The following is a 144,179-nucleotide window of genomic DNA, read 5'->3' as shown; positions in this document are numbered from 1 at the left end:
ATCGAAAATTACGAATTTGTTTAAAAAAAATTATTTAAACAATTTTTGACCATTAGTAACGTCTGGCAACATGCGGATATGTTTCAAGAGTCATTTTTTTAGTAAGATTATGAAAAAAAATCGAATGAGAATCATGTTCCTAGCGAGAGCAAATATACTGGACTGGACTAATACTTCGTACATCCAGTTCAATACCTGCACAAGTGTAAATTATAACATTTTTGAGTAGAAGGAAATAAAACAATGGTGCTGTTTAATTAGTTTCATAATTAATTAGCTTGAAGAGGTATCTCTTTAAAATTTTGATAGAGTATACTTACATGTTGCTGATACATAAACATACATAGAAGAATTACAGACTTTGAGACTAATATTAGAATTTTGTTAGATATGGCGTTATTGCACTGAAATTTTAATACTTTAAGGAGCCACATCTGCGCCATATTTGCCATATCTGCAAAATATGGTATATTTTAAAACTTAATCACTTGTGGCTGTATTTCGTTTCGAAGTTAAACATGTTGGCACTGAAATACCGCCATAAAATCAAAAATTTGCAGTTACGACGGTATTGAACTGGATGTACGACTTATACATATTATAAAACATACCTACAATATAATATATAAACAAATATAATAACATAATATATAGTATTTAAAATATAATCATTACAGATTTCTCCATTATTATAAGTTTATTTTTTTGAATTTTCCAAAAATTTTGGTTTATAGTTTATAACGTATAATAAATTCTAACCCTTAAATATAACCTAAGTACAAATTCTTTCGGAAAAGACTGACACGGATGACTAAAATGTAGTCTTTTAATTAATTCAAGAAATGTGCTATAAATGTTATTTTTTGTGGATAATTATTCAAAATTATCTTAAAATATCTTTTCAGTGTTACAAATGAGCTCAACAAAGTTATCGTTTGGCATTTGCAATTGTCCAAATAAGGTATCTTCATTTTCATTATTATATAAATTAAAAATAAATCAACGAAATTATACCCATGCCTATGATTGCAATTCTTATACCCGTTGTCGTTACTCGCCTGAACGAACGCCAAAGCCGTCTTTTCCGCTGGAAGGCGGGGCATAAACGCTGCGCGACGAAATCGACGATAACCGTTCCCGCCAAGACAGTTGGGGAGCTGTATAAGCTGTGTCAATATGTTACAACTAAATTTGTAAATCCTTACGTAATTGGAAAAAGGCAGAAATGCCTGAAAGAGGTCTAACAATTACAAGATGTATTATTTTCCTAATAAAAAACCTACTTTTCGTTTTTTAATAGTATCTCGCTTCTTTGTTAGAGATGGACCCAACAAACCCTATATGACTATGCTCGACAGGGAACAACTATCCAAATATATAAAATTATATAGAGTGTTCCATTTCAAATAACAAACTTAATATTAGCGGCTATTTTGTTTGGATTTTTGGTTTTCNAAATATAATAACATAATATATAGTATTTAAAATATAATCATTACAGATTTCTCCATTATTATAAGTTTATTTTTTTGAATTTTCCAAAAATTTTGGTTTATAGTTTATAACGTATAATAAATTCTAACCCTTAAATATAACCTAAGTACAAATTCTTTCGGAAAAGACTGACACGGATGACTAAAATGTAGTCTTTTAATTAATTCAAGAAATGTGCTATAAATGTTATTTTTTGTGGATAATTATTCAAAATTATCTTAAAATATCTTTTCAGTGTTACAAATGAGCTCAACAAAGTTATCGTTTGGCATTTGCAATTGTCCAAATAAGGTATCTTCATTTTCATTATTATATAAATTAAAAATAAATCAACGGAATTATACCCACGAAATCGACGCTAACCGTTCCCGCCAAGACAGTTGGGGAGCTGTATAAGCTGTGTGAAATTGTTACAACTAAATTTGTAAATCCTTACGTAATTGGAAAAAGGCAGAAATGCCTAAAAGAGGTCTAACAATTACAAGATGTATTATTCTCTTAATAAAAAACCTACTTTTCATTTTTTAATAGCATCTCGCTAATTGTTAGAGATGGGCCCAACAAACCCTATATGACTATGCTCGACGGGGAACACCTATCCAAATATATAAAATTATATAGAGTGTTCCATTTCAAATAACAAACTTAATGTTAGCGGCTATTTTGTTTGGATTTTTGGTTTTCTACTATCATGTTCGAAAACTTCATAAAAAATCGTGAAAGTATCTTTTATATTTCACATTTTTCACTCTAAAAGCAAAAAAGTAAATAGGGTGGTTAAAATATACTGAATCACCCTGTGGATCGTCAAATTCCACCATTTTCACTTATTCCAACTTTTATCAAACACAATTTTCAAGTTTTCGTTTTTTATAGGTCTCTATTTATTAAACACAACTGGTGTATTTCTGCAGACTGAAAACAATGCGCGGTCGGATATTCGCGTCTTACGACTTCTTTTCTTTTAAATACACATATGTTGTGGTAAAACGATATACTAGTACTTTGATTATCTTTTTTTATATTTTCAGCAATGCGGTACAGTACAGCTGTTTGCAAACTACGACAAATCCATAGGAAACTACCTGGTAGACGCGGATGACAATGTGATCTTGGATACCTACACGCAAATATCGTCGTTGCCTCTCGGATATAACCATCCCACTTTACTAAAAGTATTTAATGATGAACACAATCTAGTAAGTTACTAATGGTTGAAAAATATGGACGATGTTATAACTATTCAGTACATATTCATTGTAGAAATCTTTGATCAATAGACCTGCGTTAGGAGTGTTTCCTGCGACCGACTGGCCTAAAAAGCTGGAGAACATCTTAAAACAGGTAAAGTATTTCAATATTACTTTATTTAAATCATTGAAAGGTAATATAAATGTTATACAAAAGGCAGGTTTTTATAACATGTATATTTTCCGTAAATATATTTATGAATATTTGTATGTATATTTATTTTTCATAATGATATAAAAATCTGTTATTGTATACAGGGTGGTCGCGATGTAATGGGCCAAAATTCATGACTAGATTCCTGACCTGAAAATATTGCGATTTAGACAAACTCACCTTAATCCAAAAGTTGATACTTACAGAGATACAGGGTGTTTAATGCAAAATATTATTTTAGTTTTTTCTTATTTATTTCATAATAAATGCTCATATCGAGATGAAATTTTGGTGTTAGGGGTTTTCTGGGGCGAGAGATTGAAATATATCCATGGTTTGCTTGTAGCTCATAGAGAGCGCCACCTGCGCTAGGTCGAATGCGTTGAAAACGACAGAACTTTTTTATCTTTCAAAAATCTAATTCTCAGGTAGCAAATTCTGATTTTACAACTTCTTTTACACAAAAAAGCTATACTTTTTGATAGTCGCTATCTGGCACCGTTCTCGTAAAATTTGCCATTGAAAATTCCAATGTATTTGCATTCAATTACAAATCGGCAAAAATTTTCAAGTAGGCTTATGTTAAAATCCAATTTTGACATTTTCCACTTATCTTAGTGCTGTCAGTAATATTACAGTATTATTCGTGCCTTATTAAAAGTATTCTTTACTTTATGATCTAAATCGTAGTGCGAGATAACATGCCACGCCATAATTTATTTTCAAATGGAGAAATGCGCGATATGGTTTGCGTTTATGCGCAATCAGATTATGTTGGACGTCGAGCGCTTCGTCGGTATTCAGAGTTGTATCCGAATAGAAGGCAACCAAATCGGAAACTATTTCAAGAACTTTTTAATAGACTTGGAGAAACTGGTAGTTTTCGTCCTAAAAGAGACAACGCAGGGCGTACTGTTACAGTTCACCAAGAAGAAGAAATTTTAGTAAGAGTGGCAGGAAATCCAGAAGTTAGCAGCAGGCAGGTAGCTAGAGAAACCGGTGTTAGTAAAACAACAGTTCTCAAAATCTTTCACAAGGAAAATTTATATCCCTACCATTTTACACCCGTGCAAAATCTTTTAGCAGCAGACTTACCAGCTAGATTACNATGTATGTATGTATGTATGTATGTATGTATGTATGTATGTATGTATGTATGTATGTATGTATGTATGTATGTATGTATGTATGTATGTATGTATGTATGTATGTATGTATGTATGTATGTATGTATGTATGTATGTATGTATGTATGTATGTATGTATGTATGTATGTATGTATGTATGTATGTATGTATGTATGTATGTATGTATGTATGTATGTATGTATGTATGTATGTATGTATGTATGTATGTATGTATGTATGTATGTATGTATGTATGTATGTATGTATGTATGTATGTATGTATGTATGTATGTATGTATGTATGTATGTATGTATGTATGTATGTATGTATGTATGTATGTATGTATGTATGTATGTATGTATGTATGTATGTATGTATGTATGTATGTATGTATGTATGTATGTATGTATGTATGTATGTATGTATGTATGTATGTATGTATGTATGTATGTATGTATGTATGTATGTATGTATGTATGTATGTATGTATGTATGTATGTATGTATGTATGTATGTATGTATGTATGTATGTATGTATGTATGTATGTATGTATGTATGTATGTATGTATGTATGTATGTATGTATGTATGTATGTATGTATGTATGTATGTATGTATGTATGTATGTATGTATGTATGTATGTATGTATGTATGTATGTATGTATGTATGTATGTATGTATGTATGTATGTATGTATGTATGTATGTATGTATGTATGTATGTATGTATGTATGTATGTATGTATGTATGTATGTATGTATGTATGTATGTATGTATGTATGTATGTATGTATGTATGTATGTATGTATGTATGTATGTATGTATGTATGTATGTATGTATGTATGTATGTATGTATGTATGTATGTATGTATGTATGTATGTATGTATGTATGTATGTATGTATGTATGTATGTATGTATGTATGTATGTATGTATGTATGTATGTATGTATGTATGTATGTATGTATGTATGTATGTATGTATGTATGTATGTATGTATGTATGTATGTATGTATGTATGTATGTATGTATGTATGTATGTATGTATGTATGTATGTATGTATGTATGTATGTATGTATGTATGTATGTATGTATGTATGTATGTATGTATGTATGTATGTATGTATGTATGTATGTATGTATGTATGTATGTATGTATGTATGTATGTATGTATGTATGTATGTATGTATGTATGTATGTATGTATGTATGTATGTATGTATGTATGTATGTATGTATGTATGTATGTATGTATGTATGTATGTATGTATGTATGTATGTATGTATGTATGTATGTATGTATGTATGTATGTATGTATGTATGTATGTATGTATGTATGTATGTATGTATGTATGTATGTATGTATGTATGTATGTATGTATGTATGTATGTATGTATGTATGTATGTATGTATGTATGTATGTATGTATGTATGTATGTATGTATGTATGTATGTATGTATGTATGTATGTATGTATGTATGTATGTATGTATGTATGTATGTATGTATGTATGTATGTATGTATGTATGTATGTATGTATGTATGTATGTATGTATGTATGTATGTATGTATGTATGTATGTATGTATGTATGTATGTATGTATGTATGTATGTATGTATGTATGTATGTATGTATGTATGTATGTATGTATGTATGTATGTATGTATGTATGTATGTATGTATGTATGTATGTATGTATGTATGTATGTATGTATGTATGTATGTATGTATGTATGTATGTATGTATGTATGTATGTATGTATGTATGTATGTATGTATGTATGTATGTATGTATGTATGTATGTATGTATGTATGTATGTATGTATGTATGTATGTATGTATGTATGTATGTATGTATGTATGTATGTATGTATGTATGTATGTATGTATGTATGTATGTATGTATGTATGTATGTATGTATGTATGTATGTATGTATGTATGTATGTATGTATGTATGTATGTATGTATGTATGTATGTATGTATGTATGTATGTATGTATGTATGTATGTATGTATGTATGTATGTATGTATGTATGTATGTATGTATGTATGTATGTATGTATGTATGTATGTATGTATGTATGTATGTATGTATGTATGTATGTATGTATGTATGTATGTATGTATGTATGTATGTATGTATGTATGTATGTATGTATGTATGTATGTATGTATGTATGTATGTATGTATGTATGTATGTATGTATGTATGTATGTATGTATGTATGTATGTATGTATGTATGTATGTATGTATGTATGTATGTATGTATGTATGTATGTATGTATGTATGTATGTATGTATGTATGTATGTATGTATGTATGTATGTATGTATGTATGTATGTATGTATGTATGTATGTATGTATGTATGTATGTATGTATGTATGTATGTATGTATGTATGTATGTATGTATGTATGTATGTATGTATGTATGTATGTATGTATGTATGTATGTATGTATGTATGTATGTATGTATGTATGTATGTATGTATGTATGTATGTATGTATGTATGTATGTATGTATGTATGTATGTATGTATGTATGTATGTATGTATGTATGTATGTATGTATGTATGTATGTATGTATGTATGTATGTATGTATGTATGTATGTATGTATGTATGTATGTATGTATGTATGTATGTATGTATGTATGTATGTATGTATGTATGTATGTATGTATGTATGTATGTATGTATGTATGTATGTATGTATGTATGTATGTATGTATGTATGTATGTATGTATGTATGTATGTATGTATGTATGTATGTATGTATGTATGTATGTATGTATGTATGTATGTATGTATGTATGTATGTATGTATATATGTCGGAGGGTGGTGGAATTGTTTTTCCACCGCGGCACTTAGGCCTTATTATGCCCCTTGTACACCCTCCTTCATTACTCGAGTACTTTTCTTCAAACCATCCTATTTACTACACGGGTGGCTTGGAGGCAAAGTCTCGTACAGTTTATGTATAATAGCATGGTCTTGAGTTGCAGAGATTTTCTTTGCTCTGTTCTCAATACATTTATCGGGGACATAATGCGGCAAATGTTGGGCGACCCAAGTCTCTGGTAGGCTGCCACAGCCACGTCCCCGAGCCTGCCTTAGGTCATCCATCCAAATTCCAGCCTGCGTCCGTGATGCTTGATTCGGCAGATCGAAATCCGCCGGCCAAGACACCCGGCTAGGCGGTCCCCATGAAAACAACTAAAAATGCAAACAAATTTGTCAACCATTAAAAAAAATGTTTTTTAACAGCTAACATCTATTTTTCAATAGTGTTTATCAATTTGTGCGTTAAGTAACTCATACTAAACGAACATATTAAACCACTAGTACATTACAATATTAAAAACAAACAAAAAATTATGATTCATCATGTCACCCCTGCACCATCTCTATCGAATTTGCTCTACAATGTTATTGAGACAATTTTTTCCTAAAATTGTTGTAAATATGATGTGTTCTTAATCTCTTTTTTGTTTGGAAAATTATTTTCTGTAAATTTTCATGTCTAAAATAGATTTCTACGTATAAGGAACATTTGAAACAATTATTCTAGACTATCTCAATTAACATCTGATATATGTTTCTTACTAAACTTTGGATATAAGAAGGTACATGGCTTTTTTTAAAATTTTTCTCGTTATGCGGAAATCGCTTGCTATAGGGACAAATCGAATTCCGACCTTCTTAAATTCATTTGATTTCACGAGTTCATGTCAATTTAATAAGTGCATGTTAATTTAAAACGAAAATCCACGTATAAAAGAATATATGTTCAATTGTTCAATATATGTTTACATAGGTTTCTCCAGGTCTACCCCATATCACGACAATGATGTGTGGATCTTGCTCAAACGAGAATGCATATAAGAACGTATTTATTTCATACCGCAGAAGTATTAGAGGCGAAAATGTGGACTTCACAGATCTTGAAAAGGAGTCATGTATAATAAACCAACCTCCAGGAAGCCCAAAACTTTCCATATTATCATTCCACGGTGCCTTCCATGGCAGAACTTTTGGAGCTTTATCTACTACCCACTCAAAAGTAAGTAAAATTTCTCAATATTCTTGACATCTGAGGAATCCTGTATGTCTTGAAAGATAGTACAGGCTCCTGACCAGATGATTACCAGAAATTTTCATAAAATCTTGTAAACAAATTTCACGTCTACTCTTTTTAATAGAGATATTTTAGTCCATGTATCTGAAAAGAAACTAGCATCACCCCAATTCATAAATATAGAAGTAAAAGTAATACATAAGAAATTATTGTCCAGTTTAATTGCTCTCGATACCAAGTGAATTGTTGGAAGCGATGATAACTAATGAATTCTTTTTTAACTTGATAATCATAATAGAAGAAGAGCATGGGTTTTTCCAATATAGTGCAACCAATTTCGTGCCATATGTTCAGTTTATATCGGAAACTACGGTTAAAAGATATGAATTTTCAAAAACTTTTTTTCCAGCCTATACACAAACTTGATTTTCCCGCCTTCGACTGGCCCACTGCTCACTTCCCTCGTTACAAGTACCCCCTGGAAGAGAACACCAGGGAGAATCAGCAAGAAGACAAAAAGTGCCTGGCTGAAGTTGAAGACCTCATAGAAAAATACGAAAAAAAGGACAACCCAGTGGCGGGAGTAATAATTGAACCGATCCAGTCCGAAGGAGGGGACAACGAGGCGTCACCAGAATTTTTCCAGCAACTGCAGAAGATTTGCAAAAAGAATTGTGCGGCTCTTATACTCGACGAAGTTCAAACGGGTGGCGGACCGACTGGAAGGTTTTGGTGTCATGAATATTTTAATTTGGAGTGTCCTCCGGATGTTGTAACATTCAGTAAGAAGATGCAAATGGGCGGTTACTTCCACACAGCAGAAATGACGTAAGTGAATCGAATCCATTTTTTTGTAAGGTACCTGTACCAAATAAGGCCATATTCCTAATAAAGCCATAGCTCTATAGTCTATTTTTAAACTAAAAAGAGTGAATGCCAAAGACAAATTTACACTGCAAAAGTTACTAAAAACTACCCCAGATAGCATCAGACTATCAAGTATATACTTACTGCAAGTGTTTAACCTCATTTTGAGTACAATAAGCTTTCATTACTTTTAAATGGGGTTATTAAGTACTTATTCAAAATAATGTGCAATGAATAAATATCTAATTCTAGGTTTATTTAACTTTTATATATATTTTTTTAAAATAGGAGGTACTTCCTACATAACATTGAAAAACTGAATATGAATGAAATAATATACTACGAACCAAACATATATAAATGATTCCAGTTTTCACTTTTTAAAAACAATTTTATTGATTCACATTTTTACATCTTGCATTGGAGTAATTATATAATGGTGTTTTTGTTACTTTGAATTGTTGCATTTCTATCTTTCTAATTTTCTGAATTATTCGACGAGTCAGTATCCATATCGCTCTCGCTATTATTAATTGATATAATTAAAGGTTCAATGAGATCGTCCATAATTCCGTCAAGTGTTCCCATTTTTTCTTCCTCCTTAATCACATGTTCTACACATTTTTTCCAGTTCATATTTGTAACATTATTAAGAGCCTCTATTAGTAGTTCCCTTACGTCCTTCAATTTATATGTTTTATTTTTGCTTGCCACTTCATTCTTCACCTGTGCCCAAATCAATTCTATAGGGTTTAATTCACAATGATATGGCGGTAATCGTAACACAACTTTATTTTCTTTTTTTGCCATTTCGTCAGTTATATACAAATTATATTTATCTTTATTTTGGCGAATTAAATATAATAATTGCGATCTCACCATACCTTCTTCAAATTCGATATTTTTTTATTGCAGCCATGCCTTCATATCAATTTTTCTTGTTGATGTTGTCGGAATAGCTTCTACTTTTCGACTATGGTATGATGCATTGTCCATTACAATAACAGAATTATCTGGTATTTTTTTCAAAAATTCAGAAAACCACTTTTCAAATACATTTGCATTCATTTCCTCGTGATAATCCCCACTCTTTTTGCCTTCGAAAACCAATAACGAGTCTTCAACGAATCCTTCCTCTGAGCCAGCGTGTAAGATAATAAGACGCTTTCCTTTACCGGACGGATTTTTTAATCCCGTAGACAGCCCTTCATTGAACGCCTCACGTTTGCTTTTAATATTAGTATCAACCCATACCCTTTCTTTTGTATGACCTTCATTTAACCATGTTTCATCTAAATAATAAATAGGTCTACCTTCAGATCTAAACTTTTTAATTGATATCAAGTAGTCAAGTCTCCATCTCACTATATCATCACGTTCTATCAACACACTTTTACGACTTCGTTTTAAGTATCTGCAAAAAAAATAAAATGTTTTTATTGCAATTATACTTGCTCCGAGATATGTCTTCAACCTTACTTGAAATTAATTTGTTTCATAAATTTGTATAATGATGAACGGGACATCTGTGGCAAATCCTGACGACTTTTTATTTCGGTTAATATTTTGTCCAAAGTGGGGATCTCATTTTTAAAGAAAAAGCTGTGTACTATACGCCTTATGGAATTCTTCATTGCTTCATCCAAACATGTAACAATCCCAGGTCTTCCACCACAGTGTTTGGAAGTAGACACCCTTCCAGTAGATTTATACTGTTTTATGGCTCGATATACTGTTGATTTTGCAACACCTAAAAAAGTATAATGTGTAATATAGTTCAACAGAATAATGTTAACATAAATTTACCTAATGTCATCGCTATTTTGGATACAAGTTGGACAGTTTTAAGAGTAGGTTCATCATCTAGGCTTTTCTTGTACAAATTCAATATTGCTTGCTTTTCTGCCAGAGACAAATGCCCCAAACTGAGTTGTTTTCGTTTCCTTGGGGGCGACGGCGATGTAATTCCCGCGCCTGCCTTACTCGTGGTCGGCACAGCATCATCCATATCCAATGGAAAATTGGAAAAACCGGATGATAAACAATATAATAAGTTGTTTAGTTCTAATAAGAACTGATTTATACGTAACTGGGATAATAAATAGAAAGAAAAGCAGGTAAAAACATAATGACAACGAACTGATGATAACTAAAAGGCAAAATGACAACAAATGTCAAAATGTAGAATTTATTAGCAGTGTAAAGTGGGCTCGAAATTAACCAATAAGAAACCAACATTTTGGCGCGTAATATTCAAAACGCTCTTCTTAGTTTAAAAATTGAGTATACCAATTTAAAACTAAACTCCTATATTTCGTTGACTTTATTTATTCCAGCGAGGTAAAGAATTCCATGCAGTTCATGCATTCCATCTAAAAAACAAATGAATTACAGTGTATGTCAACCCATTTTTGGTATTTGCACCAATCACGGCATCAACCGAATCGACATTAGACATCTTAAATTAATTCAAAACAATATAAAACCATAACAAAGTTAAATCAGGAATGACACCCACAAAATGAAACCACTACCACCCCTAATGGCATGTAGCATCGGCTTTCAGATTATCAGTAACTATGGTGATGTTTTTCGATACCTTTTAACTCACGATTTCATCGGGCAAATATTATAGCAATTGCAAATAATAACATAACGTCGCCTTGTCACTGTTGCTTAAGTATTAGGTACTTTACAAAACGTTTTCATTTTTCTCCTAACTACTGCACCATATTTAGTGATAATTCTTATGGTCACGCGTTTGTTAGCAATCCCCTAATCGTTCTGAACTGTTTACTATAAGTTTCTCCATATGGGTTGGTAATTATGCTTAAAGTTTTGGCCTCGCTCTGATTTGTTCAGCCTAACAACATTGCATACACCCTCGATATGGCACTGGTTTGGTAGAAAGGCTTTCAACTGAGAAATGTAAAAGTAAAAGGGTACCATACATATAATGCAACTATATGATAACAGTCAGAATTCGATCAACAAATTCAGAATATTTGGGTTTTTTTGGACCTGCTATTCAGAACCTTCAGTATGTCCCTGGAACTTATTTCTATCTAGATGACTTCAAAGTATCAAAGGGAACGAATACGCTTGAAATCTGATCGTGTACAGTGCACATACTGGCCTGACTTCTGCTCTGGTTATGAACTGCAAGATACAAGAGTAGACGTTCGATCCCGCTTCTTGGTCGCTCCGCGGATTGTTGAAGATTACTCTTTGGTATAAATTCGGACATCTGACTTCGCCGGCTTTGGGCGATTTATGTCAGTTGACTTGCTTTATTGTGGAATCTAACAGTTATTTTAGATTTACGTATGGCAACTCAGTTTGCTGCTCCGTGGACAGTATTTGCTATTAAATTCGAAACGTGAGTAATAATTTTGATTTGAAACAGGTGAAAATTTTGATTTCCGCTCAACGTTTTTTCACAGGGATGGTCGGGTAGATGTCCTCGAGCCTCGGCAACTATTTTTGGTTGTCTTTTACGCTCGTTGAGGTTTTGTAAACGGCTACAATAAATATAAAAAGTAACAGAAATCTTTGAAGGTTTGGTTTAACGAAGTTGTAGATGGAATTCTAAATAATTATTTTTAAGAAAAAAAGTACACTGTCTAAGAAATGTAGTACCTGTTTCTGGTTATTATTGTACTCTGATTGCGGAACCTTCGACAACCAAGGCTAACCTTATTTCTGTTATTTTTAAAAATGTATTCGTGGTATAACAATATTAAACTATGTTTACATATTCTTTTGGTTTATGTGTGTTTAAAATTCGTCTATTTCCTCGCGGAGTAATCTGTATGTAATCTTTGCTTAATAGGTATGACCACAAGAGGTGTAGTAGACTGCATAAAGAAAAAGAAAATCAGTGTGAAAATTAAGTATGCCCATTGATTTCATATCTATTTGTAACTTTTTTTAAATATTGTCTTGGAGTTTGCAGTCATAAAATTAAACTTAAAACAGAAAAACTGTGGCTCTATTTGAGCCACGGGCTTCTAATAAAATCAATTTTCAACATATTTTCTTTTTAAAACCTATTAAATTTTTCATTTTTGTTAACTTAATTGATTCAGGCACTTTATTTTTATCACCTTTTCTTATTAAATAATATTTGTAGTATTTTAATTAAAACAAAACAGCATAGAATTTTATTGTTTTTCGCTAATGTTATTGTATACAATATTTAACAAGAAATAATTTGACAGGTTTATCCATAAATGTATTCTAGTAAAAGCAACAAGCATTAAATTTAAAATCAAATCAAAATCAAAATTTTGTCCAATTACTTAAACCTTGCATAATAAATATTTTTTCACCGAAAAATTGCGTTTTCAGACCCAAACTACCCTACAGGATATTCAATACTTGGATGGGCGATCCGGGAAAGCTGATTCTCTTGGAGAACATCATTGAAATAATAAAGAGTCAGGATTTACTAAGCCAAGTTCAAAAGTCCGGAGAAAGGTTGAAATGCGGTCTCCATGACCTTGAATGTGAATTTTCGGACCTTATAAATTCAGTAAGAGGTCGCGGTACGTTTCTAGCAGCTACTGCTACATCGGCCAAATTGAGAGACGATATTTTAAAAAGACTGAAACAAAAAGGTAAGCATTCGAACTAAACATTGTAACAATATATTTTTGACATCATATACTCGTATGCCACCGTCACTTGTCCATGCTTAAGAAACTTATTAAGCGAATATTATTAATATTAAAAAAGTTGCGGATATAAAAAAATAATATCTTAAAAAGAATAAAAGCAAGTTTTTTAGTAGCATTAAGCAAGCATTAAAAATTATTTATAATAATTTTCGGAAAGAGAAAGTTAATTTAATATAGGATATGGTATCAGTTTAACCGGTGTAAGTCAGTAATTTGCAAAAAGAAAAAACTTAATATACCTATTAAAGATTTTTATAATAAAAATCTGATTTAACTAAAAAAGGAAATTTATGATGAAGGTTAGGTGCTAAACCTCCCGATTTAAGTGCAAAACTCCCTCATTTTTACAGAACACCTTACGCAGAACACTCCAAAACTCCCGTCTTTTATTTTTTTTTCTTAACCTACATCAAAAATTCGTGTAGTACGTAATTTAGTCCTTATTTACCTTAGCATTCTGATGTGTGTGACAAAACTAATACCTACTGATTTGCAGCTTTCATCCTACAAAAAACATATCTTGAAATTTCCTTTCAATGTTTTGTAACCTGAGGGGTTATTTCTTTTCTTAGGGGTTATGACCAGTATCATAACGAGTCTGGATTTCACAAGAGTTTACTATTTAATTCTCGAAAGGGAGTTATAATTATCATTATACTTTAATTAATACGTGGGAACTTAGAAATGTTGTATGTTCAGAGAATGAATTTCAGGCACTTACCCTCTATCGCTTACGTGGAATGTAATCCAGTGGCTGCCTATACAAGGTGACACTGAAGTTGAGAGGAGCAAAAGGAAACACCAAAACTTCCAGGAAGGGTTTTAATAACAATAAACAAAACAAGCAAACAAAATAACGACACAACGGCTCGAACAACATTATTAATTAATTTATTGACACGCGACAGCGTACCGAGATTCAGGGGCTGCGCGCTTCGTACAAAATTTGGAAAAAACCTTATAACCTTAATTAATTAGCCCGAGACTCAAACTAAGTCGACTGCTCAATGTGGAACATAAGGAAGAACTGCCTTTTCGAGATCTTTCCTGAATTCGACACCTCGCTTCGACACGCCCATTTCTTGGGTCCAGGGGTTTCTGTTCTTATCTTATTGGCGGAAACCCTGAATGTCGGGACGCTTTGGCATAACTATGCCATGTTAATAATTACCTAATTGACTGGATTTACATTTATATACATGATTCTGTGACTAGGCTTACAAACAACCCTATACCTTTCTCTTGTGACTCCACATAGCAACACGGGACGGATTAGCCATCTCATTTAATATATTAATTATTAATAGCTTGGAAAATCCGTCTAAAAACCAGCTGTTTTACTTTCTTTTCCTCACAACATTCTAACAACTTATTCTTGGAATTCCTGCGTTCTTTGGAATGCATTTCGCGCTTTATTACAAATATGGGTTTCTTTGTTCTGGCCCAAACTACGCTGGCGCCTCCCGGACGCAACAGATGACTGTCACATGGCCCCGACTCTAAGTGAACTTGTTCAAAGAAATATTGCCAAATTTCTCCGAAGGACGACGCCATACCTACTTGAGGGCCATTAACTTTCCGATAATTTGTGTTGACTGAAATATTTTACTTTTTGGCCCATCCGTTCCTAGAACTAACAAATAAATTACTACGCGTTCCGGCTTTTGTTACAGTTTCTAGAAATACTAACAACATTCGATTTTTTTTTACATTGACACCCTGTAGATAAAAAAAGGGCAACCATGTTTGGCTTTATATCCTTATTTTGACCTCAGGAATATCCCTTTAAGTTGTTTTATATTCTCATTGAAACACTCTGTATAATCATTTTGTTATGTTACTACTTAATTATTTTTAGGTGTTCAAACTGGAGCTTGCGGCACAGCAGCCTTCCGCCTGAGACCAGCATTAGTGTTTCAAGAACATCATGCCGATATATTTTTGGATAAATTTAGGCAAGTCCTTCAGGAAATAAAATAAAATCGATATCAGTCTTCCATTGTGTCAAAGAGAAAATAAAGTCTTGGTTTTATATCAACCTTTCCGTCAAATTCCATTTTTTAATTTAGATATGCAGTGGTTGGTTTTAATGGACAGAAATTTGTGTAGAGATGACATGATTTTCAGACTTTTTAAATTTGCATTCAGTATACAAGCGAAAGGGTTATTTATACCTATTTCAAGGACAGCTTTCATAGAACAAAATAAACCGAAAATTTATTCATTTATTTAAAATACATATCCAATAGGCAATACCCAATAACAGGACATGTTAAGTCCTGTTAATAAAATATTAAAATATACGCAATTAAAAAAAGATAAAAGAAAGGAATTAAATATGAAAAAGAGAAAAAATACAAACTTATAAATAACACAAATACAAAGACAAAAAGTTATATAAAACGATATATAATAAGTAGGTATATCATTACCCGAACAACAAAAAATGTCGGTATCTCACAACTTGGAAATAATCGGATACAACGCTGATGTTACAAGAATGTTACTGTGTGCTGTGGGAAGACAACTAAAAATGTTATTGCTTCTAAAAGTCATCAGGCATCATTAGGCTTAGTGCGGCGCGGAGTTTAACAGGACCGTAGTCAGATTACGAATGAAAATATTAATATTTTTTCGGAAAATATGTCACAACATATTACCAAAGACAAGGCTAAGTAGAGGAGAAAATACCTATATAAATTTAAATGACATCACTTACCCTATAAAACTTAGTGTTGTGACAAGGATTCCGTGGGATATTGGAAGGAGTTAAAACACATTACTACGTGCTTTTCAAAGTTTTCTTCAGTGAAACGGCGACTTTTATAACTTAATGTTAACTTGTGTGGGGAAAATGACCGTTCAACGTCTACTGTTGACAACAAACAGTATGAGAGATTGTTGAGGCATGAACTATATATTAATATATTTGCTGGTAACTCCTGATATGTACCAAATAAAACTTTACATATGTTTTCCAATGGTGTATACTGATTATTTTTCCAACACTTTGCATTTTTTCTTTTATCGTACTACTGGGCGTATATTATTGGCATCGTATATATTTTTTTGTACATCATCCATTATATCAAATTGTTCATTTATGGATAGTCCATGTAATTCCAATTTACGGAATTAATAAACTTGGGGTTCTCTAGTTTGTTTAATGGAATATTTCTTGAAAGAAAGGCGTTCATAAATTCATAGAAAAATACAGTCTTTTTCTATTTTCTATTTATTCCTGAACCATTATAAAAAAATAGAAAAGGGGCATTGAAAGACTCGAAATATTTTAAATATATTTTTATTATTTTAAACAAATACAATAATAAATATCAATTTCCAATTACACTAATATACGTCACTTCAAGAATTATCAACAAAATAACCTCCTTATTACCAATATCATTACCAATACTCTCTATTTAAAAATAAAAACATTTTTTGTTTAAAAAGTATGAATGGAAAGCTTATCATGCACTAAGCATTTTATTGATGTTTTCGATTTTAATATATCATTATGTTAATTACAATAGAATCTATTATCTATTGGCAGTTCTTGTGACCTTATGTTATTGTATTATAAATGCTAAATATTTAAATAATCTCGTGGTGATAATTTCAGTATTATTATTCGTTGATTTGATTAAAGCTCCTACATATTAGATCCTAATTAACAATTTCTTTTTCTAACTGAGGTATTTTATCACGTATTATTTTGTTATACTACAAATGGTCAATATAAAAAGTATGTTACGTCTTTACAGATAGATTCTATAGTGAAATAAAATTTTATCTAACGTTTGTTTCATCTTTCGTATATGTTTTATTTAACTAGATAAATATTAATTTTACGTATTAGTTGTTTGCTTTATTTTTTAATAAGTAGTGGAGAGATTATATTCTTTAGATTTAATTAGTACCTATGTACTACGTTAAGATTAAAATTAATGTTAATACTTGTGCGTTGTATTCGATAATTAGAAATTTGAATGAATATAAATTATCTGTTGCTATAAAATAAGAGAAACGTGTTTGTACAAAAAAAATTTAAAACGAAAATCCAAATAAATCTCCAATTTTATATATTTACATAAAAATTTATTTTGCTTTCTACTATAGTAGAATACTCACATATATGTGAGTATTTTCCAAACAATTCATTTCTTTTTTGTAATATTATTCACTTCACGTTAAAATTCATTGTGCAAATAATTTAAAGAAATATTTCCTAATTTGTATACACTTTTTGTTGTATACTACGTATAAATAGCAAGTTAGTGTAACTATGACTTTTACCTTCAAAAATAAGTGAAAGATCATACTTTTTATTCATTTTTATTATCTAGAAGTTTACAATATGATCATTAGTCAACAGGAGCGTATACAAAGGGGATACTTCTCCCACTAAATTTTTCCCTACAAAGTAAATAGTCCACAGTACAGGCCCCCCTGGAAAGTTGATTACCACATACTTTATAACTCCTGAGGAGCTTCCTTTTGACGAGTCTACCACATTTTTCCTCTGCGACCTTTCTCGATTCCTCCGCTTTTCCACTCGGAAAAGTCCAAAAACATGGCAATTTTCCAGGGTCTTGAAAAGTCAAGACCACATCTTTTATTTTTAGCTTAAGTAACTGGAAATTTTGTTGCAAATGCCGATTTAAATTTGTCCGACAGAAATTCTTCCGACATTGACGTGTCTACCGGTCGAAACATGCCAAAATAACAGGGTATTGAAAATCAATTACCACATAGGTAATTTTTAGTAAAATTAATTGTAAATAATTAATTCAGTCAAAAAGTATTGTTGTCCGACAAATTTCATACCGCGTTTTTTCAGTCCGACAGCTGGAAATCGGAATTTTCACGGGGTATGAAAAATCGATTATCACATATCTAATTTTCATTTTTTCCATTTTTAAATTTACTGTACAAAATAGTGATATAAGTGTGCGACGATTTAATGTCCGCAAATTATTAAAAAATCAATAAATCAATAATCGTGATGAAATTTAATTTTTTCACTCCAAAAATGTCATATTTATAAATGGTTATTAGTTATTATGTAAATTATTATTTGTTTCAAATAAATAATTATAATATTGCTTATTTTATGCTTAAAAATTAAAAAGTTATAAACAAAGTTATTTTTGAGGCGATTAATACTATCTTAGTGCATAATGCATTATTTCTAAATAAATTAATATTATACTTGATATAAAAATCCTTTTTTCTCTTTCAAGTTTTCATTCGCGTTTGTTATTTTTCTTTACAAAAATTATCCTATTTTTCTAAAAGAAAATCCCAAAACTTTTGTGCATAATTTTTTTACACCATGCATACTTTTTTGAAATCGTTTAATTCTTTTCTCGGTATTTATTTGGCTAAATTGAGCATATAGAGATTTACAATTATTACAAGAATAAAACGAAAAATATATGCAGGGTGTTTCAGAAAGACCTCCCGTAAATAAAGGGGGTGATAGTACGACAAAAAATGAGAATTTTTTGTCTTATGAACTATATGTCTATCTCCTCTTGTTTTCGAGATACAGAGAGACAAAATAAAACTTTTTAAATAACATTTTTATGAAAATTTCCAAACGCTGCGAAATATTTTTATGAAATTTGGTAGTCCGGGGGTTTTAAGGGTACCAAATACGTTAGTCTAATTATTTTTTGTATATTTCATAGAGGGCGCTAGTTATGCTACATTCTTATTACATTTTAAGTTCTATTTTTTTAGGTTAGGTTTTTTACCATTCGGGCTCCAATTTCTATTGTAAAATTTTATTTTCTAAAAATAATGTACTCTTGTTAGAACTTCCTAATGTGGACGATTTTCGAGAAAAAAGGCTTTTAATTAAACTTTTACAATATTACACTATAAAATAAGTGACTTTTTTCAAAGTAAGCTTGAGGAGATAGACATATAGTTCATATGACAAAAAATTCTTATTTTTTGTCGTCCTCACCCCCTGTATTTACGGGAGGTCTTTCTGAAACGCCCTGTATTGTATATTTATATGGAATTTTGCTTAATACATGAAAACACCTTATTAGAAATTATAAATACATGTGCACATTTTTTACGATTTTTTTTCATCATTTTTTGTCGAACTGACGATTTGCGGATTTGCAGTTACTTAAGTCAAAAATAAAAGATGTGGTCTTGACTTTTCAAGACCCCGGGAAATTGCCATGTTTTTGGACTTTTCCGAGTGGAAAAACGGAGGAATCGAGAAAAACGCAGAGGAAAAATGTGGTAGACTCATCAAAAGGATGCGCCTCAGCAGTTATAAAGTATGTGGTAATCAACTTTGCAGGGGACTAAAAATTTAATGTATCTATTTAATTTTACTTAAAAACTAATATTTCAATTCGCCAAATAAGGCACTTTCACTTTCTGAGTTGTATAATATACGCCACTGCTAATCGTTACTTATAATAAAAGACATAAAAGTGATATGATTTCTTTGGCGTGATTTTGATAGGCAAAAATATCATGGGCCACATCCATATTTTTCGTATTTAAGTATTAAATGATTGTACTTAATTATAACCAAGATATTTTATTAAGAATGGGACACACCTTAATCAAGTGTTGCTCTTGCTCAATCTACATAGCGTCAAAGTTTAAAGAAAAAAGAATTGTCAATATTTTTTAGTTTGTATGTTCAGCAAAGGTTCTCAGGCTTTCTTGTCAATTGTCAATTGTCCAAGAGACATATCGCTCTCTTCGTCAGAAGAATCTGTTAAGGTTAAAGTATGTGATAGCTACTCGGCACAACTTTGTTTTAGAAAACCTGGTTGGACAGTTCAAAAATAATTTTTCCCTATTAACTTCTGCCAGAAGTTTAATCAAATTTAACTTTTCAGATTCTATTGGTCTGTCTCGTTTCAATATGTTTGCGTTTTTGTTCATTCAAATATCAAAATTAGACTGTTACATGTCAAATTATTGTCACAATATGCAATAAAGTACAAAATACAAACAATGCTGATTAGAGAATAGTGTTTGATTGTTCTGTAAAACAGAAGATTACTAAATTAACAGTACCTACTATATTTATTATTTGTGGTCATAGAGAGATAGTTTTTGTATTACTTTTCTGCTTGAGCACTGCTGGGGAAAAGTCGGCCACAGATTAAAAATTACAGAAAAAAAATTTAGCTACTTTAACCTTAATGTCATTGTACCACAATCGATTGTTCTCATTTTGAATCCAAATTGCAATTTCACATATATCATTTTATGCTAACTGTTCAGAATTATTACATATATTGACAGATGCGAAAAAGTACACACCACAATGAAATATAAAAAGTTTTAACAATATTTAGGTGTCTTTCTTTCAATCATATTAGATATCAACATTATATTTTGCAGGTACATCCTATAAAAATAAGACTTTGCACCTTATATTTTTCCTTATCGCCAATCTTGAAATACGAGTATAAGGATTTTTGGAAGTTTAGCGATTGCGATACTTTATCAATTTAGATACCTACTTCAGTAGATACAGTAAATGTGCTCTAAACTTTGTTATCCTTCATACATATCTATATTACACAAAAAATAATGAAAATTTACTTAATTCTAAATGAAATGGTAGGTAGTTCACGTTAAAAGAAAACTTTCGAGATAAAAATGATTTCCATTTTTTCTAATTGATCCTTTTAACCTTTAGAACAATTTAATTTAATTTTTAATTCTAATGCTTAACACATTTATATATTTTTATTTTATATTGTATATTAAATATAGGTACACAAGAAAAAGTTTGTGATCGAGCAAAATGTCATTAGCAATACTAAATGAAATAGAAAATAAATTAATTTAAAAAATACGTATTTCTAAAACTGTGGGGTTTTCACTATTTTTCTACAAAGTATCTATGGGAAACAAACTTTAAATCTTATTTATGCCTTTACTAAGATTGTAACTGACGCATTTGTCAATGGAACCAAAATAAATATTATTTTTTAAATTATCATATTAAATTCATATCTATTGAAATTTTCAGCTTGATTAGTGCAATGATTTTGGAAATTTTGACAGAATTAGAAATTTTTTAAGCTTTGATGAGCTGTATCCCATTTTGAATTAAACACCCTGTGTACATTCTTGTACGTAAAAGAAAAAAATAATCATGTATAAATAGAAAATACTTTAAACAAAAAAAAAAATAATTTTAAAAAAGTAGTTACAATTGGAGCCAATATGGGGTCCGTAAAATCCTAAATCCAACAGTCATTATTATTTTTATAGACCGAGTTCAGTGAATGGTTGGATCGGTCTTGCGGCGAGCAAAATTTTTATGCTCAACCCAAACAGTTGACTGGGAATATTAGGCAAGTTTTAAAATGTGTATTGTGATATTGTTTGTAGTTATTTATTTGCGAAAATTTTTGTTACTGCGTCGATTTAATTAAGTACCATAACTGAGCAAGTAAACAACTATTATCTTACTTTAAAGGTATTGAATTAATTAAGGTACTTTCCGTTGTTTGCGTGGGTGATAGATAGATTTTCTTGTTCTACCATTGTCTTATTAAAAGTGCGATTTCTTTGCGAAAACAGTTTATTGTCAATTCTGAGAATTCTGAGAATTTTGTCAATTCTGAGAATCAAAGCATAAAGTAATAGAAACGCAGCGACGTAGCAATAACTTATAATATTGATAAAGAAGAAATAACAAAAAAAGGCGTAAAAAACAGAACTGTTACGATTTGGAAACAACAAGAATGGAGTAAATGCTTAAATTGATGAGCGGAAACACAACACGGATTTTTAAAAGCAATTCATAGAATTACTTGACTTGAGAAGTCTTTCCAAGCTAATCCGACCATTCGCTGAACACAGTTACCTCATAACAACAAAATTTAATATACCTATACTCTGCGGTCAAAATTATAGAGAGTGACTCATCGCTAGCTTTTGGACTAGTAAGGGGGATGAAGCGTGCCGGGAACGAAAATCCATTGGCGTGTCTGCGTAAAAGGCAACAAGATATAGAAAATATTGAAAAAAGATAATAAAACATAACATCTAATATTTTCTACGGTTTGCTATAATCGGCATTTTGATCCATTTTAATTATTACAGCATTTTAAAACGTCCCAGTTGTGTTTTTTTAATTTATAAATTTATTATAGCCATGGAATTAGACCCCTTCGTCTACGCTTATACTATGACGTTTCTCAGGACTGGTAAATCAAGTCCGTTTACACCTACTAAAAAAGCATTTCCCTATTCCCTACCAAGTGCAAAAGACAGAGATAGAAAATAGATCAACGTTCAGTGTAACTCAGTCTATAGACGATTATAGATTCTATGGATGTGCGTAGCGAGCGGCACAAAGATAAATAATATTGAACCGTATACAAATCATTTTATATTTTATACGCATTATGGTAATAGTGTTTTTATATTATGTCTGAATCACTCTCTATAATTTCGACCGCGGAGTATAGATACGCTTTTTTCATTGGTAAATTTCAACAGTAATACCAATAGCATAAACATAAAACCTTCTCACCTTCACTTAAATTTTTCGTGATATTCGCCATCGGGTAACTGTATGATGTGTGACAATAAACAAAAAATTTATGTACATTTTAATACGTGCCAACCACATGCTAGTATAAAATAATTCGCCTGTTTGCTCTCGCGACTCCCTGTCTAAAAATAATTCTATCTTGTCTTGGTCTGGAAGTAAGGCAGCAACACCTGTTCCAAGGAAAAACCATCTCGACCATCTCTCAAACAACCCTCAGGTGATTTAGTAATGTAAATTTAAGACCTCAAAGGTCGTGCTATCTAAGTCGGACTCGAAATCGGATCCGTCGTTGTTTTCGAATTTTTTCCTACTTATGGACGGCAGGTACATGTAGGGTTTGTGCTATTCTTCTGTTAGAACCCACAGCATGAGGGATGCGTCGGTTCCACCCACGGTGACGACGTTTCGGTCGTTGAAGAGGAACCTAGAGCAAGCCACGGTTCCGCTGTAGACCTTCTCCTCGTTGTACTCTGCCTTGGGACTTAGACAGGGGTACCTGTATGTCATAATAAAAATATATTTTCTGAAAACAAACTCCAGAAAGTAGCATAGGTTCTAAAATCACTGAAATATGTGAAGATATTTTCCGTAGATTGATGAAACATGGTCTAAAGGAATAAATAAAAATGAACTGGTATACCGGGTGGTTTTTTATGGTGTATGGGTAAAACATACAGAATGAGTTATATCTTAATTACCTACGACATCTGTTCAGAAAATAACCGAACTTTTTAATTAATGGAGATATTTAGTGATATGCGGTTGGCAGCTTTTCGTTATGCATAACCTCCTCTGTTACCAAATGTTTTTGAATTGTTGATATCTTATTTAGATTCCGTGATATTGTTATTTGAGTGCAATGTGTTCAAGTATCAGTGAGAATTTTTGAAATGTGCCATTTTCTAGAACAACGATGCAACGTAAACGTTTGTGTGAAACTAGGGAAAACTTTTAGAGAAACGTTTTAACATTTGAAACAAGCTTACGGAGATAATACTCTAGGGCGTCCGCAATGTTACGAATGGTTTTCACAATTGAAAAGTGGTCGTCAGTGAATTGAAGATGATCCTCGACCAGGAAGGCCTTCGGCTTCAACTGATGACACCCACGTTCAGAAAGTCGAAGGTCTGGTGCGTGCAAATCGCCGATTAACTATCAGAGAATTTGCAAAAGAGGCTAGCATCTCAATTGGATCATCCCATGAAATTTTGACTGAAATATTGAACATGCATCGAGTGGCAGCAAAGTGTGTCCTCATTTCATGTCCGATCAACAGAAGCAAAATTGTATGGACGTTTGTTGGCCACTCCTTGAACAATCCAATGATGATGATACATACATTCATTCAAAGGATAAGTTTGATAATAAGATGATAAGTTTATTCTTATCTGTAAACATTTTAATAAATATTTTTTTCTGAAAATATCAAAGGCTTTACTCGAGTGGTAACAAGGAAAGTGTATAAATTATATCTGTTATATAAAAAAGTAACCACATCCAAAAAATTGTATACTTCGGAATTAATGCCATCTTTAAATACATTTTTGACTAGGGCGATTGGACTATTTGGGTTCAGCGGGTCAAAGTATTATACAGAATACACCAGTTTGGTCTACGACCCAGCCAACTTTTTTTATGGCGTTATTTTGGAATCGGCTATAATCCTTTAAAATTCCACTATCGAAAACATGCTGTATTGTTATATATGCAAAATTATAACGTGTAAAGTACAATCCACGTTTTTTTAATTAAAGGTTTAAAAAAATTCTAATTATGTCTTAGAAATCACACTATTTCTACATATTTTAAACTAAAAATCTCTAAAAAAAAATTTCCGAAACGTAAATGTCTAGATTTTCCTAGAATTTAATAATGGGCTTGAATGGTTATTACCCTAGTTCCTTAAAATACAACAAATAAGAATTTTTCAGTAGACAAGAATAAATTAGCGTTACAGTTATAAATGCACTTGAGATTTGTATTGCTTTTAATGCATCTAGGAAAAATACTAAATGCGTATTGTGCTACTACATGGAAAAATGCCAGTGAAAATTGAAAAGTTACTCTTTATTTACTTTAGGAATCTATAAAACCTGTAAACACGCTTGATTTAATGTTTTCGCATTCTTCTTACCTGAACAATCTGATATACCCGTCGGTATCACCGGAAACTAATAGATCGTGAGCCGCTGACCTGCTTGCTGTGCTTATTACTGACGTCATCGGATAGAATCGGTTGTTCCACATGCCTGAAAAATTATTTCGGCAGGTCTCAATACAGTTTCGAATTGAGTAGATAATATAAATTATTTGGATTAGTTCATTTTATAGAATCACTTGCAAATATTGAATTCATATAATCTACCAGTTTCGACAATTTTTTGATAATAATTATTTGAAAAATACACCTACCTGCCACCATAAAACCAACAGTAGAATTGTGTGTGTACCACTTCACGTCTTTCATCGCAATGGGGCTCTTTTCCGGCGACAGAGATTTCACATCCCCTAAAATTGGAAATTCGTACAATTGAAAAATATAACATGAAAAAAAAATATTCTTACAAAATGCGAGGTCATATTCGGCAGTGACTGTTTGGAGGAAGTTGCTGTCAGAACTCCAATCCATCTGCATAAGCGGTTGGGACCCTCTGATTTTGTTCGACTTCTTGTATGAGAAACCATCTCGACTTACCCTGAAGAGGTATATGCTCCCGTTTTGGGATGCGATTGCTATCAACTCGCCAGCTATAAAAAAGCCAATTTGAAGATGATTCGCGAAAATCGACATGTTTGCCCGTCAGTTGTTAGACACACACCTTAGTTTTAGAAAAACTCGGAACAATTTTTCCCAATGAGTAAAACTATCGAGAATGTGTGTTTAAGCAACAAACGTTTACTTTAATTTCAAAAGCTAAAATAAAGTGTAAACGTTTTACTTGAAAAATGCTATCTTCTAAATGACAGCGGCAATTTTGAACAAAATGCATATGCTTCCGTGATTAATTTCTTGTTTAATTTGACAACAAAAACTATACATTAATAGAAAAAATAGCATTTCCAATTTGAGACGAAATGTTTTCTTTCGTTTCTGAACTTGTCCTACTTGAAGCTAATACGACTTGAGTTTCGAACATTTACCATCCTCATTACTAAAAAGTGTACATTACTCAAAATTGACGCAAGTAATTTTGTAGAAAACACAAATTTTTAATAAAAAATTGTAAATTTTTTATTGATTCATAAAGTATACAATATAGGGTTATGTATGAAATCACATATCGGGTAAACAGCCATAAATGCGGCTGAATTTTGTTGATACAGCGCTTCCTGTTTCAAGACGTGGGTGTCGTGGACTTATTAGCCTAAACCTTAGATTTCAAAAAACCCCAAAGAAAAAAGTCCAAAGGCGTTAAATCGCATGATCTGGTCGGCCAATTCAGATCAGCAAAACGGGAAATTACACGACCAGGAAATGGCTCATGCAGTAACTAAATTGTTTCTCGAGCTATATGATATGTGTCACCGTCTTGTTGTAACCACATGTCATCTACGTCCATATCTTGCAATGTAATGTTACCATAGCGAGCACCATTAACTGTTATTGCCTGACCAACCGCATTTTCGAATAAGAATGGTCCGATGATGCATCCAGACCAAAATTCGCACCAAACAGTCACACGTTGACACGCATTTGTTTCTCAACTATCACTCGTAGATTTTCTGAACCCCAAATGCGACGATTTTGTCGGTTAACGAAATCATCAAGATGAAAATGAACCTCATAATTGATGATTTTGTTCAAAAAATCTGTATCCACTTGTTCCATGATCCATTCAACGAACTCTCATCGCTCTGCACGGTCAGTAGACTTCAATTCTTCAGTCAATTGAACTTAGTAAATCTTTCACGAGAATACGCTGTAGAGAGCTTCTTGAAATGTCCAATTTTTGACCACGGTACCGAATAGATGTTTTCGGACTTTCTGAAACACTTTCACGAACTGATGTTTTGTTTTGAACGACTTGCTGAAGGACGGCCAGAGTATTTAAGATCACTAATTGATCCAGTCTCCCTGATTTTTTCAATTAATCTCTCCACTATTAATGAAGTTAAATCACTATTCCGGCCATATTTTGTACGAAATTTGCGAACTGTAGCCGCCAAACCTTCATTATTTAAATATTTCTCAACAATGAAGAACGCGTTGTTTATTCGTGCAACAAATGATGCGAAATTCAAAACTTGTGTAAATTTTGAGACACCTGATAACAAACTATTTGCTAATTAGCAACTTCGATGAACATTTTACGGGTATCTGTATGTTATAGCGTTTTAGAAAAATAAATTATTATTTACTTACATGGATTAAATGAAACACAGTTAAGGGGCGACCCGCACACCCTTATCGTGTTAACAACAACTCCAGTCTCAGAATTCATTATTATCAAATGGCCCTCGGTACTACCCACAGCTAAAGCCACTCCAAAAGGATGAAAACTCAAGGCTATGCACTCAAATGAAACCTACAAATATAAATTACAACTTTTGATGAATATATCGAACTTCTGTAGCTAAATTAATTGAATTTTGGGTCGAATAGACTTAATTTCAGTTCTACCTGAGTCACCCAGATCAACTTGTTCTTCCTCCACAAAGCTATATTTTTATCGTGACCAGCAGTTGCAAAAACTTCGTCGTCCGGATGGACGGCTAGACCCCAAAGTTGCCTGCCATGACCAAAAACAACCTGAAATAAATTTTGGTATCATACGATCTCCATAAATGTTTGTTCTAGCGAAACATATATCGTGGTGTATAACTCAGACATTGCACATGCTGCTAAATTTCAGTTGAAGATGGTTTTGTGACTTTAAAAAATGAAGGGGCGGTGATGAACACATATTTGTTTTGCTTTTGTTGGACGATATGGATGTACATATTTTTTATTGATGTATTTCTATACATTAAAATGAAACAGTGTAAATATTAGTACACAACACAAAATAAGATGTAAAAATAAATTTGAAATGTAAGTGCGACATTTTACATCTGAATAAAATTAGTATCTGGAACTGACACTCAGGAGTATAGTTAAATGTTATATTAAAAAATAAATTAAAAATGACATAGGTGAATAAACGTTGTATATTTCATTTGACGAGTGAGTGTAATTTCTGGGCTCTGAAAATTCCAGGATAATGAATTTAATACAAAATTGATTACACAGGTCGACAAGATTTTAAACCTACAAAACGAATATACTTCCCCAATGGATTTTGGTGCGCTGAACTCGAATCTAAGGCCCAAATTTCTCAGTTAGCTCTGGTTTTAGAGATATCCTGACATAAAAGGGCCTAAATAGCGATTTTTTTTTATATGCTTGAGGTTGAGGTTACATGCAAAGGTAATTTTTTTGCTGAAATCATTAATGGAGTCTTGAAGTACTATAATTACTCTTTAAAACGCACTTGGATTTATCCCGATATCATTTTTCATCCTTTGAGAAATCGCAAGTGGAAATTTAGTAGTTTGACTCGATTTTTAGAGTTTATGGGTTTGGAGTTTATAGGTTAAGGGTGTATGGGCTTATAGGTTTATGGGCTTAGTTTCTTGGCTTAACGTTTATGAGTTCGGGATATAGTGAGAGCCTCTTTTGCGTGTAAATATATTTTCAGATTGATAAAATACGTAAAATATCGGCCATATATCAAATTTTTAGACACTTTTTTAAGTTTATTGCAAAATTTGACGTGATAGAGTATTTTGGAGTCTAGATTCACGATCAGCGGCCCCAAAAACATGTCAGATCCCTACTTAGGTTTGTGGAGCTGTGTTGTCAGTGTGTATATTCAAAAAGTCAAACTAGGTACCTACTAAATTTCAACATGCGATTTCTCAAAGGCGAAAAATGATATCCGGATAAATCCAAGTGTGTTTTAAAGAGCAAGTATAGTACTTTAAGACTCCATTAATGGTTTTAGAAAAAAAATACTTATCCATGTAACATAATCTCAAATATGTCAAAAAATCGCGACTTTGTCACTTTTAGGTTAGGATATCTCGAAAACCAGAGCTAATTGAGAAATTTGGATCCGAACTCAGCCCACAAAAATGAGGTGGGCCAAATTTTTTCGGCCTGTCTTATTTTAATCCTGAACAAGTATTACTCCTTTTTAATAACTTTTCGGCAAAATACTTATTGCACTCATGAGTATTAATAAATAAAAACTGCTTTGAATATTACTTTAGTGTAATGTTAAACGTTTAATAGCTTGGTTTGCAAGTTTAAGTGGCTGTTGTCAATGGTTGAACAATTTCAAAGTGGTTACCACGTCGTCGATTTCTTAACGTTTCGAGAGACACATCGCCCTCTTCTTTATAAGAAAATCTAAAACTAGTGATCAAATCCATTAGCCAATATTTACATATCCTGATAAAATCTTCAGAAAATCTTGCAGAATTAAAGACCTAGTGATGAAAACAAAACACCATGTCAGTAACAATGAAGATGTTATCGAGGAAAATCAATTAGATCCAGGCGACACCCTATTGAGTTTTTGAGCCAATTAAAGACTGTTGGAAGAAATTCATCGAAGACTCATTGTAGAATTTAATGGACTTGGTAGACGTATGCATCAGATGGACTTTTTCTATCTACATGGAATTTCTCGAAGAAAAGGCTCTGCAATTAGTCACCTTTAAATCTCTCGTCACCATTCAGCTGAGAAATAAAATATCAACATATTAATGCACAGCACGGACAATATTCGAGCCAGAAAACTTGAATGAGGAACTACATCATCTACGATCAGCTTTCAAAGGAAACTAACAAAAATACTGAATAAGTCAACAAGATGTCTAAGACGAAAGAAATTAATAATCATCTGGTAACAGGCAATGAACACAACGAATGTAAATACTGGTCAAATTTAACTTCCAGTACCATACTTTCTACAGAAGAAGAGAGCGATTTAGTCATAAAAGTCCAGAGTTTAAACCGACGACATGTTGTGGCAATCAGGCTTGAAATTAACGGTCCATTCTCGTTGTATAATATAGCAAAAGTCTTTTTTGACAAAGACTCAAAGTATAAAATAAAATCGATATTGGATTGTGATTTTAAATGTGTTTTTTTTCTTATAGTTTCGCCTTCTCTAATTTGAATATGTATTTTAAATTTATAATGACATTGGATGACAAACAACTATAAATAGTATCATAAACTGTTAAATGTGAATGAAGTGGTGCATGTATCTATTTCAAAACAAAGCAACAACATGGATTAAGGAGCCAGAGTGAATAGTCGTTATCCTTAAACAATGATGGTGATACAATCTCATTTGGTAGTTTGAGAGAGAAAAGATTTGTTCTAAAATGCATGCTAATTACATATTCACTCTGTTTATTTTCGCCTCCTTCGAAATTATAACGCAACACTGAACAACAAATTTCACCTTCCTTGGGTAACTATTTTGCTTAGGCAAATCTCAGTATTTTCTCATTTATATGAGCAACAAGTAACCCATCAGAAACTTCTGCTTCAAGTACAAATGCTTGTTCAAAACGTTTCATCTGTGCATACAAAATGCTAGTAAACAAGCTTATCAACAGAATTTTGCAATACAAATATAATAAGTAATGTAATATGTAATAAAAGAGAGATAGATATTCTTAATTTGTTAAAATAAGTAATAAGCAATTTGTTCTATATTTATTAATAATGAAAATTTAATAAGATTTACTAAGATCAATATTTATTTCTCAAGGTATTTGACATTGATAGCTGAAATAATGATTTAACTAATAAAATGTAAAAATTCTCTGGATTGGTGTACAAATATACCTATCAACCATTAACGAAAGTTACGACAGGTAGTATTTCTAAAAAATAACAGATATTTTTCACTTTTCCTTTAAATCAGGTAAGTTTCAATTTTTTTGTTTAATTACAGTAAGCTTTTCACATGACTGAATCCACTGAAAATAATTTTAAATTTGTTCGTTCCACAAAATAGATGCTTATAAAAGAATTTAAAAAACATGGCTTTAAATACCATATTATCAAAAGTACAAAAATCTCATAAATGTAGTATTATTAATTCGAGCTACACCAAAAGAAAAACATTCCATAGAAATATATTTTTTTGAATTCCAAATAAAAAAATGTTATTAGAAAATTTAAATTTTGTAATTAATTTTTATTCAAACGCCAATTCCATTATGCTGTACTTGTTTATTAAGAAGATGTAAATAATGTGTTTATTCTGTGGAAATGGTGCCACAACTTTCTGAACGGATTTGTTTAATCAAAATAAAAAAAATAAGAGCTTAATTTATACTTAAAAAATTTTCTAAATGATCTACGATCCCACAAAGATTCGGTATAAAACTTTTTTGGCACGTGGAACCTCTCAGACTACTTCTAACTCCAATGCTATTGTTTTTGTTCGCAGATGTACGATAAAGTCTATCGATTTCTTGGTGGACCCGTGCGATTCGTGAAATAAAGAATCGATTCGTCAAAAAAATCGATTCGTATCGATTAATCGAATTATATAATTTTATTTTAATCGAATCGAATCGTTCCAATCGATTAATCCTGTGCAATAAATCGATATATCGATTGGAATTGATTTGTATTTTTGAATGGATCCATGGAAAAAATCAAATCGAAATATCGAATAGCTGATCAATTCGAATAGAACTAAATTGAATCGGAATATCTAATTCTCGAGTGATATTATTTACTTGAATCGACAGTTAGGTATGGAAAAAATTGTATATTGATTCGAATCGATTTGTATTTTTGAATCGAATTAAATGGAAGGGATTGAAAAAATATTTAAGGTGGCCATATCCCTGGCCGAGAAATAGTCAAATTTCTGGCGTTTTTAGGTTCTGAAATCTTGAAAAATAAAACGTGTAGAACAAAGGTAAGCACAAAAGTAAATTCCTTGATGTTCTGTTTATTCATTGCTAGGTACTATTTAAATTTACTTAAATAAAATAATAACTTAAAAAAAGGGTTTGTAAAACATGCGTTTGCTGTTGTCCTAACCCCACATTTTAAGAATTGTTTTCACACACTTATAAATAAAAGTAAACAATTTTATATGTAGGACTTAGCAAGTATATGTTATAAGAATATGTTATAAGAATATATATGTGGAGTTATATATAAAAAAGTTGGTATTTTCGTAAACTTCACTACCTAAAACCTTGATGGTTTGATCGTTTTTTGCACATGTTTATTCGTTTTAAGGCGGAAATACACATACCAGTAAAATAGGTAAGTAACTTGCATGCTAAGAAATAGCATATGCCGGCGGATGGCACACTGCTGATACATTTGCAAGTAAAATGGAATGCCTCGTTAGTATTATGGCTTATTGGCATATCAGTAGGTAGCAAGTAGACACGTTCCGACATGCCACTTGAACTCCCCCGAAACCCCCCGCCTCACATTGCATGCCAAAAAATCAAATGATGTGCAATTTACTTGCGCGCCTTCTACAGGCATGCCTTTTAATAGATACACATACCAGGAGCTATCTCCTGCAAGCTACTTGCATGCTATTGTGCAAGCAAGAGGCATGTGTATTTCCGCCTTTTCTGCGGCATCTTTGAAAATACACATATGTCATGACATAACATTTCAGTTATATGATAAGCTTCAAATTATTCAGTTATTAAATTACTTAAATTATTTGTCTTTGTGGAAAACACTATTTCAAGAATATGGCGCCCTTAATTGTAACAAAACAATAAAACATCAATGGGTTTGTTACCAAACATACAGGCAAATAAATAGATAACTCAGGTATTTGTTAGATAGTGGTATTACTAGCAATTGGAAACAACATTTAAATTAATATATTTCGTACTGAATGGTCTGAATAGGGTTCCTATAGTCCTACAGTCCCAAAGTGATGATTTCAATGAATGAAAAATATATCGCCTAAATTTTTTCTTGGGTTTCTCTTTATCTTCTAATAATGTTGTTTTTGTTTAATTCCTTTATTTTTAATTAAAAATTGTTAATTTTGTTTCACTGTTTAGTAAATGTTTATTTATTTTTGACAGTTATATACATAGGGAATAAATTAAATGAGTTGGATAAAAATTTGTTTGTAATCATTGCTGTGTATGATACCTAGTACACTCCCAAATATACGAGATACTTTGCCTAAATTCGTAACACAGTCAATGCAGGTAGGTCTAGGTAGTAGGCCGCTGTGTGAGAAACCTTATCGTGTGTCTTGACTTCAAGATTCAAGACACTTGAGTAAAGACACGATACAGTGTCTCACTCCCTTTAATATACTTAGATATCAGCCTGTAATAACGTAAATAAAAAATCGAATAATTTTAAGCTACACATAAATGTTCAGACTCCAATTCAATTTTTCGATAAATGAATTCTAATAGATATAACGATTTTCACCTACTACAGATTTTATTCGACATTTCGATTCGATTCGACAACTTGATTCGATGCAATATCTCGATCCGATTCGATATTTCGATTCGATATTCCGTTTCGATTTTTTCTGCGAGTCGATGAATCGAATAAGAAATAAACTCGATTCAAATCGATATATCGATTTTTATGCTCAGTTCTTGGGTAATTGATAAAAACTATGTTTAACGTTCAATCTTTGAAATGTTGCTATGACAGCCTGTAGAAATGTGTTTATTTAAGTAATAGCATTGTAAAATTAACAGATGTTAACTACTGATGTTGGATAGAATTTGAAACTATTTAAATTTTAAATATAATTCACTTCTTTACCAATTCATGGAGGCAAATAATAATTCTAGTTAATTTTGCTGTTGCACTGTTAACAGAAGATTCTTTAGGGTTTATATCATGCTTGACAGAATAGCAGCGGGATCCAGAGCCAACACACTGAGCTGTGATGCTAACCTGTCTGAAATTCGGTTGTGCGTTACTTTTCGTACGAGATACGAATTTGCTATTTTCCCTCTCCAACCCACCTCTTAAAACCTCTTGAAACGTGTGCGTCTCGGTCGTCTGTTAAATAAAAAACGTTTGGTACGCTGTCTACGTTGTCGCAATACTAACCTGGTTGAACCTCCTTTGCAGGGAACCCTCCAAGATGTTGTTTTTCGTGGTACCTACGTAGATGTTTCCATCGTTCCTCCCGGGTCGTTGAGGATATATCGACCTGACACCCCCGAAAACTTCTGGAAGCTGAAATTTGACAACATACCATGTACATATGTATAAAAGATATTTAAAAAATGTGTAAAATATTAAAAGCAAAGTGTACTCCAAAAAGCAAGAAAGAAAGTTCATACGAAAACAAACATTTGAATATGGCGATTATAAATGAGGAAATTCAGGCGCGGAAATTCAATTCCTGAAAAAGCAGGATAAATTAAGAAAGGCATTCTTATCGTTTTTCTCTATTATTATCGTATTCGAACAAAATGCAAAATATGATTTTAAATCCTTTTTGACGGTGTAGACATGAAAACAAAAAATTTGTTGACAAAATCACAGAATTTTACTAATAGTAGGGGAGCCCAAGAGGGGATTTTGGAAGTTACTCAAGCGCAGCAGATTAACATATGGGTCAGATTAAGATATGATGGGTTAATTACATGCTGAAAAGTGTGCATTTCAATAATCTGATGATTTGAGCGTGACGTAAGGCAGTCCGAAGGTCACAAAGTTGTAAAAAAAAAACGTCACCACGACATTCTCAAGCGCGGTCGATTTTTTTTTATTTTGAAGGAAATAATTCAAGGATAACGGGAAAAATATATTCTGCCGATTTCCACAAGCCGAAGTAACAAAAATCGTTAATAAAGTTTACCGCGTGCAGCTGCAGGGAAATACATGTTGTTTTGAAACTCCGTCAGGAAACTCCGGGAGGTGATTCTATGGATTAAAATAATAGCAGTATGTAATGAAAATTTTTTTCGAATTGTCAATTATTTGCAAGTTACAGCTTGAAGTTCATTTTTTTTAATTTTTTTATATAAATGACTTATTTAATTCGGAGAAAAGTTTCATTATGCGCCGCTAGAGGGCAATTTACCTAGAACTCAAAATTTGTTTGGTTCTTAACTTTTTTCTCTTGCTAGACATCACAGAAATTTAAACTTTATTGAAAAGAGAAACAATATCAGAAAAAAATATGTACTCTTTGTTCAAGCCGATAAATGTAACCGTTTACCAGGAAATCGCTAATGTGTTATTAAACATCAAACTTCTGATCATTCTTTCTGTAATTATGTACAGGGCGTCCCGAAATTAATGCAACAGAACTTGGTCATAGATTCTTAAGACAAATTTAGGGGACCCGTATTTTTTATTTTTGCTAATAAAATGATAAAAAACTAAATATATCGTTTTTTAATAAATTCTGTATAGGATTTATATGTTGTTTAACTTATGTGTTATGACTGCAGAAATGGTTGTACCTTTTTTTTTTAATAATAATAACTGTTTTATAGTTCAAATCTAAACTGAAAATTGACATACCACATTTGTACGAATGTATAACAGTGGTCAAATATCTATCTATCTATCTATCTATCTATCTATCTATCTATCTATCTATCTATCTATCTATCTATCTATCTATCTATCTATCTATCTATCTATCTATCTATCTATCTATCTATCTATCTATCTATCTATCTATCTATCTATCTATTAACCTCGGCCATATTTTTTTTATTTTTTATTTAGATTACCGAAAGTATACCGGGTGTTTCATGAAGTTCTCCCGACACTAATAGAGGATGTTCCATGGGTTATTTCTAGGAAAAAAGTTCATATAAACATGTGTCCGATTTGCTTTATTTATTGAGCTACACGAATTTGAAAATAAAATAATGGGAATTAATTTTTATTTTTAGAACATCGGTAATAGTGATACATACATTCTTAATTTAAAAGGTTTTCGAAAATTCCACCTCCTACTTCAATACATCTGACAGCACGCCTGTGAATTGCTCTCGTTGCATTTCTAATATTCGCGTGCTTTTCTTTTATTTGCGTTGCAGCATTAACAATTCTTTGGATTAGAGCTTCGCGTGTTTCCACTTTCTCTTGATATACCAAATCCTTCATCCAACCCCACATGTTGTAATCTAACGGATTGAGGTCTGGAGACCTAGCTGGCCAAATGTGTGGCCCACCTCGACCGATCCAGCGACCAGGGTAATGCTCATTTAGGTGAGCAGTGACAATTCGGGGAATATGAGGTGGAGCTCCGTTATGTTGCAAGTACATTCTTAATCGTCTTGCCAGAGGTACATCTTCAAGCAATCGCGGGAGTTCTTCCTCTAAAAATTGTAGATACTTTGGTCCATTAAGACGACCTTCAATAATAAATGGCCCTATAAGTTGATCGTATAACATTCCACACCACACATTAACGCTAAATCTACGTTGAAAATTACTTTCTACAGTGGCATGAGGGTTGACGTCCGACCATTGATGCATGTTATGGGTGTTGTTGATACCGTCTCTGGTAAATTGTGACTCATCCGTAAATAAGATGTAGCGATAGAAATTCCTATTATTAAATAGGATCCTAAATCCTAAATTATTATTCAACCACTCACAAAATTCTACCCGCCTAGGGAAATCTTCTGGCTCCAGATGTTGAACACGCTGTAGATGGTATGGATACAACAGATTCCTGTTTAATGTTCTTCACACCCTGGTATTGGGAATCACTAAAGGCGAAGATATCCGTCGTGTACTAACACCGGGATTACGCTCGGCCATATCAAGGAGATTCTCTTCTTCTACAACACTCTGCTGACTTACCCGTTCGTAGTGAATGCGAACACTTGGAAGTGAACCAGTTTCTCTGAGTGCATGAAAAGTTGTGGTTTTCGGGGATGGAATGCGACGATTTGGGAAACGCCGTTGATATTCCAGTGAAGCTAGAGTAGCATTTCCATCGCAATTACCCAAAACAAACACCATATCGGTATACTCAGCAGTCGTAAACTTAAAAGGCATTGTTCGCGAATTTGCAAAATTGAATCTTCACACTAAACTGCAAGTTTGTCAAAACTGACAGTAACCTAGATAACATTTTACCTTGCAAATGTCGTCAGAGCACACTTGACCAATGCGTAGCGCACCGAGACGTAACGCAACAAATTAACAAATTTGATTATTACTTTTTACATTTAAATTTCAAATTCATGTAGCTCACAAAGTAAAACAAATCGGACACATGTTTATATAAACTTTTTTTCTAGAAATAACCCAAGGAACATCCTCTATTAGTGCCGGGAGAACTTCATGAAACACCCGGTATATGATGTGTTTATGTGTATTATAATTAAAAGAAATAGATTTATGTGTACAGAAAATAAAATAAAAAACTTTTTTACAAATTTCAACAAAATTTGTTATTTGTTTTTATTTGCATGTTATTTGTGCTTTTTATTTGTCACGTTCAGTGATTTAAAAAAAAATAATGAAAAAAAAAATATTTTTTTCAAACCGTCAGATTAAGAAAACCCCCCAAATAATCGTCAGATTATGGATCAGCACGACCAGGGCATCAAGCTGAACCATCTATATGAAAATCTGATGAGCTCGAGTATTTCAAAAAGCCGATTTTTTTTGGATTTTCAAAAAACTGCCACGAGTTTGCGTCACATCCGAATCGTCAGTCTTTTGAATGGAGAATGACGCGCTAGAGTAAATTTTTTTTCCCCATTTTTAACCTTTCCGTACGGCCGCCCCCACCATCCAAATCGGCAGATTAGCATATCTCCATCATCGGAGACACGTAGAGCATATACACTATCAATATCTGACGTGCCCGAGTATTTCCATGTGACTGTTTTTTTTTTAATTTTTTGAAAGCCTGTAGACGTTTCCCCCACCGGTGACAGGGTATACATCATATAACCTTTTTTCTTTCTACCATCTAATCTTCAAAATCCAATAGGTCCCCACGGCGCTCGAGTAAATCCCTTTTTAGCATCATGGGCTTCCCTACTATAAGATATGCTGTTTATGTTTCTGATATATTTTTCGATCAAATTTTATTTTAGCATTAATTGCATTAATTTAGCTTGTTGTAAAGCTATTTAATAACTCTCCAAAAAAAAACCTGGGTATGGCTGTGAACCAGACTAGTACTTTGATCCGTTGAGTACTAATCTAAAGTCAGTATTCCCAGAACAGTTTTGGCCCTAATACTAAAACACTTCTGTAGAAATTGGTTTTTGAGATTTCAAACTGACTTGTCGATGATTGAAAATTCATGATATCATTGCACTAGAACCCCATAACCCCATAGATTTATAACCCCGTGACCCCATGACCCCATAAAAACCCTAACCCTATAACACCGTAACTCTATAAACCGGGTTGTGCGAGAGTGTAGATTTATGAATCTCTCTAGGAACACATGGATTATATACATCAGAGGTCCAAACTACATAACTGTGGGTTGGTAGGCTTCCCTAACCCCATAATTCTGTAACCCCAAAACCCGGGCTGTGCGAAGATGTTCAACAATAAAGCGCTGTGGGAATCTCATATATCAGATGTGGAAACTACATGATTGTGAATTGGCAAGCTTCCAAAACCCTATAACCCCATAACCCTGGGGTGTGCGGGAATGTATAACCTTGAAATTGTGATCATTTGAGTTTGTAGTCCTATTGTAACTACTTAATCCTTAACTCCTGTGACCCATTATCTGGGGCATACAAATTTGTATTACAAAATCACCCAGGGTTTTTTTCTTTTTATCTATATATACTAAAAACACGTAATAGTACTTCGATGACTGTGAAATCAGTGATCGTGAATTTTTATTATCAAAATCGTTCAAATAACAAATTACGAGTTACAGGGTTGCAGGTTTACGGGGTTATGGGGTTAAAAAGTAATGGAGTTATGGTAATCCAGTAAAGATGTCATTTTATAAACAAAAAATTCCAAACAGGATGATTTTTTCAGGGTTGCTTGGGGACTGTCTCCTGAGTATCCACCAACCAAAAAATCACACTTGAACTCCTGGTACGAATTGCGCTATGGAGGTGGTTTGCTAAACATTTTTTTAGAGCAGAATGACTTTAATAACAGTTGTAAAACATGCCCGATTTTTTCACATAATGCACAGTAACTCGTTAAGTATTAGACATACAAAAATTTTATATGGAAAAGTTGTTCAGAATTTGATTCTCTACAACTTTTATTAAGGTCATTTTGCTCTAAAAATTTTTTTAGGAAATCACCCCTATAGTGCAATTCGTACCAGGAGTTCGAGTGTGATCGAGTTGGATACCCAGGAGGCAGTCTCTAAGCAACCCTGAAAAAATCATCCTGCTTGGAATTTTTTCTTGCGGCCCCTAAAGCCGAGCACAACTTTATTGGATTATGGTGAGACCATGAGTTTGATTGTTTTTCCAATCACTGACTACTCAAGTCGATTTGAAACCTTGAAAAACGCTTTCAAAAGGACTTTCTTATTGCTAAAGTCTAAGCATGAACTGATCTGGGAAATCTAACTTTAGATTCGGTTTCATCGGGTCAATACTGGTTTGATCCAGGGCCTAGCAATTTTTTTTTGTGGCGCTGTGTAATACATAAATAATTCCGTTGTATACCAATGCACAAATGGCAGATTCTGAATTTTATGTATGGAAGACCTAGATCCTTCTGTATACTTGAGATAGAAGAGCAAGTTTTGGAAAAAGTGCTATAAGGCGGATTGTGGCTCATGTAGTTTTTAGTCACCACTTTGTTTGGAAAACCCCACATCCAATGTGTACAAAAAGACAATCCACCAGACTGTGATGCCAGATTAACATTTTGTAGATGGATTTTGAAAGAACATGTTACAATCCTAATTTAGAAGCATTAATCCTTTTCAAAAATGAGGCAGCATTTGAGAGGGACGGAATTTTCGATTTTCGCAACAAAAGTTGTCAGACTAATATATCTTTTTATAAATAAAAGTTTAATGTATGTAGAACCTGTTGAGAACTTACACAAATTAATTTCTACAACAGAAGGTTGCTACGCAGTTAGAGATTAAAAGGGGATATTTGAGGGAGCATGTAACTCATTTTTAAGAAAATGCCTGCATTGACATGATTGTCAAAAGTTTGAACGCTTTCTTTAATACTGTATTTATTAATGAAATAAAAAATGTAAAGCTCTCAGTTTCATTTACTACCTACTTCTTTTTTATTTCTAACACCCTGTATGAAACTAATTACGAACCTCATCCCAAATCAATCAGCAATTTATGCTGTTATAGGCATACTATTAAGAAGGGTATAAAAACAATATTTTGCAGTTTTTTTTGAATTGGTATATTTATCGATAAGAGATGAGATATATGTAATTTGTTCTACTCTTTCAGAACATGCTACTACCTTTACGAAAATTTTAGTGTTGTTAAAGGAAAGATGTTAAAGGAAAGATGAAGATGCCTCCGAATCTCCGCTACTGAATTATTTAATTTGAAAGGAAAATGAAACATTTAATATGGCGCACAGTTTTAACAGGAATATTAATATACCAATAATTACCGAGGTAGATTTTCTCAACGCCCTTAAAAAACTTAAAAATAAAATGACATCTGGTACAGATTTTATACCTAGCTTTGTTGTGAAGGACTGTGGGCAGGTCTTAGTAGTTCCTTTGCTATTTATATTCAATCTCTCTTTATCTACAGCAACATATCCAGATGTATGGAAAGTAGCGCGCATATGTCCGGTATTAAAAAAAAGGTGATCCATCTATAATATCTAATTATAGGCCTGTTTCAATTTTATGTAATTTTTCAAAACTATTTGAAATAATACTATATGAACATATTTACGCTAATACCAAAGATATTTTCTCCCAGAGTCAACATGGATTTGTAAATAAACGTTCTTGTGTGTCAAACTTGGCATGCATTTCTCAATACATATGTGAGAATATTGATCACCAAGGGCAAATTGATGTGTTATATATGGATTTTAGCAAAGCATTTGACCAGGTTGATCACTACGTGTTACTAGCTAAACTTGATAGTATTGGGTTATCAAATATTTTTGTTAATTTTATTAAATCGTACCTAACAGAGAGACAACAGTTTGTTAAGTGTGAGGGTTTCACTTCGTCAAAATTTAAAGTTACTTCTGGCGTTCCACAAGGTTCGAATTTAGGGCCCTTACTGTTTCTCTTGTTTGTTAATGATTTACCGAATAGTATATCTTGTAATAATCTTCTTTTTGCAGATGATTTAAAGATTTTTACAAGTATTGAGAATGAGGAAAATTGTACAAGCCAACTTAATTGGCAAATGGTGTAATTCAAATCGTTTAATGTTAAATATAAACAAATGTTATGTAGTATCATTTTTCAGGAAAAAACAAATTTATAATTATGATTATACACTTAATGATATTACAATCTCAAGAAGTGATTGCGTAAAAGATTTAGGCATCTTCTTTGACTCTAATCTTACCTTTGTTACTCAGGTTAATCATTTAGTTAGTAATGCCAATAGGACTTTAGGTTTTATATTAAGGAACTGCAAAGATTTTAGAAATATTAGCACCTTAAAAATTTTGTATTATACCTTGGTTAGGAGTAAACTTGAGTATGGATCAATTATTTGGTTCCCAATTTATCAGTGTCACATTGATAGTATAGAATCTGTTCAGAGGCGGTTTTTAAAATACATTTCTTTTAAGGAAGATGGCATCTATCCCGCCAGGGGTATTGATAATCAAATATTATTGGACAGATTTGATACTATTTCTCTTGATCGGCGACGGATATGGTCAATTATATCATTTTTGTATAATTTAATCCATAATAACGTAAATTGTAGTAGTCTCCTTAGTAAGATACAATTTTTAGTTCCGCGTACTGGTTCAAGATATAACCAAACTTTTTACTGTGATAGGCCTAGAACTAATATTTTACTTAAAGCACCTATTTATAATGCATGTTATCATTTTAATAAAATCTGTAATTACTGTGATATTAATTTTTCATCACTAAATACAATAAAACACGTTGTTTACAACAACGAGCAATTCTAGATATACCTAGTTAGTCAAATTTATTTATTTATTTTTTTCAACTTTTCTCTTATACAGAATAGATTTTGTCAAAATAAACTTAGTGGTTTTGTTATGATTATAAGTGTAACTGTTCTCTATTATTATTTTTCATTTGCTATGTATTTCCTGTAATTGGGTTTACCTGTTGGAAATAAATGNATTATTATTATTATTATTATTAATAATAATAATCGTAGTTTCAAAATAAATTTAATTATAACGAACATTAAAACTAAAAAAAAAATTGTCTAGATATAACAACTAGGTAAGGGATACAAGATTAAATAATTTAACATCCTTCATGAATAACGAATTATTATAAAATTGTTTATTTTGTGCAAGAAAAGAAGGAAACAGGAAACATTTTTAAAGAATATTTGCCCTTACCTTGGTATCTGTGATTTTCTTGTAGTTCTGCAACGAATCCCAGGCAGCTATCCTCCTGTCTTTCTCTCCACCAGACAGGAGTGTTCCTTCCGACAGCATAATCAAAGAACTCACTCCCTTATTATGAGCTTCGTACTCCATTCTGACGAAGTAAGCACCATCGGCGTCGACGCTGTATATCGTTATGAAACCGTCGCTGTCTGCTGTTATGACGTCACCGTCTTGTTCGAACTGTAGCGAGGTTATTAAGGTCCTTGAGGGCTACAAGAAAAAATTATTATATATATGTAATTAGTAATTATTTAATCATTTTAACTAATTTCATTAATTTTGATTGTCATTTAAATGACCGCTAAATAACTACAGCAAATTTGAAAAAAATATATGTTTTTATATGACTAAAAATAGTTCCAATAATTTCTGCTCACCAATTTTTGCAAACGATGTGTGATATTGCCTCAATGTGATATTGCTAATAAGGCTTTGTTAGTGAAAAAAAATCTTCCTAAATCTAAATTGAGATGGTGACAGTATAGATTTAGATTCCAGTCATTATAGATTGGTAGCCAAAATGTAAAAATAGTTCTTGCAGAAGCTAGTAATAATATTTTTTTAAGAAAATATTTTTTAAATTTAAACGGAGAATAAAAGCACAGCAGCAAGAATGTTAAACCAAATTACAAATATTACGTTTTACATTTTCTATTTTGTTAATAAAATCAAATGCGTCTAATAGAGCATGTAAAAACAGCAACATTATTGTTTAAATCTTACTGGTTTAATAATGTCTGTTCTCTCGAAAAATCCGTCCTTTCTCCTGTTCCAGAAGGTCAGGTGACCCTTTCCGTGGGTTATCATCAGGTTATCGTCTAAAGGATGGAAAACTGCCCCCGTTAACTCCTCTTGTAAAGTCTGAAAAATGGGACCTAAATATTAAGAAAATATCCAGACGCATGCAATTTTTTCATAAACGTAAGCCAGACGTTGTTTTCTTTGCAAAATCGTTAAAGTTGACACGTAATCGGCGAGTTTACTACAAATTTAATTCGGGACTGTCACGACATTATTTATTTTTCTTTTTAAAAATGTGTCGCTGCAATGTTGTTCAATATATTTTTAAAAACGGTCCGAGTGACTGTTTTTAAAAATAAAATCATTTTCTACATATCGTTAACCAAAAAACATCAGGATTATAAACAAGAAATAAGTTAATGGCATCATTTAGAATATATCTAATATTCTATTCTATTCCCATGATTTTATTACTGAAAATTAGTTTCTAATTATATCGAGGCTTAATTAATTACATTCAATAAAATGTGTATTAAACTTAAATTTAAAAATTTTCTAGAAAATGGCGGATTCGCCAGTGACAATGTTAATTCTAATACAAAACCATCAAATTATCAAATTAATGTTACGTTTTTTTAATAAATGATGACATTTATACAATCGATATGGTAAAAAAAAATTGTAAAATACTTATAGTTTCCGAGAAAAAAAATTATTGAAGTTGTATTTTCAACCATTACATAGCTGGACAACTGTAGTCTCTAAAATTATTTGCAATACGCGTGAGAGCCATGTGGACTCAGCGACTCGGAATACTGAAATCCGATTTTACAATTTATAGTGTTTACAATAATTTTTTAGTAGTTAGTGTCAAAAATGGCTTGCAGGTATAGCAACTCAGAGTTGATGGATATCGTTTTAATTTATGTTGAAGCAAGACAACATTTGTGTTAGTTCGTAGAAACTGAGTAAGACGGACCCAAATGTGTTTACACGTGAGTGGATAAAATTTTGAACAATTGCTGTTGCAGCATCGGGTATATCAAATGATTTTATTATTTAAAAACACAAATTAATTTTATTAATTAATAATAACAACAACGGCAAAAGCAGTTGAATTAGCTAGTATAAAATAGGTGCTATAAAATTCTATTTACAGATTTCTTTCCTCGAGAAATTTTTTCAAGTTTTTGTCTTTTTTTATCACATTTTGCCGCCATGCCGGTCGCATTGTGCGAGTTAAGATTTTACAGTGGACCAGTTTCCAGTGCCATGCAAAGTGTATTTTTAAATGATTTTCGAACTGTCCTTTTTAATTTTTTGTTTACAAAATTGTATTTGTAAGAGTCACCTGTACATCCATTTTTTGGATAAGTTCTGAATCATCCTGTATAATTATACAGCATTTACAAAATATAATTTTATAGCTGTCAATTTAAAATATCTTAAAGATTTATAGCACCATTTCTTACGTGTCTGCGAGACACATTATTTGAAAATTTGCCTTCAGATACCTTAGTTTATGCAAGACAGAGCACCTCTACGTATTAGCCGAGAAGTTTGAATGCCACTTATCCACGCCAATATACTTCTTTCAGTAAGGATGGGTATAGGTATGTTCTACCCTATGTTCTTTGACCAGAAATCCAAAATAATCCTTAAATTGCCAAGAGACTACCCAGAAACTTAAAAGACAGTCAAAACCCTGCTTTCACCTTAGAAAAGAGTCGACGCATATTTTGGGGACATCATAAATATATTAATTATTATAAAACCCATTCAACGCTTGTGACTCCTCAGTGCAAATATACCAGAAAACCACCCTTAAAACTTAAAATTAAGCTAGTCTTCAGCCAACTAGTAGAAAATATTAATATAATAATTTACAAAAAGTTATTTAAATAAACAAAAAAGAATTTAAGTGTAATAAGAGTTTATAATTAAATAATCTAAAATCAAACACAAATCATAAAGACAAAGTCATACCTTTCCACTTACCAGTGAAAAAACAGAAGCACATAGTACGGTACCCAAGAGATAGGAGTGTCACAACCTTTTAAGGAGAATTTGTTTACAAAAATAATTCCGGGCACGGTGCTCACGGCATCTACAACATTATCAACTTATAGGACCAAAGGTGTCTCTTGTAGTCCCAGTCACCAAATGTCGAGTTTCGAAACTACGGCATCGCACGACGACCACAATCATGAGGAGACGACATAAGGGACCCAGCCTGATAGAGAATGCTGCTCTTTTGAAACTCCTCTTCCCGACTCCTTACCTCTATCTGTAAGCATTCTTACTTTGCCAAAATCTCACTCATCTATGTGCTGCTAAGACTTTCCATGACACTAGGTCCTCTCCATTTTTCACTGGTTTGTCCTGCCAGGAATCCAGTCTCGCCACATACTGCTAGGTTTTTCCGTGGCACTAGGTCCTCTCCGCCTGCCATTGGCTTCTGCCAGGAACTCCGTCCGTGTCAACGATAAGTTTACTTTTTTCAATAAAAGTTTACTTTACCTACTGTTGTTAGTAAGTATTTGGTGGTAAGTGAATATTATTTGTGTAATAACACCTGATTCGTGACCTTCCCATCGGGCATTGCCAAGAATAAGTGAGCCTATTTTGGTCGTTGTTTTAGATATTTTTTTATAAAATTCCAAATAACATAGGCCCACAAATAAAAATAGAAAAGTCCTTTGTTTTTGTCCATATAACTCTATCACGTCTAGATCAAGGTCAAATGAAGGTCAAACACGTTAACTTGAATGATAAAAATTGTTTGACACCGGAAGAGTACAAAATTTTATATCGGAAAACGCTTCGACCTATTGGTCGAACCTACCTCTGAAGGTCATCTAAAGGTCAAATCCTTTTGATTTCTCGGCTGATAGCTAGAAATGGGTCTCGGACCAGCTGAAGTTTATACTCTTAAGGTCACTGATCACAATTGCGGTGTCCATATGACCCCATCACGTCTAGATCAAGGTTAAATGAAGATCAAATACATTACTGTAGAAAATTTCAACAGTTGAATGTAATTTCGTAAAGTGATAGGCTCATGGTTTAAAATTTAAAGTCGGTTGAATGTAAATAGGTACTCAAGCTTGAAATTGAACACTCAACTGATTTCTCATTTTGGACTACGAACCTATTATTTCACGAAATCACACTCAACTGTGTGAAGTGAAGTTAAGTACGTATTTTTCCGTGAGAGAGAGACTAATTCCCCTGAACTTTCATAGAGATAATATATACGATATTTCGCTTCTTAGCTGATATATCAACCGAGTGATCAAAAGCAGGGATGGGCGGGTAGACAGTGTCGACGTAGACAATGCAATTGTCTACGCGTAGACAATGATCTAGATGAAGACTTAATTTGGAAGAGTCGACAATGTAGACAATGTCGACAATGTCAACAATAAAGAAACTCTCAAAACTAGAAAAAGGTGTGGTAGGTATGTACCTCAAAAAAAGAATTTCGTAAGGCTGTAACTCGTGATTCTTGCAAAAAAAGAAAAATTGAAAATTTGGAATTTGGAAAAGTACCTACCTCTCACAACCATCTACAAAAAAAAATGTATGAACCGAGTACAAAAGATCAAACAATATCTGCCGAGAATTCACGAGAAAAAAAAAGTGTGTCTCGCTTGATGCTCCTCGATAGTTTTAGGTCAGGTCAGATTGACCAACATTTTTTTTTCTATAAAATCTCTAAATAAAGATATGTCGCATATATCCTTTAATGAAAATTTTATCATATTTAAAGTCAGCAACAATTTGGAATATCTGATTAAGTTTTAAGAACACTTTGTGTAGATACTTTAGTTTAGTTAGAACACGTTAATTTTATTTTTTCTAAAGATGTTAAAGTTACAGAAATTAATAGAAAAAATGTTTATTAATTATTTCTACTAATTTATAATATACGTACCTTTTCAAAATAATTTTTGTTTCAATCCTAGATCATATTATGTAAATATATAAGATCTAAGATTTTAATACAGATCATATAGAGCTGAGCTTTTCAATAAACGATAAATGGTAACATATTTATGTAAATATTTGCACAGGCACAAGATAATGTTTTTTATTGCATTTTCTCAAACTAAATATTATGTGTATTTATTGGTATATGTACATCTATATATATATGAGTATTATATATATTCCCTAGTTTTCGCTTAATTAGGTCACGAATGGAGACTAAAATTTTAAAATTAAATAAACTGTTTTTTACTGACTGTCTTAATTTATATATTTATATAATTGTTTTTATAATAATTTTTGTTTTAAAAAATATAAAAAAATATATATTAAGTATACAAAAATGAAAGTTTTCACTTTCTTAATCTTAACCGACCAAAATTATAATTTGCTTTACGTCCGCTCATTTTATGTTTATGTAAAAACAGCCAAACAGAAAAAGTTGAGTGATGAATTGAGTACAGCATAAAATAGATCATACGTAAATGTAACGCAAATATAATATAGGTTAGATTAAACTGAAATTAGAGCGCAAACTCCGCTTTGTCTACATAGTCTACATAGTCTACGTTGTTTACATAGTCTACGCGAAGTCTACACGTAGACGTCGACAATTAAAGTCGACGCGTAAACGCCCATCCCTGATCAAAAGAAAGGTTTGACCTCTAGATGACCTGCAAATGACCTTCAGTTAGACCGACAGGTCAAAGTGTATTCGGGCGTAAAATTATCCGCTCTTTCAGAATCCGTGGTCAAAAAAATTGTCATTCGAATTAACTAGAATCTAGATGTCGTGGGGTCATATGGACACCGGAATCGTGATCAGCAACCCCAAAACCATGATGGTCACCTAGTCTGGGAAAAAGGACTTTTCGATTTCTGTTTGTGGGCCTATTTAATTAACTGTGTCGTTTCCTTGATTTATTTTTGTAAACGTTCGTGATATATGCGTTTTAGTGTCGGGAATAGTTACTATTATAAATGTAGTTCGGTGTTACTTACTATTATTGAACCCCGAACCTTTCTCCACAAAGTACACCTGGACAATTCCGAAGCGATTGTACTGGCTCGGCATCTGAGAATCGCACAAGGAAAACGTCTCAGGATAGTTTTCTGGTGTTTTTGCAGTTGCCAAGGATGACAAGAATTTATTGAGTCTTTTGATAGTCAAACTGTGCATAAGTTCCATTAATATGATGTGTCTACTCGTTTTCAGGCTATGCCCAAGAAAAAATCTACTAATTGCAGAATTTAGACCGCTCTCTAGGTTTCAGGGTAATTTTTTACACTTCCCAGGGCAGATTAGGTTTTCTGTGTCAAAATTCGGAAGAAGGTATGTATATCATCCATGGAACAAAAATGAATGACTCTGTATAATAGTTAATTGAATTGCTAAATTTCCATAATGACAGCTCTAACCGATACCTACTAATCTTCATCCGTTTTAAAAGATGTTAATACGTTATTTATGTAGATATTGCTATATTTTCATTAAAATAATTTCTGCTAATTGACACCGACATCGACAACGCAACGCTAAGAGGGGAGGTCAAGGTGAGAATTTCATTTCGGTGGTGGTGAACGTCTCGGTGAGGTCGTTATATGCAAAACTTATCACGAAAACGGTGTTTATGCAGATGGCTTATGAATGAATTATTTAAAATATGACGTTTCTTATGGAAAGAGGGAGTAATGTGTTATATACAGTCGTGTAAGACACGCCTGGAAGTCGTTATTGGATAAAAAGTTTTCTATTGAGATTTGGTGTAGGTATAACTTATTTTTTTCTAATGTATGTCTATGTTTACAGGTTAGAATAATTTTTCCGCAATTTTGTTTTAGTTTGTATCAAAATGTGTAAAAGGGTACTTGAAGAACGCTTGCGAAATAATGGTTATTATGAAGAATTTGTTTTTAATTGTCTTTTTGCATCAAAATATACAGGGCGTTTCTAAATAATCTAAAATATTTAAGGTGACCATATCCCTGGTTGAGAAATAATCAAATTTCTGGCGTTTTTAGTGTTTTTAGGTACTGAAATCTTGAAAAGTAAAACGTGTAGAACAAAAGTAAACACAAAAATAAAATCCTTGATGTTCTGTTTATTCATTGTTACTATTTAAATTTACACAAATAAAATAATAACTTTAAAAAACCGTTTGTAAAACATGCGTTTGCTATTATCCTAATCCCATATTTTAAGAATTATTTTCACGTACTTACAAATAAAAGTAAACAATTTTATATGTAGGACTAAGCAAGTAAATGTTATAAGAATATTTACATGTGGAATTATACAGGGTGTCCCGAAATGCATGCAACAAAATTTGATCATGGATTTTTAAGACAAATTTGGGGGACCCGTATTTTTTATTTTTACCAAGTGGCCCAGTTGACAAAAAGAAAAAATACGGGTCCCCTAAATTTGTCTTAAGAATCTATGACCAAATTTTGTTGCATGAATTTCGGGACACCCTGTATATAAAAAAGTTATTATTTTCCTAGATTTCAGTACCTAAAACCTTGATGGTTTTATCGTTTTTTGCACCTGTTTATTCGTTTTACTGCGGCGTCTTTGAAAATACTCAGGTGGCATGGCATAACATTCCTATTATTTGATAAGCTTTAGATTATTCAGTTATTAAATGTTTGAAATATTTGTCTTTGGGGAAAACACTATTTAAAGAATGCGGTGCCCTTAAGGTGATTCCTTTAGTCATTTCAGCAGTCAAATCATTATTCTAAGGAAAAAAATTAGTATAAATACAGATCGTGAAATGCTTCGTTTTCGAGATAAACTAAATCAATTTTTGCCCAAGTTTTAGCCAAGTTTCATCAATCTGCGTTAAATATCTTAATAAATATCTTAAGGTGACATTTTTTATGTATTTCGAAAATGAAGAGTTTTCTATGTTTAAATATGTTTTTTTTTCTCTCAAAACAAGATCATTTTATATAAACACAAGTTCTAAAATGTTTAATCTTTTTACTAAAGAGTGCTGCAAATTTGAAAATTTATGTATCTCGAAAATGAAGCGTTCTTTGCTTAAATGTTTTTTTTTTCTTAAAACAATGTCTCTTTATATGAACACACTTTCTAAAATATTTATTCTCTTGGCTAAAGAGTGATGCAAATTTGAAAATTTTTAATTATTCAGTCAAATATCCAATTAGAGACATGTTTTTATCACGTCTTCAATGGCAATCCTTTGGGCAGTGATATCTATATTATTTTGGAAAAAAATATGCAGGCAATTGGTTTTCCAATTTTATACGTAGATGTTTTTTCTAATCTCCAATTAATGCTGAACAAAAAATGTTTGCAAGTATTTTTTCACTTAAGGCATAATCTAAGAAAAAGACGTTGTTTTATTAATAATGGCATATGGAAATTTTTGAAGAGTTACGAAGCCTTCAAAAAAATCCGTCCCATTTTTATTACACTCTGCAGAGTGCACAGAATTAATTTGTTGCTATATCGATATAGATATCAATAGATATAGCCATATTTAATTGTATATTACAGCTACGCATGGGGTACATGTTTCCTTTGTCTTATATTTAATTATTTCGGCTGTTTATTTATGTATTATGAGGTAAATTGGGTCAAGAATACTCATTGTCAACACATAATTCTTAGAAATACAAGTATTTGGCGCCAATAATTTCAAGTAGCCGAAAATTGGTAGGAAGACAGGTATTATATTTCAGTTTAATCAATATTGAAACCTAAACGTCATGGTTATTCACATAAAAAACAGCAGATCTCCTTTTTTCTAATCTAGTATACTCACAGCGACTTTTCCTAATAAATGTCCCCACTGCCATTGCCACACAGACAATATACTTTCTCTACCAGCATCAACAGCCAATACATAGCTGCCACCATTCTAGAAAAAATATTTATTAGTTAAACATGAGTAAATAGTTGAATATGTGGTAAGTGCATAACATAACACTGTTTTCATGAATGCTAATTTTGCCTTTTAGAGTCGGATACAAAATTCAGGTTGTTCATATGCTCAGCAACCAAATTTATTTGGTTTATTTATTTTTGGGACAGTGTCTCCATAACATTGTTAACACTCATTCACATAACATTATGTTTTTTTTACCTTTATATTTAGGAAAAATGGTAAAGACCAAAGTTTCAGAAATTTTATTTCAGAAATATATACAGTACGTTCATGATGAAAGGAACAAATTAATTTAAAATTCAGGTAATTATTTTGTGGAAAAATGCTCGAACACGTCTATTAGTATTTTTAGTTACAGATTTTTTGACATAAGAAAATTGTATACAGGGTGTCTCAAGAAGAACATATGCAGTCATCATTGATTTTTTTAATGAAACATCCTGTGTATTATGCCATTTTTTAATTGTACGGTAAATTCTGAACACTTTTTGTATAACATACCATATCATTAAAATCAGCGGTTCTCGCATAGACCTAGTAAACTATATAAGATCTATGAGTTTTCGTAATAATGACGTTTGAAAATTGATATTTTGAAAGTATATGAAGGTCAAATTATATTAGTTTATCTTTTCACAAGAAAACACAGTGGAGTTATTATAAAACACCCTTTACAGTATAGTATTTTTGTCTAAAAAATATTTAAAATTTAATAGCGGAAAAGTATGCACTGGTTCCATGGCAACCTTGACTTTATCCATTGTGGTGGGTCAGTAAATAACTAAAATATTATGCAAACTGTTGAAGCATGTATGAACCATGAATATATCACTGTAATCAGAAAAAGGAGAGGATTCCAAAAAACGACAAATATACAGGGTATTCCATTAAAAAAAACAAAAGGTTGATTTATATTCGTATCTTCGAAACATTAATTGGGTTTATATTATATTATATTATTACATATTTCTTTGAAAAAGCAAGGCAATTTCCTGAAAGAGAGACAAAAAGCAGATAGTGAATACTCTGTAGATAGTAAATCTTAAGTTGACAAGAAATTAGATAAAGTGATAAAAATAAGATAATAATTTAAACTCTTCATAAATTTAAAACATTTTGCAATGTATGATTGTATGAAAAACAAATTCGCAAAAACCCAATACAAATTTTATTATTGAAAAAAGAACATAATTTGTTGAAATAAACAGCAGGTTAGCAGTAGGTAGTTAAATAAAAACTGTAATTCGTTTTTTTTTAATAAATCAACCTATTTTTTTTACTATGACCTATATAATAAGCCCCCGAGTTAGATAACTTTATATTTTATTCCAAATAGACTTGGAAACATAATGAATTTTTTTCTTACCAGATTTGAAAAAGCGACAGCTGCTACTCCTACTTCAAATTCACCCATGCCAAAAACGTATAAAGTTTGTAAGGTCTCCGTACTCCAAATCCTGATATGAGCCTGTGTTTTCCTATTCCTACCAGCTCGTTGCCCCGAAGCAACCATTTCCCGCGAAGGATGTAAATCCATACTGTCAAAAGAAGAAACAGTCAATAACTGTCTAACATACAGGAAGTCCCTAAAGACAGTGGTCATACAGCGACTATAGATTCTTTAGGTTAAATAACAAGTGCTTTTCAGGAAAGCAATGAAATTTCCAAATTGATCAATACAACAATTGGTCAATTTTCTTTCAAATTGGTAGATTTCGAGTAAAAAAAAGAAAAAAATAGGAACTATGTTGTAGGAACATTACTTTTGGCATCCTCCCAACTTTTCTTTTTAAATAAACAAAAAAGTTCATACACATTAGTTAATTCTTTTTTTTTGAGCAAATAAAATATTCTATTTTTATTCGAAATCTAGCGATTTTAATATAAACTGATGAAGAGCAATATTCGTGTGGAATCGACATGTAATTTTCCTTAAAAGATAGGAGAACATATTTTCACATCCATACGTCACTGCAGCAATGATTGAAGACGATTTTTATTGTTTCCCGCAGGTACCAATTTTGAATCAGATATAATGTTGGTTCTCAAAAATTAATTAAGAACTGTTTCAAAAGAAAAATTTTAACAATTTAACCAACTTTTAACTCTTAAATTAAGCATTTTTAGATTGAAATAAGTTTACTAAAATTCATTTGTTTTTAACTGAGAAATAGTGGTTACTGTATGATAACTGTTTCCTGGGACATTCCAGAAAACACTTGTCAAAAGAAAATTTTATTTTGTTAAAATTTTTTTTCTTATAATGTCAAATCCCGTACCCAGAAGTAAACATGGAACTTTCTGTGTCTAATAATTTATTTTAAATATTGTCGTCGCTTAAATGAGTTTATTGATGATTATTTAACCACATTTTTTAAGAAAAATTAAATATCCGAATAACTGAAAATGCATTAAACGTGATGCAAAGTTCTTTTAATGTCAACATGTTATTTCAAAATCCAAATCAATGGACATACAAATTAAATTATAAAAAATAACTGTTTTTAAGTTTCGATATTAACATTGCTCTTAAGTGAGGAAGCAAAGGCTTATTTTTATTCGTTAAAATGTACATACAGTAACAAACAATAAATAAGCAGTGATGAAAAATATTAAATATGCTTTATGTTACCTATTTCTTTTTTATATCGTCTGACTTATGTCTTTGTTAATAAAAAATCGAAATAAAGTGGGTTTTGGAATAAAATGTTGAAATTAGATAAACTGTGCATTAAGTTTAATGAAATTTTAACAACTGTTTCTAGTTTTCTGTAAAAATGTTATATTCAAATTAAATAATTTTATAGAGTCTAGTCTGCATCCAGATAGAATGTGTCGGTTAAATTAAAATATATAAAAATTGTCCTACAAGACTGGAAATTGGTAGAACTTCGATCAGCCATTTATTCTTATTTTATCGATTTTTAAATACATGTTGATTGGTTCTTACCACTGGATGTCTTCGGTATGTCCGGTATAATGCCTCTGAGTCTCTTCATCTCTATCATACATTACAGCGACAGCTGCTACAAAATAAAGTAATTCACCAGTGGGCAGTACCCACAAGTTTCTCCTAGAATCTGTACCTCGATAGCCGTACCTATGATTTTGGTTTAGGAAAATCACAAAAAAAAACATAACAACAGCTAGTGCGTGAAATTGTCATCGGTGATTAGACTCTATCTAGCTATCGAAGTATCCCGAATTATTTATATTTATACATCTATTTATTGCTTCCTTCTTCTGCTGGCTTTTGTATCTAGTGCGCGAACATGCCATCAATTTGAAGTAATTTTGTTTTTAAGTAGGTAGTTTACTATTTTTAATAGTTCCAAGACTTATACAGAAATATAACTGCACATAAATATAGAAAGCAAAAGCAATTTCTTTAAAATTATTATAGTAAGAAATTTTATAAAAGTTACATTTTTTGTTAATCTTTAACAGCAAATAGAAAATAGTCTGTATAGTTTAGTTTGGGTACGTTTCCATAAATTGGCGCACTTACATATCTACATATATCAGAAAATTCTATAATTTAATTACTAGCTGAAATTTGCTCACACATCATAACAAAATGAAATAAAACATCCATATTGCAAAATTGTAACCCTAGAACAAATTGATACAGCCAAAAAATTACTCGTTAGTAAAGTAAAGCAAAGTAGAAAAGTTTTCTGAAAAGTAGAGATTAGCGAAACAGCTTTGCACAAAAAAAGTAAAATTATTACATTACCTCCAATTTCTGGAAACGTAACATACACACTTACCCCTTTACACCAGGAAAATTAGCGAAAATAAAAGAGAAACTCGAAAATAGTCCTATCCGCTAGATTATTGTAAAATTGTCTAAAGGAACATAATACAAGACATCTCTCGTCTCGTGAGTCAAAAACTTTTATTAGCTAACTTTTCTATTTAAACAAATAAGTGAGGAAAACAGTTTTTTCACTTTGCAGGGAAAACCATCAATTTTAGCGAAAAGTGACTCTCAGACAGCTTATAGGGAGTAAAATTATCTACAAAATGAGACTTGTTAAATTAAAATCGGTTAATAAACAAAAAAGTTATTGCAAAAAAACAAGAAAAGTGCCCATTTTTTAATTTGTTTATAACTATCGCATTTATTGTTAAAATTTTATAAAACCTATGACAAGTTGAGGGTTTTGTCATACTTTAAAAGTGTGCCAAAAGTGGGCGCTGTAGGTGCAATAGTTTTCGCACAATTCTATTTGTTTATAACGGAGGCTCCAAAAGTTATGAACTTTAAGCCTCTGTACAGGCGTTAATTTTCAACCAAACATGATTCTGAAAGCGTCATTGTAATCTTAAAGACGCAATTAAGCGACCTATTAAAAAATATCACCGTTTTTTTGACATTAACATTCTCAAATTGTGCATTAAAAAACCGTGCGTTTTTCGCTTATAAACAATTTGAATAACATTGTTGCTATTTATGCTATCTCACCGAAAATAGGTGCAATGGATAGCTGGAAAAAAAATACAGTTTTAAAATAAAAAAAGTGCCCTCTACGACCAACAGGAGCCAAGATAAGAATCTTTTTTTAAAAAATCGTAGCGCAATTGTTTATAAATATTAAGACTTGAATTTTTCGCAAAATAAAGTTTACGACGTAAACTACGATTTCCCGTGAATTGCATTGAAAAATGTGGAAAATTAACGACTCACGAGCCCTTTAAAGAGAAGGTACTCGCTAAGTAAACTGTCCGGCGGCCGGCGGCGTGGTGGTGGGGGAAGTGCGCGCTGTAAATTTTGCAATATCTCGGCTTCTATTCATCGTAGAAACTTTTTTTTTTTTTAAACTGGGGTAGCTCGACGAAAAAATAACAATGGGCATATTTACGAATTCGTAGAATAGCCCTGAACCCCAGAAAAAATGCATCTTTTATAATTAATTTTTTTTAATTTACAAAAATGTCACAAAAATTATTGTTAAACGAAATATTAATTAAAATTTCAATTTCGGAATTATTTTACTATTATTAAATAAATAAATGAAGCTATCGTTCATTTAAAAAGTTATTTCTTTTACATATTAAGGCAAAGTAAACTTGTTTTTTCAATATTTTGTTAGCTATTTAATTACGATTTAAATGTAAAATTAAAGTAAAAATTCATAAATTATTTTCAAATTATTATTTCTCATAAAAATAGAAAAAATTTTAAATTTTAAATTGTATTATATTGCATTATTTATATCTATTATTGAAAATGGTTGTGATTAATATTTTTTGAATTAATTTTGATTATGTTTATAAAATTAGTAATAAATATAATAAAAAAACTTTATATATTAAAATTTCAGGAAGTTAAAATTGTAATTTTATCGACCGCGTTATTTTTAATATTTTTTAATTTTGAGAATTTTGCAATAAATTCAAATGCTTTTTATTCTTTTTTAAATCTTTTAACAATAAATAATAATTTGAAAATAATTTGTGAATTTTTACTTTAATTTTACATTTAAATCGTAATTAAATAGCTAACAAAATATTGAAAAAACAAGTTTACTTTGCCTTAATATGTAAAAAAAATAACTTTTTAAATGAACGATAGCTTCATTTATTTATTTAATAATAGTAAAATAATTCCGAAATTGAAATTTTAATTAATATTTCGTTTAACAATAATTTTTGTGACATTTTTGTAAATTAAAAAAAATTAAGTATAAAAGATGCATTTTTTCTGGGGTTCAGGGCTATTCTACGAATTCGTAAATATGCCCATTGTTATTTTTTCGTCGAGCTACCCGTTAAAAAAATAAATTTCTACGATGAATAGAAGCAGAGATGTTGTAAAATTTCAATTTGAACTTTGGAATTAACTTTTCTCGCGCGCGCGACCGCTTGGACGAGCTTCCCCCACCACCACGCCGCCGGCCGCCGGACAGTTTACTTAGCGAGTACCTTCTCTTTAAAGGGCTCGTGAGTCGTTAATTTTCCACATTTTTCAATGCAATTCACGGGAAATCGTAGTTTACGTCGTAAACTTTATTTTGCGAAAAATTCAAGTCTTAATATTTATAAACAATTGCGCTACGATTTTTTTAAAAAAAAATCTTATCTTGGCTCCTGTTGGTCGTAGAGGGTACTTTTTTTATTTTAAAACTGTATTTTTTTGCCAGCTATCCATTGCATCTATTTTCGGTGAGATAGCATAAATAGCAACAATGTTATTCAAATTGTTTATAAGCGAAAAACGCACGGTTTTTTAATGCACAATTTGAGAATGTTAATGTCAAAAAAACGGTGATATTTTTTAATAGGTCGCTTAATTGCGTCTTTAAGATTACAATGACGCTTTCAGAATCATGTTTGATTGAAAATTAACGTCTGTACAGAGGCTTAAAGTTCATAACTTTTGGAGCCTCCGCTATAAACAAATAGAATTGTGCGAAAACTATTGCACCTACAGCGCCCACTTTTGGCACACTTTTAAAGTATGACAAAACCCTCAACTTGTCATAGGTTTTATAAAATTTTAACAATAAATGCGATAGTTATAAACAAATGAAAAAATGGGCACTTTTCTTGTTTTTTTGCAATAACTTTTTTGTTTATTAACCGATTTTAATTTAACCAGTCTCATTTTGTAGATAATTTTACTCCCTATAAGCTGTCTGCGAGTTACTTTTCGCTAAAATTGATGGTTTTCCCTGCAAAGTGAAAAAACTGTTTTCCTCACTTATTTGTTTAAATAGAAAAGTTAGCTAATAAAAGTTTTTGACTCGCGAGACGAGAGATGTCTTGTATTATGTTCCTTTAGACAATTTTACAATAATCTAGCGGATAGGACTTTTTTCGAGTAAAAATTTAATTTGCTTGGTCTACTTATGCAGAGTCAGAGATTTTGAATTACACTGGTGTTTATTAAATCGCAAAAAGGAACACTTTATTTTTATTATGATAAGTTGTTTTGCTTTTATAAAGTGTTTGAGTAAATTACTGGAAAGCTATTTCGTGTAAAAAATATTTTCACTTCTTAAATCAGTATAAGCTCTCTAGACTGCATAATATTGCCACTACGGACTCTACTTTCCTATTTTAGGCATAAAATGAAATATTTTACTCACGACAGCTTGACCAAATCCATCTTGTCCGAGAATTTCACATGCGTAGTGGCAACGTTACCAGACAAGCATCGGAGATCATTCTCTGTCTGAACTTCGAAAAGTGAATATCGATACAGTCTGAGGAAAAGTTGTTTGAATCTTGAAATTCATTTCACTTGTGTACAGTAGTGAAATCGTACACAATATAATTAAATAATATTACAGAAGATGTACAAATGGCTATGTATTAATTTCTTCAGAAGAAGTACAAGAAATTATTGAAAAAGCAACTAGCGTTAGTGTGAAAACAATGATTAAGAATAAATGGAAAATATTTCAAATGATGTGGACGTTTAAAATTGGTATGTTAAAAAAAATAGCACCTAGACGTAACCACAAAAAGTTTCGTGAAAAAGGCGGCAGGGAAAGTTTGCGTAATCTATTTCACACCACAGGATTCCAGTGGCGCAAAACAAAGACCAATCAGCGACAATTAAAGGAACGTCATGATATCTAAGACTTTAAGTCAAATTTTTTAAGGTGTACATTTATTCTTCGCACACCCAAAAGTTTGTGTTACTACCTAGTCTTTTCTTCTGGAACGTGCAGTTTTTTTAAGATTCTCTCTATAATAATATCTCTCTAATCTCTCTCCTCATTCTAATTACGAGAATTAGCCCAGAAGTCGGAGACTTGTGCAGAAGAGGAGGCGGCATATTATTATTAAGCAGGCCGCATTTGCGCCCAGGAACGACTTATGTTGGTAGGCCCTAACCACCATTCAGTGCAGGAATGAGGAAAACCTCATTAATTAGGGGGGTGGTCAAATGCCAACCGGTGTCAATCTCTCACATTGACCCAAGCCAACATTCTTCCACCCTACAGGGCATGCCAATCCTCCGTACAAGTATAGCTGATCTACTGTCTGCTGGCCGCGGGATTCGAAATCCGGGCAGATAGCACACATCGATTGAAGTACTGACGCCTTAAACCGTGCGGCTATCGACCGATAAATTTTCTGTTTTTATTTTTTTTTGTATGAATTTATTTGTTTAAATATCCGTCATAGTTTTGCGTCTAGAGGCCTCAATTTAAATTTCGGTAGTAAAAAATTTTATAGTATTTAATATTATAATTAGTATTTTATAGAACAGGAGTGTCAACATACGAACTTTAGTAGTTTTAAAAGTAAAAATAAATTAATAATACTGTTTCCTTAATAAATATTTTTTATACGACTGCCTTGCAAAAGGGGGTTTTGCGCACGGAAAACACGCTCTGAAAACGGCATTTTGCACACGCCGTGTGCTAAACACGGTTGTCATCTTTGCACACGCGTCTCCAGATTGTGATTTTTGTTTGACGTTGTCACCCAAATTATGCAATGTTTCAAGTTGGCTGAGTTTCATAGCAACCGTCACGGCTCCTTTATTTTGTTGATTAGATACTTCAAAAATTGTTGAATTCCCGAAGTTTGGGTGTGAAAATGTGTGATTCTGAAGAGATTTTACAGAAAGCAAGCGAAATATGTTCGGAACTGCTGCCCACAAAATCCAGAAGCAGGTATGAAGCTGAGTTAAGCCGATTTATGGACTGGCGACTAGCCAAAAATGTCCAAACTTTCTCAGAAAACGCAGTAATGGTGTATTTTGAAGAACTATCTAAGAAATATAAATCTTCGACGTTGTGGACGATTTTTTCGATGCTCAAGTCAACGTTAAGTGCCAATCACAACATAGATCTTGGAAGCTATAAAAAGTTGCAAGCGCTAATCAAACGAAAATCCGAAAACTACGTCCCAAAGAAGTCCCAAATCCTCACAGAAGATGATTTTTGCCGGTTTTTGACGAAAGCATCAGACGACAAATATTTACTTATCAAGGCGGTGGTGGCAGTTGGACTATCTGGGGCATGTCGAAGGGAGGAATTATGTTATCTCAAAATAGAAGACACCAAAGATTTCGGCAGTGCTATGCTGATTAAACTGAAGAATACAAAAACAAAGGTACCAAGGTGTTTTACAATTACAGGAAACCTTTACACTATCTTAAAAAAGTACTGTGCTCTTCGTCCTCCTAATCTGAAGACAGGCAGGTTTTTTTTAAACTATCAAAACGGAAAATGTTCAAGCCAAAACGTTGGCATCAACAAAATTGGAAACATGGCTAGGGAAATCGCCAAGTTTTTGATGCTAGAGAATCCAGAAAGTTACACGGGACATTGTTTTCGGCGTTCATCGGCCACAATTTTAGTCAATTCTGGCTCAAATCTGCTTGCCCTCAAACGCCATGGTGGGTGGAAATCCAGTACAGTTGGCGAATGCTACGTTGATGACTATTTGAGAAATAAAATGGAAGTTTCGAAAAAGATGGTCTTCAGTGTCTTCTGCTGCCACAGAATCAAAACAACGATCGTCTACTGGAATACAACAAGAAAACAACGACCGCACGCTGAAAAACTGCACTAAAAACACGACACCAAAAATATTCTCTATTACCGAAAACAAGGTGCACAATAATACTGCTTTTCCCAGCGTAACCTTGAAGGAATGTTCAAATGTTACCATAAATATTAAATATTAGTTTCTTTTGTTAATGCGTTAGTAATTTTCTTAATAAATACGAGTTAAATTAAAAATTGTACTTATTTAATTTATTTTATTAATGCGTTGGCAATTTTAGTAATAAAAACGATTTAAATTAAAATTTGATTTTTGTGGTCTCTGTTTGCAGTCGTATAAAAAGTATCGTAAAAAACTCGTTTGAAAACCTCTTTGCACACTCGCTCGACTTGTGGACCTCGCCTTCGGCTCGGTCCACCAATATGTCTCGCTCGTGTGCAAAGAGTCGTTTTCAAACCTTGTTGTTTAATACTATTATGCAATTCGTATGTAACTATTTTTTTTAACCCATGAGACAAAATCCCACTAGTGAAGAAGAATAACTAAACATTTCTTGGTAAGATAATAAGTATCATGTAAAAATAGCATCATTAATAACTACTACCTGTTCAATTACTTTGAATAAAAACTTTTGTCTAGCTTTTTGTATGACACAATTTGACACATTCCTCAATAATGTATTGCTAGTGACAAAATAGACACCAATTAAATCATAGACATTTTAACCTAAGACAACTGCAAACAATAAACCACTTCCACCGAAATCAAGTGATCTTATTCTCTCTATTTTTATAATTACTCAAGTAAAATATTATTTAAAGGTATTGCCTCTCGTCATTTAGGCCAACGTTTTTTTCTTGGTACAGCATAAGATTGTAAAATTTCTTTTAAATACTGTTAAAAGAACACTTGAACACTAAAGGATGAACAATTGTTTTCTTTAAAAAAGAAGTCGGAAAATTGGAGTATGCTTAAATGATAAGTATATAATTATGTGCGGTAAATATTAATGAAACTTTTTGTAATAATTTTTGCATATTCATAGAGTTCGTGTTTGATGTCGTGCGTGGCAATAAATGTTTAGCCCAGGAAAAAAATGCGATAGTACCTTGAAACTTAAGAAACTGAATTTGTGCGATATAATTATGTATAATTTATTACGGGATGGTGGTCGAGGTGACACACGATATGTATTACAAGAATATACAAACGAATAATCGTTAAATGTGAAAGAAATGTAACAAATTGAATAGAACCTGAACGTATGGCTAGACGACTTATGTCTGAATTATTTTTTCTACTCAAGAAAAAAGCTTGTTTTATAACACCTTTTGTACTTATACAAGCAAAAAGTTTTATAAAAAATAATTATCTACAGAAGTTACCGGTGCTCACTAAGTGCAAATATTTAAAAATTCTTTGTTAGATGAAACTTTGATCGCGCATAGTTTTATGAACGGTTTTCCTTAAAATTACTTAGGGTATGAAATCAACTGGCAATGATGGCTCTTCACAAGTGGTTGTATGGAATTTTAACAGAGCATCAGAGGCTATGTTCCGTTGCTCTTTGTAAGCGTTCGGGACAGAATCGGATTCTGCTTAATTTTAATCTGTTCGCGATTTAATTTTGTTACAGTTTTGTCTACTTTCGATAATGTCTATTACGGATTGGCTACTAAAGAGACTGAATCAGAGAAAAAGGGTAGAAACATGCTGTATCTTGTTTAGAATTATTGTATAACCTTTTAGTATTATCTATTTTAATTTTCCTAAATACGACACTATCTGCTTTACGTAGTGACATTAATATAGTTCAGTTAAATTAGATGAAGGTCAAATCTCATTGATACTGAGTTTCGGACATAAAATGTACTGCTTCAAATACTTAGTTATTTATAAAAACTTGAATCGATTTCACAAAGTATTTCATGTCAATCAGATTAATTTTTTTATCAATTTTTTTACAAACATTTTTTAAAACGACAAAAGTAATTATTTTAAAACATAAATTGGTTTTATTTACAATTAGTAAAGTATATACGTATTATTATAGTTCGTATTTAATAAATTATATAAAAATTTTAAGAATAATAGAATGTTTTTGTAATGTTCGGCGCTTCGTCCATAATGATATCAAAAAGATATGCTGACTTTAAAATGGCACGTCACTAAGCCACACAACTAAATTATTTTGCAGTTGTTTTCGAACGGAAAGAACTGGTAACTAAAACTAATTATAATTCGACTATTTATTTGATGAAAAAAAAAAAGAATTCGCATTCAGAGGAACACGTACTATCACTCCTAATAAACTGACCCTCCACTTAAAGTTAAACCCTTTGTAAAAAACGTATTATTAGCTAATGGGTGCTTTCCAAAATACCGATAAAATTTAATATGACAAATAATGTGTATCTATTACAAAATAGTTAATAATGCTGACACAATAATATTGTGATTTGTATTCAACTCTTCTGTTTTAGAGTATCACAGGTCTTAAAAACTGTGCCTATTTCCTTATTAGAGTATGGTTTAGTATCAGATCTTGAATTAAAATTATGATGTATTTTTAGAAGTGCATTAATACTGCCTAAGAAATTACCAAGAGGTGGCAATTAAGCTTTTATCGGGGCTATATTAAAGTGGCACGCCTTTTTTCTATTTCGTAGCATTGTTCATAGACATGCATTTCTTACGATTATGTAAATTTTTTTAATCGCTCCACTTTCTTGAGCGTGCCCAGCCATAGCCATCATTTCCATTTTCTTTATCTCTTGCTACATTACAATATGAAATAGATGATCATAATTGCCGATGTTCCTTATATAATTTTTGTCTTTTATGTTTCAAAATGAATATACAACGTGTCCACCTAGTGCGCGTAAGTTCAATATCTAGGTTAATAAAATATATAACTTAATTTTTTTTCTACAGAGTTGCCTACTTTCCCGAGCTTCACAAAATGAAAATATATTAGCATATACAGGGTGTTCAGTTTTTCCTGGGCAGGTACCAACTTAATTTTTTTAAATGGAAACCTATATTTTTTATGGCATTAGCGAATTCTACGTGAAAAATTAACGGGACTCTGTGTTATAATCCCTATTAAAATATTGATGGTTTTCAAGATAATCGACTTTTCATTTTTTTTTCTTATGTTTCGTCACTTCTAGTAGTTGATATAATTATGATTGTATGACAGCTAGAATATTTTTTTTTTTTTCAGGAACTGTAGAGTGAAGATCCTCCTTCAAAAAACCTATCAAAAGTTGACCTGCGATATATAGGGGGCAAAAAGAATCGTGCCAAATCTGATAATTTAAAATTTGAAAAATCTCGACTTTTTCAAATAGAACACCCTGTGTTTTATGATTTCATTAGATGCCTTTCTGTAGACCCTACAATTTTTTAATAGCTTTCCCTATACCTAAGTTGCGTAGTTTTTCCAAAAAAAAAAACATTTTTATGGAAAATACCGGATTTGCGCCCGTACCTTTGTCGGGAAAAACGCAGTGAGCGCCTGTCAGGCAATAAAATTTGTGACAATCAGTTTACATGTCATTTCGTCTTCTATTGAATATTCACGTACGAGTTCAGAGAAAGTACTAAACATGCATACAATGAACTATTCAAAAGAAGAATTAGTGAAAATGGTGTATTAGGAGAAGCTCATGGAAATTGTTTGCTAGCAGCAGGTATTTACAAACCAGTGGTTAGGTCGCGGTGGTCCAGTTCCTTGGCCCGCACGTTCGCCTGACTTAAATAGTCTGGACTTTTTCTTGTGGGGTTATATCAAAGAGCGAGTATACGAAGTACCACCAACGGATATTCAAGACTTAAAAGAAAAGATTCAAAACGAGTTTCTAACTATAACGCCTCAAATGTTAAGAAATGTCCACATTCATTTTCATCGTAGATTAATGCTTTGTGTAGAAAACAACGGTGGACAGTTTGAACATCTATTTTAAGTTAGCTTGCGACTATGAGTATTAGTTTTTTCAAAATTCTATTCATCCAAATTTTTTAATCTCCAATTTCACTAATAACTTTCCTAACTATGGTAACAGTGCTTGATTTTCAATATGATACGGACGAAACTTCTTCAATATTTTATTTGTCAAGCTTTTGAAAACTCCAAAGTTACTACTAATTTTCTGGCACTAATATTTGGATTTTCAACAGCAGACGCCACAACTTTAAACTAAATATTATCGTTGTTACTTTCATGTCTCCTGGTAGTTTTCTCGTAATTCGCATTTGCTGTTCATTCAAACCTTTCCTTCACATTTTCAAAACAGTGGGAAGCTCTGTAAATTTGGATTATTTGCTTTGTAAATACGTGCTGCTAGCAAACATTTCCCATATTTTACTAACTCTTAATCACTTGTAGCGATTTTATGGTTTTTTGATTTTATTTACAAATAAATGGTTACTTTCCAGACTTATTTATTAAATTCAAATATTTAAATTTTTCAGTTATTAACTTTTATTTTAAATAGTGTAGCTAGACAACTAATAAATTTAATAAAAATAAATACCCTTACAATATTTTTTGCCGACAAAGGAACGGGCGCAAATCCGGTATTTTACATAAAAATGTTTTTTTTTGCAAAAACTACGCAACTTAGGTATAGGGAAAGCTATTAAAAAATTGTAGGGTCTACAGAAAGGCATCTAATGAAATCATAAAACACAGGGTGTTCTACTTGAAAAAGTCGAGATTTTTTAAATTTTAAATTATCAGGTTTGGCACGATTTTTTTGCCCCCTGTATATCGCAGGTCAACTTTTGATAGGTTTTTTGAAGGAGCCATCTTCACTCTACAGTTCCTGAAAAAATATAATTTCTAGCTGTCATACAATCATAATTATGTCAACTACTAGAAGTGACGAAACATATGAAAAAAAAATGAAAAGTCGAAGTATATCGAAAACTATCAATATTTTGATAGGGATCATGACACATTGTCCCGTTAATTTTTCACGTAGAATTCGATAATGCCATAAAAAATATAGGTTTCCATTTAAAAAACTAAGTTGGTAGGTACCTGCCCAGGAAAACTGAACACCCTGTATATGCAAATATATTTTCATTTTGTGCAGCTCGGGAAAGTAGGCAACTCTGTAGAAAAAAAATTAAGTTATATATTTTATTAACCTAGATATTGGACTTACGCGCACTAGGTGGACACGGTGTATATTAATATGTGCCCATATTAAAGGCAAAATTATCGTATCAGCTGTGTGGAAAAGATTAACTTAATATTTATTTAAAGAATTCGAATTACATTATTAAATTCAAGGAGTGTAACAGTTATTTTGTACACGGGATGGTAGAACTGTAATTTAGTGATGAGTGAGTGTTAACATTATTTTTCAAATTTACCAACTTGTTCAAATTCATTATCTGCTCAAAGGCTGCCGTTCTCTGCGTCTGGGTGACCAAGTGGAGGAATTATTATTTTAAAATAGACCAAACTTGTAGTATAACTTAGAGCTGTTCAATAACAAAACAGCGTAGTGGGGACAATAAGGGGAGACTGATCCTGTATGTAGTATACGACTTGTCTCTCCCTTCTTAAACCTATGTATTATATAAAAGGATACACCCACTCCAACAACATCTTTTTATCAGGTGGAGTATTGTCCATCGGTGCATGATGTATGGGGGGATAGAAGGTTCTCCTAAGGCCTTTTATAGATACCCTAACTGGTTCTTCTTTTAAAACTTCTAATAAAGTGTAATCTGAAATAAAAGAAAACCTGTATGACGGAGAAATATAAGTTCCTACATTTGACTAGTTTAACAAGATAACAGATAAAAATTAACAATTTAGTATTTGAAAGGAATATTAAATAAAGTAGTTGTATGAAATATAGTTATCTAACCTGTCAAGCAACCTATGATTACAAAAACAAGTAGGTATGAGATGTAGAAGATGTAGTCAACTGATCGAAGCATTAAATTTCTAATCTAACAAATTATTCAAAGATTTATTACAATTCGCTGCTGTATTGTTAGCACTTTTTTATATTATAATAACCTAGTCAATATATTGGTTAATCAAATTAGTTTATTGTAAATACAAAAAAAATATATAGATAAAGATTATTATCAGTTGTTCTACAGACATTGTAGAAAATATGTGAAATTTTATACTGATGTGGATGAACCCAAAACTAACAGTCAAGATATATTCGTCTCGAAATCTCATTTTTGAAGAAACATGTAAACAGGCTGTTACAAATTCGCTTCTCATTACAGGGATCTTGGAAACGGTAAGAGGTGTGAAGTAGCTTAAATGGGGGAAAAGTTGCGTAATCAGGGGACCAACATTATGCCTAATAATCAAGGCTAACATGATTAGTTTTCGAAATATTTGAAAAGAACCGAAATTTTTGGAAATCCGTTTTTGTTTAATTTCAGCCTTATTCGATTTGAGGTAATATTGAAAAAAGAAGAACACTTTCTCATGGCCACTTTTTGCCCTCTATCGAATGGCATAATCAATTTTTATATGTAACGCTTCGTCTCTCCAGGACCATCATCAACTTCATTTTTTTAAATACAACCCTGGAAATTTTATTACACTTTTTGCAAGCTTTCATGATCCCCAATACTGTACTGCCTCAGCCCGAACCAGATTCAGACGTTTTGTCTCGAAAAATTCATCTTCAGTGTAATTGCTCCAAATGTATCTAATTTTTTTTGAGATTTCTTTGTTTCTTGAATTAGGTATCTTACACTGTAAGTGTCGTTATACCCCGTGAAATCCAAATGGGGGCAACTTTGCCCGCATTTAAGCTACTTCGTAGCTCTTACCGTTTCCGAGATCCCTGTAGTGAGAAGCGAATTTATAACAGCCTGTATAGTGTATATTTTACTTAACGGATGTTATTTCAGTATTCCCAAAAAATCTGTTGTATATCGAGTACTGTGTAAAAATATCAAGGTAGTCCCAGTTAAAAAGAAATTTGACTTTTTAAAGCAACCGAAATTTAACGTACAATCTAATCTTTTTTAATATGATAGGTATGTCAAGAATTTACTCCATCATTTCATTTTCTCAGATAGTCATATTTGAGTTTTCCTCAACCACTTCTAAAATGTCTTCTTCTTGTCTATGTCCTGCAAATTACTCATTTTGATTACGATGTCTAAAGCTATCCGTTTCTTCCAATCATTGAAACAGACTTGAAAATAACTTGGTTGACACCTATTGGTGTTTCTGAATACCTTCTTAACATTTTGTTGAAAATAAACCGAAATTATATCTGTTATTCCACTATTGGTACCGGGTAGGAAAGTACCGATGGTCTATCTGAAGTTACGTGAGAGCGATAAAGTAAGCCATAGAAATCCATGCGATAGAGAAGGATGGCTATAATGAAGGCGTCTCATAGTCACCGCCCGTTTCGCCCTTCCACAAATAAGATCCACTTCTTATTTGTGGAAGGGGCAAATGGGCGGTGACTATTAGACGCCTTTACTATACCCATCCTTGTCTATCACATGGATTTCTATGTGATAGACACGTAACTTCAGATAGACCATCGGTACTTTCCTACCCAGTATACAAGTTGTGTCAAGGCATCTCTTTTAAATATGGTTTATTTAATTTATAATATTATAATTAAAAACGAGATTTAAAAAAAGCAAAATATTAGGAACAAGTAAACTTCAAATTATTGATAAACAAATGCATCTGTAGGAAATATAAGATGACTTGATTTTTTTATGGTTACTTGTCACTTGGCTTGCAAAATTAAATTCCTTTTTTTCTCGAAACGGATGATGCTAGCAATGCCAACTAAGAACACGTTTTATTCTTAGAATAGTATGAAGAACGAATGTTTAATCGGAAATCTTATAAGTCGAGACTTTTAAATATGGAAAACCGAATTTGGTTCTTATATCTACTGTGTCAAAAATATTAAGGAAAAATGATTGTCTTAATTTTTTTATCTTCTGTATGTCACTTTTGCACTAAAAAATTGGTTTAGATTTGCATATTTCTCCCATTACGTACGGCCTTTTTGTAATACCCTGTACAGTTACCATTGTTCACTAGGCTGATTTGTTAAATGTTTAAAACCCTTCGTACGATATTTTCTTACACAGAAACTGCAAAACAAATTCATAAACGACAATTAATTTCACTCACCATTTGTCCTAACTATTTCGCTCTCAGGAGCGTACAGCGCCCTCGGCCTGCTCTTGCTCCTCGCCCTTCGCTGCTTGCTGATATCCTCCACTATGGCAGTTGGCGGGGCCCTCGATCGAGCCCTCCGTACAGGCGACAACATCACTCCTGGCGTAACGGCACCACCCACGCTGCCGGTGCCCAAGTAGAATGTATCCACGTCGGCGAATTCGTTCCTCAGTTGTGAGAAACTACGCACTTCTTGGCCGGAGACGGTGTACATGCGCTTGGCGCCGTTCATCTTGAGGACTTGCCCTAGATCCTCGAGGACCTCCTCGAAGGGCTGCGAGGTGCGGAGATTGAGGAGGACCCGGCACTGTAACAATAAAAATGTTCAGTTGTCAGTCAGTACGTTGTTGGGAAAAATTTTGCTAAAGTTGATTGCAAACATTGTTGACGAATATAGTTCAAACTTTTATGTAAAATTACATACTAGATCATTGGTTATTTTGAACCTCAGTATTCAGGGTGTTTCAAAACATATGTCGGAATATGAGGGATCTAATTCTTTAGCTCATTCTAAGAAAAAAAGTTCTTATTAACATGGGTCCGCAAATGCACCGTTATCGAGATATAGGGTGTCAAAAAGAAGATATTTTTTAAATTTTTTAGCGATATCTCATGAGCTGTTTGAAATATAGAATTTAATTATCATTATTAGGTACTTTTGATCGCTAATTCAATTTTTATTCATATCAGTGTCGGAGATTGTATGATTGCGTGAGGTTCTTTTGCCCCTAATTTTACTACTTTGGGAAAATTGGTTCTTTGACGGCATGTTTTAAACCCTCAATGTTTTCTGCACAAAAAATGTATTCATCATCAAAAGCTCTAAGGCTCAATTTGAGAGTCTTTGTGCAAGGCTGTCAACCAAAATCTTTGTTATACGATAGCTGAGATCATATTTGGATAACAACACAATGATGGTCTATTTCCATGGGCGTAGCTAGAATTTTTGCTTAGGGTGGCCCATGGCTGCAAGCTCTATGAAGCATCTAAAAAACAGCTCTCGCAACTTGTTGATATAAAATTTCAAAAACCTGTCAACGACTTACCGATGTGCCGATATGATAGGCGATAATATTAAATCTTTTTTTCTGGGGTAGCAATCGGGCTTTCTGAGGTGGGCCGTGCACACCCCTGCTCCCTCTTAGCTACGCCCATGTCTATTTCGCAGTGGTTACGCTGTTGTTCTCTGGGGTAACTCAGCTAAATCCAATAAGAATTTTACTTACAAAAAGCGACAGTTAGGGTCATTTACTTTTCACCTTATGGAACACATTGTAAGCCACTTTTTAAGAGGTATGGAATTTTACACATGCCTTGCATTTATATATTAGACAGTCTGTTGTTTATCCATAAAAATTTAAATAATTTAATCACTCGCACTGACAGGCATAATTATTGTACAAGACTAAGGGAGAATCTCATGCTATCCTATTCGAGATTAAGAATGACGTAGGTTAACAAAATCGATCTTAATTTGTAAATAAATTTAGAAACATTAATTTTTAAATGACCCTGTATATAAAAAATATTTTCTAAGTAAATTAAATATTGGTATTTTTACAAAATTCTCTTCACCGGTTACAAAAATATTAGGAGCATTATTCTAGAACTCTACCTGAATAGTATGGTCCATATTATTAATTATCCTAATGACCCTTCCTGAACTGGGTTTTATGGTACCACCCCCCGGGGGCGGCGCATCCGTCTCGACTATAGAAGCCTTCCTGCTGGCGGCCTTGCTCCAGCCCTGGCCCCCAGGGGCGGCGTACCAAATGCCATTTTTCTTTCCGTAGCTGGCGGCCTGAAACAACAAAAGATATATTACTTTGAATGTTATAAAGAGAAAATTCCAAAGAATATCAAAAATTTGCTAACAATATTGTCTACACTAGTGAAAAGATAGTTTGACTCTACACAACTTAAAGCTAACTATTGATAAATATAACGAGAAAATGGAATATTTATATATTTTCTAAAAAATATATAAAATAAATCACCTTGCAAAACCCTTCTGACCTTTTTCATAAAACATAAAAAAAATCCATAGCTACTACCCTAGGTACCTATAGGGTTTTCCACATTTCAGTTCAATTTAACAAGTTAATAAAACATTGAAAATATTTTGGTTAAAATGCTTGTGACTGAAAACCTACACGATAAAAAAAGTGTGATGTAATGAAAAACATATAGTGGAGTTCATTTATAATGACGCTTACGGGACAGTGACATCACGTAAACTAAACCGATGACATAATATAAATTTTATACACTACTCGAAAGAACTAAAGGAACAAAAATATTTCATAAATATTTTAGTGATTTTTTAAAAGATGTATCCAGTATCCAGTGAAAAATGGTTGTGTAGAAATAGAAAAAAACTATTTTCAAGATCTTTTGACAAAAAATTTGTTTTGAGCTATAATTATTGAGGAAAAATAAATACGTCTAGAAAAAATTTTAAAATTTTCTTTAGGACTGTCCATGAACTCAAGCAAATTTATTCGAACTCAATAAATGTAAAGGTCAGTTAGATTGTTTAATCAGTTTCAATTCGCTTTTTGAAAGATCTCCGTACGACTATTGACCGAGATGAGATGGATTGAATGAAAAATTACGATTTTCTCTTTAAGGACCTGTCATGGTCATCCAAAATCGCCCTTGGATTTACTGTGTAATAATTTGTTGCTGAGATATCTATGATTAAAGACATATATATATAAATTTTCATTCAACGATCAATATCTCGATAACCCATAGTCGTACGAAGACCTTTCAAAAAGCAAATTGAAGCTTATTAAACAAGCTAACGGACCTCTACATTGATTGTGTTCGAAAAAATTTTCCTGGCAGAATTTGATACATTTTATTTTCATCAGAAATTGTTTAGCACATAATGAATTATTGAAATGGATTTTACTAGAAAATGGCTCATGCTATTAAAATCTAACAAGAGTATCTTTTTTATGCAAAATATGATAAATTTTCATAATTTCTGTTCAGGAAGTAGAAAAAATTGTGTAGAAAAAAAAATGTTAAATTTGACCCATGGTCCCGCATTTTCTTACGCCCCTGTAGCAAATTTTGATTTATATATTATGCCGATTATTAAGCATATAAATAGTAATACAATCCCAAAATTTCGCGATTAATATTAAACCGTTTTAAAATTATGCAATAAAAACTGTTGCCTGTTTCCCCTTCAAGGGGCTGTATTTTCATCATATTTCGACATGTTTTACATACACTCCAATTTTAGTACTTTTTAGTACTTATTTCGTTAACACCTTGTATATACAGGGATATTCTCCTAAAATTGCACTCCTTTATCTTTCTTACTTTCATAATTAGAAATTAGTAATACAAAAGTTTTAGAAAATTTGCTATCAAAGTCAAAGTTTACGTGTATAAGCTGTTGCGTTAACTTTGGCGTTATAATAAAAGGGTATGTCCGATTAACAACAGTTTAGTCGCTAGTGGGTTGTTATAATAAAAAAATATTTGTAGTTATATGTATTTGTAAGGGCGCCAAGTGATTTCTTTTTATTACCTTAAGTTTTCAAACGATTTAAAATCTGAATTTTGTAGCCAAACAAATTGTGACAAATATTAACCGCATATAGCAATAATTAGAAAAAAGAAATGCGGCATTTGCTGGAATATCGATAGTTTTCTAATGCTCCAAATTTACATTTTAAACTCAAATAGAAATAAGTGTTGATTTAATTTTAACCACTTTTGAGCAAAATTATAAAATTTTCCCACATATGAAAATCGTGTTTCATTCCATTCAAGTTAATTTTATTTTATAAAATTTATTAATACAAACTCTGCCCAGCCTTTTCTTTATGAGGATTCTGAAAGACTAATAAATTTAAGTCCTTTTGTAATTAATAAAATAAATATTGTATATATTTACACTACATATACATAATTTTTGCCACTTTCTTGAATTTTTAGACACGCTACTGTTAGGAGAGAGTATAATGGCTTATAAAGGTAATGGTATAAAATATCAACTACCGTTCTGATCTAATCAAATATTTTCACGTTCATCAACGTTAAGGGGTAGCGTATATTAGAAAACTTTGTGTGACCTTGTGTTTTATTATTTTATATTGCTCATTTCTAGGAATTTTAGGAATACATTATAACAATAACATGCGTACAGATCTGAATTATATAAAGACTACAAGTATTTTCTTTTCCTTTTTATGTTGGCAGAACACAATTTTCTACATAACACCATATTCCCTTTACCTGCTTTTATAATTAGAAAAAACAAAGTAAAGATAGAAGTTTTACAAAACATTCTTTCAATGCAATTGCAAAGCAATATTTAGTAAAAAAAAAAAGGGTAGATTACTTTTCAAATATAGATGACAATCGATATTTTTAAGTACTAAGTATGTCACATCTCTGCAGAAACGTTTGAAACTATAAAAAATATTATATATTGTGTGTACGCCGCTACTGTGCAGAATTTACGTATTAGTGCACTATCCACGTTGCTAGTTGTTTTTAAATTAACCTACACTGTGAGAAGCGACAATGAAATCTAATTTGGTAAAACATATTGCTTTTGTATAATTTAGCAACGTGTCATTTTAAAGTCACCAATGTACCTACACTGAAAACAGGATTTATTTGGACTAAATAAATATCGTTTGCCGTGAACTAATCCTAGTTTTGGATATTGCCTAGCATATATATTGTGAAAAGTAACTAATAATAAGTTCATAGTTTTGTAATAAATCTTATTTGAATGTTAATTTATTTTAGTGTAATATCACATTTCGCCTCTTTATTATTAATCTACATATTTTAAGATGTAGATGACATAAGATTATTAGAAATATATCTTAGCTTAATGTGAACTAACAGTTTTTCAGTGAAAATAGGTTATTTTAATATTAATAAATGAATGGTTTATAAAAAGTGAATTGTTTTTTTCGCTAAAATTGGACGTATTTCTTTCTTGATTAGTCTCAAAATTATGTACTTTCTCAAATTTAATGAAACTGATAATTAGATAACTTATCTAACTAAGTTTATAATTTTTGAAATGGTACATAGTGTTGAGATCTACTAATAGAGAAGCACATGCGAGTATATACGATACTTTTATTCGAACATTTCATTTTTGCTAAAAATTAATTTTAAGATTTGTATTTTCCGAACTTATTATATACATACATATATCGATCAAAACTACTTGTCACAGTTGTTGACAGTTTAATGATTAAAAATAATTGGCGGATTGTTAAATTGGGTTTTATTATAAATTTATGAAATTACAACAGCAACACTATGTCCTTATTTAAAACTGACTTTTTGACGATTATTACTTGTTTGACCCTAACTTTCACAGTTTCTGCATCCATTTTAATGATGAGTAAACGGAACACAGCACACAGCACTCTGTAACTATATGCACATGTTATATTATGAATATGATCTAAGAACAACAAGAAACACTACCTTTTGATATACTCGTAGTCCATACCGAGGTCCATACTAGCCTACTGAACTAAACAATACACTACAGGCAGCTTGCATACATAGTCGCCATGATGGCGAAGATACGACTGTCAGGGGAGAACACAACTTGGTCACGTGATTGGAATAATTTTTAAATAATATATTTTACTATTGAACTGATAATAGTTTTAAACTATATAAAAATTTAACTTTTATAACCAGCTGGTTCACATTTAAGAAACTATATATTTGGAATAATTTTCCTTTAAAGTTTAATTGTAACGTTAGATAGGCCAATATAAAATAATATTTATTAAATAAAAACGAATATAAATTTGTATTAAAAATTTATTCTTTTAATTCGCCTAACAAATATTCTAAATTCATAAATGGTTATATTAAATCTAATTTGTTAATTATAGACAAATCTGTTGCAAACTGTTTCTTTTTTTAATTCAAACTAATCAAATGACTTGTATTGAATGTAACTGGTTTATCTCAATGTAACTAGCATAAATGTAAACTAACTGCATTCAAAACAACCGATTCCTTTAATAGAAAGTAATTGTTTTTTCAGTGTATTTAATTTGTGAATCTCAGTGTCCATGACCTCTGACATTACTACTGTCACTACATCAGTAGATTTAGGATAATTATTAAAACAGGGATGTACAAAAGAACGGTATGTTTCCACTCTTTCTTGTTATGCAGCCACTTCGGTGCTATACAAATTAATCTAAAGTAAATAAAATAACAACAAAATTAAACCGTGAACAGCTTAAATTTAAAAGTAGAATTCCGTCACGTTCCAAACGCTTCCGAGGTGCAACGGAGGTTAGCCACCGCTGTTCTGTTGCAGCATGCGTTTGAAACAGGATACACCGACTGTCTTCGCACCTGGTATAAACCGGAAATGACCGAAAACTTCACTGTTTCATTTGGTTCCATTTTTAGTTTAGTCTTCGACTTTATCGGTTTGCAAAAGGGTGTTCGGAAAGTAGGTTTGTACGGTGTAAGTGTATAATATTATAAAGTTATTTATTTCAATGATTAGTGACGGTACAGAAGTTTTTGTATAACATTTGAAAAGGCATGTAAACGAATGAAGAAAGAGCTGATATGGTTAGAGCCTACTTTTTGTCAGGAGCAATGAAGACGATATCAAATAAATGTTTGTCGGATTGGCTCAACATTTAAGAGATTATGGGAGCTTTGAACGTCAGTACGCTAATGTTGGATGGGAGCAAATTCGGATAATGTGAAATTAGGAACTAGAAATTTTAAACACCGTGGAAGATGATCCTGGTACCAGTACCAAAAAATGTCAAGTGCTATGTTATAAAAATCAGGTGAGTAACATATTATTTATTTATTTTTGTGTATTTCATTTATAATTATTGATTACTGCTTGAGTTTTCTGCTACTTTAGTTGTTAAGTACTGTTTCATAGTTTATCATATTTAAAAAAATTATACTTTCGTTTCTATGGGATGATAGGGCTCGTAGCGAACACCCACTCAACAAAAGTAACGTGCCAGAGAAGTACCTCATGACGAGTGGTGTGGAAATTTGATTTTTAATAATTAATCTTTACTTCTGAGGTTTGACAACAATGCACAGCCCAGTTCACAATTGCGGTTGCGCTGCACTAAAGCGCACCGTAATTTGACGTCACACTAGCTTGTCCAGCGGCGGGGCACGAAGATTTCAAAACAAAAAAAAGGTTAAAAACAAATTTCATGGAATTTGAAAAAATAAACTTTTGTTTCTAATGGTCAAAAGAAGCCTCTGTATAAATATGATCCCCACTCAAAGTTACACCCTGTATAAGTTAATAGGTCGTCCTTTGTTTTTATTATATTTTCCAGAGTTTCCCATAGAAAGAACTATACATGGAGGCAAATCAAGACTTCTTGTAGATCATAAAATTGACCTTTTACACGTAAGAGACCAAAAAGGATGTCCTTTGTCTAGAAATGTAACACCGTAACATTTTTTTTCGTCATCTTGCCTATTGTGAAGGGTCAGTAAATAAACCAAAATATTTTGCAAACTTTCAAACAAATAAGTGATATGTCAATATTATTGTAATAAAATTACGATAGATATACAGTGCATTCCAATAAAAAAAAACACAAGTCTGATGTATATCACAGAAACGGAACATTCAGTTTTTTTATGTACTTCCTAAAATTTCATCCTCTACTATTTTTTTTTTTTCAAAATAAAATGGTAGAAAAGGTAAGTGAAATACAATGTGGATGAACCTATAAAAAAATATTATTTAATTTACCAAATCAATATTACCAAAATAATGTAATATGAGAGATATTGTGGAATTTATTAGATTTAAATACAAATTTTGAAATTACTACAAACTAAATTAATCCTCATTGGAAATAGTTCATTTACTAACATCGTCACTTCCATTTACTGATAGATATTATTGAGTGTAGACAATAAATAATGAAAACATTTTAAAATAATAATGGGTCTATGAACTGATCTCTCTGGTACAGAACCTTTTTTTTTGTGGGGCTGAGTAATTAACAGTAACAAACATGACAGTACAAATAATTTTATTCGTATTCATTTCCGATTCAAAATCAAATAAAAGGTCATCCATATTAATAATCGGTTAATTTGTCTTTTTACTTATTATTTTAATTGGAGGTTTCAATCTGACATGTACCAGCGTTTCGTCGAAATGTAGTTTATTGAAGAAATTGCATTATGAACTAGAGGGTCCGTAAGTTAAGTGGGTTCACTTACATCTGGTTAATTTTAAACATATTTATACTAAATATGTGCAAGGTGAACCTTAAAGGCGTACATAATATTTTAAACAGTGCTACAAGGTACTGTGTACACGGTGACTCAAACTCTATAGTATGGAACTACTGTGAGGATACAAAAAATTTAAATAAAATTTGAGACACGTGGTGTTAAATGGGATTAGGTAAACTCCATTTTCAATCGAAAGTATCATTTTTGGGATTTGACAGAAATGACCAATGACGTTATCATTTATATGTTTTCCAGAAACATACCCAATTTGTTTTCCTGTTAAAAAGCTCTCTTTTCTGATAAACTTTTAGTAGTGAAATTTTTCTGTATTGCTTCCCGTTTAAAAGTTATAAGCAATATCGTCCTACAGTCTCAAAAGAAATACCACCTAAAAATCACATTAGCGGTGGAAGGATCAAGTAGTCGTTGGAAAATAATTGAATGTTCGTTATTTAAAGTTTGCAAATGTCACAAAATACTTGTCATTACTCAATACGAACGTCAAACGTATAACTTTTGTGCTTACAAAATGTTTTCTCATTCAGAAAAAGTTGATATGTTGCTAATTTAGGGCGAGTCCCAAAAAAATTCAAGAAGAGCTGTAGAGTTATATCGAGAAAGATATCCAGAGCGCCTCATTCCTGATCATAGAACCTTTACAAGATTGGATGCGACCTTGCGAGGAAATGAAGTCGCATTTTCTGTTCGGCAAAATCAAATAATTGACCGAAGGATAAGAAACAATGTTAACACAGCTAGACTGTTACAGTATTTCGAACAAAATTCACGATATGGCAGGCGAGCCGGGAATTGAATTTTGATAAATCAGCCGTTCAAACAAATTTTAAAGACCAATAGTTATCATGACCACAAAATTCACAATTTAGCGTTTTTGCCTGAGCGTTACATTGAAAACAGATTTAATTTTATAACTCAAATAGTAAATGTAGAAACTGTTGATCAGAACCTTTTTCGACACGGTCTTTGGACACTATTGGTCCATTGAAAATCTCCACATTGTAAATCCAATACAAAATCAAGGCCATTTTGGAGTAAATGTATGGTGTGGCATTTAATTGAGCCTTATTTTTATGAACATACATTGAACAGCGTGAGTTACCTAAATTTCTTACAAGAAGAACTTCTGGAGAATGTGCCTTTGCAGCTAAGGAGAAACCTATGGTTTCAGCACGACGGGGCTCCACCCCACAAGGCCAGGATTGTACAGCAATATTTAGATAACACTTTCCCAGAAAAATGGATTGGGCTTAATGGACCTATTCAGTGTCCCGGAAGGTCACCAGATCTAACACCCCTTAATTTTAGTTGTTAGTTAAGTGTAGTTATTGTTACCGTCACCTTTTGTTTTAACTCAAAGAAAGAAAAACACGAAAGATACAACATATAAGCAATACTACACTAATGCTAAAAAAACACATTCAGATAAATATAACGTAAACAGCATAAAAAGTGAATATTACGAACATACATTAAATATCTAAAAACTGGTCAGTAAGGAACTTGTAAAACGCTTTCCTCTTAAGATATTTTCTAATCCTGGCCTTAAAACAGTCTGAATTTAGTGATCGAGTCTATTAAAGAATTTAATGCAAAAATAATTTGTGCCATCTCTGGATTTCACTAATCTGTGAAATTTAGGCCTAATATTGTGTCGCTCTCTTGTATGATTGAAATGAAAATTTTCTTGTCGAACAAATCAATTCTGATTATTTTTTATATAAATGAGACATTCAAATATGTAAACTGACGTCATTGTAAGAATATTTAGCAGTTTGAAGTGCTCCCGACAATCATCTCTGTATTTTATTCCAGCCATAATTCTAATACATATACGTTGTAAATAAAACGTTTTATCACTGTGAGACGAATGACCCCACTTCAAAATTGCATAAGTCATGGTGGCATGAAAAGTACCATAATATGCAGATATGAGTACAGGCTTAGATACTACACGATACTATAAAATATTCTTAGATAAACGTGCGAATAAATCATTGACATGTTTTTCCCAACTCAATTTAGTGTCAAGATGAACTCCAAGAAATTTAATACTGTTTGAGTTATCAGAAGTATTGATACGGCGACGTGTAAAAAGCAAAGATTGGGTTTTGTCAACGTTTAAGTTCAATCTATTAGCAATAAACCAGTCCTTTATCAGCGGCAGCGTATCCACTGAATCCTCTGTGAGTTTAATTAAGTTATTATTTGACTTTAAAGCGGTAGTGTCATCGGCAAATAAAATAAAATCAGTAGATCTATCACAATTTGGGAAATCATTGATGTAGATAAGAAATAGAATAGGGCCCAATACTGAGCCTTGGGGAACTCCATGAACAATTTCTGTCTATAACTTTTAAACGGGAAGTAATACAGAAAACTAATAAAAGTTTATTAGAAAAAAGAGAGCTTTTTAACAGGAAAAAAATGGGTATGTTTCTGGAAAATATATAATTGTATCCTCACAGTAGGTCCATACTATAGAGTTTGAGACACCCTGTACACAGTACCTTGTAGCACTGTTTAAAATATTATGTACGCCTTTAAGGTTCACCTTGCACATATTTATTATAAACATGTTTAAAATTAACCAGATGTAAGTGAACCCACTTAACTTACGGACCCTCAAGTTCATAATGCAGTTTATGTTCCACAAAAGTTCTGACATGCATTTATGCTACCATTTGGTGCTGTAATGTTTACCTTTAACTTTATACTAGGTATAACGTGATCCTGGGTCATAAATTCACATATGACCGGCGCATCCGGCAATTTCTTCAATAAACTACATTTCGACGAAACGCTGGTACATGTCAGATTGAAACCTCCAATTAAAATAATAAGTAAAAAGACAAATTAACCGATTATTAATATGGATGACCTTTTATTTGATTTTGAATCGGAAATGAATACGAATAAAATTATTTGTACTGTCATGTTTGTTACTGTTAATTACTCAGTCCCACAAAAAAAAAGGTTCTGTACCAGAGAGATCAGTTCATAGACCCATTATTATTTTAAAATGTTTTCATTATTTATTGTCTACACTCAATAATATCTATCAGTAAATGGAAGTGACGATGTTAGTAAATGAACTATTTCCAATGAGGATTAATTTAGTTTGTGGTAATTTCAAAATTTGTATTGAAATCTAATAAATTCCACAATATCTCTCATATTACATTATTTTGGTAATATTGATTTGGTAAATTAAATAATAATTTTTTTTATAGATTCATCCATATTGTATTTCACTTACCTTTTCTACCATTTTATTTTGAAAAAAAAAATAGTAGAAGATGAAATTTTAGGAAGTACATAAAAAAACTGAATGTTCCGTTTCTGTGATATACATCAGACTTGTGTTTTTTTATTGGAATGCACATTATATTTATCGTAATTTTATTAACAATAACAATATTATTATTATTAACAATATTAACATATCACTTATTTGTTTGAAAGTTTGCAAAATATTTTGGTTTATTTACTGACCCTTCAGAATAGGCATGGTCACGAAAAAAAATGTTACGGTGTTACATTTCTAAATAAAGTACATTCTTTTTGCTCTCTTGCGTGTAAAACATCAATTTTATGGTCTACAAGAAGTCTTAATTTGACCCCATGTAGTTCTTCGTATGAGAAACTCTGAAAATAAAAACAAAGAACTACCTATTAACTTACACAGGGTGTAACTTTGAGTGGGGATCATATTTATACAGAGGCTTCCTTTGACCATTAGAAACAATAATTTATTTTTTCAAATTCCATAAAATTTGTTTTAACCTTTTTTTTATTAATCTTCGTACCCCGCCGCTGGACAAGCTAGTGTGACGTCAAATTGCGGTGCGCTTTAGTGCAGTGCGAGCACAATTGTGAACTAGGCTGTACATTGTTGTCAAACCTCATAAGTAAAGATTATTAAAAATCAAATTTCCACACAACTCGGCATGAGGTACGAGCCCTATCATCCCCCAAAAACGAAAGTATAATTTTTTTAAATAAGATAAACTATGAAACAGTACTTTACAACTAACGTAGCAGAAAACTCAAGCAGTAATCAATAATTATAAATGAAATACACAAAAATAAATAAATAATATGTTACTCACCTGATTTTTATAACATAGCACTTGACATTTTTTGGTAGTGGTACTAGGATCCTCTTCCACGGTGTTTAAAATTTCTGGTTCCTAATTTCACATTATCTGAATTTGCTCCCGTCCAACATTAGCGTACTGACGTTCAAAGCTCCCATAATCTCTTAAATGTTGAGCCAATCCGACAAACATTTAACTGATATCGTCTTCATTGCTCCTGACAAAAAGTAGGCTCTAACCATATCAGCTCTTTCTTCATTCGTTTGCATGCTTTTTCAAATGTCATACAAAAACTTCTGTACCGTCACTAAACACTGAAATAAGTAACTTTATAATATTATACACATACACCGTACAAACCTACTTTTTGAACACCCTCTCGTAAACCGATAAAATCGAAGACTAAACTAAAAATGTAACCAAATGAAACAGTAAAGTTTTCGGTCATTTCCGGTATATACCAGGTGCGAAGACAGTCGGTGTATCCGCTTTCAAACGCATGCTGCAACAGAACAGCGGAGGCTAACCTCAGTTGCACCTCGGAAGCGTTCGGAACGTGATGGAATTCTACTTTTAAATTTAAGCTGTTCACGGTTTAATTTTGTTGTTATTTTATTTACTTTAGATTAATTTGTATAGCACCGAAGTGGCTGCATAACAAGAAAGGGTGGAAACATACTATCGAGTTTGAGACACCCTGTACAGCATATAATAATAGCATTTTTGCTTAAAAAATAGCAATAAAAAATTTGTAAAAGTAATCTGTGAAAGAGATGTAGTAAGTATAAGTCAGCAGATTTAGACCATTAGGTTAAGGAATACAAAATAAAATCCGTCAGTTTGTGTGAAATTGTATTAATTTTGAAATTAATTTTGTATACCCGGCAACAACATTTTTCCAAAATCCAACACTTCATTGCTCTTTTATTAAAATTTATTATATCTGCTACTGGTATTTAAAAGAAACCGCATATGCCAATCAATCCGTAGAAGCAGATTAATTAAATAGTAAATTAACCTTTCTCATATTAGAAAAACAAATATTTAAAAAAAAATTAGTAACTCATGTGGCCTTAAAATATAAACTTTTCATCACTTGCTTAAAATTAATTTTTCGTAGCAAATTTTTGTATAAAATAAAGCGATTTGACTACTTTTCAGGATAAGAAATTATGACCTTGGTAAATTCAACAAAAATAATGTTTAAAGTATTTAGGTACCTGGACCTGGTATAAATATTATAGAAAATAGTAGTGATGACAATAAGAAGCAAGCATACAAATTATAGTTTATCTGCATATAAATGACAAGAAATATGAAGTTTCTTACCATACTGGGAACCGTAACGACAGCAAAGGTGGTATCGTCATCAAACTCAAAATCAAGCATCTGGTGGATCGAGGCACACACCGAAACGAAAAAAATGAACGCGGGATGCGACCCCCAGACCACCCCTTCAGCAACTGGAGCAAAACACGACGGAGGAATGAGCGGAACCTCCTCTCCTACGATTGCTTTGATGTATGTAGAAACAGATTGTGCTAATGAAAAAGTGGGGGTAAAGTCCCAAGGTCAAAATTATGAAGGGTTGTCGGCACACGAGAGGGGGTAAGTTACGGCTGCCGTGACCAACTTGGATTTCTTATCGGGGTTGTTTCAAGAGTTCGTTAGGGGTGGCATACATTATACACTAATAAAAATGTTTGCTTAGGTAAATTGTTTTTTTCTACGTATCTCTACACGAATTTGGCAATGAAAATAATATAATGTTTCTTTGATAGTTTACAATATTTAATAATTTCAATAATTATTATTATTTTAAAATAATTAAAATAACATATTTTTTTAATAGTTTGCAATATTTGAAAATTTCAATAATTTAGACATATTTTTTATGTTTATTTAGATAATTACTCAGCTCCACAAAAAAAGTCTTATGCAAATGACCAGAATACATTCCCATGTAATTTCAGAATCACCAGAATTTTCTAACATAAAAAAATGTTTAAAGACCCACAAATGGAATGGAATCTTTCCCTTTGTTCCCCACTGTAAATTTACAAGGTTTTCTGGAAATTCATGTTCAGCGGGTCAAGATACATGAGAATATAAAGATCTAACTACTAGTTTCTGGATTTTAAATGCTGATTTGTTGATTTGGCGGTTTTTTAAAGCATTTTATGATGTTACAAAATTCTGTTGATTTGCTTGTGCAATTCTGGCATCGGAAATACATGGGAATAATATCATTTGCACATGACTTTCTTTTTTTTTGTGGAACTGTGTTATTAATAAATGTTTACTTGTACCGAGAAATACAGAATAATAGATGGTGCCGCTACTTGCAAATATTTTGTGCTGCTCTCCTATTATTTTCACTCTTTGTAGTTGGCAACAGTGACAGTGATTTACTTGGTTCAATGGTGGGCTAAGTGCAGTGGCAACAGAGTCACATATTCATTAATTATGTAATTTGAGGGGTTTATTAATTTGTTAAAGGAATGCATTAAATAAAAATGATTTAGATATTATTATTATTACCTCAAAACTAACATAAGATTCGATTTTTAACAATTATTTATCTATCTTGTTTTTTATGCGAACTTCAAAGTAAAGCAACAACTTTTAAATGAATTTACATTTACTTTCATAATGTTTCTAAATGAATAAATAGGAATAAAAAATAGATTTAAAATTTCTTAAATTCTAACATAAAAAGGACATGTTGTTATAGTTTTTCCGAAGTCAGTTGAACATGCATAAAAAAACCAAGCAATCAAATTTAATGAGTTTCATGGGCGCCCCTAAAAAAGTTTTCTGCTAAAGGTACAAAATTATAATAATTTGTATATAATGTGTAGAAATTTTCTATTATATGTTTATTTGACCAACAACATATTTTAATTATTTATGTCCTAAACAATTTTATTATATTGATGGTAAATTTCGTTTTGTTCCGTTTCTAAAGGTCTCCAAAATGCCATGTTGTAATAATATTAGTAAACCAAATATCCCTCTTATTTTTCCCTTTCGCAATAGTAATAAGAATGATTAATAGAAGGGTGCCTATAATAAATTAAAATTATCTTAATCACACCAAATTCCGCATTTCCACACTGCACTGCCAAGCGACTTCTCGACAACTGAATTTTATGACGCAATGGACCAGAACAACAGTGCGTATTGCTTTTTGCCCGCACGCTCATTCTTCAACTGAGCGTATACATTTCTACCACCTGCACGTTTCGTTCGACCAGACCTGTATATGGTTATGGCTAAAGAAATGTGGAAACAAGTTTTTCAAAAATTTCATTGCCGAGTTGCTGCTTAGCGAACGAGCCTGGTACAAAAAATATAAGAATTTGAAAATAATAATTGCTTTATTGGTTTAGAGTTAAAAAAAAAGTTAATATGTACTTTAATTTTGACCAAAATTATGTCCCTACCAGTAATGATAATTTTTGTAATTAGCTTGTTATAATTTCTAACTATTTAAATGAAATGAAGAATAAAAATATTTAATATTTTTAATCAGTTTATTTACAATGACTATTCAAATTGTCTGCCTTCATTCTGTATGCATGGATTTCTAACATAATCCAGTTTATCTTCAGTTAAAATTGACTTTCTTTCAGGTGACTTCCCTTTACAATCACTGCCAGTATTTCTGAATCGTATCACCAACCCCGTCGAACATCCTGAGCAAAAATGTTATAATATGCGGCTTCATGATTTGAAAATTCTTCCTGGAAATGAAAAAACATGATTGGATTGAATAATTCCATCCATTTTCATCTCGTTGATCACTCCAAAAGTACGTCTCTACAATAAATTTGTCGTCTTCTAACGAAAGGACCATTTTCTAAACTAAAACAGTTCGAGTGTTTTATACCGAAGAAACCATCAGCATTTGCTTCCTTACCACAAGACTAACAGTTAGCAGATGATTAGCGTTGAAAAACACTGATTATTTAGAAGATTAACGATAAATTCAAATAAAAACATAATCGGCATACACAAATAAATACAATAGCACGCACACAGGGGAAGCACAGACGTCTCTGAATTGACAGACCTTGTCGATCGGAAATCTAAGAAAACGGAAAGTAAGTTTCAAACATTCTGGATCGTTCGGTATAATTTAATGCTATTTTGGGGTATGCAACCTATATAATAGTTGTTTCCTGCAATATCAACAGTTAGTAATATCATCAGTTATGAATCTTGTCTATGGTATCATTGAAACATTGACTTCATTTGACTCAATTTTTTACAAAATATATTTTTTTAAAGTTCTGTAGTCTCCAATTTCTTAGCCAATTTATTAAAATAATGAGATCTATAACAATTTATAAAGGTATTACGTAAATCAATGTAACTAGTCAATTTATTGGATAAAAAATTGGTAAATGTAGAACGGGTTTGCTGGTCTTGACTTCTTCGACGTATTATCCAAACTTTTTCGCGAAAACTATATTTTGCTAGAACGATTGAATTATTTCATTAAAAATGCACATTTTTACAAATGTAACGATCGTGCCATTTACATAGTGACCTGCATGGTGAACTCCCGAATATCCAGGACACGGCTTGACCCGCAATCTTTGGGTACGCCGTGTGACAAGCTAAATTTCAGATTTATTATGTACCACTTTTTATCGCGACGTCTACAAGGTTGGCTTCCCCGTGCTCCATATTATAATGAACCTAATTGACTTATGAATACTAATAGACCAGTTTAGTGTCAGGTTGGGTATGGAAAGGGTGTAAATATCAAACGTACAGCCGTTATTGATAAGGATATTTACCTACTTATTAATATGCCGCATGCGTAATCTTGCGTATCTAGGTCGGGAAAACTGTAATGCAATAAAAATGAGCTTATCGAGTTCCCAGAGATCGTGGAAATTTTATACTGTGAGTGAAACATATAACTAGGAAAATTAAATATTCATTTTTTATTTAAATTGGTCTGATTTCATACGAATAATTGGGTTAAAGCAACGTAATTCAGAATAAATTATTTTTAGATGATGAATGGAACATGTTAAGTGGATACTAATGTTGGTAGCTTATCGTGACAAATTTTGTTCATTTTACGTCCAGGATACTTCCTCCTGCATACAATTTTGATTATTTTGAAAAATAAAGAAGGGGAGTAGCCAAGCTGTTTAATTTGTTTTTACCTTTTTGCCTTAATATATTTCTTATAGTCCACAGCTCTACGTTTTCTTTAGTTATTTTCTGTCTTCTGTAGGATACTCTCTTTGTTATCATTTCAATTAATTAAGGCATTTAATGTATCAGTGTTAGTACTTGTATGGGTGACCATCCAGGGAAGGCTCGCGATGCTCGACTACTTTCTAGTGGCCTGTATGTCTGTATATATAAATTTGTATACAGGGTGGTCGCGACGTAATGGACCAAAATTCATGGGTAGATTCCCCAAGTAAAAATATTGCGATTTAGCCGAACTTATCTTAGTCCAAAAGTTGATAGTTAAAGAGATACAGGGTGTTAAATGTAAAATATTATTTCAGTTTTTTTTAATTTATTCCTTAACAAATGCAAATATCCTCACAAAATTTTGGGGATTGGAGTTCGTTGAGTAGAGGAATTGAAATCTGTTCACATTTTGGTTAAAGTTCATAGAGGGCGCTAGCTGCAGTAGATTGAATGTGTTAAAAACGACATAACTTTTTTGTGCTTTAAGGTATCTCATCTTTGGTTACAAATTCTTATTTTCCAACTTTTTTTACACAAAAAAGGTATACTTTATTAAAGTAGCTATCTCGCACCGTTTTCGAGATATTTGGCTTTGAAACTTCCAATGCTGTTGCATTAAATTACAATTAAGTACCTACAGGTATTATTAATTTAGTGGTAAAGTTTCTTAAGTAGGATTTGGACGCAAATCAAATAATTGACGTCTTCCACTTGTCTTATTACTGTCATTTGTATGCTAATTTCTATTAAGTATTATTCGTATCTAATTAAAATCACATCTTAGCTTACAAATTAAATTGTATACTCGTACATAAATGTGAGATAGAATGCCGAGGTTTTCGTTTTTGGAGTTACATGAAATCAGTTGTTTATGGAGAAACTATAAACACTTGAGAAGAACTTTAGTAGCAGGTTTTAAATGCTGCAAAGTCATTTCGCATTAAGGATTTATACTTTAAAATAAGACAATCTTTTAATAAACGTGTTGATAAATGTATTGAAGTTAGAGGTGGATATTTTAAGCAATTATTGTCAAAAAGGCATATTTTTTTACTAATGTTTACTATTTTACTGTTCATTACAATTTTTAATTCTAAATAAACCCTTGTTTTTGACATTTCTAAATTATTTTAATTATTTCAACTATTAGCATTGGAAGTTTCAAAGCCAAATATCTCGGAAACGGTGCGAGACAGCTACTTTCATAAAGTCTACCTTTTTTGTGTAAAAATAGTTGGAAAATAAGAATTTGTAACCAAAGATGAGATACCTTAAAGCACAAAAAAGTTATGTCGTTTTTAACACATTCAATCTACTGCAGCTAGCGCCCTCTATGAACTTTAACCAAAATGTGAACAGATTTCAATTCCTCTACTCAACGAACTCCAATCCCCAAAATTTTGTGAGGATATTTGCATTTGTTAAGGAATAAATTAAAAAAAACTGAAATAATATTTTACATTTAACACCCTGTATCTCTTTAACTATCAACTTTTGGACTAAGGTAAGTTCGGCTAAATCGCAATATTTTTACTTGGGGAATCTACCCATGAATTTTGGCCCATTACGTCGCGACCACCCTGTAGACATACCATCCCTTTGAAATGATATACAACAGTTGGTCTACCACTATGTACTATGGCAAGTAAAAGATCCCAGCCTCTCCGACAAAGTGGGGGTTCGGCAAAATTTCCAGGAAGGGAGTTGTTCGTCTCCTAGTGTCAATGTTTAGCCATAGTAGCAGAAATAGACCGACGTAAAATAACTAAAAAGCTAAAACTAATTTATCAGGAATTAATTAAATACTGAATATCATCCCGTTCAGAAGAATTAATTTTCATTATCATGCTCAATTTTTGGAATAAATTTTATTCAAAGAGTTCTTGTTTACATTAAAACGTTAGAGGATACTTACCATTTTACTTCGTTTTAGATAATAATAAATAAAATGAGTTACTTTACTCACATTTATAACATATATCTTTTGGTAGCAGAAGAAATATCGTGAATCATTTTTCACTACACTAGACAAAAAATGGTAAAAGATTAGAATATTGTGGAACCATTCTTTAGCTAAACTACATTGTGGGAAACAACTACTTTACGTGCTATAACCCTGGTTTTTATTGAATTACATCCCCGATGCCTAGTAAATAACTAAGATTATTCATGAGCAGAGTCACCAGATATCTCGTCAATATGCCGTAGATGAGATGACCGACGAGTTATTTAGTTATATGGATGTCTGCTTGCAAATATATTTTGAGTATTGGTGAGATATAGCCTAGAAACATATATCATGGTATATTTAAATGTCGTTGCTACTTTAAGACTGACTGACACATGCTTTGTAGATTATATTTCACATCAAAACGCTTGTAACTTAAATATTTCATTGAAGATAGTACCTTTTTGTCAAAACGTTATTATAACGTAAATTGCAATGAAAATGACATTTTCTCAAACAATCATTACTCAAAAAATGCCTGAATCAACAAATTTTTTAAAAAATACTAGACATTTTAATTCTGAAATTATCAATATGGATATTCAAAGAAAGAGAGTCATTAACAATCATACCAAATAATTTCGTAGATTTGCCTAAAGCCATGTCCATGTATGAAAAATATTACATTTTGCTTCTTACTTTTATTCAAATAAAGACTATTTGCTGAAAATTATGCGGAAGGTACATCCAAAAGATTATATCTATCATACGTTCAATGTGGTAGACAAAGGCTTGGCTAACTGGAAAATATTAGAACTTTCTAACACATGCTTATAATACGAGTACACTCTTTGGGCCGCATCTCTTTTACAATTATAGGTAGACCCAAAAATTCTTACACCACTGTAATCATAAGAAAGCGTTTTAATAAGAATACGTGGTGTTGCTTTTAAAAAATATTTCCCCAGTATAACTAAAAAAGTGACGCGCTGACACCAATGTAATTAAAATATTAAATTTGTCGTCTACCAAACGATTCGTATAAAAGTTATAGTATTAGTATGGACGCATGATTTAAATGAAACTCTCTCACATATACTCCATAGGAATTTAAAAACAAGCAACATACAGGGTGCCCCACGGTGACGAAACATTAAACATATTTCCGAGACTATTTCGATTTAATTGCCCTTCTCAACTAAAATAATGGCGTCCACCTAACGCTTCCGGTTATACCGGAAGTTGACGACATCTTCGTTATTTTAAATGGAACGCTCTGTATATTATTGCAATTTTGGATTCTACGTCAATTTTTAGGTAAACTTTATCAAGAAGGTTTCCTATTCTTAAAGTTAACCGTTCTTGATATATTTAATTTTTTTCAAAAAAGAATTAAAAAAGCACTGCCTAATTCAAAAAGATGTGTATTTTACAATAATAAAATTAGAGCTATAAAATTTATAGGAGACATAACTAAAACTCTAAACTTCCCTTCTGTAATTTCAAAATGACTTAATTTCATACAGGTTAGTCAACATTAAACCATCTTAACTTATTTTTTTTAATGGCATACCCTGTATGTTTTTGTGCAACCTGATGAACAATTTTGTTCTCTTTCGAATGGTATAATGGTTCCCTATACCTATCTCTTCTGGTTTTTAATGTATTTACTGTTTTTTGTGCAGTCAACGGATATCGCATAATTTATTGGGAGGATAGCTGTGAAATTTTTAGTGGAACTTCAAAACAAACACCTAATCTGTCACCAATTTAGTGTTGCCAATTTAACACATATAGTGAATGTTTATTTATTATTTATTGTTAAAGAATGGAAAATGTTAACATTTATTCAAATGCCGACATTCTAACTTTATTATTTATTCATGGAGAGTGTCACAAGATAATAAAATAGGACTTGCAGGATATTTAATGAGAGATATCCTCAATTACCACCAATGAGTAGACACATTTTATAAAGAACTTTAAGAAATCAATTTGAACATGGTCGAATTTTTGCACATAGAATTTTGCCAACGCCCATAACTTTAGATGAAGATAACAGCGTCAATGTTTTGGCATATTTCCAAGCTTACATTACACTGAATCATCAGTTCGTGCTACTGGACAAGATTTGGGCTTTTCAAAAACCTCCATCCAAAAGATTTCGAAAACTAATGGTCAGAATCCATTTAAATTCAATTTTGTACCTGCACTTCATCCCGGGGATGCTGAAAGACGGACCCAATTCAGTGACATGATTTTAACGCGAACACAAGAAGATCTAGAGTTTTTACGCAAAATCATCTGGACAGATGTCAAAATTTAGAAACGAAGGTATTTTTAATAGACACAATCGACACTTTAGGGCATCAGAAAATCCACGTCATCCGCGAAAGAAATTTTCAACACAAGTTTAGTGTCTACGTATGTATTTTGCTTTGTTAAAGACAATTAGGTCAGGTACTTTATTTACGAGTACAATTTAAATACACAAAGATACCTCCATATTTTGAGAACCGTTGTAATAGGTTTCTTAGAGGATCTACTCCTAGCTCAACTAAGAAGCTGCTGGCATCAGCTCCACCTCATTGTACAAACGAAGTATCCCGCCACCAATTGAATAAAATGTTTGAAGACAGTTGAATTAGACGTCTAGGACCCTGGGATTGGCCACCAAGATCTCTAGATCTGTCACCACCAGATTTTTATATCTGGGGTACAATAAAAGAGAAAGTGTACTCAACGTAAGTTTATTCCAAAGAAAATCTAGTTGCCCGTATAAGAGAAGCATTTGAAACTTTACCTTCTGCGCAACTATCCGGAGCTATTAGAGAATGGGTAAAAAGAAGAATACATAACTGTTTACAAGTAGATGGCGGTAACTTCGAGCAAATTAATTAGATTACTGAAAATAATTATTATTCGTATTATGTAGTTTAATTATGTGATCTTATTAAAATTATTTTTAATTTATCCCTACTGATTGGTAGTCAATGAGTGCATCTACAAGTTGTATTTATTATTATATTGTAACACTCTGTAGAATGCGTATAATGCATTTGATAATGATAACTATAATGTTGAAAACACTTTATATATGTCACAGAAATGTTTGCCCTTTATTTTTTAAAAGCGCTTGTAGCAATAGATTAGTAATATTTTTTCCTTAGTTGACATAAATAAGAATTATTTTTTCGGTACATTACAGTCAGCATATAATATTTATTACAAATATATAAAGATATTTCTTTATCTTCTGAAACTTTTACAAACAGAACGGCAAGCTTGAAGAGTTTATTTAACTACTAATGACCAGTAAAATGAATTAATTCATTTGAATTTACATGCCGGTTAATACCTGACTTTCCAACAATAGAAATGAAAATACTAAAGGAAATTGTTCTTGAATTTAGATTAACGACCACTTTCAGTTATGATTTATTGTAGGGAAATTATTTATGTTTCATGTCAAGACTTTCTTAAGCAATACGTTTAAATCATTTAACGATTTTCCACACTAGCTAATTTCCTTTCCTAACTCTCAGTTTCAGTAAAAGTGACCTTTATCAACTCCGAATAAGAATTGTTTTCGAAATCCTACACCGTCCTTCGTTTTTTTTTTTCTAACATAAAAAATCTATCCAAGAAATGTGGACGTAAATTCATAATTTTATTACCGGGTCAATGCCGTCTCGCCGAATCGGGGGCAGCTGTGATCAGTGGCAAGGTTGCCAGCAAGTAACGCATAGAAATCATCTAGGACGCACTACCCCAAAAGTTGGGGGATGGCGTGAGCGACGGCACTGACCTCCCTGCTACGGAAGCCCGAGCGTAATTTGAGGCCTTGAAAGTAGCCGGTACCCCCTCCATTAAGTGGTCACAGCCTAAAGGGAGTCAGTAAATTACCCTGAATCTTGGGTAAACCATGTATTGCGCCAGATGCAACGCTTTTCGGAGGTTGTCCACTTTTCTTTAATTTCATCGACTGCAGGTCAATATTTTTAGTTAAATGGGAACAAAGTAGATAACAACTAATGTTGAATAAAGATAATGATAATCTTTAAAAAAAATTGACCTTCCCTTGATTTTCTTGTTTTTTTATGCAACAATCACTAGTGTACATACGTTCATTTACAAAGATATTCACATAACATTTTACTCTCTTTTTTATCTAGAAGAAAATAGGTAACACTATTGTTTCAGGATTTTTTTTTCTTCAAGAAAATGTGTAAAATTGTATATTGCATTTAGAAGATATAAACCAAACTTGTGTTTTTTAAAATGTAACTCTCTTTTCTCTATCAAATTTACTAAAAAGATATTAAAATATTGGGTAAACTATCAAAACAAATATGTATGTTATATAGAAATGTAATAATAGTAAACATTTTGGACTTGGACAGAACAAGTTTAAGTAAGAGATGCGATATTGTATTATATATAGAGAATAGCACATGCATTCTAGAATAAGAACCTATAAATATCCTTGTAGCAAAGGAAAATTACCTCAGTAAGTCTCTTAAGAACCTTAGTTAGAGCGTCTCTTTAGTGTCAATTAAACTCTTAGTACCTATTTGTTAAAGCATTAAAATCTAAATAAAATTATAATTAATTCAAACAAAACTTAAAATTAACACTCCAAAAAAAGTGTAATAAGTGTAAATAAAAAGTTTGTTGCGATCCAAAAAAAGTTTTTTTAAAAAGCCAACTGCAAGGTCATAGGCACAACATGTATATGTCTCTTTTTCTGGATCGAAATTCGAAGTAGATGTTGTATAAATATCTCCGTACAAATACTTTCCAAGGCTATTTTCATTTAGGGAAATGATTAATTCCAAACAAAGCTAGACTGATTTGAAAATATGTACAGCGTGTTACTAAATATCATGTAATTGGGGTAATTCTTTGGCTTATTTCATGACAAAAAATTCGTATAAACATAGGTGCAGAACCATATTTGCCTATGTAATTAATGGAACACAGAGAAATTGCAAATTTGGGATACCAAAACGTTATGATTAAACAAAAGTTACTTTATTTTAAATGGCTATATTTAAAAAAGGCATAAAATCAAATATTTTTATTTCTATTTTCTGCCCTAACTTCATTTTACGGTATTGGCCAAAAAATTAACACGCGAGCATATTTTTAGACGCTCATTATTTTGTTACTATAAATTCGAATTAAAAATCTACTGCTTCGAATTAAATTCAAATTAATAGCAATTTATCACTATGAATATCCAATTGGAATACTTAACTTGTAAATATTTAAAAAAAAACGCTATAGAAAGTATACCGGTATATATTATTATATTAAAATATAAATTTTGGATGAGTGTGTGTTTTTTTTAGTTTAGATTATATTTTTGAATTAAATTGTAAATAGTATCATACAAACCTCTACTATATTTTTTTATGTCTTACCCTGTACTTTATCCCTGGCTAGTTTTTGGTAGACACTTGTTTTATAGACAATATCAGAAAATTCTCAGGAGTCGGTTCTCACAAACTAGTACAATGCAACACACTTTGGAATGAATAGAGTTTGAAATTTAATAAAGTGTTTATTCAAAATTTTGTTATATTATTTTTGACTTGAAGACTTTATAAACTCAAACTTATGAATAACTTTTTTATATAGAATACGTTTTCCACAATAAAGAATATTTTTAACAACAAAATTTGCCTTTTTCTGCTCAGCTTACAAATAATATAAGGAATAATTAAAAAAATTCTATTAGTTAACTTTATGCAATCCAGAGTAGGTCTCTTTATATTATTTGTTGCCTATCATTCAGAGGCATCCTTACATCTAAACAAGAATGAAAATTAATCAGAATTAAATAAAATGACTGTTCATTTGACAGATTTTGTCAGAACTCTTCGAAATATTGTATTATTTAAATGATTAGTGATTGGATTCTGCTTATTTTTGTACAGGTAAGTCCTATGGTTTGTTATTTATACTTTGCAAAGATTTGATGCGAGAGAAAGCATGATTTATTTGGAATAACTAGCGATATTTTAGTGCACTGTGTTTTAGGTACCTGTTACGTTGTGAAATTTGTAGTTTTCTTTGCTAGAAACTACGTAGAAGCCTTGCAGACTATTTATGGGGCCACTGGAAACTGCTTTAAAACTGCTTTCTACTGCTGGTAGCGAATAATTTTCATGGGTTTCCAAAATAACTTTTTCTGGACTCTGGCAAACCATATATTTACTGGTAAGTATTTAATTTTTTCGTTGGGCACTTTCTTCTTGTTTTATTTTTAATTTTTCGGGAGCTGCGTCTCCACGCTGTACATCTTGCAAAACCCAAACTGCAACCAATCAATAATTTCTTTGTTTTTCTCCACCTTCCTGATTATTCTGTCCCTAGCTTTGCTTAAGGTCCATGCACATAAATTTTCAATCAATGGATGTCCTTTTCAAACATTTTTTCACACCACTACTTATAACTAACACATTTTTAACAAATGTCATTTTACTTTTATTTACAATTCTATAAATTATTTACTAAAATATTCTGTATTTTACATTTTTTTTAGGTCATCTCTGGGTATGCTTACAAAGCCATCATTAGCTTTGACATTTGTGAAATTTATTATAAAATTTGACATTTGATGAAAAATTTTTAAGTTATGGTTTATGTTGAATTGAGATACCATCTTCAAGTATTAGTCTTCCTGCGATATGTATACCCGATTAATCTATAGACTTTAAACTTTCATTTGATATAATTTACTCTAGGTTTAAATTCGTTTTTCATTATGTACTGATTGATGTTGATATGCATTTTTATGAAAATTTATTCTGTACTCGAGTATAAAATTAAAAGATTATTATTTTTATACTATGTAATATCATTGTTCATTGTTAGTTTTATATCCAGAATTTCCATATTAACAAATTTATACCAATTTGGTGTTGCTATAATAATAATTAAAAATTTTTATACGAGTTTAAGTTCGGTCAGGCAATATTTTCATATGAGTTTCTACATGAACATTTCAAATTCGTTACAATATATATTTTTTTAATTAGCTGAAGGTAAATTAATCAAAGCCTGATTAAAGCATAAAATCAGTCAATATTCCAAAAACTACCTTAATTAAAAATTTATGAAATTTTTAAAATGTTTATCAAAAATTAACTTGTGTTTAATTTGACTTTCATTTTTGTATCCTGTTTATTAAATTACTTATTCTTTCAGTATTTCTTCATTGATTTTATTTAAAACAAAATTTACTCAAAATGAGAAAATAATTTGGAACAATTGTTCTACGATTCAGTCCAGTTGATAAGAAGCCGTCCAGCCTATGTAAGAAGCTTCAACTTTCGCATGCAACTTAGACTGGCTTTGTTTACTTTCGTGCCCTTATTCAGATACCTTACAGACATAAAGCTCATTGAAAAACTCGATACTTCTTGATTATATAGTAATACGTCGTTGTGTGTTAGGTGATTTTTTACATATTTGATGCTTTCTTGGAAATTCGTTTAATAAAAAAATTGATAGTGGTTTAAAATGTGACTTAATTTATGTTTTATAAAGAAAGGAGATCTGCAAATGTTTAATAAGGTAAAAAAAGTAAAAAAGATAGATAAAACTTATACCCTTCAAAATGGATCATTTTCTCAATTCATTTTAAAACAAAACAATTTTTTTCAGTTCCAAAAATAAAAACAGATTAATTTTCGAAAAGTCACCTTAGTGATGCATATTTTGTGTCTCATATTTGTCTGCTCTTTTCAGAGTGAGATTTTTAATTGTGATAAACTAGTTTAATTCAAATAACCCTTAAATGATCCTTTTAGCGCAAGCCTTTTCTTTGTTAATTTGTTTACACAAGTGGCAAAACAGCCAAGGAAATAGAGAAAAAAATCAATATAGTCTTAAAAATAACTATTTACGTTATAATTTTAGAAATAAATATGATTTAAATAATAATAACTATCTAGAAAAAAATGTTTATGGAAAAACTTGATTATGTGAACTATCAGTTTTCTTTCATATTACTTAAAATACATATATAATTACAGTAAAAATGGAAACAAAATATCAGAAACCATCAAAGTAAAATCGTGCAAAATACAGTTGTGCTAAAAATTGGATTTAAAAAAACTTAAAAAGAAAATACCCGAATGTCCTTAATTCGAAAAAACTCTTACCATTACTCAATCAAAATATCAATCAATTTAAATTCGTTACATCAAGTAATAGGTTCACCAGCATTCATTTGCAGCAGTTCACTTGACACTGAACTTTAAAAACTGCAAAATGCTAATTTCCTCCATATCCCCAACCTTTTTACGCCCAAATGAGTAATAAATCAAGACAAAGGGCAAGGACGAAAATGCTAATTTTGATTTTTAGGAATTAATATTTATATTATGTCATGAATTTTTAGTATAAGAAATTTAAAATTGAAATTCATTCAGGAGGGCTGCATATCGTGCAATAGGTACATGAAAAATTTGTAAAACAGGAACTGTGGATATCTCTCTTGACGTATGAACATCTTGATTATTCAAAATATTCAAAATATCAAAATTTACAGAAATCCATATTAATAAACTGCGGCTAAATTTATTTATTAGCGAAGAAAATTTATTCTATAGGTACTTTAATTTTTATGTGAAGCGTAAAAAACAGTTCAAACAACTAATATTTACGGATTTTGTTTTCAAAGACGCATCCAGATAATGGTATTTACATCTCAAAAAGTTGTATTTGTAAACACAATAAACATTGTATATATACTACTTTATATACTTGATTTAATTAACGAAAATAATATAATAAATTTTATTATTGTTTACCAAAGTAGTTGTTAAGAGAATTAAGCCAAATCCTTAGAAATCGTACTTGGATCACTGGCGGGAATATTTAATGGAATAATACAGAAAATAAAATCCGTCAAGTGTTCTAGAAATTGATTTTTTTTATTTCGTCGTTAACCTATCTTATATAAATGTTTTTACTAAATACGAACGGTCAAAAATATAACAACTATTATGACATCATGCAATACAAACTTTATAATATTGAAAAAAGAATCGGAATATTTAGTTAAGAATAATTTAGATATATATTTAGAAATTATGGCATTTTTAATACCTAATTAGTCATAGCGATTTACTTCTACATTAAACATTTTTAATTAACGTACAGTATCTGTAAAAAATTAAAATACAAAAAAAAAATTAATTCATAAAAAAATAGATTAAAAAATAATCCCACTATAAAACCTGTCTCATAAATCTGCATATTGAAAGACAAATATTATTTTTATATTTTTTTTTATGAAACTACACCTCAAAACGAATAAAATGAAAAAAGGATATATCTTTAGTTTTTGCTTGAAATAAAAATTGAAAAAAGTCTTGAAAGAAAATATCACCAAAAAATCAGGAAAATTAAAAATGGTCACAAAGTCACTGATTTGTATGATGTGCCCCATATGCTATTTTCTAAATATATTTATTTTATAATTACCTTCTAGAAATTATAGAAAACATAAAGTATCTATTAAGGGATAGTTTTAAAAAATGGTTGTATACTAATTTAATATTGTGATATCTCATAATGGAAATCAGATATATTAAATAGTAAAAACATTATATATTAATTTATAAATGTTTTCCAAGATTTGCAAAAAAATAGGATACTAAAGATAGTGTTTAAAAAAAATGTACTATTTTGAATTGCAGGAAATGTATTTTATAATAATCATTAATTAACTACATTGCCTTCATTTTTTATACACGTGATTTACCATTTATAGTTACTTGTGGCATTAACCTAATAACAAAAGTGTATTATTTATTAAATTTATATTTTTTGGATCATAATTAATTTATTAGATTTCCTTAACTTTTAAATAGTTTTAAACATATGTTTTAAAATTAGTATCTGTTACGGTTATCAATAATATTTTCTTCGATATTGGAAAAATAGAAGAACTACTTAATGAAAACCAGTTTTAAATTACTGAAATTTTGTTATTTTGATTAAGAAATTAGCAAGAAACACATTGATAATTTGAAAAGGTTAACTAATATCTCTTCACCTTTTTCCTTACTTTTTTGTTTCAATTCAATGCTCTAGTTCTTATAATTTATTTGTGTTTAATTTTATTCCTAGGGTCCTCAAAATTTTTCTGATTACTTTTTCTATATTTTGGCGAATGCGCCAATTCTAATAATATAGGTTTTAACAGAATTGCTTCGTCTAATTCGACGTCACACTTTAAAAAGAAGTGTTCATAAAACATGAGATACAATCATTTTGTTTTCAAAATACAGAATATTTTCCAAAAAAAAATTATTAAAGATAATAAAAATTAAAAGTGTACAAAATGCAGACAAATCAGTGTAGTTTCGAAGCTAACAATTTTAAACGGCAATGAAGTTATAAATAATATTGATACATTACTGAAAAATAGACTAGATACAATTCAGGTATTGTTACTGTTTATATTGACAGTGTCGATTTGATACTTAAAAACTTTATTGAAAATGAGAGTTTATAAGAATTTTCAATATAATTTCACATTAACAATTAATTTTATTACATTTAAAATAAGCAAACCTTATAAAAACAAGGAAAATTTAACAAAACGAAATTATTGGTAGACAAAGTAAAGCCAAAGGAAAAAATGTTCCACTGACCTATTTAATTAATTAAACGTGCGTGCGATTTTCAGTAACTCCAAGCTGTGGAGTTGTTATACATATATAAAGGAAGTTGTTGTACTGAAAATCCGTAAGGTAATGTCAAAATTCTAGTTAAAAATAACCTGGATTAGCGGGACATTTCAATGGTTATTCAACTGAAAGTTAAGGTATTAATAAACATTATTTTTCCGTGTCCGTGTTCTAAATGAGGATCCGCCATTAAAAGTTTAAAATCTTTCTCTAGAAAAATCCTTTTGTGTTTTTGAAAACACTCTTTTCTGAAAACAGCACCCTTAAGGTGGTTTTGTTCAATTTTAGAGTAGTTTTTATTTTGCACGAATGCTATAAATTTTTAATATAAAAGAGCGCTATTTTCGAGATATACTTAAATTTGTACTCCAACTTTTTCAAAATAGTTTAAATTTGACTTATGATTCCGATAGAACTCTGAGGTCTTTAAGAAATATGAGAGAATGCAATTTCCTTTTGAATGAGTATTTATGATACAATATTAATAGCAAAAAGGTATATGGTAAAATTATAATTAGGTTTTAATAAATTCTGGTAATAGCAGACGTGTGTACAGAATCAGAAATTCTAAAAAAAACCTCTGACAATTAGTGTTTTATATACTGAGAAAAATTGAAAATAGTACGAAGAAGCAAAAGTCAACTGATATAGAAAGTAAGATATCGCACAATTTTATTGAGAAGAATTAAAATTTTATGATCACATATCAATTTAATTTTCAAACAGCAAGTTCTATTGCTGAGAGCTATTGGTTAGGTCAAAATAAATAGTGTAATATTAAAAAGTATATATTTGGAAAAATAGTAATAACTTTTACTTAAGTTTAGATTTCTGATAATTTAAGAATTGTTATTATATTTCAGTCAGCGTAAAATATATAAATTTATACAGTAAATTTTAATTTCTATTATTTGTTCATTGTTAATAAACATATTAAATTATAAAAAAGTTAAAAATGTTAAGGAGGTCCGATACCGAAATAAAAATGGTAAGAAAGTTTTCAAAATCATTGAAATCTGTTAATAAATATGCCAACTGCCTCGTGTCAAAATATCAGATCGATTGCCAACATAGTTTTTTTGGAAAATGATGTTAAAAATTATGCTCTTATACACAGGCTCTTATGGGAGTTGGGAAAAAACTTTAATCAAACGTGAATATTGCTCTTAAAAATGGTTAGGATCGGGAAAATAAAATTGTAACTAAATAATTAAATATTACTAAACATTTGAAAACAATAAAAATATGCACTTACAATGTAATTATTGAGATAATGGAATGAATATATAACGTTTTGACAAATTCGAACAAACATCTGATCCAATGAAAGGAAATATGGCAACACTGTACGCTGTATTTAACGCTTCGACTGACGGGCTATATTTGATTAGCTCGATCATAGACTATAAAATTATTTCAGTCGAAAACATATGTAGTATTAATTAATATTAAATACATTTTTCGTGATCTAATGCAATATAATAGCAATTTGGAACAAAAATTGAAAGGATCTCTTTATACGAACAGTATAGATGTTCTGTCATAATTTGACGTCTCACTATCATACACTGAGCTTCTTGATAGTTATCATATGGATTTTCGGTTTACACATTTTACTTTTTTCTCATAAATCCACATTCTGTTTCATACGCAATTTATATTGCTTTTCAGTTGTATCTTTGATGTTCATTCATCTGTACGGAATACGCGCAAAGCACAGTTGACAATAATGACAGTTGACCCAACTTTTACCATCACGCTATGACAATGCTGCCAGATTTCATCCATAATTTTACAAGCTCTTAATGAATAAATAGACATTTTTATTCAAATAAAAAGTTAATTGCCGTGCATTAAACACGAAAAATATATGCAAGCTAATATGTGTTGTATAAATTGCATTCGTATATATTATATTTAGTTCGCTCAAATTAGTTTATGTAAGGTTGGTACTACAACGAAACTACCGTGTATAAGCATAGGCTTCCCTCCCGCACCGCCTGCCCCGCAAGAAATGTATCGAACTTCCTTAAGTACTTCTTAATATGATCTAGCAAATCTGGCACAGTAATATGCCTCTTATTTTTTTAAACAATATTATTTAAACTATTTATTTTGGCATAACTAATGACTCTTGGCAAAAAATACAAACATTTTTATTCAAAAATATTGGTAGTTAATTTGTTTTCTTCAACTGTCTCAAAATGGTATAGCTATGGCCATAAAATTTGATTCTAAGCCACTTTTATCAATCCATGCAATAATATGTATTCTATAGATATAACGCGACAATTTTCAACCAGAGACATTTATTATTTTAAAACAAGTTAATAAATTAAAATCAATTCCTGACCATTTTTTTATTCTTAGTTTTCTTTTTAAAGCGGACATTGCTCTAAACTAGACCCAACAGTAGATAAATTAAGCACCGTTTTGTAAAGATGAAGAAAGTGGGAAAACTGTACTTAAACTAATTGTATTGACGCTTTTATCTAACCCAGAATGTCATCTAAAATTATGGTTATTTACATAACAGTAAATCAAAACAACCACAAAATGTTACTGTATATCGCTTTCTTATTTCAACGTCCTACTTACGTATTTTATTTCTATTTAAATTAGTTTCATGTTAATGTTATGGAACATGTACATGCGTGAAATTGCTACTATTCGGAATATTACTATAAAAAATTTGAAAGTTAAATTAATCTGACACACATACATTGACCCTTCGGTTTGCCACCTCCTACAAATTCTGGAAACATTGTAAATTCTCTAGAAGCCCAAATTTCCATAAAAAATTAAGCTATATGTAAGCATCTCATTAAAAAGCAGGTCAAAAGCACTTGAATGGGTTTATTTAAATATTTATTGCTTGAATCACGTTATCCGGAATTTAGTAATTAATAATTTATATAGCTCAATTTAAACTATGGGATAAAATATGAGTTTAAAATGAGCAAATATTTATTACATTGGAAATAATATTAAAATTCGCCTATATCCTTTGTTTAAATAACACAGGAATATTAGAAATAATCCTTATTCTGTAAGAAAGAAGATCTGATACTCGTATTGAATAGCGATCATGACCATCGTCAACTGCAACCAAGCCAGGGATATGTAGACTTCTTAGAGGCTTCATACACTTCATTCATCCTCGACGATTTTGTTTTTCGGGTAAAATTGTACCGAGCAGAACTATTTAAATTGACCTCAACAAAACCCATCGTCGAGGATCAACGAAATGACCTAAGAGATTCTAACTGTTCTAGTAGTCGAAAATTACAAAAGCGTTATTAGAGATCATGCAAAGACGTCTGAACTTGGTACCAAAGGGAAAGCTGTCAATCAATTCGCACACCACGAGAAACCAAGATGGAAAGGGGGTGCTCACAATAGGTTGAAAAGCTGCTAAGCTTTCTGGGGAATTGAAGTGTTTGTGGTTGATTTGAACACTTGATGTAAAGTTCATCTGGAAAATAATAGACAAGGTATGAGGAGCACTATGTGCCCAATAGGAGAAACCTGAGGACTAAAATCGAAGATATTACTAAAAAATAAACGGAAAGAGCAAACAGGAAAGTAGGGATTTTTATGGCATGATGATATAAGCTAGAAACTCTAGAAGGAAATGAATAGCCATCCTGATAATAATCTGAGATGAAGATTATATGGTAATAAAACACTCACTAAAATATCATTCGTTTATAGACCGTCTAAGGGTCACAAAACCTACTTTCAAATTAGATAAAAATTAGAAAATGAATTGCCATACTGAAAGTCACACCAGATGAAGATAATATGGTAATAAATCATGATGGTTTTACTCAAAATTCTAACATCAGTGATATTTTTTTACATCAAATGAAGTTCTTTTTTTCTTAAAAACTGTTATTAAAATAGTTTTGTGATTCCCTTCAAAAGATATAAAACGTATAAAGGCATTTCTTCGATCAGTTCTGTTCCGATTTTCTCAACGTCGCATCGGTAAAACACAAAATACTTTCAATATTTATATTCATTATTGACAAATCATTAGTCGAATATTTGCAAGCTTCTCCAAAAGTAGCAATATCATTTAAGCAAATGACACATTCTTTGTCATCAATTCACAATAAGTCTGTAGATAGACATCCAAATAGCTAAATTATTCGTTAGTCATCATGCTAACAAGATCTAATGAGTTCGATCTGTATGGTGCTCTCCTCTTAAATGATTTTAACTCCACTCCAAAGTATTTCTCCACGGCAACGCAAACAAAATCAGTCAGACTTGATCTGTTGGTGTTTAATTTCTTTACTCATATCGTTTTAGATATTGAAAACCTTTTTTTATTAAATTTGTTGAGAAAAAGAAAACCTTTACGAAATATAAATTAATAATATTTATGAAATTGAGAACAATAATTTCGATATAAATCAGCTTATCAAGATAGAATTTTAAGTCAAAACTTGTATCTTCATAAGAATCCCTGTTGACGATTTTCTATTTGTTCTTTCTGTTTTCCTGTATAGCTGTCAACCAACAGTTCTGCGTTACTCTGTACACCAGGAAAATGAAACGGCTTCTTTATGATTCAGTGACCTGGTGACCCAAACAATCAAACAAATCACTGACTTCAATAGCTTGGAAGTTTTTGTTAAATCTGCCACGACTTTATGTTATGATAAAAAAGAGAAGATTAAGTAATAAAGCAGGGTTCAAGCAATAGATAACAAGCATATTGTCTATTCGTAAGTAATTAGTTTATTCGTACAACTTTTGTGTTAGGTATTTTTAAATGAAATTTGAATAAATTTCAGCATTTTCGAACACGAAATTTAATCCGTCAAAACTGCCATCAGCGCTTTCGCACTGCGGCGCGCGGCAGCTTCGATATCAAAGGTACAGTTGACTGCTGCGCCGCCGGGGACGACTTTAAATTTGTTTAAATTTTCATGTGATATTTTTTTCAATTTAAAACGTAATGTTTTAGATAATTAGTTGTTTAATGAAAGTTGCTCATTTTCGTGCCTCTACCACCCTTTTTATGGAACGCACTTATTTCAGAAACACCCTGTATAAGTTTAATTAAATTTTCCAAAGACGTCATGCTTCAACTGACGAAGATCTAGCAGAAGAAAATCTCTTCTTGGTAACACATACTTAAAGCTTCTGCGAGCTTTATTATTTGAATACTCACCTTTAGAATTTTAAGGAGAAGTAGGGGATACACGATGCGTTTTGTATATGCTCAGCATGATCATTTCACATTTTCGAATGAGATGAACAATGTTCAAGGGCTCGATAAACGGCGATTGCGAAACTATTGGTCGAAACAGATCAAACGGCAAAACTCCCATTGGACAATCATTGACAAATACCGAATCGGACTTCGACGAATAGATATCAGTTCTTTCTTGCTCTGGAAGTATTGGATGCGACAAGTTGCAGAAACTATTATGGAGCGTCCCAGGGAACGGAAATGAACATCAGGGCGGGTCTAGCGGTTCTACTAGCGGTTCCGCTCCCACAGAGCCGTGCCCGCGAACAACAACTCTGTAACCGGCGGTAGGTAGGTACACAGACCACGGCCTAACAACCCGAAAAAACATCGTACTTTAAATATCTACTAAATTACATCAATGTACGGCAGTCTATACAAGAATCTCACGTATGTAATTGTGATTTTACTGAAGATGTTTTTGTAAATACGAACATTTCTCTTAGATGATAATAATCATTCATTTTATTTTCATAATTATTCAGATAAAAATCATGTTATATAAATCCAAGGCTTTTCAAAAATGTTTATAAGTTTTGTTAAACAGTTTCTCAAAATAAAATAATTTTGTCCAGACAGTGCAGTCAATAATTCTTATTTAAAAATACAAAAACAAAAAATCTATTCAAGTAGGTAATAAAACATAGCTACCTGTCACAATGAAATAATTAAATAATATTACGAGCCTTCAAGCTCTTTTGACTTCAATTTTTATCATGAAGACATTTTGAGGAATAAGTAAAAGTTTTAAAATTTCAACGTAATTTCTTAATTATGAAGTAGTTAAAATTATTTTTTCTTATTTTGAAAATTGTGAAAAATCGTTACCGCCTTTATCAATTATGAAATATTTTTTCAAACATCCTGTATATAGCAGTCGTTTACAAACATATAGACGATATTGAAAAGTCGGTCGACAGAAATCTTTTCGACAAGCAGAAATTTTTTTAATACCTAGGTAGTTACCATATACCTAATAATACAAAGAAACGGAATGTGCTTTCATAATTTGCACAAAAAAATACTATAACTATAAAAGGAGTTTTTGTAGACAAAGAATATATTTTTAAATATATTTTCCTTAATTTTATAATCAGCAAAACTAATTTGAAGTTTTTCTACCGATGATTCTGAAAGATAAATAATACAAAGAGATCTAAAAATTTGTACGACCTAAGGAGAATATTGAACCAATTTAAGACAATCAATAAGATGAGTAACAAGATAATAAAAAAATATATGGGGAACTATAATGAAGGTATTTTATTAATTGAGAATTTAAATATTCGTTTAGTAATTTTAATAGCGAAAAGCATAAACAAATATTTTATTAGAGGGATGAAATTGAAGATAGGGGTAAAAATGCACTTTTGCAATTTTTTAAATATAGCACGAAAACGAAGCAAACTTTCGATATGGTTTCAAAAATAAGATTTTCTTAAATTTTTTACTTTTTTGGCTATAATTTGTTTTTTAGTAGAAGTAGGCAAAGAAAATTGCTGAAAAATAAAAAAATCCTATTTTTTGCTTTTTTTAATAGTTTATTAACGATTTTTTGCATAAAATTTTTCCCTTAAATTTTGTAAATAAGCCCTTTCGATGGGAAATTCAATTCTCTACAAAATTTTCCCTGTGAACTATAGCGAAATTTTGCTTCATTTTCGAGCTACAATTAAAAAACTGAAAGGGGAGCATTTTCACCCCTATCTGCAATTTCCACCCTCTAACTTAATAGCACTCCGCGGTTTTTTAATCTAAAATGACCATTTGAACGATTCATGTAATAAACGTCTCATAGTTCCTTTTAAAATCCTATAATCCTATAATACCGTATCCTGATTTCTTCAACGGAAACGGACTAATAATCTCTGAATTTTTTTATGATTTCATCGGATCCACAACAGCGATTCGAGAAGTGGCACACAAAAAGAACCCATTCGGCAATTTATCAAACCCATTATGGATCCTTACAAAAAAACACCCGGAAAATTATTCAGCATATGTATATATCCCATACGTTTCGATTATCCGCTTAAGCCTTGTTATGTTTCAATTCCACACGTCACGTTCCTATCATTATCCGATGCAAAAAAACACCCCGTTCTCGCTACCCGTAGACGTGATTTTCGCTCCAGATGGAAAACGATTCGGTTAGTAGAGCGGTATGTACCTTGTTAACAAAAATTCTATTAATATGGCATTATGGGGCGGTTTAGAGGCGGCCGATTCTTTTCCGCGGATATTGGGTATGATCGCTTATGGAATAAAAAATTAATTGGTGTGCTTAGCGTAGGAATTAAAAATATCTCTTGTTGTACATCTTGTTCGACGATAAGTAATTCGAATTAAACGAAAACAAAATCGTTCCGTGCTTAAATTTTGTTTTTCGTGCTTCTTCAGTGGGTAGTGCAGAATTTTAACAAGCTAATAGGGTTGTTGATTATAAAAACAAACCATATACAAATTGTTGTTGATACAAAGATTTTATATAAAAGAACCGGCCTGTACAGTAAAATTTTAAATATATGACAAATTAGTGGTAGAAATCATTTATGAATTTTTACGTTACTTAAAAACTAGTCTGACGTCATAAGGCGCAATTGAACAAGAAGGTAGTAGCGATTCTATTGCATAATTTTGAAGAAGAAGAAAATATGTCCGTCAAACCCTGTTGCCCTGTTTCCTGTTTTTTAAGCAAAAGTGACACTAGTGACAGCAGTTTATCAATTAAAAGTATTTGTGATAGTTATTATTAATTTCCCGATTATAATGGATTCAACAAAATTTAAAGCTTAGAAGTTTTCACATCATTCCAAGAAAAAATCTTCACTGTAAGTCCGCGTTTGACAGTTTTAGACCCAAATGTAATATGCTCAAAACTTGTTTGGTACTGTTTACAACTGCTAAATCAACTAGTAGGTATTAACATGATTAGGTTGAGCTGGGTACCCGAAAATAAAGGAATTAAAAGCAAAATGATCATTGAGCATACTGAGGCTCAAGACTAGGATCAATAATTGCTCTGGTATTTAAGATTTAATAATCCAATAAATTCAACCTACTTCGTATAACTCTAACATCTTGAACGTAAATCTGTGTTATATATTATAACTTCAGGATATCTCAAGGGTAAAATCTCTATCGACTCGATTATTTTTATTAATAGTTACATGTGGCTTTGAAATTTAACTTAATGTATACTTTTATGAAGTAATGTGTGATACAGTATGCTTCTATGATTTGGAAAATACACTCAGTTGTTCTTTTTTTTTCAAATACCTTGGAATTCCTAAATGATATAAGTTGCAAATTGATGAAATATTGTGTCATTTAGAAGAACTTTTACTTCATTAGTTACGTTAAAATCTGTTTATTCGAATAATGCAATAAATACATAAGTCCAGGAAATGGTGGACAATCTCTCGTACCTCACAGGACTCGGAAAAATAATGTCAAGTCCATGTATTTCTTTTTATTCGGGCTCACTCTGCAGAGTTATTAGCTCTTGAAATGAATTCTTCCTCATAACATATTTGTTTTCTTTAAACTTTGATGATAATTTTAGTATAAAAGTTATGTTTTTTGAAGCTGTTTACTAATACATTTAACTGACAGTCAGCTACTTTGGAGTCTCGAGGCAGAATATTCTAAGCAGCCTTGGTCCCCAAAAAAGGTATAGGCCTTCTTTTATAGCCATTTTTATTATTTCCGCACTTTTTGAGAAAAAACTTGACCGTTTCAAATTTGGATAAAAAAAATTCGCGCGGATCGAGGGCGGCGTTCACGCATGTGCACGGACTCGATGCTCCTCCTGCGTGCAGGCCTTTCATTAAAGTTGAAAATAAAAGTTTAACCCTTTTTTAATTGTCTCTCAAATCCAGGTTCGATACGTCCAATTAACAATTAACGTTATAAGAAAAAGCTATCTTGGGAACAAAGAGGCGTAGGTAATTTCTTTTTTTTTTTAATTTCCGTAAAAATAAGCTCTATGTAATACAAAAAGAGCGAATTCCCGAGCGGCTTTTGCCTGACCCTGGGACAACTTGTTTATAACTCTGTTTTGCACTCCTACTTTGTTAGTTGTAAAGGGCTAATTAATTACAACTTTTTGACATTTTTCTTTTTCGATACGTTTCTTTGGATCAATTAGAACCTATATCTAAGATATTAACGTTTAGTAATTAACAATAATTAGTTGCAAAAAAGAACCAATGAAATTTATTAACAAATACCTGGGGCAACAATTTCACGGTTAATCGAATCGGCCTTTGACACACATGTTGGTCTTTGGATCCATTGCTTTTTGCAATGATAATGCGCAATTTTCGCAAACTGATTTTTCCGCGTTTGTCCTTTATTTTACAGTTAAAAAATAGGTGAAAAATGACTAGGACTTTAGGTACCTTAAATTGTAGGTAATTTAATTTCCTACAACAAAAAATAACTAATTTTCCGATAGGTCGTTTAGATTTTCATGGACAGTAAAAAAAAATTAAAAACGCGTAAATTTGCCACTTATTTGCAACTTAGCATTACTTCTTTCGGTAGTTACTTTTTTGATATCATTCTACGTACCCTTCCCCGTCATAAAATGCAAATCTACTAATAAAAAAAAAAATTATTCGTCATTAATCAATTAATTAAAATAAAAAGTGGACAACGACACGCGGTGTTCCCAAGCGGTCACCCATCCAAGTACTAACCGCGCCCGACGATGCTTGACTTCAGTGATCGGACGAGAACTGGTATTTTACATCGTGGTATGGCCGTTGCCTGCTTACAGTTATTCAATTTAGGTACATATGCGTATAATTTGTAATAGTAATTCAATTCAAATTTGAAGAAACAATATTACTATACTAATACAGAAACAATTGCTTTATTTGCAGATTTTTCTTTTGATAATTAATTAATATAGCAAAACACATATTCTAAAATAATAGCTTATTCTCTCTATTCAAGGATATTGATTGCGATTTTGAAATAAAGCGTAATCGGATGGAAAGTATTTCTAAACTATTGAACGTTAGGCTCTTCTTCTCTTTTACATGACTATAATTCTACAAAAGATTCAATAGATAGGTATACTCTTCTACATATTTCTTCATTTGATGGAGATTTACTTATACAGGGTGTCCGCAAATTATTTCGACCATTATTACATATCATTTCTTAAAACTTTAGTCAAATCGATATACTGGGTGATAGTTTTCTCCGGTTACCTATCTCTTTTAGCGGTCAAAACTTTTACAGTGGTCGTATTCTTTTTAAAACGGACGGTAACATTGAAAAGGTCGTTTTATTTAAAAAAATATTGTCTCTTGAGAAAATCGCCTACAGAAAGCCATTCTTGAGAAAAATGGCATTATTTGCATATATGTACCAAATTTTAACGCGATCGGTAAAATTGTTATGAAGTTATTAATTAAATTAGTTTTATTTTTGACAACTTTGAAGACCTGTAACTCAAAAACCAAAAGGTTTTTATTTAACTTTTTTTGTAGATCATATTTATTTATCGTCGTGAATATGCAGTATCGCAGTCAAATGTTGTCGGTGAAATTTGCGGACACCCTGTATAGATTGTTTCGAATCTAAACTTTTGTCTCTTGAATTTTTTCCTAGAATTACTACTTCATGAATAGAAGGCCAAATCAAGAAAATATTAAAAAATCATCAGCAAACATATTAAAAGTACGTAATTATGGAAATCTAACCGTTTCACTATCTTTCATTGAAATAATCGCAAAACTTTAAATTATCCTAAGTTATCACACTACTAAATATGCCTCTAAGATTGTCATGGTTTTTGTACTTTTACCTGAGAATTACAAAAAGAGAAAAACTCATGAGGCACAAGAACTGAAAATGATCTCTCCAAATTTGCAAAGTCAAAATATTTTAACAGGGACCCCTCCAGATTTACATCACTGATTAGTTTTTGTTTAATTGTTATATGTAAGTGCCTACTATGAGAAGCATCCATTGTACGTTTTAAGTCTTCAATGATTGTATGTAGTTGATCAAAAATTGTGTTTCATGTTCAATTTTTAAAGAATCGAAAAACCCTTAGCAAAAGTGTTACTCTTGTTTGTTTTAATTGTGTGACGAAGAATCTGTGAGATATTTAACTAATTTAAATTGGTTCCTTCTAAAAGTCTTACCAAACGAAGTCTAACAATATTCTTTAATACCAAACATTATAATTAACAATTATCTAAAATAATTAAAAATTATGTATCTAAATATTACTGGAGAAAAAAACATTTACTTGACATATTGAAATCTTTAATATTTCAAAGCAAAATCTTGGATTATTGTTGTTCTACTTTAAAGCGTTTAGAAAAAATTAAACTTAAAACTACAATGTCAAAAGTGTTGACAATATGTCTAGATTAATATGAATTGTTTTTTGATCAGATTTTTAGGAACATTTTTATGATTACATTAAATAAAGCAAAAGTACAACAGTAAAATTTATATTTTTAAAAATAAATTTAGTAAAAAGGACAAATATTGATTAAATAATTCACGTTAATCTAGATGTATTGCCAATACAGATTACATTAAAGATTACATTATTCTATGATTTCCATGTATGACACATATATAGGGAGGTACATGTTATACATTTATGAAACACTTCAGGTATTAAAGTCCAGTTTTATATCAATATGGTTTACTTCAGTTGAACTATATCCTACAGAAATGACATGCTGTAAAGCAGTAATTGCACTATTACATATAATTACACATTCCCGTATTATTATTCCTCATAAATCTGAAAATCTGCAACGAGAACATTCCTCCAATTTTCCAGCATTGATTTTGCTGTGCGGTGTTATTAAGAGTATGTATATATTCAGCAGGATATTCTTATTAATATGTACATTAGTTAAGAAAAGTCTGTTGATGGGGCGGAGATTGCAGTAAACAGTTTTGACACAAGGTCTATGAATGACCGCGCAAATCAGTCAAGGTGTTTTCTGAATCGAAACAAGGACATTTCGGCATGACATGTAGTAATTTACGGCTAATTTTCAATGCAAAAATGTAGGCGTAAATGGCATATCGGAACGCTTATTATAGGTTGGGGGAAATGGGGAAAATTTCCGGCTATTCAATTTAAAGAAAAAAAATTTTTACTCAGTCTGTACCTACACAGTGTGAGTCATAATTAGGAGTTAAAAATTTAACAGAAACTTCTTCTCGCCAAAACAAAATAATTGGTCAAAAACGCCTAGTTAGAAAGACTTACAGGGTGTTCAAGTTCATAAAAAAATAGTATTGTGCAAAACCGTACTTATCTTATCAACTTCGACGTCAGCTGTTACATGAGTGTTGTATAATAATGAAAAAGTAATATTAACGGTCGGTAGAAGGAAGTGCAAAAAAGCAAACGCCTAGGTGGAGCAATTCTGGAAGGAAGCCTAGTAAGTTAAACATAGGGAGTTGAAGTGAGAACAGGGTGCAGATAGGTAGCAAGACGATCGGCGGACAGTGTAGTGTGAAAAATATAGTAGTGGAAAATTAAGTGTTTAACCGGTATTAATTAGCAGGTAATATTCTCTAAGTACTTTGTTGTTAATTGCTCTATGTAATCTTATGATTGTGATGATTATAGACGTTTCATGATAAAAATTCTGTATATGTTTAGCCTTCATTGTTTTATGCTCAGGGGCGTATATTTTTCTAAGGTAAAATTGTTACAATTATTATTAACGATTGCTCATTATTTATTACATGTTTAAAAATGTATATATTGTCGTGGCTGCCCAGATATTGCAATAACAACTTCTTTGTTTCACATTTAACTTGTTTTATCAGGATTACGTTGTTCTTTGATTTCTTGTACGCACTTTGTCATACGCATGTAAGAGCTTTGTTGAATTTACTAACATTTTCGCCCATGATATTAAATAAAAAAGAAAATGCTCTAAAAATGCTAAAGAATTGCTCTGGATTGCCTCCCGTATGGGACTCCAGTACCTTACCTACTTATTATTATTATTATTGTTGTTGTTCTTCCGAAATCTCAACTATAGCTGGATTGCCTCCCGTATGGGACTCCAGTACCTTACCTATTATTATTATTGTTATTGTTGTTGTTCTTATTATTGTTGTTGTTATTATTACCTTCCGGCTTTGCCGGCTAACTAACACCAAACCTCTTCAGTTTTACTTGGAAGTGTGTATGTCTGATTCGAGTGAGGTGACATTTAGTGACACATTAAATAAGTTGTGTTTTATTTATCATTAGCAAAGGATCTTAACTTATGCCTTTGGTTAGCGATTGTTTTGTATTTATATTTGGGTGGTTAGAGCAACGATCGTGGGTTTCTCTGCCATGCTCTTTCCCCACAGGAGCTCTAGGTGAGCCTGGCACTCTCATTTTATGTTAAATGGTTGTTAATGTTTTTGTTGTTCATTCTATTTGTCACATGTTTAATTTGAAGACTGTTGTACGTAAATAATAAAGTTAGGTGTATTTACTCTGCTTTTGTTTTATAAAATTAAACCATACTTCCCCTCTACAAAGTTAGTAGCCAGGGCCTTCCGGTCAATTAAAAAAATAGATGTATACAACGTAGGGATTCCTTATGACGATCACATATTTTTGGCCACAACTACGTTTACTTTTTATATTTTTTTCGATCGAACCTAGGGTTGTTATACTATAGTATTTTTTTAATATTTCCAGAACACCTTAATAGATTGTTTTAAAATCTTTTGTTGTACATATCATTGTCAATTGCTACTTTTCTGTGAGGAACCAGCAGGTTACTAAAAGTCAGTGACGTGTAATCACCACTATGGCAAACCTCTAAAATAAAAATGTTGGGCATCTGACTAATATTGGAAATAATCTGTTTTTTAGATTTAACTTTTATTTTACTATAAAAATGCGTCCTTACATATTTTCAGTAAAATGCTTTAGTAAAAAATAATATGGTTTTACAAAAACAATTAATCGAATAGTACCTCTCTATTAAAATGACCTCTTAAGACAATATAGACTGATAAAATCGTTTATATTAAATTGCAGCCACTGTCAATTACAATCACTTTAGAGATAAAATTATTAAAATGTTTAAATGCGTAAAACAAGGATTTTTGTAACCAAATAACTTTGCTCTGATAGTTAAATAAAAGCACCTGCTGTCATTAACAATAATTCATTTGTAAATGTAGTAAATAATTGCTTGAAAATTCATTTACGTGCGTGCATTTTTTTCGAAATGACTGACTTTACTACAAGAGAAGTAACTTACATTTACGTGTATGGCTTTTGTGATGGAAATGCCCTGGCAGCCATAAAAGAATACCACCGGAGATTCCCTAATAGAAGAACCACAAATCATCAGGTACTTGCTTCAACTTTGGTTCTGTGATATGGCCTCCAAGAAGTCCCGATTTAATAATAATAATAATAATAATAATATCTCTATCCTTCATTCTAACTACGAGAATTAGCCCATAAGTCGGAGACTTGTGCGGGAGAGGAGGCTACATATTATTATTAGGCAGGCCGCATTTGCGCCCAGGAACGACTTATGTTGGTAGGCCCTAACCACCATTCAGTATAGGAATGAGGGAAACCTGGAAAACCTCATTAATTAGGGGGGTGGTCAAATGCCAACCGGTGTCAATCTCTCACATTGACCCAAGCCAACATTCTTCCACCCTACCATANGGGTGGCTCAAATAACGAAGATAATTTATTGATGAACCTATTTACCACAAATACATCTTCTTCAAAATCTAAATGACCCCTCTTCGATGGAATCTGCCTCGAAATAACCCTTCTTTGCGGAAATCTGCCGCGAACCCCTACCTTTTTTTACATCTTCTTTAAAGGACCCCTCCTAGCGGGAATCTGCCCGGAACATCTTCTTTTTTTACTTCTTCTTCAAAATCTAAAACCCCTCTTCGCGGGAAAATGACACATCTTCGAGGGAATCTGCCCTGAACATCTTCTTCACCCCTAAATTATGCAAATTGAGCTGGATCTCCTTTTGCTTATCTACTCTTAATAATAAATATAAAAACAAAGCAAAACGATAAGAAAAATACGATAAAATTACATTTAAACATAAGTAAATACATACTTTCAGCTGAAACTGTAAATAACACTAGTTTACATACTGAACATCTAAATTGTACAATCATAGGCATCCTTATTATTCATCAGAATTAAGCAAAGTATATATATACATATTACAAAGAATGTGAATATATTTTTGCGAAATCGCAAAATAGCGTCTGTGCGACATTTTGTTGTCCGTAATAACAAAGTATTACACTCTATACTATCCTGCATCAAATTTAAATCATACATATACAGGGTGACTCACAACTTATCCAAAAAAAAATGGGAATAGATGCGACATGAGAAATGGGGCCAATATCGTAAAAAAAAATTGTAAAATCCTTATAATTTCCGCGAAAAAAATTATTGAAGTTGTAGTACTTTCAACCATTACATAGCTGGACAACTGTAGTCATTCGTAATATGCGTGGAGATACACGTGGCCTTAGCGTGGCCTAATACGGATCGAGGATCAGAAAATCTACACTACAACCTCTATTTTTACATTTCGTTTTAACTAATCTTTTTAACTTCAAGCTTAGGCTCGCTGAATCCGAATCCTATGTCCGTTTGACGAAATTAGCTCATGTTCAAGGTTATTTGAGGGTCAACTCTTGTTTTTTGATGGCAATACAATTTTTGTTCCGGGATTCTGAAAGGACTAGCAATTTTACATTCCAATACGTGATTAGTTAATTTTTTTTAAAGTCACCTTCAATGTTATTTGAAGATCAACTCTTGCTTTCTTATGGTGGGTAATACAATGTCTGACCACATATTCTGAAAGAGCGAAAAATTTAACGTTCGTTAACACTGAGTTACTTTTTCATTTCCAAGGTTATTTGAAGGTCAAATTGCTATCTCCAACTTTCCAGGTTGGTATATCATTAGGATAGCGGGATATCGAGAAAATGACTTCTATAAAAGTTGTTTGGGTCATCGAAGACCATCTTTTTGTGACCTCAAATTTAACCTTGAAAATCATTATAATTAAAATTACTAAAATCGGCTCTAAGACGCTGAGATGATGATCTTAGTATCCATGATGATTCATAATTTTGAGGACATAAAAATGATAACTATTGTGGCCGTAATATAATTGGTTTCGCAGTGTGGGTGGATATTTCAAATGCTGGTTACCTGAGAAAGCTGGTTACCTCATGCTGGAGATGGTGACATTACCCCAAAAGGTGATCCAATCTACGATATTCAAGGTCGAATCCGATGACCCAAACAACTTATGTAGAGGTCATTGCCCTGATATCTCACTATCCTGACGAGATACTAGCCTGAGAAGTTAGAGGGGGAATTGACCTACAAATGATCTTGAAAATGAAAAAATAACTCAACCTTGTCTCTGAACGTAAAATTAATTAATCGTTCTTTCGGAGTCCGGGGTCAGAAATTACAGTAAAAAACAAAATTTGACCTTGAAGCAACCTTAAACATGGTCTTCAAGGTCAACCTAAAGGTCAGGAGGGTCCCCAATGAACTGAACAACATTTGTAGAGGTCATTGGCTCGACATCTCGCTATCCTGACAAGATACCAGCTTAAGAAATTAGAGGAGGGAGACCTTCAGATGACCTTGAAAATGAAAAAATACTCGACCACGTCTTCGAACGTTAAATTTCTCGTTCTGTCAAACTTCTGTGACAAAAATTGTATTATTATTAAAAAAAGAGTTGGCCTTCAATAACCTTGAACATAAACATACTTCAGCGGAAATTGGGTATGGTGGCTAGTCTATCACATTATTAAATTTATTTTGGGGGTGTGTTATTAGGTAATCATTTTTGAATTCTGTCATAAATCAACGAAATTTATTAAAAAGTGTTAATTATTTAAACTTTTTCAGAATTCGTACGCTCCACCCATTTTCTCAGAAAAATTGCGATTTTGATTCATACAACTTCTTTAAATAAAAACATCCTGTATATCCCATTTATATGTATTCGTCTTCAAAGATTGTATAAAGAAATATTAATTAATAAATAACTATTTCTATATTTGTAAAAATGTAACCAATAATTTGTCACCCAGGTTCTTACAAAATCAGGAAATCTGCCCAGGTAAAATAACCTATATGCACCATGAACTACTTAGGCAATACAGTTATAGCTAACATTACATTATACGTGTTATCAAATAGGTCAATGTTACATGATTGATTGATTGATTGATTGATTAGTATTCCAAGGGTAAGCGAAAACACACCCTTTCTTAAGTTACCGAAATCAGAATTCACCTTGAGGTAAGATAAATTACTAAAAAGTATGTGTAGATAATATACCTAAGTATATCAATCATGATTATTTAGAATATTATGCTTTCCTTAAGAATAAATTTAGACACCAAAATTCACTGGTATATCCATTTTTTTAGTTTGTCGTAATGCAAAAATATTTTGTAAAAAGAAGATACATGCACTTATACAGGATGTAACAGAAAAAGAACTCTCAGAGTTTGATTCCATGCATCAAAACAAACAATACTCGTTTTTTGTTGTAAATTTTAATGAAAACGGTTAGAAATTTGATTTCATAGTATATCGGTGGGTAATAAACACGATTTTTTTAATGTTTATTTGCTTCCTTGTTACAAAGGATAATATCCTTCGATTGTATTTTTTCTTTTTAAAAAAGCAGGTTGAATACGGCGTGAAATAAAAATTTTACGAGTAATCTTAAGAATATGTATGTAATAAAATCGTCTATTTTGCGTGTGTTTACGACACATGAAACTACCCGTGATCAAATATGGTCGTGCGTGTAATCATGGGCATTATCGTAGAAACCAGCGTCTATATTTGGGTCAGGTTTATTATTATTCATAGAAAATTGTTAAAAATATTATTGCACATTAGGTCGAGCAGATTAATAAAATCAAAAAATAATCGGCATGTGGTTGTACAAGGTGTAGACTGTATGTGGAATTGTTCAATATATCTGAGAATCTAAGGCTATTACCTATACTCAGAGAGGTAAATTTTGAAACATACACATACATGCTGTTTTATGCACTAATGCCGGTGCTAAAACATATTTTTGAAATTAAATACTCTACATTTTTTATATGATTATGATTTATTACGATACACAGTCACTATTCGTTGACTTGACCCAAAATATTTTTGTTCCATGTTATACAGGATGATTCACAACTTATCCAAAAAAATTTGGGGATAGATGCGGCATGAGAAATGGAGTCAATATTGTAAAAAAATTTTTTGTAAAATCCTTATAGTTTCCGAAAAAAAAATTATTGAAGTTATAGCACATTAAACCACTACATAGCTGGACAACTGTAGTCTCTAGCGTCATTCGCAATACGCGTGGAGAGCCATGTGACTCCTAATACTGAAATCCGTCGTTGCGGTAGTTTTTACCTGTTATCTGTGGTATTTACATCAGTTTTTTAGTAGTTAGTGTCAAAAATGGCTTGCGTCTATAGCAACTCAGAGTTGATGGGTATCGTTTTAATTTATGGTGAAGCAAGACAACATTTGTATTATGGTGAAGTATTTGTGTTATGGTGAGGCAAGAGATCATTTGTGTTAGTTCGTAGGAAGTGAATAAGACGGACCCAAATGTGTTTACACGTGAGTGGATAAAATTTTGAACAATTGCTGTTGCAGCATCGGGTATGTCAAATGATTTTATTATTTAAAAACATAAATTAATTTTATTAATAATTAATAAAGGCAAAAGCATTTGAATTTGCCGATATAAAATAGGTGTGATAAAATTCTATTTACATATTTCTTTCCTTGCGAAAGTTTTTGTCCGTTTTTATCACGCCGCCATACCGGTCGCATTGTGCGAGGTTAGGTTTTACAGTGGACCAGTTTCCAGTGCCGTGCAGAAGTGTATTTTTAAATCAATTTCGAACTGACCTTTTTGATTAATTCTTTACAAAATTGTATTCGTAAGGGTCCCCTGTACATCCAGAATTTTGTTTTTGGATAAGTTCTGAATCACCCTGTATAAAACTAAATCCTTTTTAATCTGGTAGAGGCGTAATAAAAGTTAAATTGTAGTTTTCTTCTTTTTCAGAGATTATTGATGAAAATTTCTACCAGATTAACAATAAAAGGAAATAAATTATATTGTAAGAAATAGAAATATTGCTCCTTTAGTATTTAATTAAATATTTTTAATGCTACTTTCAAGAATTGTGTTGTTTTTGGATGCATCGTTAACATACACTTCATATTTACAACAGATTTTTACAAAAAAAAATATTATGTTATAGGAAGATCAAAATTCCATTGGAAACGCAATAATAACACAGGTCAACAAGGGTCCAGAAGCAGACACACTAATATGCTTTCCCGAAGGATTTTGGTGCGCTGAATCCGAATTGCTTTATCACGTCAGGTTTTTGAGATATCCTAACCTAAAAGTGCAAAAAACACTGTTTTTTGTCATATTTGAGGTTATGTAGTAATGCCATCCATTCTTTTTAAAAAATATATATATCCTAATTTAAAAGTACAAGGCTCCCTCATTCGAATGCCATTGAGTTTGCTAAAATATCTTTTTTTTTCGTTGAGATATCACATGTTGAAATTTCTAAGTTTATCAGTTTCTTAATATGCGATAATCTACTAAGGATCCCTTAGACGTCAAACAGTTGATTGCAGTTCAAACTGATTAAAAATTTGAACATGTGATATCTCAACGAAAAAAAAAAGATATTTGAGCAAACTCAACGGCATTCGAAAGAGGGAGCCTTGTACTTTTAGATTCAATGTATTAGTTTTTTGAAAAAGAATAGATGGCATTATTACATAACCTCAAATATGACAAAAAACAGTGTTTTTTGCACTTTTAGGTTGGGATACTTTAAAAACCTGACGTAATAGGGCAATTCTGCTGCCAGATTCGGATTCAGAGCACGTAAATCCTTCGGAAATATATATTCAAGTTTCTGCTTCCAAAAAAAAGTTACATTTTGCTGGTCTGTGTAATTAGTTACACTTACTCAAAATTTTCTGTCACAGGCTACAAAAATATCATCTTGTGCAATTAAGGGTATCTAAAGACTAACAGAATTAACATTTTTAGGTGCAGAGCTAATTTTATAAGAATTTCTATACAAATTTCTTGAAAATTAAGGAAAATTTTGAACATCTCAAAAAGCTGCAACTTTAACCCTTACGATGGCTAGACAGATAAAATAGAATTTAATCTTCTCTGACATACTTAACCCGGAACAAAAAAATATGAGTTGAAATGCCTAAAAACTTACTAAAGCCATATGAATAAACCGTAAAAAATAAGTAAAAAAATGAAAACAATCGAAATCAAACTAAGATGAAAAAATCTTAAAAAAACGAATTTCTTTATTAACCGAAACATTTGAGTCTTTTACATTTAATATTAATAGATATACAAATTGAGAATTGGGAAAGCAATATTTTTATAGTCAACTAAGCAGTCGATATTTGAGTACATGAGTGCGTGCTCCTTGTTCCAAAAGGGCCACGTGTAGTATGGTGACCGAAATATTTAATCTAAGGGATCTACCCCTGTAAATATCGGTCAGCAGGATCAAAATCACTACCTTAATAGAGGCACTTGAACGCAGGTCTAGGATTTGATGAACAATAATGGTGGTTAGGACAAAACGTTTTACTGAATTGTGTTTTATTTATTTATTTATTTATTTATTTATTTATTTATTTTTTTATTTATTTATTTATTTATTTATTTATGTATTTAAAAGTACACCTGGAAGAACAGTAGAACAGTACAGGGTGTCTCAAACTCGATAGTATGGGCCTACTGTGAGGATATAAAAAATTTAAATAAAATTTGGGCCACGTGATGTTAAATCGGATGAGGTAAGCTCCATTTTCAATCGAAAGTATTATCTTTGGGATTTGACAGAGACGTCTAATGACGTCATCAATTATATTTTTTCCAGAAACATACCCAAATTTTTTTCCCATTAAAAAGCTCTACTTTTTCTACTAAACTTTTATTAGAAAATTTTTTCTGTATTACTTTCCTTTTAAAAGTTATAAGTAATATCGTCCTAAAGTCTCAAAACAAATACCACCTAAAAATCACATTAGCGAATCAAGTAGTCGTTGAAAAACAATTGAATGTTCGTTGTTTATAGTGCATAAATGTCATTAACAATAAATAAAAGGAATAAACTCGATCATTCTTTAATACAGTCCAAAGATGATAATAACAATAACTAAACTTAAAAAATGAGGCAAACGGTTTCATACTACATAAATATTACAATCTATTCTCTGTATGACTTCTCTCATTTCAAGACACATATCCAATCTTCGCCTGGCTTCTTTGTATGCTACGTTTATTAACATTACAAGCGTTTGTGATATTTTTTCTTTCAAATGATTAACATCTCTTGAGGGTGTTTTGTAAACATTATTGTTTAAAACCCCCCATAAAAAAATTGAGGGGTGTTAGATCTGGTGACTTTCCGGGCCACTGAATAGGTCCATTAAGCTCAATCCATTTTTCTGGGTAAGCATTATCTAAATGTTGCTGCACAATCTTGGCCTTGTGGGGTGGAGCCCCGTCGTGCCGAAACCATAGGTTTCATTAGCTACAAAGGTACGTGCAGGAAGTTCTTCTTGTAGGAATTTTAAAATAAGGCCCAATTAAATGCCTATCGATGATACCGCACCATACATATACTCCTAAATGGCCTTGGTTTTGGACTGGATTTAAAATGTGGGGATTTCCAATGGACCAGTAGTGTTCGTTGCGCCTGTTTGGCAAATCATTACTGACAAACCGACTTTCGTCAGTCCAAAGAACGTGCCGAAAAAGGTTCTGATCAACAGTTTCTACATTTACTACAATTTGAGCTATAAAATTAAGTCTGTTTTCAATGTGACGCTCAGGTAAATACTCCAAATTGTGAATTTTGTAGACTCATTGGTCTTTAAAATTCTTTGGACGGCTGATTTATCCAAATTCAATTCCCGGCTAGCCTCCCGTAAAGAATTTCGTGGATTTTGTTCGAAATATTGTAACAGTTTAGCTGTATTAACATTGTTTCTTACCCTTCGGTCAATTTGGTTTTTCAGAACAGAAAATGCATCTTCATCTCGTCGCAAGGTCGCCTCCAATCTTGTAAAGGTTCTATGATCAGGAATGAGGTGCTCTGGATGCCTTTCCCGATATAACTCTATAGCTCTTCTTGAATTTTTTCGTGACTCGCCGTAAATTAGAAGCATATCAACTTTTTCTGATTGAGAAAACATTTTGTAAGCACAAAACTTATATGTTTTTGACGTTGACGTTTTTAGTGTATTTTATGACATTTATGCGCATAAACTACTGGACTTGCCCAACTGTCATTTTACCTATATAAACGGCAATCGCTCAGACGTGTGCAAGAGAGATGGAACAAGTAAGGGCTTAAGCTTCGTTCACAGAATTTCGACTGCAACGCGCTACATTTAATTCAACCAATCAGCTAGCTATACTCGATTTCTTACCCTTTTTTTTCTGTTGGGCCGTATTCAAAGACTTTATAAAAATAATATAGAGAATAAAAGACAAAAAATTTTATTTTTTTCCAGTAGTGTAGGTATGTAAAAGGGTTTATTATATTACTGTCCTAATTACAGTACAATATTTGAATTGTTTTAACTATAATATTCCAAATAGTTTTTATATTGCCTTCTTTATGTATTTCTCCATTTATTTTCCTCATATCGTAAACTCGATTGGTTAACATTACTGCAAGCTCTTCTGACGTAGTTGTTTCAAATATTTCATATTTTCTTGCTTTGCAGAACTGCATAAATTGAAACTATGTCGATGCTTTCTTCGTTCAACATATTATTTCGAGAGAATTTTTGCTGGAGCATATTCTAAGCACATTTCAGTTAAAACTTTTTCTTTATATTCGGTGTGATGTTAAAATGACATTTTATTTTGAGAATGGGGGAAATAATTTAATCTAATATGTTGTCATCAGAGACAACTCTACTGGGTCAGTCTTTTCAGAAAGTTGCAAAAAGTTTAAACATGTTGGTACCGTCATAACTTCTTTCCTACCTATGAAATTTAATTTTTTTCTCCACTTAAACATCTCTTTGCGCAATTTATTTCAGAATACGATTGCACCATATTTAGTTTTTACGAATCTTTCACATACACTAACTAAATCACACAAAAATTCAAGAAATCAATCAATAATGTCAGTACATGACATTTACTTCAAAGTTTGTTTACAGCATTTTGTACCGGTATACCTGTGTACCATAATTTATTTTACCGGTATTTGCCTCAACTAGCTTCATCTGCCTTGCACACATCAACGCGATTGACCTCTCTTTCTAGGTCCAGTCCATAGTTTACTAGGTTTATGTAAACAACGAACATTCAATTATTTTCCAGCGACTACTTGATCCTTCCACCATGCGATTTTTAGGTGATCCTTTGAGACTCTTTAGGACGATATTGCTTGTAACTTTTAAACGGGAAGTAAAACAGAAATATTTCTCTAATAAAAAGAGAGCTTTTTATCAGGAAAAGTATTTTGGGTATGTTTCGGAAAAAAATATAATTGATAACGCCATTAGTCGTTTCTGTCAAATCCCAAAGACAATACTTTCGATTGAAAATGGAACTTATCTCATCCCATTTAACACCACGTTACCCAAATTTTATTTAAATTTTTTGGATCCTCACAGTAGGCCCATAGTATCGAGTTTGAGACAACAGGAAGAACCCAATTAAGGAGCAGGGAAGAACGAACTCTACAAATACAGGGTCGGAAAGTCCCCTTGGTTCATCGGCCGTTACGTGAGCGCGATAAAATAAGTCATAGAAATCTGTGCGATAGAGAAAGATGGCTATAATGAAGGCGTCTTAATAGTCACCGCCCATTTCGCCCTTCCACAAATAAGAAGTGTAGTTGACAAAGAAAGGATAAAGACATTAAAAATTAAATAAAAACAGGCAAGACTACTTAAATACTTAATGAATAAACAAAATTACAATATATAAACAAATTTAAGGATGGCAATTTATAAACAAGAAATGGCACTTTTAGTAAAGATTTCTTTAATCGGTAACTTCATATTTCTAGGCGATTTGTAAATTATATTTTTATTATTATTACGATTATTTTCCGTGCAAAGCTTATATTCACTTTTTAAGATATATCAAATTGGACTCATGATTTTGATTAGACTTTACAAAAGTGCGATCTTCAAGTAATCTTATTATCTAAGAATCAAAAATATAATTTTAGACATTTACATTTCCTTGAATGCAACAAATCCTGATTTTGCGTAGTATTATGAGAGATCTTAAATTTTCCATTACTACGTAGATGTTAGAAAAGGCACAATTTTTGCCGCAATAAATTGGCTTACAAATATTTAAATTTTGCTCTCCTTCTGTTGATATAAGGAAAATATATTCATAACATATTTTTTTATTCTCTCACTGAAATTGTATTCAACATGCAATGCAACTCGCTTCCTTACAGAAATGCATACAGTTTGGTTCGATTTTTAGCCGAGGTGTGGCTTAATGGTATTAGATTCTATTTGATATCTGCTGAATCAGATATTTTAATGGTTTACAATCGTTATGTAGGAAATCGAATGAATTACGCTACTTTTGCTGCAATCTTAGGAGTATATATACAGTGCAACTATTCACAGAACGAGTTTTCAAAACATTGCCAAGACAGGTCAATTTTTATTTCGCAAACGTGTTTTCACATCATATGCGAATTTGACCTTTTTAGAAATGTTAAATTTTTTATTTATTTACACTTTTCCACTCAGCTAGCATGAACTAGTCTTGTTTTATCAACTCGAATAATAAAAGTTGGAAATGTGCCTAATGCGCGCGGCATACAAAAGTGCAAATAAGTGGAAAATGGTGTTGAACAACACAGTTTAAAAAACTTATCACGACGATTTAAATTGTGTTTATGTTTATACACGGTGTTTCTAAAATAGGGTTCCAAACTTCTGCTGCGTTTATAACTCTTAAAATAAGCCAAAAAGCTCCTATTAACTTGTGCCCTAAAACGCACCCTTAGGAAGTCCTTAAAAGGGCTCAAACAAAGCTGTTTTTTTTCTGTTATTGACAAAACGGTCGCAAATAAATGGAAAAAATGTATGGGTCTTATATAACTTTTTACGTTAAATAACATGGGCTGACGTTGTCACAACCTTTAACAATTTAAGTTATTGATAAACTGTCAATTGAGCTTTGCAGTGTTTAATTAGTAAAAGTCTCAATACATTTTCTTCCATCACCGGTGTTCTTACAAATCTGTCTCTGCCACGATCATTTACTCTTGGTTAGAATGAACAATTTTCTCTTAAACGTTGATGGATCCTCTGAAATACCTGTCGAGAAGGAAGTCTTCTATTCGGGTATGCTGCCGCATACAGACGCCTCGCTTCTGCTGCATTTCCAGCCGCACGGCCGTACATAAAGTGCATATCTGCCACTTCCGTGTTTGAATATTACTCCATTTTATAAGTTGCAATAATGTTGTATACTTAAATTTTCCACTCAACACTTTTACTAATTAAACACTGCAAAGCTCAATTGACAGTTTATCGATAACTTAAATTGTTAAGCGTTATGGCAATGTCAGTCTTTTATTTGCCATGGTAAACAGATTTTTGTAATTTTTGGTCTAATAACTTAAAGAGCAGAGTAATTTTCAAACTCAATTTACTCGAATACCATTGGAAATATCGATTTGGACAAAGATAATATTTTTTACGTAAAATTGTTAAGATTTTATAAATCTGTAGAGACAATTGTAAAAAAATTGAAATAAAAAAAATTACGGGCCGAAAACCCCCTTCACCAATCTAAATGGGACGCATATGATTTGCATGTCGAAAAACGGAGTAGCCCATGTTATTTAACGTAAAAAGTTATGTAAGACCCATAAATTTTTTTCTATATATTTGCGACCGTTTTTTAAGAGCATATAACTTCCTAAGGGTGAGTTTTAGGGCACATGTTAATAGGAACTTTTTGGCTTATTTTAATGAGTTATAAACGCAGCAGAAGTTTGGAACCCTATTTTAGAAACACCCTGTATAAAATACATTTAATTCCTCTTAGATCAAAATTTTTTCGAAACTGCCACAAAATGTTGACTGCTTAATTGTTTCGTAAGTGTCAAGAAACACCTTAGTCATCTGTACCAAATAATATTTTTTCCACAACCCCTTAAGAAAGAACGTTAACCACAGTAGGCGCTTTTTCGCTGACATACAACAAATTTTTAAATTATTAATTAATTATTATTACACTAATTTCAACTTTGTAATTAAAAAACACATTATCTTTTATTACCCTAGCAGTGATATTAATACTAATGTCATAAAATCCGGTAGAATATATGGGCCCAACGTATAACGCATCGAAAGTTACGATTTACCGAAATAGGCCAGTTAAATTCAGAGGTTCAAAACATTAAACCAAACAGCTCAAGGACTCAAGATTCTATCTTACGATGTACGCTTAGCATTTATCATGACGTCGATATAACTAAATATGTATATCAAATTGAAAGCACTGGTGAAACGCAAGTCTGAAAGCTACATACCAAAATAGTAAAAAACTGTGACCTCTGTGCAAGTTAACAAATTTCTACGTGAAGCTCCTGACGGTCAGTACCTATTTGTTTACTATAGTAAAGTGGCTTTAATTATTGGTAATTCAGGAGCTTGTCGGGAGCAAGAGTTATCTCAACTTAAAGTACAAAATATAGAAAACCTCGGCAACAACCAACGGGCGAATTTGACAAATTTTTTAAGAAAGATGCTAATCTTAGATCAAGATAGAAGTATCCCGTTTGTTCTTAAACTATCAGAAAGGAAAATGCACCAAGCAACCGGTAGGTGGCAATACATTTGGAAATATACCAAAAGTAATAGCCAGTTATTTAAATTTACAAATTTAGATACTGATCGGGAATAGATTTCAAGGAATATTCTTTCACATATCAGACACACGATTCGGCAAGAAATACTGATCTTTAATTTGAAATCTTCATGACCTTGTACTCTCACATCCCTGTAGCTGACGAAGATTCCATCTGGGTAGTAGATTTTGTCGTGGAAAACCCTGCATGTCATTCTGAGATCACCAAGTATTCTCCTATTTTCCAGAAACTAGAAATTTAACGTGTTTCGTAAAGAAAGTGCTTAAACCCAACTGAGAGTTTAGTATCACGCCTTTGAGCACCTTATAATTGCAGAATGTCTTGCTTTAGAAAGGAAACCACATAGTTACAGCAAACTCAAAATGCATACAAATATATGTATTATAAATCTTGAGAAAAGCAGCCGTGTTAAAATCTTAGAAAGATCTACGAATTAAGTAAATTAACTACTTTCATTTTCTTGCAGTTTTGGATAAATGGACACTCCACGACAATGACTATGTGATGGTAACGCCCAGATCGTTACAAAGTATTCAAGTTAAGGCCTACAATTGTGTAATTTAATTTAATATTACAGTGAATCAAGTTTATTCCAGACATGGAGAAAAGTAATCCCTAAAACCATATCATGTTCTGAAGTGGTGCAACAATTATTCCTCAATGGATTATATTGGATCGATACTGACTGAGCAACTGAATTGGAAGCTTCTCAATATAGAATTCAATGGCCATTTCCGCCACTTAAGTAGATTTCTAGACCCTTTGTCTTTTGGTGGAGTAATATCTGTCCCAAAATTAGACAAAGTCATCACAGAAGAGCGTCTGAAACAGTGGCCTACCCCTATAGTCTTTCTGATGCAGCAACCTCAAATTTGGGGAGATTTCTCTAAAGTGCTTCTTATTCTATTGATATGATCCACTTGATTTGCACATTTTCCGTTAGGATATGTAATGGAATATCTACAACTTTCAGTCAACTTATGTTATAGTCAATATAATGTAATATGAAATATATCTGAAATGACAACTGTCCTGTAAGCATGTAAATGTTTTAATGGTAACTACCATCTACCTTTACATGAGAGCGACAAAGTAAAGTAAAAAAATCCGTGTGACAAGGATATAGTGAAGACGTTTCATGATCTGAATCCCACTTCTGCGCATCCCGAAACGGGCGGTGACTATTCAGTTTATGAAACGTATTAAATATAGCCATCCTTGTCTATCGTAGGGATATCTATGACTTTGTCACTCTCACATAAATGCAGAATTATGTGCATTTTCCATCCGTGTATATTTTATACTGCCATATTTAGTAGTATTTCTCTTCTAGAAGCCCCATCAATACGAGGAAAAAATAATTAATTATAAATTAGAGAAATTAATAATAGAGTAACGCGAATTACCTTCAGAGGTTTCTTGTAAGAAAGTTTGAATATCTGCTTTCGTCAAAATCTTGTACTTCTTTGGACGGTACCCAACCGACTCACTTTTCAAGGAGGGTAGGTACCAATTTCGAAAATATTTTTATATTAATATCTTCTATAACATTTAATGTACATTTTAAAATAGACTTAACATGACTTAACATATTTTCAAATTCTTCTTCTTAATTTTCCTATCAGTACACCACTTTTTGATGTAAATATAATAGGATTCTGAATTTCCTACGGCTTTCAATTCTTCATCACTAAGAAAATCTATTTCGTTTTCTACTTCATTCATACTAAATACTTGAGTCGCAATATTTTATTACTAACATTTTCTTAATCACAGAATTTTTCAACACGGTAGGTGTGACAAATATGGCGACCAGAACGAACAACATTTTTCTTCAGACAAAATAGGAAGCAGTTCTCGAAAAAAAATTGTGAGATACAATATGTATAGCTATATTTTGTTCTAGGTTGTGAAATTGTTTTTTTTTTTCATTCTCGATTGGTTTTTTTATTCGCTGGTGCGAAAAAAACAGTGCTTAGCAGTTTACGAGTAGAATAAAAACATTTACAAATACATCCTAATAAGTAATAACCCTCATACCTAATTGAAAATTTTAACGTTCTCAAAATTGCAAATCCTAACTCTGCTGCGATTTTTTAGATGTCTATTTTTGAAAAATTTTTCTCATCCAAAATCAAATAACATGATTTTATTTCCTCTTTTCTCTAAATGTTTCCAAACGAAGAAATTAGATGAAACCGGAAAAGTAGGAGTATACGCGTTTTTGCAATAGGTACTTAAAAGTTTTTTTTTCAAAATATCCTGACAAGACAATTTATTCTTTAAATTGTTCATAAACTAGAATAAAATGTAGTACTTGAAGCAGTTATCATATTTTTCAATTAGCAACTTGGGTTCATGCTGCTTTCGCTGGCCTACTTTGTTTTATCAAGTAGACAAATTCTTGTGCTCGTTAGTGAACATTTTTATTTCTGTTTGGTCCCGAATAATAAAAACTCGATAGGTATGTAAATTTGTCCTAGTTGTCACGGCAAAATGTCGGCCAGAGCTATTTTTGGTGTAGTATGTTCAGTTAGCATGAAATTAATATCATAATTTTAGGTCCTTATAAGGCCGAGTCCTTTGCATATTCGATATATTTGGGTGAAGGAGTAAATCGCCTAGAAAGGAGAGTTAGAAATATTTTTTGTGGGCAGTCCGGAAAACCAGTGTGTGCTGTACTGTATTTGTATAACTGCATATAACTAATTTTCATTCTTATATTGTACTAAACTATTCAAAGCCGTCTAAAACTAAAGAAGGTAATTTAATTTCAAAATATACACAATATAAATTTCTGCCACAAATTGGAAAACAATTGTTTTCACTGTAAATATTTGGAGGATATTCAAAATGGTCAGCTAATCGGTCTAAACTTTTATAAAGGGGATCTAAAAGGCAAGAATCATCTAAATCCTTTATGAACTGAGTTACCAAGTACCAAGCATTAAAATAGCAGATGAACATAAGTATTTGGAGAGGAAAACAGATATTCGAAACATACAAAATGGACTTTGAAGAAGAAGAATACTTTAATATACCATAACCAGTTTTGTGGAGGAAAATTACCTCATGGTCTAACATAACCTCAGATATAACGACCTTTTAGGTTCAGGTATCTTAAAAACATAACGTGATGGGATGATGAGATTGAATGACCAAGTTTCTCATCTAAGTCAATCACATTTTGTCAGCTTATGTCACTGCAACAATCTTGGCGCTATTTGTTCTCCAATTTGAGTAAAATTACTACAATAATTAATATTATATCCCCACCCATAACCGTATTTCCAAATGTACTAGTTACATTTTTAATATATCAAGGCCAATGTTCTCCTTAGTAAAAATCAATATAGTACATTTTTTTTGATAAAAAAGTTGGTGTGTTATTCTTTTCAAGAAAAAATAAACAAATACTTATCTGAAACGGTTGCTTTTACGAAGTAAGCAAATTGGAAAATAATTGCTCAAAATTAATTTTCCCTGCAATACACCTAATTTTTTGTTTCTGGAATCGAACAATTTCTTTGAATTTCTTTGTAAAAGTTTAATCTTTTACTGTCTTCCGCCTATTGCTATTAGTACTAATACTATCTAAGGTAGCACTAGTGGGAATATTAAATGGCATACCCTATCATTAAAAAAATTGAAAATAAAAATTGACAGGAGTCAGACATTTTCATTGAGAGAACCACCTACCTGACTATACTGAATTAATGTGGACCATTTTGGTAATGCATGTATTGGTATCTTGGTATGGGGAAAGTTTTAAACAGTTCTGTTGCTAACTTAATGTCGCTTGCGGATCGGTCCTAGTTCTTCATTATTTTGAGTTATTTTGAAAAAAATTAAATGTATCGTTTTCTAAAATCGTCAGTAACTTTTTTATTTAGAGCAATTTTTAAAATCTGAAAACACTTTTTCACGGCAAGTTTTTCTATGAATTTCACTGTATATTTAGATTTTCATTGCGCCGTTTCGGTTGCGAGAAAACATTATCAAGTTTTTTTTCTTATGGGCGCCATATTGAATCTGAAACTGAATAAATAGAACATTTTTGGCTTTTCAAGGATATAACATAAGTAAGAAAAAATGTCAAAAACAACCTCAAAAATCAATGTTTTTACTAATTCTAACAACACTGCATAATTTCTCGAAACTACTATAAAATAGTAAAAAGCTTATACTTAATGTCATGGCGTTGAGTTGAAAAAATTACACATTGCATTATTCCAATGAAGAAAACTGTGATATGTTGGAGTGCTTTATTAATAATATAGAAAAGCAACTGTGTCATTAAACAATTATATTAGAAATTATCCCGAAAGGCAACCACCAAATGAAATTTATCACAAATTTGAGAATAACAATAATAACTAAGACAATAATAACATTGGATTAACGCAAAGCCATTTTGCCGATTTTAAAACAAGCGTCACTCTTAACTGTTAACAATTAACTTTATGATTAATAATAGTTCAAAATGACAAGCAGTTTGAAACAAACGAAAATATTATCGCCAAATAAATTAAAATATTGAGTTGTTTTTGAAATTGTTTCTTACTTATATCATTGAACAGCCAAAAAAATGCTCTACTTGCTCAGCTTAAAATTCAATATGACTACCATAAGAAAAAAGAAAGTTGATGATGGTCGCAACCAAAACGTCGCAATGAAGATCTAAAAGTAGGTACAGTGTAATTCCTCGAAAAAACTTGCTATGAAAAAGTGCTTTCAGATTTTAAGGATTCCTCTAGGTAAATAAAAAAGTTACAGACGATTTGCGAAAACGCTACATTTACTTATTTTCAAAATAACTGAAAAACCTGAAGAGCTAGAACCGGTCTTCAAGCGCCATTAAGTTGTCAACAGATCTGTCTAAAACTTTCCTCATTTAACCATTTTCCTATCTCTTATAGTCAAGATACCAATACATACATCACCAAAATGATCCATACTGTATATTAATTTACAAACACTCTAAATTCTGAAGTTAAATTGGCTTAATTTATGAAAGAAGACAGTTTTAAGACAAAAATCAATAAATAGTTTTACAGCTTTTCATAACATTAGATTTCATTTCGCAAGATTACTTTTCTTAAAAATTGTTTTAGGTACATTTTCTGATTATCGACACAATACATTAACCACAAAACTTGTTGGGTTATACTGATTATGTGTAATAGAACAAAAAATTTTGTTGGATTTCTGTAGCTTCTATAAATTAGCCAGGAAATTGGAGAGCGATTCTACTTTATTGGCTAATTTTGAGAATTTTTGTAACTTCTAACATTTTTTCAACAGCATCGGTTTTAGTAAAATTCTAAATTTGTTTTATTATTTTCAATACCTTCATATCGAGTTTGTTAGTACAGTTAGTCTGGTATAAGTCTATCACAGTTACCATGAGTGAACTTTATTATAACTCTAAATTTGAACAAAAAATTGGCCAATATATCGAAATACGTATGAAAAAGTTCCACAAACATATATTGCTAACCAATTTTTGAATTTAAAAACAATTAATTTTTATAACTTAAACTTTACTGTTAATTTTAAAAACTTAAACTTAAATTGTCACACAATACTAGCATATACCTACAGCAGTTCTACAAATACTATATTCCCCTTATACAATTCACTTTCAAAATTATGGCCATTCAAGATAGAGCAGAAAATGTATTAGTTGCACATTTAAAGCCGCGGCCGTCCAGGTCGTTGAATATTCAACACGAGGACACCCTTCGTTAGGCTCCTTTTTAAGAATGGACTGTACCGTTGCCGCTGCATATAATTAATTGGCAAATGAGAAGGATCGATACGGTGCTACAAACTTTAACTACCCACTCTTGTACACTCACTTTCATTTGTCACACTTTTGTACAACAAACGATGCAATACTATTTATTTTAAAGAAGTAGAATAAATTTTTTCGCAAAACCTTGGAGATCTACAGGCTGTTAAATTAAGAAAATTTAAAGAGATAATAACATAATTTTATATCGATTGACCTACACAGCCACACAAAAAATCGAATTTTATGGGTCGCTGAATCCGAATCCTAGGTCCATTTAACCCCATCACCTCAGGATTTTTCATAACCTCAAAATAAACGATATTCTGAACAATTAAACCATATAACCATAAGTTTCAAGCTTCCAACGCTCGCTAAATCCAATTAACCAAATCCCATAAACATTTAACCCAATGATATCCCAACCTAATAAGCCCATGAACCCAAACCCCAATAACCCTATAACCCCATAACAAAGAGAATAAATCAAAGGCAATCTGTATTATTGCAAAATTTCACATAGTTTAAGAACCCCTTGAAAACCCAAGTACTCAAACCCAAAAAATTCCCATAACACTATAACCCCATAACGCCGTAACTTCATAACCCCATAACTAATAAATCATAGGCAATCTATATTATGGATATTATGGATAAACGTTAACGTGGTAGAGGATTTCTTAAAAATTGATTGCCTGTGATTTATTCCTTTGGTTATGGGGTTATGGCGTTATAGGATTATTGAGATTTGGTTAGGATATCATTGGGTTATATATTTATGGGATTTAGTTAATTGGATTTAGCGTTGGAAGCATGAGTGTTACGGTTATGTGGTTTAATTGTCCAGAACATCGTTTTTTTTTGAGGTTATGAAAATCCTCAGGAGATGGGGTTAAATGGACCTCGGATTCGGATTCAGCGTATCAAAAAAACGTATAATAAACATGGTCTGATCTCTGGGTTAATTTTTTTGTGTAGCTGTGTTATTTAAAACAAAACAACAAAAGGTTTCCATTTACTAATCATTGTATTTGTAACAAAATTTAAATTTTAATATCAAAATAAAAAGAATAAAAAATTGTTTTCTTTGAAAACTGAGATATTTTTCTAAATTAAAACTTTTTAGAAATAATTGATATGGTGCAATTTAGATTTCATTGCAAAAGAATCAGGTTGGACTACATACATTTTTTAAGACACCTACTAAACTGGACGAATACTCAGGGGACTATAATAGATACATATAAAATGATTTGATTTAGTGCAAATTAAAAACAATTTCAAAGAATTGGAAATTTAAATTTGGCGTGTAGACATCTCAGAAAACTATTTATTTCAACTTTAATCACCACCATTAAGAAGTATTAACGTCTGAAAGAACAAATAACAGATTTCAAACCAATGAATGTGATGACACAATTATGGATTCTGAGAATTTTCATGCGACATAAATGATTGGTTGCTAGGTAATTTTGTTTACTTATAGGGAGTGGCCACCTACGCATAACAGTCAACCAATGATGACAGTTTTTTAAACGATAGGTTCTCATATTTACCCGTCCTGCTATCGATTGTTTTATATAACTCCTTTCCTGTGAGCTAATCGTAAATTCTGTTAAGTAGGTAATACAAAAGTTAATTGCTATGAAGGAAAAAAGTAAAGTAGAGCTATTTTATATAGGTAAGGAAAACATAAGGCTTAATATATAAAAAGTTCCTTAGTTGAAAAATATTAGAACGTTAAAACCTAGAAAACGTGTTTGGTACTAGTTGCTCTTAAACTTAATAGAAACTTGTTTAAAATTATTGATATCAAAAGTATCTCCATAACTGATATCACAGGAATCTAATATCACTAATTTTGAGTTCATAAGTAATAAATTCAGTAGTAGGTGCAACAACGCTTTTGAAGGTGGGATCAAATAAAATGTTTACCTTGAAAGCCTTATATGAAGATACAACATATGATGCTCCATCTTCCAGTTCATCTAATCTGTACTTCCTATCCCCATCCATTGAAAAAATGTATCTCGCACCCCGAGGAAGATCCATTCTAAGAGACAATTTATCCAGAAGAGACTCCAAACTGACAATATCCCTGCCTGGTTTGAATCTAAAACCCAACAAAATTAACTGCAGTGTTTCAAATTCTGGTTTAAATGAAATTAATTCCGTATGAATTTGATGGAATATCACAAATATTTTTCCAAATTTGGGACAACATTCAACGGTCATCTTTGCCACTTGGAGAAAAGTAGTTATTTGTGAACTTTTTGAATATGTTTTTACAGTTGATGGTAGTGCATACATTGTTTGTGTGCCCAAATGAATGTTAAATTTTCATAAGGCCATTTGCTAGTACTTATTGTACCTACTAATGCAGGAATATTTAAAATAAATATTATTATTAGTTCTTTTACTTATTTTAAAGACATCAAGTTAAACCAAGTAAACGATAGTAGATAATATGTGTATTTATAAACAATTTTGTGTATTAATTTATTAATTCGAATCGAAAAAGCAATCCTCAAAATGCTGAAATAGCTAAGATCAATCAATAATGGCTAATTCTAAATCTATAATTCTCCAGGCAACTTTACCTAAATTCCACTCCAGGAAAAAAGGGATCTCCATTCTTATAGAACACCACTCTCCTGGCCTTCCAGTAGGAGAGGTTGCTGTAACGGCTGGTGGCCATCTCCACGCGGCTCTTCGGCCTGGCAGGCGGCATCATGGAGGAGGCGTCACTGGCGTTGTCCGCCATTGGTGGCGTGTTTGGCCTGGAGGCCACTGCAGATCTCCAGTAGCCACCTGGATATTATTTTGTTTATTATTACCAGATTTTGCTTAAATAAAATGATAAAATAAGAATGCCTAAGTAGAAACTTGTTGTGGAAAATAATATTTTTCAAAAACTTCAAGAGAATAAATTACACAAAACTTTGTTATGGATAAGTGGACAAAAATATTCAGGCCGTTCTGCTTAAGAACTAGTCACTCTCGTAACTTTTTAACTGTGACAATTTCTTTGGTGAAAAAATTAAGAAAGTACTGTTGGGATTTTTTTTAAGAAACAGTCCCAATAAAACTTTATTATTTGTTTCAGATTTGAATAGAAATTTTAGTAGGTATGTCATATGATTTCGATGTTTTTTTTTAATATACAGAATGTCTTAATGTATCTACAGACCTGCTATAATTTTTTTAAAGAGTTAAATCTAATCATTTTGATTAATTGAGCACCCTTTGAAATCCCTACGAGTATATCTCAAGTTTCATTAATTTTAGGCACTCTGTATTTTTTTTTATAAAGCTTAAAGCTTTCAAGGCATAAGCTTAAAAGCTTATGCCATGAAAGTATCTGAAAATAGTAAGGTACCTTTCTATAAGATGGTTGTGAAAAGGTACGAATGATTTTTTAAACCTTTCTCAATGTTACTTTATCATTTTGAGATGCTTCCAAGTATTACGTTTTCCAAGGAAATAAAAATCACACTTTTTTGAAAATTTTGAGAATTATATAAAAATTACGGAAAGCTATAAACTACCTAAACTTGAGATAAGGGAGTTGTACTGAAAATTGTTGAATTAAGTCACGTTGTTAGATTTTCCGTAAGAAAAATGCATATTATGATTTAATGTAACCCTTAAAAACATCATAGCAAGCCGCGCTGTGTCACCATCATTATAGAATTTGGTTCTGAAGATGCATTAAACATTCGTGCATTTCACAAAAACGCTACAAGCTATAATTCCACCATAATCGTTCCAATTTTAAAAAACAAAAATTGGCGTTCATGGCACCGAAAATCCTTTTTTTTTCAAACCTATCTTAGTGACAAGGGTTTGTTATTTTTTTAATGGAACGATTTATTTTTTCTATTTTTTCTGGTAGAGATTTTTTAATCCGACGTTGTATAACAACTTGACTCAATTTTGGGGGGAAAGTTATAGGCAACAACATTACTGAGAGTAGGTATTGCTAATATTTATAGCTCGAAAAGGTGAATTACTGAAAATGATGGTTTATATGGAATTTCAACATAATTCAACAATTAATTTGTATTTAAAATAAAAAATAAGGAAAACGAATCCTCAACTAGACTTAACGTACATACATACAGGTATATCAAATTGTAACATATTGTAATCAAATAATGTGTCAGTTCTTTTATGGAGAAGAAAGTTTGTTTCCTTTTTGCGTTTTGTTCCTTGCCCTTGAAAATAGGAAGGTCATTATTGCTATTTAATAAACCCTAAATAGTTCAAAAACATTTCGTCTTTGTACAAAACACACTTTATGGAAACCGCAACCTTAAGGAAAACCTTGAAAAACAATGACAGTAAGTACAAGTTTGTAGTATTTTTGGAGCCAATATTTTGTTTTTTTAAAAGTTGCGAGGGTGCTTCTTATCATATCTGAACACCTTGCGAAATGTATTTCTCTTGAAATCGACTAAAGATAGTTAAATTCTGAATACGGTATTATATTTTCAGTAGCTGTCACTCAAATGTAGGATAAACAAAATTTGTTACATATTCATGCGGCCCTATGGCACCTGATTTTTTTATCAGAAACGTACCACGATTTTGATGCTGGAAAAAATAGTCATTATAAGACTTTTTGGTATTTAGCATTTTTTTTTATATATTTTTCGAGATAGTAACAATTAAAAATCACTTTCCTGAAGTTGCCTTGATATGCGGAAATAGACGGAGTTAGAAAAATGTTTAATCTAATTTTTTCTTCGACACGAATATATTTAATCAAATTTATGTGACAATTTACAAAAAGTGGCTCAATATTTGCATAACATTCATTCAAATAAATACTTCTCTAACTTCATATGCTTCTCGCATGTTACGGTCATGGAAAATTTCCTGAAGGTAATTCTCAACTGTTCAGGTCTCGAAAACAATTGAAAATAAAAAAAAAAACGTAAAATCTTACAAAAGTTATTTCCAGCGACACAAAAACAGAGATATATTCCTGATAAGAAATAATATTAAAGTGCCACAAAGCCATCAATTTACAGGGTGTATTAATATTCTGTACACACGGAACTAGGTACCGTAGCGCGGGGTTACTTTGCACAGGGGGGTAATTTTGCACGTTTATAATTAAAAAATTCTTATTCTATATACAGCGTGATTCATTAACAATGGGAAAATCGCAAGCTGAAGATACTACACGTAAAATGGTGACCATTGGCGCAAATACGCCTTATCCGAAAGTTGATAGTTTCGGAAATACAGGGTGTTGAAAGTTAAAATTTTAAATTGTTGAAAATTTGTGAAACTATATTTTTTTAAGCGACGAATAAGATGCGTGTTGCAATTTCAGCGTTGGTCGTAGAGGGCGCCACTTACGACCAATTTTACCGAAAATTTAGTTAATAACTTTTTACCCTGTATGTCTAACATGAAACTTGATTCAAAACCTGAAAGAGCAATAATTTTTCCATTAATTATGTACTCTTGTTTCATTTCCGTATCTCGATCCGTTTTCGAGAAAACGTTTTGATGATACGAGAAATTAAAAGCGGAACAAACTAAGTGTTTTTTCCTGTTATTACGACAATTAATGATAAAAGAAATGAAATACGTAATAATGATTTAAAGTAATAATTGTTCGAAGAATCCACCGTTAACACTGTTACACTTTCCACAACGTTTTCTGATATATCTTCAAGTTTGAAACAACATATTGGGATTGCGTCTGACTTCGCTGACAGCGATTCGTATTCTTTGGCACCACTCTTCACATGAACCAATAGATTCTTTGTAAACTATATCTTTCATTCAAGACCAAAAAGAAAAATCAAGAGGATTGAAGTCCAGACTTCTGGGTGGACAAGCAAAAATGCTTACATGGCCAATCCAGCGATTTGGAAAAACTACATTTAAATATACACGCACTGGCCGAGAAAAATACGGTGGAGTTCCGTCGTGCATGTCTCTTCTTAAATAAAGTAGAACTTCTTCAAGCCGTGGAAGGATTTTTGCTTGGCCACCCAGAAGACCAGACTTCATCCTCTTGATTTTTCTATTTGGTCTCGAATGAAAGATATCGTTTACAAAGATTCTATTGGTTCGTGTGAAGAGTTGTTGCAAAGAATACAAATCGCTGCCAACGAAGTCAGATGCAATCCCAATATGTTGTTTCAAACTCGAAGAACTCTCAGAAAACATTGTGTAAAATGTGTCAGTGTCAACTGTTGATTCTTCTAACAATTACTTTAAATCATTATTACGTAGGTATTTCATTTGTTTTATTATTAATTGTTGTAATAACATGAAGAAACACTTAGTTTGTTTCGCTATTACTTTCTCGTATCATCAAAACATAGTGTTCGTTAAATCTATTTTTCTCGAAAACGCATCGGGATACCGAAATGAAACAAGAGTACATAATTAATGGAAAAATGATTGCTCTTTCAGGTTTTGAACCAAGTTTCATGTTAGACATACAGCGTAAAAAGTTATTAACTAAATTTTCGGTAAAATTGGTCGTAAGTGGCGCCCTCTATGAGCAACGTTTAATTTACAACACGCATCTTATTCGTCGCTTAAAAAAATATAGTTTCACAAATTATGAAGTTCCTAACCTACATATTATCAGAATAATCGCAAAAAAACGATATAAAATTTTAACATTCAACACCCTGTATTTTCGAAACAATCAACTTTCGGATAAGGCATAATTACGCCAATGGTCACCGTTTTACGTGTAGTATCTTCAGCTTTCGATTTTTCCTTTGTTAATGAATCACCCTGTATTTGAATGTAAAACACTAAAAATAAAACAGTTTTCAAAATTTTATTATATTCGTTTACAGCATTTATTATCGCATTTTGTAATATATTTGTTTTGATTTAATATGTATTTTAATTTTGTTTCATAAAGTATTCATAAAATTTGCAATTGTATGTGGACCTTTAAATTAAACAAACTATTTAAAAAGAAAAGTTAAATTCTCAAAAATATAATTAGTTTCCTCCAATAGAATTATTGACACACAATTTTCAAAATTGCATATACGAGTAGAATAGTAAACGCATTTGACAGATTTTACCATCATAATATTCGCTAAATTGTAGTAATACCACGTGGTTGAACATAACAACCAAAGGTTATACCATCTTTCGAGATCTACAACTTTCAAAGGCATTAACACTGGAAAGTTATGGAAATGATATCTGTCTTTATTAATGAAATTTAACATTAATTATTTAATTTGCAATGAACTAAAAGTCTGAAGCAGCCAATTATACTCGAAAAGAACAAAAAAGTCCATCTTCATAGCAATACTACTTTTCCGTTTATCATTAAGGTTAAATAAATAATTTAAAGAAATAAAAAACACGAAACTTTTATTGTATTATTTGCTAGATGCGATTGAAACATCAGTTATAAAAAAACTAAAAATTTGTTATTATTATTGTTATTTACTGCATATTATTGAGTACATTGGAAGAATAATATCATTTGACGCAGTTTATCAAGCAGGCCACTACATACTCACTCTTCCTCATCCCCTACAAACAATCGCCAATCGCGCGCATGCAATTCAAAAGTCAGACGTCCGCCATCCGCGACAACAACACACAGCATGCAATTACCGTTAGCGTTGGGTGCCTCGTGGTCGTCTTCTTCTTCGCTATCGTGATTCTTGCGGTGTTGCGCGCCGTTGCCAGCAGCGGCCGAGGGTGCACTGGCGGGGTTCTGCGCCTTGTCCGCACGTGGCGGCGCGACGGGCGCCTCGTCCTCGTCGGCGTCGAGGCCGCCGTTCATGGCGCCATCTGGCGACTGGTCGGCGTCCTCCTCGTTGGCGCCCTCGTCGGCGTACTGCTGCATCCTGCTGCCCACACGGGAAGGAGCCACCGACTGGAAATATAAGCAGTTGTAGTTTTCTGAGAATGCTTAAGTTGGGTGTCGCTAGGGTAGGTCGGTTACTGATTCGAACAAGAAAGGGATCTATATTTCAGGAGAATTCAATGATGGGGTTTTATTGTACGTAATTGTAAAAACTTGGGAGAACTACAAATCATTATTTTATTCTTTTGTAAGATCTATACAGGGTGATTCACATATGTTAACCAAAAATGGAACCTCGTATTCTTTGGTGAATTTTAAGGGGAGTCTTTCGTATAAAGTTTTTATCTAGGACGCTTCATTAAAAAGATACAGAATGTTAAACTTCAAAAAATATTTTTAATATTTTTAAATATGTAATTTAAAAACTAGTAAGTGAAATAAGTTGGAATTAGGCACATGTATTTATGTAAACATTGTCCAAAATCTGAGGGATTTTCCTAAAATTTACATGCATGCTCCAGTAGCGGAGATACAGAGTATCGGTGACATATTTTTCTCAATAAAATAGTGTGCCACTGTTTTACGGTAACAACCATGATATTTTCGGATTCGTTTTTCAATTTTCTACAAATTACTACCCTCTTCTGTTTTTCGAAAAAAGCCTGATTTTCAAGTAAAACTTAAAAAACCAACTGAAAACACTTTTACATAAATGACAAGACAAGCACTAATCATTCGGTTATTTATTCGAATAAAGAAATTAATAACATCATCATAGCCATCACATTAATGATTTTATTTGAGTAAATGCTCAAAAATACCTCCATTTCCACGAACACAGGCCTGACATCTTTTTAGTAACGAAAGTGTAATTTGTTCGAAATTTATTGTTGCTTGAATCTGATGAAAAGTGTTATTTATTCTTTCTTCTAACTGCTCAAACTGTCAATGTTGCTATCGCAGCCCTCTATGCAAATTTTAAAAGCATTATATTCGAATATCGAAGTATGTCCTCAGTTCGTTTTTTAAGTTTTACTCGAAAATCAGGATTTTTTCGAAAATCATAAGATGTATAGAAAATTGAAAGACGAATACGAAAATATCATGGTTGCTACCGTAAAGCAGTGGCGTACTATTTTATTTAGAACAATATGCCACCCTGTATCTCCGCCACTGGAGCATGTAAATTTTAGGGAAAGCCCTCAAATTTTGGATAATGTTTACATAAAAACATGTGCCCAGTTTCAAATTATTTCACTTAGTATTTTAACATCTTGCATCGTTTTAATGAGGCATAATAGATAAAAACTTTATAGAAAATACTACCCTTAAAATTTACCAATGAATACAAGGTTTCAATTTTGGTCACCATTTGTGAATCACCCTGTTGTATATACGGGGTGTGTCAGAAAGACCTCCCGTAAATACAGGGGGTTATAGTACGACAAAAAATAATAATTGTTTGTCTTATGAACTATATGTCTATCTCCTCTTGTTTTGGAGATACAGAGCGACAAAGTAAAATTTTTTAAATAAAATTATTACGAAAATTTCCAAACAGTGCGAAATATTTTTATGAAATTTGGTATTCCCGGGTTTTTAAGGATACCAAATACGCTGGTCTAATTATTTTTTGAATATTTCATAGAGGGCGCTAGTTATGCTACATTCCTATTACATTTTAAGTTCTAATTTTTTTAAGGTTAGGTTTTTTACCATTCGGGCTCCCATTTCTAATGTACAATTTTATTTTCTAAAAATAGTGTACTCTTGTTAGAACATCCTAATGTGGACGGTTTTCGATAAAAAAGGGCTTTTAATTGAACTCTTACAATATGACGGTGTATAAATAAGTGACTTTTCTCAAATTAGGCTTGTGTCAAAACTTATTAATGGATGTATCAAAAACAACGCATACATTCTTAGTAATATTTTAAGCTCTGATTAACCTTTTATCAAAATTTTAGTGATTTTAGTGACTGTAGTTAGTAATGACTAATTACCTTAAAAAGATGTCGAACATGTCTTCACTCAAATGGGGGCATTTCGAAAATAATCTTAAACTAATTAATATTAACGTGTTTCTTAGTTCTTCTTGGTATATTTTATTAATTAATTATTTAAGTTACACAAAAAATGTTGTTTATATATTTATTTTAGTTTTTCTCGTTTTACAACTCTAATACCTGAAATATCATAGGTAAACAATATATTGAAATATATTTTAATATTCGTTGATGCTATTTAATTATCAATAAATTATGTTTCTATAACACAAGTTGGAAGTTAATGAAGTTACGTTATCTTTGCATATTTTAAACGCAGTTTTTCAAAAACGGTGCCTCTCAGCGCTACTCAACAAGTATGCTGAATTGCTGAAATTGCTTTTATGCTGAAAAATTATTCAAATTGAAAACTGCTAACTACTTCTTAGAAAAGGGTCTCGAAAATATAGTTTGCATGCCACTGGTTTTTTGTATTGACGTGAAATCGCAGCAAATAATGTAGGTCCCCGTTAAAACTCCCCGTATTAAATAAAAAAAAGGTTAACGTATCTCCGAGATATGCCTGAAAATCGTTTTTATTTTTTCAACTTCAACACCCTGTATCTCGAAAACTAAGCGTTTATGACCAACATTGTATATAGTGTTCATAACTTATCACCTTTGGCTTATAATTCTTGTTTTATATTTGAAAAGTAAAAGTTTTATAATAGATATCTTGTTTTTTTACCTGTAACTTTTTAAATATGAAGGGAAATTTTAAAGACAGAGCCTATTTAAAGCAGATTTTGTCTTAAGGTTAATCAATTTCTACTTAAAGCTAAATTATATTTCCCTCAGTGTATTATTAAAAGCGTTAAAACATAGAATTATTCTTTGAATAAAAATATTATTCAAGTAATCACGTTGTCTATGAATAAAGCTAACTTGAAATAAACAGCTTATTTTATACAATATATATTATTATAAAGTTTGGTCAAGAATTTAAGTTATATTTACAAAATGGTTGTTATTTAGTTGATAAATGAAATCTGTCCTGGATTCACCTAATATGAATTTATAATGACTGTTTACACATTTACATAAATTAATATTTCGAAAATGTTCATTCCGCGAATTTTGAGTTTTGTATAATATTACTTTCATAAGAATTTTGCACAAAAAGTACGTTTATCTGCTTCAAATAAAAATTATTGTAGCTCACATTTTCGAAAATAGAACAGTGATAAGTTTACAGTGATAAGTTTATTTAATACATTTTTCATTTTTACAAATTTTGATATTTCAGAATAAGCGCTTATTTCAGCACAGGCTTATTAATAACAAATCCACAATTAGTCTTTTTGTTTTTTCTTATTAATTTAAAATGTTTTTTTTTCAAAATTGGTACGTATCACAAAAATAAAACCACAAATCAAATCCTAATTCTTTTCGATAATTCACAAATTCCATGAAAAATGGTAAGTTTTAAACATTTGTTCATGTTAAAACAGGTCATATATCATCATATTCTTTATAAGCTTCATGGCAAAATTTTAAGACTTGCAGTACGAATAAATCTGGCAAACCGTGCATTTATTTACATCTCATTTATGTGAAATATTATAGCTTTCTGAATATAATAAAATAAAACGGGAAACAAATGGTGGAAAATTACTAAATCGATAGGTCTAGACTCACAAAAGTTGGTAAATTGAAATCAGGTTGAACTATGAAAGGGAAGTTATTGTTTGAAATTATTTATTTGTGGCATAATTTTGGCTTTAATCTATTTATTTAAGTAAGATCAATAAAAAATTCACACATTAAAAAATCAGATGAATAAAAAATATATAAAATGCGTGTCGCTACATCATTTCAGTTTATGTTAGTTTACATTTCAAAAATCAATCTGTTTTCGTTTTTTTTAT

General features: G+C 31.6%; 2 protein-coding genes and 1 non-coding gene across 3 annotated transcripts in view; 1 reads left to right on the top strand and 2 right to left on the bottom strand.

Annotated features, from left to right (window-relative positions):
- Window positions 1–15,695, top strand: part of LOC108908084 (4-aminobutyrate aminotransferase, mitochondrial-like) — a 19,202-nt gene extending 3,507 nt beyond the window's left edge. The window contains exons 3-8 of the mRNA XM_018711998.1: window positions 2,526–2,693; window positions 2,758–2,838; window positions 7,860–8,105; window positions 8,530–8,948; window positions 13,338–13,606; window positions 15,525–15,695. Coding sequence (XP_018567514.1) covers window positions 2,526–2,693; window positions 2,758–2,838; window positions 7,860–8,105; window positions 8,530–8,948; window positions 13,338–13,606; window positions 15,525–15,646 — 1,305 coding nt within the window. The 3' untranslated portion in view covers window positions 15,647–15,695. The remainder of the gene's footprint in view (window positions 1–2,525; window positions 2,694–2,757; window positions 2,839–7,859; window positions 8,106–8,529; window positions 8,949–13,337; window positions 13,607–15,524) is intronic.
- Window positions 15,696–23,573: 7,878 nt separating this feature from the next.
- Window positions 23,574–135,181, bottom strand: LOC108908085 (echinoderm microtubule-associated protein-like CG42247). The gene is made up of 17 exons (XM_018712000.1): window positions 135,048–135,181; window positions 134,383–134,560; window positions 70,711–70,896; window positions 69,044–69,402; window positions 66,490–66,645; window positions 54,360–54,509; window positions 52,776–52,947; window positions 51,287–51,382; window positions 43,485–43,622; window positions 42,711–42,971; window positions 34,321–34,449; window positions 27,853–27,981; window positions 27,595–27,757; window positions 25,797–25,979; window positions 25,644–25,739; window positions 25,366–25,480; window positions 23,574–23,727 (listed from the first exon to the last, which is right to left on the bottom strand). Exons 1-17 carry the CDS (start codon window positions 135,179–135,181, stop codon window positions 23,574–23,576), a joined length of 2,799 nt encoding a protein of 932 aa, XP_018567516.1.
- Window positions 109,285–109,404, bottom strand: LOC111692160. The gene has a single exon (XR_002763155.1). It is a non-coding gene; the product is annotated as a 5S ribosomal RNA (ribosomal RNA).
- Window positions 135,182–144,179: the final 8,998 nt, after the last annotated feature.

The sequence above is a fragment of the Anoplophora glabripennis genome, unplaced genomic scaffold (genome assembly GCF_000390285.2).
Source record: "Anoplophora glabripennis isolate ALB-LARVAE unplaced genomic scaffold, Agla_2.0 scaffold229, whole genome shotgun sequence".
NCBI lineage: Eukaryota > Metazoa > Arthropoda > Insecta > Coleoptera > Cerambycidae > Anoplophora > Anoplophora glabripennis.
Note: the sequence above shows the minus strand (reverse complement) of the source record. Positions and strands in the feature narration are given on the sequence as shown.

What these genes read in the sequence shown, in the direction of transcription:
- LOC108908085 (XM_018712000.1), bottom strand. Translation starts at nt 135,181, where the DNA reads ATGATGCCGCCTGCCAGGCCGAAGAGCCGCGTGGAGATGGCCACCAGC. An exon ending in CATACCGAAGACATCCAGTG is followed by an intron (nt 52,948 to 54,359) that starts GTAAGAACCAAT and finishes TTCTTTTGACAG; the next exon opens with TATGGATTTACATCCTTCGC. An exon ending in AGAAAATCACAGATACCAAG is followed by an intron (nt 34,450 to 42,710) that starts GTAAGGGCAAAT and finishes GTCAAATTTCAG; the next exon opens with CTTCCAGAAGTTTTCGGGGG.